Source organism: Candoia aspera, chromosome 1 (assembly GCF_035149785.1).
Source record: "Candoia aspera isolate rCanAsp1 chromosome 1, rCanAsp1.hap2, whole genome shotgun sequence".
In the NCBI taxonomy this organism is placed as follows: domain Eukaryota; kingdom Metazoa; phylum Chordata; class Lepidosauria; order Squamata; family Boidae; genus Candoia; species Candoia aspera.
In genome coordinates this window covers 83431777-83575955 of record NC_086153.1, presented here as the reverse complement: position 1 = coordinate 83575955, position 144179 = coordinate 83431777, and the positions used below count along the sequence as shown (strand labels likewise).

General features: G+C 38.3%; 1 protein-coding gene across 5 annotated transcripts; it reads left to right on the top strand.

Moving 5' to 3' along the window:
• Positions 1 to 57422: 57422 nt before the first annotated feature.
• Positions 57423 to 142698, top strand: SCAF8 (SR-related CTD associated factor 8). Of its 5 annotated transcripts, none has more exons than XM_063308291.1 (21): positions 57423 to 57711; positions 68866 to 68949; positions 70014 to 70058; positions 73358 to 73519; positions 76085 to 76241; positions 78575 to 78705; positions 82540 to 82716; positions 84214 to 84296; positions 85573 to 85687; positions 86501 to 86632; positions 86987 to 87099; positions 87221 to 87414; positions 89265 to 89365; positions 89733 to 89846; positions 92259 to 92415; positions 93500 to 93630; positions 96769 to 96913; positions 97415 to 97468; positions 98954 to 99166; positions 101420 to 103064; positions 140357 to 142698. In XM_063308291.1, exons 1-20 carry the CDS (start codon positions 57682 to 57684, stop codon positions 103048 to 103050), a joined length of 3969 nt encoding a protein of 1322 aa, XP_063164361.1. In that variant the 5' UTR covers positions 57423 to 57681; the 3' UTR covers positions 103051 to 103064; positions 140357 to 142698. The 5 variants fall into 5 exon arrangements, with proteins under 5 accessions (XP_063164361.1, XP_063164369.1, XP_063164378.1 ...); XM_063308299.1 differs by lacking the exon at positions 140357 to 142698 and adding an exon at positions 115500 to 116336; XM_063308308.1 differs by lacking the exon at positions 140357 to 142698 and having other exon boundaries at positions 84217 to 84296; positions 101420 to 104275.
• The last annotated feature ends 1481 nt before the right edge of the window (positions 142699 to 144179 follow it).

The window sequence follows — 144179 nt, the reverse complement described above, 5'->3', positions numbered from 1 at the left end:
GGCTGAAAGCCAAAATGGAGAACTTGTGAAATGTTACTCATCATGAACATACCTACTTTAAAATAGGTGCACAGATGGGTGTCATCTACTCTTTAAAAGGCCAGAATGTTAAACAAGCGAATACAACAAAGCTGCTCAAGGAAACAGATGTCATTACAGATATTTATTAAATGAACAGCAATATAATGTATAAACTAGATTGGGGGGGGGAGCCTAAGCAAACAAGTCAACTCTTGCCTGAATTGAGACAAAGCTAGAAGACTTGGCCTTTGAGTAGGCTGACCATACATCCCGTTTTGAATGGGACAGTCCCGTTTTGTTAACATTTCCAGACCTTCCCGTCATTTTAATATAAATGTCCATTTTGTCCCGTTTTCTCAAAAACCTTACTTAAAAATTTGAAAATCCCCACGAACCTGTCAGAATGCAGTCTGACTTTGAGTGGAAGGAGTGGGAGCTCAGCAGAAACGGTGGGAAAAAAGCCGCAGAGCTCAACCCAGGATCAGCTGATAGGCGGTGATCAAAGGGCAAGCTGATTGGCTCCTACCTTGAAATGGCAGGAAGAAAAGAACATAAAAGCACAGCCAGAGGAGGAACAGCTTGTCAGGGGCAACCATTCACTAGACTCTCCAGCCCAGCCTTGCCTTTCGCAAACGAAGGAATCCGAAGATTCCCAGCCTGAGAAAACCAGAGAAGTTCCTGCCTGCCGATCCAGCCTGTTGCCCAGCCCTGCCCCATTTTGCCATCCTAATGTCCCGTTTTTGTCTCAAGGAAATATGGTCAGCCTACCTCTGAGTGACATTCGAACTGTATGGATGTTTCAGGGAAGAACTAAGCACAAAAAGTCCTATCCAGAAAGTGTGTCCTGGGGAAGGACCCTACGTAATTGAATGGACAGTAACTGAAAACTGCCAGAATGATATAAACTATGGGAAGCAATAACCCCTCTTCTGCTCCTAACTTCTGCAGAGTCATTTTGGTTCAGCAATGAATCGCAGAGAATATACTCATCACCACAGCACAAACTAGGTACAGAAAGGCATTTATCAAAGCAGTATATTCTCTCTGTAGGAGCTTTAAGGAAGACAGGGATGTAGATCAGGAACACACAGTAGAGGAAAGACTATAACTCAAAGGTGAAGCATATTGTCTACACACCCAAGTTGAGTCTTAGGTTTCTTCAGATACGAAACTAAGAAAAAATCCTCCTAGAAACTGCTCCCAGAGCATGGAGACCGTACTACGTTAGGAAGCCCAATGGCCTTGGTCAGACTTTGGCCTTAGTTATGATTTGCTGAACTATAGTTTAGAAAATAAATCAGAATTGGTTAGTTCACACAACACACTAAGCCAAAACCAACAAAGTAATGGCTTAGAATAACATGTGAACAAAGCCAGTATAAAGCAGATTTCTTTGATTCTAACAGCCTCAGTAAATGAAGGGTAGGGGACAAATGAGGTGGCTAATTATGTTAGAGTAACAAATGTACTTAAGGATATTAAAGTAGGACTGTGCATGTTTTGAAAATTATTTGGAAGAACTGCTTCAGATCCTGAGTGTGTGTGAGTACAGCACTTCTCTGCTATTCCTTAAAGAAAATCTTTTGGGCTGGGGGGCTTCCATGTGAGCCTGAAAAAAGGTGCAAATGCTTATGGAGTCAAGTCTGCAGTGTGACTCTTAAAATAGCTATTTAGCAGCTTTCAGAAGTCTGAGGAAAGACAGGATGATGTGATGAATAGCAGAGAACTCCAAAACGCTTCTGAATCACTTTCAAAGTATATATACCCCCATGTTTGGGGTAGTGCATCTATTCCCTATCGCTGTGCATTCGGTATGAGAAAAGGGGTTAAGGAAGCCCATAAGAAGCAGCAAAAGAGGGAAATAAGGAGCTGGTAGTTAGACTGAGTTAGAGGAAAAGTCTCATACATTGGTTCTTTGGTAGTTTTTGCCTTATGATCAAACGTGCTGATCAAATAAAGAATAATAGTATAATAATTTCAAGGTTCTTGTTGCAGAGCAGTCTTGGCAAAGGGGTAACTTGCATCTGATTTTAGATTTCATCTGATTTAATTTAATTAGTGACCTACCTAACTGGTTACACAAACCAACCTGAAAGCAATGAAATGATCATCCTCAGGGAAGATGCCACTGGCCTGAACTGCAAACATCCTAAATTTGACTCTTAGAAGGGGGATTGAGAAGCAGTGCTGTCTAAGGCCGTATAGAGTTATGACCAATTCTCTACATGCTGCATTTGGAAGGGGTAGGCACACAGCTCCCAGAATTCCCAGCCAGCAGAATTATAGGAGAGGTAGTCTAATAATTAATTAGATTATTCATATCTACAATTAAGTCTCAAACAATTTCCAAGTATTAGAAGATCAGGGATGTTTACAGTCAAAACCATGGGCTCCAGTCCAGACCATGGAATTCCATAATGTTTCATCAGTCATTTGGCCTATGTTGCTACTCAACCTAGATTTCAGTTGACACACTGGGTGTGTAAGAAAAACTTACCTGTGCAGTAATTTATAATTTATTTTTTGTTTAAACTAGAATAGCTCATCGCTTATATGTATGCTCTTAGCATCAAGTGATGCTTGCCTTTCCATCATCAGGATGCATAGGGCAGGTTAGCAATAAAATAAGGCAAGTAAACAAAATGTTATTAACAATAAATTTAAAGTAAACAAAGGAAATTAAAATAACAGAAGTTAACTGGAACAGAGTTAATTATTATTTTGCTTTTTCATCCTCTGAATTTACCATCTTAATGGCATCTAAACTCAGGCAGTGAAAACGTCAAAAAGAGCCTTCTTGGGATGAAAGGTTGGTCAGATCAATGAAGTTTGAAGAAAAAAAATTGGGAAAACTCTGATAATTTATGTGAGTCAATTAGAGGCTCCTCTGCTGGAACACTCTCTCATTGCAGTTACTCTCACTTATGCCAAAGCTTCAAGGTTGGATACAAGAAGAAGGAAAAAGCTTTAACTGTTTGTTTTGTTTCAGGATGGCATTAGGGGAAGAATAATGCTGATGGATAGGGACAAGGAAAGCTGGAATCCTTCTCTGGCTTAATTGTAATCTAATGTCTAAATTACATTCCAGTGTTGGTGAGTATATTTTCTTGGTGTTTTAATTATGCACATATATCTGCTGTGGATCTAGTGAAATGTGAAGCTAGCCAATGTAATGTGTCTGTGTGTCTGTGTGTGTGTGTGTGTGTGAGAGAGAGAGAGAGAGATCTGTTTTGTTTGTATCAGCCTATTGATATTCATTCTTCTAAATGAGCCATCTTCTTGGCTGGAAATCTTGGAATCAAGAAAGAATGGTAATCTTCCTGGCCCTCACTTATTGTACTGAGAGCCAACAATGTTCTTTAAAAAAATGTTTCTCTTTTCACCCTTTTGAATCCATCTGTGATAAGGTGTTGCCCTATCCATAAAGCAGAGCAATTTCCCACCAATTTTGCATCTCCCAGAGAATTTATGGAACGATAGCACTGCTGAGAGCACCACATGTTTTATTATTTATTTATTATAACATTTGTATAGACCACTAATTTCACATAAACTTACATACTATCCAACAATAAAATCATTAAACTCAACAACGTATCAATAAACCAGCTTGTAATATATTATCCAATGACACCAGGTATCACATGCTCTCTAGAACAATTTCACCTTGATTGGCCCCTTAAAAACCATCAGGAAGAATGCCATCCAAATTTCTGGGGTTAAGGTATTTCATAGGGATGGAACACTTACTGAAAACATTGTTTTTCTGCTCCCCCTTCCCTAATCTCACATGGGGGGACTCTCAACATTCCTAAATGGGAAATACACACTGGAAAAATTAACTAAACTTGAAGGAGTCAAAAGAGAGTTAGAAAGAAGACCTACCTTAACTCACTGATAAAATACACATATATTCAGTTTCCAAGGTTCTATAACCTAACTTCTTTTTTCTTGCAATAAATCTGACTGACAAGACTTGGTAAAATATAGCTTTCTTGGTTACTGTTAGGGGATAGATCATCCTACAAAATTCTTCTGATAGCAAGGGCTCTCTCCCCCCCAAGTATTAATTTAAGCTTAGATTTTTAAAGATGTAATAGCAGGAGACTCATTTAACATAGAGAGCTATTTAGTAATTCTCGATGCATGATGTCTAGCAACATGGGTGCTGTAGATATAACGGAAACAAATCTAACAAATTTAATAAAAATGAACCATTTGGCTGCTGTAGGCACTTCCTCCTATAACATTTCCACTCCCCAGTCCCTCTAAAACAGTTTGAATTAGACCTGCCAATCAGCCAGGCTTCTGGTGACCTTGGAACGTTGACCTCCAACTCACTAATAGGAACTTGCAAGCAAGTCATCAGTCTGCGCCTTACACTCCTATTCATGGAACAAGGAAAAAAAAATCCCCAAACCACAGAAAAAGGAATGAAATAAATTGCTAGAACTCCCTCCCCACATCCATGTTTTCAGCAAATGATCATTTTCTCCATGTCTTCGTGTCTGTGTGTAGCAGCCTAGCTATCAAACTTCCATTCTCCCTGTCTTAAAATCCCTTTGAGAACTGAGAAGAGAGCATATCACCTCACTTATTTCACAATTGCTTTTCCATTGTTAGTGGCTTCCCAACTTGACGCTATGATTTGGTTCACAAACTGCAGTAAGCAATCATTTATTTAAACCACAGTTTGTTCAGTAGGTTTGGGATCACACATCATGCAAGCTCAACAGCTCATTTCATACAGCATACAAAGACAATATCAAACCTACCCTATTATTGCTTAGCACGATGTGTGGATAAATGTTGTATTTCTTAACAGCAGTGCATTAAGCTAGCATGATGTGAATCATTGTTGGTAAACTGATGGAAACTCCACTGCCTGTTCAACTATGAAGCTTCCTTGGTGACTCTGGGGCCGTCACTGTCTCAGTTTACTCTACCCTGGCAGATATCATGGTGTTAAATGAAAGTAAGGCAAAATGGATATGTAATAAATAAATGAACAACATAAATGAAAGGACAGAACAAAAAGTATGAGCTCATCCATGTGTTCACTGATGACCTGCAGACCTCCATCCTGGTTGAGCAACATTGCCCTAGTAGCTTTCTTTGTATATATTTAGCCACTGCTATAACAAGCCAGTTTGACCCTAAGCTGTATTTGGTACAGTTAATGAAAAATACATGCTTGCCCATGCACTGAACTCTAACATCAGCCAAGTTTAAATTATTACCAGGAATATCTGTCAAAGGGGAGGAATTTCCCTCCAGCACACGCATACACCCCCATATAGCAATGGATGCATAAATAAATGAATAAATAAAAGCTTGAAATAGTCCCTGATATAATTAAATACAGATGTTTCATGATCTTGAAGCTTTGGAGACAATAAGGGGAAATATGTTTGATATGTACCTATGACAACATTCAGATAGTATTTAACACTGATTTAGTACAAGTAAGTAAATTCGATGAGGCAGCTGAAGAACGTTCAATGAATCTAATCCCTGTGTCACTGAATTCTCAATGTGTTTTCTTGTGCCAAAGTTCATTTGTTAAACTAGATTTCATAATGCAGTAATAAAATTAAAGGATTCAGAGACTGGGAAGATTCTGAAATTAGAAATGTGAAATCTGGGCCAGCAGAGACTTTTTCAGCAAGAGGAGGTCAGCCTCCCTTTTCCCTGAATCTCTCTTTTGGAACAAGAAAAAAGTCTAGCAGAATAAACATAGCCCCCAACCAGAATGGGCTGTGCTGCTTACCCTGTTGAAATCAACTTTACACCGTAGACTTAAATTGGAATATCTGGTTTCTTTTTCCCAACTCCCCAGGAATGGTTAATCTGGGAATTGCCCATCTTTACTATTCACATCAAAATGGCAGGGCTCCCAGTGTGTTGGACTACAGTGTCTGTCATCTCTATGACAGGGAGAGATGTAAGGCAATGGATGATTCATTGTTGTTCTGGAAGATAATTTTTAGTAGCATTTATTTGTTTTAGAAATTTAGAAGGCCACCCAACTGCACAACAACTCTGGGGCAGCCTACGGAAGAAGCAGTCATAAAATACAGTTAAAACCCCAAATGCCAGAAGAAAAACAATAAAAAACACAGGAGCTGCCATCCACTCTAACCCAAGGCCTGGGGAAAGAGCTGTGTTTTCAGGATTCTTTTAAACACAGCCAGGGTAGGAGCCAGTGATATGTCAGGGGGGACGGCATTTCAGAAGGCAGGTGCTAAAACCCAGAAGGCATACTTCCTAGGTCCCATCCCATTCAGGATTGCTACTGAACAGGCCACAGTTCGTTCGAGGCAGAAATGGAAATTGGCTGCAGGCACTCAGTTTCGTCCTCTCTTCAGTCTGCTGAGCCATACTGACTTTGATTGGTTCTGCAGATGGTCACCAAGTCTAAAATAACCACACCGAATTTTTTTTCAAATGATGATTTCCATTAGATATTTGCTTTAACAAAATTAAAAAAAAAAAAAAAAGAATTGACCACTGCATAGGATTCTACCGTCAACATCGCCTTGCATCCTAATAAGTTCTCCTTTGTGTCAGAATAAGGAGTCATTAAAAAGGTTTTTTTGAGCTCCACAAATAGTTAGGAAAGCATACAAAATAGCTCTTCTAAGACATTCCTTGCAAAACACTGAAATAACATGTTTAACTTCCAGAAGAACTTTGCATTTTGCCAAAGAAATTTTAAGAATTATTTTTGATGTCAGAATTTAGGCCAAACTTTTATACTAGTCCAGTTTGGACAAGGGCTTAATTTCCAATCTAAAAATAGGAGTCATAATGGCCTAGTTCATTCCTGAGGACAAAGCAGAGGGCTAGGTTCACATGGCACACTAAGCCATAATGTGATTTGCTTGGTTTGGTTAATCCCATTGCATGAACTAGGCATTGTGATTTGTAAACCATCAAATCATGGCTTAGAGTGATACATGAACTTTTCCAGCAACAGACAATATCATTTTTTCTTTTTTTTTCTGTTAGGCTATATTGACTATACGCTCTATATCCATTCAATGTGATTCGTAAGTGGAATTCAGTAGCAGATACTAAAAAGTAGTTGTGGAAATGCACAATCACTACAAATAAAGCTCAGCTGGCCAAGGAACCTTCATTCCCCTGTCTCACCAGATTCTCACATCAAGTATATCTCACATGAATTACAAAATTAGGCAGAATCTAAGCAAGAATGTAGTTGTGCAAAAATGCCCAGACTCCTTTGTTTAGTAAGGATCCTTTAAAAGACATTTCTCTTCCCTGTTGTAAAATATGTTTGGGTGGTCTTTCTTCTTTCTGAAATCCTTGTGGATGCATGGAGACCCTTAAGAAACAGGAATATTTGCTCCAACAGCTGCCCCAGCCAAGCTAAGCCAGGGAACACTTTGCTTTTTGTGACCACTTGCTCCATCTACCACATCCATTATCCTTGTTTTCAAGAGGCATTTGTTTACATGGTTCACGTGGACTTGGCAAGGGTATGTGTTGTTGTCCATGAGAAAACATCTGCCTTCTAATGTTATTGCTGAAAGCCCTTTACTATAAGGCATAAAGTCTCTAGGAGCACAGAGCTTACTTCAAAGGAGTTTCGCATTGGCACTGAAAAAAAGAAAGCCTCCAGTTCGTAGAAAAGAATAAAAGAGCCTAGAGCACTTATTAATATTAAAAGCAACATTACAAAAGGTTTACCTTAACAAAACAGGAAGAGTTTAATGAGATGGCATGTACTTCTCCAGCTGTAACCCAGGGCTGCATTGCTCAAAGCCACATTAAACTGAAGGACATCTATTCCTGTGCTAAAAGGCAGCTTTCGCTGCTCCAGTGCTCACCAGATAGGTTTAGATGACGGCTCCCAGAATCTCTACTGGAGTTAGCTAGGAATTCTGGGTACAGGTAGTCCACGACTTATGACCATTTGTTTAGCGACTGTTCAAAGTTACAACAGTGCTGAAAAAAGTGACTTATGGCCAGTCCTTGCACTTACGACCATTGCAACATCCCCACAGTCACATGATCAGAATTCAGGCACTTGGCAACCAGCATGTATTTACAATGGTTGCAGCATCCTGGGGTCACGTGATCACCATTTGCGACCTTCCCTTCTGGCTTCCAACAAGCAAAATCAATGGGGACCCACGTGATTCACTTAATGACCATGGTGATTTGCTTAACAACCATTGCAAAATATGTCATAAAATTGGGTGCAGTCACGTGATGCTTCACTTAACAACCGCACCACTTAACAACATTTTCTGGACCCTACTGTGGTCATAAGTCGAGAACTACCTGTATTGTCATTCTACTAGTCTCAACCTCAGCAACTTTAAGATGTGTGGACTTCAACTCCCAGAATTCCCCAGCTAGTAAGGTGTTGAAGTCCACACATCTTAAAGTTGTTGAGGTTGGGAAACACTGTTCTAATACATTGGGAAGGAATCAAGTGGGGAAAATTGTTAAAGAAGAGCAACCAATTTTTCAGGAAATAGATGCCAAAATGTTCTAATTTTAAAAAATAAAATCTCACAGGATGATCAGATCTTCCAAGAGGTTTGTGAGTTTTCAGGTGAGAACATAGACATCTTCAAGCCTGGGAATTCTGTGACATTTCAGCTACCCTTTTAAAAAAAAAATACTTCATTTCATATTAGTGTTCTGAAGAGGGTCCTTTATGGTTGTTGTGTTGCTATTTTGCCGACCCCTGCTTATACCCTCTGCAGTTGATTATCTGTTAGAAAACCAGCAGAAAAAAGAGAAGGAAACATTTAAGTTAAGGTGAAGGTTCATTCCCCTTTATAACCCAAGAAAGGTCCATAGCTATGAATGTCTCTCACAAACTTAAGCTATGCTTGGAAGTAACTTGTAGTTTAGCCAGTATGGCACATGAAACAGAGCCAACCCCATAGTCAGCATGGTCCCTGGATCTGGTTTTTGTAACAGCTAAGCTACACATTAAGCTTAACATAAGAAATATGCCAATTTAACCACTATTAACTACAGCTCAGAGATTGTTCTTGGGATCCAACATACAGGAAGTGGAGCAGATCCTTCCTTCTACCTCAGTATTTACATACAAACATACAGGCTCAGTAGACGATTTCCCACTTTATAGAGCTTCAGAGAGAGATCAGTGAATTCGTTTAAGATCAGTGTTTTTCAAACGTGGCAACTTCAGCTCCCAGAATTCCTCAGCCAGCATGCTGGCTGGGGAATTCTGGGAGTTGATGTGTGGACTTCAAGTTCAGACCAAGTTTGAAAAACACTGATTTAGACAATCATGGAGAAACTGTGTCAAGATATGGAACCCCATGTGATCCTAGCACAAATGTACTTTTGAATGTGGCCTCTATAAGCAAGTGGCTTAACAGAATGTCAGTGAGCAAGTCATAACCCCACATGGGACACTAAGATTTTAGACAACACCCAATTATGGGTGAAATGTTATGCTGCAAGTCATAATTTATTCTAACAACTTGAGTCAAGGAAATGAGTCAAGCAAGTAAAGCAACCTCTAGAGGTAATCTACCAACAAGTTCAGCGCAAAATAAGATGCAATTTCCTTTCTTTTCAGATACATGGAATATGAGTTGTATGTGACATTCATTGAGCAATGCAGTGTCTTTGTATGCGGCAGAAATGGATTTGGTAGGCAGCTACCTTAGTCACAAGTTTTTCCTCCATTTGCATTGGGGAAAATAAAAATAAATGTATCCTGCATGCCAAAATTGGGTAGCAGCACCCAACAATAACAACAAGCTAAAGCAGCGGTTTAAAAGTACCGCCTGATTATATCAGCTTTGCAGCTTAATTTCAGCTAAAATAATTATTTTATTTTAAAATAATTGTTAATTAAAATAATTATTTTATTAAAATAATAATTACTAAACTAATTATTGTAAATAATAAACCCTTTTTCCCTAAAGGTGACCTATTTTATTCTCAACATCGTTAGAATCAGAACTACAATCTGGTTATGCCCCTTTTCTCTAATATATATGATTAACCAGCTCAAACCAGGAGTGGTAAAGAAGGTACACTGATGCAATGGCCCGTGGTATTTGTCATTCACTGTGTAAGTGTTATTTCCATCCCTTCCATAAAAGTGACTGGAAACAAAAGCATACTCAGAACTAATTGCTGGGATTATACTTTAGAGCAGATCTTGTAGACAAGCACAGTCCACCTACCATGTCCAGTAACCTAACACCAGATCAAAAGTAATCTGGTTTTATTCCCTGTTTAGGGTTTAAATATGGGGTGGGGGTAGCTGCCAAGTTTCTCATGGACCATAATATGCAACCAATGGGGTGTGTTCAATTTGGTGGGCCATCTATCATGTAAGCTTGTTAGAGCCATCTTCATCTGCATGAAATTACCATATCTGCTGTCAACTAAAGAGATATCTCTTGGAGATTAGTGATCCCCATGAACTCTGAGCATTTATTGGCAATTGCTTACATCTTTTACAAAATTTTATAAAGGGGGCCAGGTATCGGTCCCTTCCTTTTGCAGTTCTATATAGTCTTCTGCCATTTCTGCCATTTTTATGGAGAAAAAATTAGGAAAGCTGCCCAGCACATTTTAATTGGAAGTCCTAAGGGCCACCTGTCAGCACACCACGTTAAAGAATAAAAGTATCTAGAGAAACTGCCTCTAGATAAGCCCCTGGGTGACCTGCAGCAAATCCTTGTTTTAGCTTATCATGCTTTTTAATATATTAGGCTATTTTGCATTTATTCTTGCTAGAAGATATCTAGCATTCATCCATGATAACTCTTCCCCTTTGAGCTTGCTGTTTTGTAATACAGAAAAGTCATTGTCCCCTTAACTATCATGGAACTATCAGGAAAGTTTTCCTTTCCTGTTTTTCTCTGCCTCAAGGAACTGAAAGTTCCTTACTTGGGCTCAGGAGTCCCGCACTGGTGTCACCATTACACAATAATAGAAAAATCTTTATTTAGAGAGAATAGGAGGAAAAGTGAAACTCAGTGGCAAACATTTTATCCCCTAACAGAGCTTCATTTCTTGCTACTCTTCTTGGCACAGTGTTTCAGATTGAAAGGTCCAACTGGAATCCAGGGCACTGGTTTATCATCTGTTGAAACATACCGAATATGGATTAACATGTTTCAGGTGCATTCAGTTGCAGTCTGTGTTGGCTTCTGGTTTCTACTATGACACAATTCAGACAATAGCTTTCATCAATTTGCATTCATTCTTCCCTCAAAGAATTCAGAGCATCCTGACGACCTCTCTCCAATTTGCAGATAAAAGAATGCCTTGGATAAGTTACTGTCTATCTGAAGGAAGAAGTGGAACTTAATTTCTTGTGACAAACCTAACAAAGCCATATTATTCTTTACATAAGAACTAAGGAAGCTGTCCTTCAGCTGTCTGCCTGCTTTTGTGAAATGTGCCTGCGTACCAAACTAAGACCAAATTCTCATATTTATTGTACCTTGAAATGATTGGGAACGCTGATTTCCAGATCCTTTCGGGCCTAATATATGTATGTAAAAATGAAAACCTTCCAATAGCCAAGATAAGAGCAACATGTTACCATGAATCAGGGCTTTGGGTTTTGAGAAGTTAGAGAAGCAGTTACAGGGTCTGAAGAAGAAATGGGACAATATGACTTGGTGAAATCAGTTTTCTTCTGATATAAAACAGCATGAGAAGGAACAATAACCAGGCGAGGTAAGGTGGGGCATCTTTCATGGCTCATGGAAAAGCTGAGTGCAGATAGGGTGAATTGTGAACAGACTCAGTTGTTGCTATTGCAATGGCATAATTACTGATTATGAAGCATGTCTGTGGATTCATCAATCTCAACTTCTAATTTTCTGGCTTTGTGGAGATGGAGCCAACATGACGCAGCCTTAACTCTGGTCTTAAACTGTCAGATAATTTGCTAATTGTATTGAATATCTATCCAATTCTCACTACCTAATTGCCTAATTTGGGGAAAAGGCTTGAGAGTAGAGGATGTAACTTGAATGCGAGATAATCCAAGTTCAGTCTTTGGCACTGGGAGATGAGTCTGGAAAGACTAATGCCTTAGAAAAGAGTGCAGCTGAAATCAAGAATTAGGGAAGTGTCTTGCAGGTAGATTTAGACTGAAACTGGAGAGACCTGAGTTTAGATTTCTGTTCTTTGGTGTTTCATGGATAACCTTAAGCCAAAAAAAGATCTACTGAACTAGCTCAGTATGGTCTTAGAATAGGTCTTCTATAAATAGGTATTGATTTCAGCATCCTCCTAAATTCAGCAAGAATTCCCTTCAAATAAACATGTCTAAGGGTGGAACATGAATATTACCGTATATTAAAGGTACAATTTTAATGTATACTTCTATTTGCTTGTTTGTTAAATTATATTTGGCCTTCCTGCAAGAGTTCAAGGTGGCTTACACTGAGAGATCCATTCATTTTATCCCCACAGTAACAACCCTATAAGGAAGGTTGGGCTGACAGATTAGGACTGGCCCAAAGTCCCCCAGTTTCCATGGCTGAGGGTGAATTTGAACCTAGGTCTCCCCAGTCCTAGTCCAACACTTTAACCACTACATCACACTGGTGTTAAGTATCCAAATGTGTTCATATTCCATTAATAATGTGATTTTATTGCAGAAGAATATGTCCTTAGTCAAATATTTGAATTATTAGAGAATAATTAAATAAAAATAATTAAATAATTATTAATAAATAAATGATTAAATGATTAAATAAACATTTGATTGCAATTTAGTTGTTACAGCACTTTTTCCAGTTTGACCATATTACTGAAAAACAAACCTTTGATGAACTCTATACAACCCACAATAAATATATAATTGATCTCTTTCAGTCAATTTTCTATATTATTAGGTATTACCATTCCATGACAGAGTTCCCATTTTTATCTAGACACTTTTTATGAAGAATAGAGTCCATTTACCCTAAAATACAATGGTACCTTTTTTGCATTCAGAAAAACACCATAAGCACTCCAGCTCTTCTCAGCAGGATGAATTTGTTGTTGTTTATTCGTTTAGTCGCTTCCGACTCTTCGTGACTTCATGGACCAGCCCATGCCAGAGCTTCCTGTCAGTCGTCAACACCCCCAGCTCCCCCAGGGACGAGTCCGTCACCTCTAGAATATCATCCATCCACCTTGCCCTTGGTCGGCCCCTCTTCCTTTTGCCTTCCACTCTCCCCAGCATCAGCACCTTCTCCAGGCTGTCCTGTCTTCTCATTATGTGGCCAAAGTATTTCAGTTTTGCCTTGAATATCATTCCCTCAAGTGAGCAGTCTGGCTTGATTTCCTGGAGGATGGACTGGTTTGATCTTCTTGCAGTCCAAGGCACTCTCAGAATTCTCCTCCAACACCACAGTTCCAAAGCATCGATCTTCCTTCTCTCACCCTTCCTTATGGTCCAGCTCTCGCAGCCATATGTTACTATGGGGAACACCATTGCTTTAACTATGCGGGCCTTTGTCATCAGTGTGATGTCTCTGCTCTTAACTATTTTATCGAGATTTGTCATTGCTCTTCTCCCAAGGATTAAGCGTCTTCTGATTTCCTGACTGCAGTCAGCATCTGCAGTAATCTTTGCACCCAGATATACAAAGTCTTTCACTGCTTCTACATTTTCTCCCTCTATTTGCCAGTTATCAATCAAGCTGGTTGCCATAATCTTGGTTTTTTTGAGGTTTAGCTGCAAGCCAGCTTTTGCACTTTCTTCTTTCACCTTCATCATAAGGCTCCTCAGTTCCTCATCGCTTTCAGCCATCAAAGTGGTATCATCTGCATATCTGAGATTGTTAATGTTTCTTCCAGCCATTTTAACTCCAGCCTTGGATTCCTCAAGCCCAGCATGTCGCACGATGTGTTCTGCATACAAGCTGAATAGGTAGGGTGAGAGTATACAGCCCTGCCGTACTCCTTTCCCAATCTTAAACCAGTCTATTGTTCCGTGGTCTGTTCTTACTGTTGCTACTTGGTCGTTATACAGATTCTTCAGGAGGCATACAAGATGACTTGGTATCCCCATACCGCTAAGAACTTGCCACAGTTTGTTGTGGTCCACACAGTCAAAGGCTTTAGAATAGTCAATAAAACAGAAATAGATGTTTTTCTGAAACTCCCTGGCTTTTTCCATTATCCAGCGGATATTGGCAATTTGGTCCCTAGCTCCTCTGCCTTTTCTAAACCCAGCTTGTACATCTGGCAATTCTCGCTCCATGAATTGCTGAAGTCTACCTTGCAGGATCTTGAGCATTACCTTACTCACATGTGAAATGAGTGCCACTGTTCGATAGTTTGAACGTTGTTTAGTGTTCCCCTTTTTTGGTATGGGGATATAAGTTGATTTTTTCCAATCTGATGGCCATTCTTGTGTTTTCTAAATTTGCTGGCATATAGCATGCATTACCTTGACAGCATCATCTTGCAAGATTTTGAACAGTTCAGCTGGGATGCCATCGTCTCCTGCTGCCTTCTTATTAGCAATTCTTCTGTATATTCTTGACACCTTTTCTTGATCTCTTCTTCTTCTGTTAGGTCCTTGCCATCTTTGTTTTTGATCATACCCATTTTGACCTGGAATTTACCTCCAATGTTTCTAATTTTCTGGAAGAGGTCTCTTGTCCTTCCTATTCTATTGTCTTCTTCCATTTCCATGCATTGCTTGTTTAAAAATATTTCCTTATCTCTTCTGGCTAACCTCTGGAATTTTGCATTTAATTGGGCATATCTCCCCCTATCACTGTTGCTTTTTGCTTTCCTTCTTTCTTGGGCTACTTCTAGTGTCTCAGCAGACAGCCATTTTGCCTTCTTGGTTTTCTCTTTCTTTGGGATGTATTTTGTTGCTGCCTCCTGAAAAATGTTGTGAACTTCTGTCCAGAGTTCTTCTGGGACCCTATCTACTAAGTCCAGTCCCTTAAATCGATTCTTCACCTCCACTGCATATTCCTTAGGAATATTAGTGAGCTCATATCTAGCTGATCTGTGGGTCTTCCCTAATCTCTTGAGTCTGATCCTAAATTGTGCGATAAGAAGTTCATGATCAGAACTACAGTCAGCTCCAGGTCTTGTTTTTACCGACTGTATAGATGTCTGCCACCTTTGGCTGCAAAGGATGTAGTCAATCTGATTTCGGTGTTGTCCATCTGCTGAAGTTCATGTATAAAGCCGTCTCTTAGGTTGTTGGAAGAGAGTGTTTGTTATGCAGAGTGAGTTGTCTTGGCCAAATTCTATCAGCCTATGTCCTGCTTTGTTTTGTTCTCCCAGGTCATGCTTACCTGTAATTCCAGGTGTCATTTGACTGCCCACCTTAGCATTCCAGTCTCCCGTGATGAAAATAACGTCTCTTTTAGGCGTGTTGTCCAGTAGGTGCTGCAGATCCTCATAGAACTGCTCTACTTCAGCTTCTTCAGCATTTGTGGTTGGGGCGTATATTTGGATCACTGTGATGTTAGATGGCTTGCCCTGAATTCGAAGTGAGATCATTCTGTCGTTTTTTGGATTGTATCCAAGCACTGCTTTAGCCACTTTACTATTCATTATGAAGGCTACTCCATTTCGTCTGTGGTCCTCTTGTCCACAGTAGTAGATCTGGTGGTCATTTGATGTAAAGTGGCCCATTCCAGTCCATTTCAGTTCACTGATGCCCAAAATGTCTATCTTTAATCTTGACATCTCACCAATAACCACATCCAATTTGCCCTGGCTCATAGATCTTACATTCCAGGTTCCAATGGTGTGTTGATCCTTAGAACATCGGATTCGCCGTTCACCACCAGCACCGTCGGCCGCTAGCCGTCCTTTCGGCTTTGAGCTAGCTGCGTCATCACGTCTGGGGCTAGTTGAACTCATCCTCTGTTCCTCCCCAGTAGCATTTTGACCGTCTTCCGACCTGGGGGTCTCATCTTCCGATGGTATACCGACATATCTCTGGTTGTACTGATCCATTGAGTTTTCACGGCAAGAATACTGGGGTGGGTTGCCATTACCTTCCCCAGGGATCGCATTTAGTCTGACCTCTCTGTCATGACCTTCCCGTCTTGGGTGGCCCTTCACGGTTTAGCTCATGGCATCATTGTGGTGCTCAAGCTCCAGCACCGCGACAAGGTAACAATCCTTTGCTGAAGAGGATGAATTTACACGTCTGCTATTTGGAGACGTTTCCATTCGTCATGGTTACTCTGTGTGCTTCTCTGCTAATTAGATTCAAATACATTTTCTTTCACTGCCAAACCCTTCTCTTTTGTTTATGCATGCATCTGCGGTCAGCATTTCTCATCTTTAAGAGCCTTTAAAAACCTATTTCTGAAACAGGCCCACCCATTTCCAAAATGCTTGCTGATACCATCCGAGCTGTCCTGAATAATGCACATCCTCAGTTTCAAACCTGCAATGTGACACCTCCATTTCACCTCCAAACCTTGTTATGCCTCCTCAGTGAAAATCTTATTTCATCTGCAGCTGAAAAAGCCTGGAAACAGAGAGCTGAGAATAAGTCAAGTTGCTTTGGATCAAAATACATGCAAAATCATCTCTATTAGGAGGCAATAGATGGTGAAGAGCAACTGGGATAGTCTTTTAGCAGCTCCTCCTAAGCTCCCTTCCCCCAAACATTTCCCACTCTTGAAAGAGAGAACTATGTTTGGGTTTTGGACAGTTCAATGGCCTCTTGTCCCCTTTGCTTTGAGCATCAGGACCAACTTCCGCTAGCAGAACTTTCACGTCCACCAAAAGCTTGTCATGTGACCTAAAGAGCTGCTGTGTGAGGCAAACAGACCTGGGGCCTCCAATTTCCTTTAGCACAAATTGAGGTTAAAATGCATTAAAAAAAACCCTTTTTGTTTTATGGCAACTGTGCAGCTGGATGTTGGCAGCATGCTTTGAAGTTGGTCTGGGAGCTGTAAAAGGGAACTTGACAACCATCTGTGGTCCTGGAGTTAAAGGTTATTCACACCTGTATGAAGAAATAAAAATGGTGACTTGAAACTATGTTTCTTAATAAACAGATTTTTCAAATAGCCATCCCATTTGTGGAATTCATCCAAAGAATATAGGAAGGTCCTCAACAACCATGTCAAGCATGGCTGGAAATGGCTTTGAAGAGTCCTATTCAGGCTCTTTTGCAGGAGTGTCTCAACCTGAAGGTCCTGGGGATTAAATCCAGAGCCTTTGGCATGCAAAGTTTATTTCATGCATAGCAGAATTGCTATTCTATTTGTTTAAATCCCTGGATGACTGCTGTCTAAAAATAAAAAGATGTCTGGAATTGATGGAGTTGTCCACAACAATAGTGTTCTTTTCTTTTGATTTATATAGTATTTCTCAAGTAAAATAGGTTTTTAATATTCTATTTTTATATTCTATTTTTGCTTGATGATGTTGCTATTAATTATTAACTTTCATGAGAACTTCGCCTAAGAAAAAGGCAGGCAGCGTGATGACCAAGCCAATGTTTAGAGCTACAACTTCCACAGTCCCTTTCCATGCTGGCTGACAAGAAACTACTATATGGAAGTCCAAATATATGGAGCCATCTTAGGAATTTTCCAGAAGAACAGCCTATCTGTCTCCCAACCCTTCTGAATCCAGTTTAAATAAATTTAACATTGACCTAACGGTCGTTTTGGTTTTTATTTTTTCAGCTCTGTTCAGATATCAAAACATGATGTGCATAGGCAAGTATATGTATTTGTGAGTTTGGAATTCTAGAGAACGATCAGCCAATCAGTAACCAATGCATCCCACCTTCAGATCCCTTTCTCTTCACAAAAATACTTTGTTAGCATTTTTTAAGTGAGCTTCTTTTGCCTTCCAAACTTCTAAGATCACTAAGAATTCTGGGAATTAAAGTCCACACATTTTCAAGGTACCCAGGCTGGGGAAGCCTAGCATAAACATTTGTACCAGTCAAAGCAAATATTTGTAGCTCAGGGTTGAACTGTGGAGTTCTTGGTGCTCTCTGAGCCTTGTTGTTTTCTTGCAGACGTTTCATTGCCAGCCTAGGCAACATCTTCAGTGCGAAGAAGGAGTGGGCCTTGCTCTCTGTTTATATACCATGGTTTGTCCTGCTTGTGTTGGTGGGGGTGTTGTTCTCTCCTTGGGAGTTCCTTGATTGGGCTGTTGTTTGCTGCTTGATTGATTGACTGAGTTAATAGTTCCTTGATTAGGGTATATTGTGCTGTTTGATTGTTCATCTGATGTTAATTCTAGTGTTAATCTTTGCATATCTGGGTGCTGATTGGTGGCGAGGAGGTGTTCTGATCTTTTGGCTTTTCTATTGTCTCTTTTGAATGGCTCTATGTGTTTGTTGATGGCTGCTTTGTCTGAGTGCCAAGCTTCCAGGAATTCTCTAGCATTTTTGGATTTGGTTTGGTTTAGGATGCTCGCAGTTTCCCAGTTGAAAGTATGGTTAAGTCTGTCCATGTGTTGTGAGATTAAGGAGTTTTCATCATGTCTTCTGACTGCCAGTTGGTGTTTGTGGATGCGCTCTGCTAGCCTTCTGCCTGTCTGTCCTACATAGTGGCTGCTACAGTTCTTACATTGTATGTTGCAGATAACTCCTGTTTTTATTTCTTGGGCTACTGGGTCTTTTGGGTTACTTAGGATGTTTTGAAGAGTTTAAGTTGGTTTATGTGCTACGGTGATGCCATGCGGTTGTAACAGTCTGTTGGTAGTTTTTGAGATGTTTCTGATGTATGGCAGTGTTATCCTTTTCATAGCTTCTGTTGGTTGGGTTGTAGTGGGTTGAGTGGTCAGGCACTTTTTGATAAAGTTGGGAGGGAATCCAAAGATTAACACTAGGATTAACACTAGATGAACAATCAAACAGCACAATATACCCTAATCAAGGAATTATTAACTCAGTCAATCAACCAAGCAGCAAACAACAGCCCAATCAAGGAACTCCCAAGAAGGGAACAATACCTCCACCAACACAAGCTGGACAAACCACAGTATATAAACAGAGAGCAAGGCCCACTCCTTATTCACACTGAAGACGTTGCCTAGTCTGGCAATGAAACATCTGCAAGAAAACAACAAGGCTCAGAGAGCACCAAGGACTCCATAAACATTTGTGGTGGACTGTTTCCATACATCATGTACATAAGAAAAATACTGAGAAGATGGTGGTGTTTTAAAGCACAACATTAGCCATGGCACAGCATGCATCTAATGTTGTATGCACATTGGAAAACTACATTTTAATATTTCCCAGTGCAGAATGAACCACATAAGGTAACTGAAGGAAGCCCACAAAATCACAGCATTGTGGTGATTACAAATACAGACACATGCAAGGATGCACACATGAGAAACACCAGCTTTTAACATGTACTGTGAAATCAATCCCTTTTGAAATGCAGGAATTTTTATTTTAAAAGTGACTTTTTTACACCAATCTTTCTATCTGTCTTTCAAAAATCAAAGTTTGACAGAAGGGAGAAGAGAGAGTTTGGGGCTCACTGATGTGTCATTTCCAAGGCCTTCCCAGCTCATTGCAGTGGGGTGGGACAATTTTTTGCCTTTCTACCCAGGACTCAGAACAGGCTTGGAAGGAGAAGTTGTGTGGGTAGTTAGTGTTGTCATAAGCACTGAGCAATCATTTCTCATATACAAAAATTATGCTTGCATTTGAAATATAACATGGATGGGTGATTGCATTTTCCCAGGAACAAAATACAGCTGCTCATTTTCTCTAGCAAAGGTGTTCTAATTGCATAAAATATGCCTGAGATCCAAAAACTAGCACATCCATATGACAGCTGCACAAGGTTTGTGTTAAAACAGCCTTTCTGGCTTGCTCTCCAGAGACAATGAACTACAGTTCTCATTGCCTCATCCAGCTGGTCTTGACGGGAAATGTAGTCCAATACTAGACATCAAGTTGGGGAAAGGAGCATTAAAACAGAATGTTCAGAAGGAAACTCTCTCTTTTGGAGTATTTGAGGTGGTAAAGAATCCTGGAAAATATATTATCTCCAGTTAAATGAGATTTTTACTTCTTGTTTTCTTAACATTAGAGCAGACCAGAGATATACACATACATCTGCTGTTGAGGTTATTGGTCATACTTTGTCTGGGGAATGAATGGAGGCATTTCCTGTCTACAAGAAAAAAGGAAATTATAAAATACAGCTATTGCCTGTTGCACAAATGATTATTAAGGGATTAAGTCACAAAGATATGTAGTTCCTTGATCGGATGAAAAGTATGGCAACCCAATTCTTTGTCCTAGGGACATTATAAAGAGTCTGATCACCATGTTTGGAGCCAAGAGGAATATATGACAGTATTTGGTTACCATAGCTGATGCACCATAATACTCACAGCTGTTTCTTTGGCCAGTTTTGGTTTAAGGTACCACCAATCACATCTTGCCTGCTGTATCTAAATTTCTCATGGTAAAGAATACAACAACCAGATAAAAATTCTCTTCCACACTATATAATAGAGCTATGTCAGATTGTGAAAGGTGAAAGGTCCCCTGTGCAAGCACCGAGTCATCTCTGACCCTTTGGGGGGACGCCGGTTTTGTGACGTTTTCTTGGCAGACTATAGCGGGGTGGTTTGCCATTGCCTTCCCCAGTTGTCACCTTCCCCAGCAAGCTGGGTAAGTAATATATTCATACAGAGTCAGTTTGATATAGTGGTTAAAGATCACGCTAGAAACTGGGAGACTGTGAGTTGGCACAAAGCCAACTGGGTAACCTTGGGCCAGTCACTTTCTCTTAGCCCTAGGAAGGAGGCAATGGCAAATCACTTCTGAAAAACCTTGCCAAGAAAACTGCAGGGACTTGTCCAGGCAGCCTCTGAGAATTGGACACGATTGAACCAAATTATAAATATAAATATATATTCATACAGTTGATTGCAGTGGCTTTAACTCATTCTCATCCCAAAGTAGGAGAACCCATTGTTAGGGCACTGCAGAATTAAGAGTAGCTGCTTCTGTAACCTGACAGATACATGGCAGAGAGAGCTATGCAAACCCTGCTCTTGTGATCCCTAAAGCAGATGGAGCCCAACAGTTTTGTTTTGCTTGCATTTGGAAGGGTTGAAGGGGCAAAAAGAGTATTTTAAGTCTTGTGGATGCTTAAGACATCCATTGTAGTCTTTATATCCTCTTCCAAAATTTGACTTGGCTTTGTCCAATTAAGTGCAGCCTTTGACAGGCTGTGCAAAAGTTAATGCACATTTGAAGCTGCATAGCTCCACTTTACAGTTTCTTTGCCTCACATCTGACCTCTCACTTGTTCAAAGTTAATGATCGTTTTAAATCACAGTCTTTGACTTGTCAGCTACTTACTATGTTGGGAGTCTTCAAAGCATGGATTAGGGGCACCCATGTTAGCTTTCAAATTTCATTTTTCTTGTGGAGGAGAAAACCATGAAGGGTCATAGATCATTCTCCTTTAATAACTATAATACTATGCACTGTAATTACTTTTTCTTCAGGAGTGATTACAGAAAGCATTGTATTTTTTTCATCATGGAGTACCTGTACAAGTTTTTCAGTTCCAAAATAAGTGTGAGTCCACCCCAAACTCTCAGGATTCTAGAACTGAATATTTGGATTTAGGCCCATTTTTTAATACTTCTGCCTTTCTGAAGATACCTTATAACAAGAAGTTGAGGCATTTCTTTTCTAGCTGCATAAATAAATTAGTAAAGCACATCAACCTCTATTCTTAACATAAGACATAAGAACCTACAGACCATTAACAGCCTTTTCCAGCCTGAACACCTTCCAGATATGTGAACATCAAGTTTTAGTATTCCCCATGAAGTATGGTCATTGCTTAGAATTGCAGGAGTAGAAGTCCACACACCTGGAAGATAGCCAGGCCAAGGAAAGTAGCCAGGCCAAGGAAGTCTACCATCAGACTGAAAGCTTAGAAGGGAGGTCTGTGGATCCAGAAAGGTGAAAGTAAAGACATCACATGGCAAGAAGTAGCCTCACAGAAATGGAGCTGAGCCATCTCATAGAGGTTTATTTGGAAGACAGTGAGGATGCCCCCTGTCATCCCATTAGGGTTCTTTCAACACATGAAGGAGATGCATGTCTCCTCCTTGGGAGATCCACATTCACTGAGATGTCATTCACTTCCACTCAAAACATATTGCATTCTACTTGGATCTTGATTTTAAAAAGATCCCCATAATGCCAACAAGAACTCATATATCCAAGTAGCCTTTAAAATAGCAGCAGCATCCTTCAGTCTTAGGACATTATTTGTTTGATCATATCAGAGAAGAATACAAAGCTGTTCCTGCCAGACTCTGCAAACAGACACGAGCCACTTTTCAAACAGCTGTTTAAAGGAAGGCAGCAAATGGGAGAGAAATTGCCCGCAAACATACTGTAAGGAGGGCACTAACAGACAAAATGAAAAGCAAACAGATCTGCAAGTAGTTCCTTGCTGCTGTAAGGAAACTCATGGTAAAAAGCATGAATGGGACACAGCACCACATGAAGAAATTAGATTTGCAGTTCTTTAGAAACCGGGGTCTTGAAGGTTGCCAAATGTCTTGTTCTTTATACAGTATTTGCAAAATGATTGGATGGGAGAAATTGTAAAATTCCCAATATTTTGACAAAAATATGCAGTTTAAAAATCACCTTTTTTATCAGAGGACTAGAAGTTAGTATTAAGAACACACACACATGCTCACACAAAATAAAAAGGAGATTTCAGGCAGAACTTAACTTTTATAAAAGGAGAATTAATAGAAAATATTATTCATTCAAAACCTGCTAAGCATCTTAGAACTTGGAGACCATATAATGAAATTGATCAACAGTAGCAGCATAACAGACTAACTAGAGTGTTATTTTTGCAAACCACATAATTAAAATATGGATTAGTTATTTTTGATAGAAGATGGATCGGGTTGATAGACAGCAGAACAACAAAACATATAGCTGAAACATTGAGGCCCTGAAGTCCAATCCTCTGTTCATTGCAGGAATCTAGATAAATGGATCCTTGACAGATGGCAGATCCAGTGAATGGAAGACCATCAGTTCTCTAGATGATGGGTTCCTCTGACAGATTGGTCATACTATTGGTATTTTTTTCTTTGTTAAATCATTTTTAAAAAAAATTAACTGAATACCAAAAACAAAGAAAAAGAATACACAAAATTATTTTTAAAAAGCTAAAAAAAAAGGAATCAAATATACAAAACATATTTACAGACATACCTATATCAATAAATTGAGATCATGGTTCATTACAGGCATCCATGGCTGATCTATATTAATCAGTTCTGCAAACCACTGAATAATGGAACCATATGTTTGTGTTTCTGATGCTGAACAATACTTTTTTTTTCCTGGTAAGTCAATTACTGTCAGTACTTTTTTCTTAACGTTCAACTGGAATCTTTCTTCCTGTAACTGAAGACCGTCATTCCATGTCCTGAATGCTGGATGATAGAAAACAGGTCATGGCCTTCTTATCTGTGACACCCCTTCAAGTATTGCAAGGCTAAACTACCAGATCCTTCCATGTGTCTTCCGAAGACCAAAGTTCCTCCTCAGTGCCCTTCTCTGAATCCATTTCTGTTTGTCTTAATCCATGATCACTTTTCTGATGTTGAACTTAAAACATGTTGAATTAGTAAGTGTGCTATCCTTTATATACTGACCTAACAGTAAAGGCCACTGAACCTGATGGATCTCATGTCTGAATTGAGATGGAGAAGACAGTGCTATAGAGGAATTTGTTTTCTCTATTTATAGCAAGAATATAGTCTTCCCTTCTCCCTCATGATTACCTTGCATTTTTTTTCACTCTTTCCTTCCTCCCATCTCCTTTTTGGCCATCCAAGATGAATTACATCAATATGGGAATTATTTAAAGTTTTGGGTAATCAAATCTTGGAGTTCCTGCATACCTGAATCTAGGCCAATATGTAAATAACTAAAAGACAGACACTGGTTACATAGATTTGCACTGAAATTTGTATCATAAAAATTTGCAGGAGATGTTTACTGTACTGAGGTAGTATGGAAACACCATATAAATTCTGTATACAACTGAGCAGTAATAAGGAATAAAGGATCCCCAGGCATCAATGAGCTTGCACTTCCCTCAGTATACTGGCCTTCTGACTTTTATCAAGGTTTGTGCTGATTACCTGCAAATTTTCCCAGGCTAGCAATTCACTATGCAATCAACATGCCCATCCCTGTCCAAATAACTTTGTTTCTAATAATTGAAACAACCAAGATCCAATCTGAATTTGTGATTCAGCGAGCTGAGTACATTCTATCTGGATTTTCAATGTGGCAAGTCAAGTCAATTTGCATTGCAGTTTGAATAATTAAACTGAATTGATTAGATTTGAATAAAAATGTGGGTGTGGGAATGGATGTGCCTGCCTGAATCACTATGGATGTGTGAATCAGCCAAGATCTAGTTCAGATCTCCAGTTTGATTTAAAGAGTTGCTTCTATTAGAATGTGTTACTCAGACAAGTCAAATCAATTTGGATTTGCAATTCAAATCCTTGAGCTGATTCTGTTTCAAAATTCAATTCAATGAAAGTGACTGTGCATCTGCAAAAGTCAACTGAAGATATCTAATGTTATTTGACACATCAATGCAAACACCTGATTAGGCTGAAACATTTTCAGATTGATGGCTTACATAGCCCAATGAATTTTGCCTGTTCATGAGAGCATTAGCTATTTGTCCCAAAGGAAAGGTTCTCATACCCATAGCATCATGTTTGCTTTCCTTACAGAGGCACTCTCTCATTTTCTTGACAATGGGGATACATCACTGAATGTCTCATTTTTAGGGTTTGGTAGAAGCCCCACTATGTTGCTGATCATTATGTGAAATATGTAGGCAGAATTTCCCAACTATAACAATGGAATGGTCTTATTGGGAGTCTCCCTTCATGCACAGGCAGCATGTAAACATAGTTCTGGTTTGGTGGGCATTGCAGATGAGTACTGACAGACTTTGCATAGAAGTTGGGCAGGTATCTGTGGTCTTTTTTTTTAATAAGAATTTTATTAAGTTTCAAGCAAAGATAAAAGCTACAGAAAAACAAAAAACTACAAAGAAAAAAAGAAAAAAACTAAAAAAGTGTAGAAACACAAGAGAAAATTTTCAAAATTACAAAAAGAAGTGACTTCCGACTGTTAACAGCAAGAATATACAATTTCCCATAATTAATCCCTTACTCTGTATTAAACCAAAATCACAATATTTCTATAAATCATTCCATTGGCACATTATAAAAATCACCAAATAGAGTTGCTTCCTCCCCTTATAATAACAGATATTTCCCCCCCCAAAGATAACATTTATTTAATTATTTCCTTCCTACTACTATTCTATATATTCCTGTCTACTATAATAAAGATCAAACTAAAATATATATAAATTGTCTGCCATTATACTTGATAATACAACAATTTTAATAATCTTAATCATATTAAACCCCAAACCAAGATTTATTATGTTTGTTATTATTATTATCCCTTAATAATCTTACTCCAAATCGTTAAAGACAAATGAAATCAACCAAACCCTAAAAACAATCCAGATAAATATTCTTAAACCCTTATCACACTTCAGAATAAACCAGAGCATTTACATATCCCCACAATATGCACAGAGCTTTTTTCTTAGAAAAACTGAACAGCCCAACTGCCCCCCTCAAAAACTCTGATTTCTCTTCAAGGGACCTCCCATACATCCCTTCTTTTCCATGGTGTTCCACTAGAAAATAATTTCACTTATGGCTTGCAACTCAATCTCTCCCTTTAATTTCTTCAATTTGTCTACCTGATCTTCATCCAGTATTTCAACAGAAGTCCCGATCTCATTCTTAGAAGAAACATTCCTGTTGCTGTTAAATTCCTCAGTTTCCTCCACAACATCCCCAACCAGATGACACATTTTACACCTCATGATGTCATGAGCACTGATGGTGAGCAGGTGGGGGCCCCTATCCAGGGGGGAAAACGCATGCGTAGTAGCGAGAATTTGAGCTGTCATTCAGAGAGACACAGAACAGACCCGCCTTGACTTTGGGGGTTTATCTGTCTGGGTTTTCTCACACTTCTTCAGTTTGGTAGGATTTTCTGTCTAATGTAGCAGTAATAAAACACTAGATAACTATTCCTCGTCTCGGCGTGGTTCCTGCTTGTTAGGACACATATTTTCCATAATGTCCTGAATGCCTTGCATAAAACTTAGTAGGAATCAGAAAGAATCTGTTTAAAATCTCAGTGAAAGTCAGAAAAAGTCTGCTTAAACTCCTCCATGTCTCAAGCAGTAGATTATGGTGCCCCCTAGGAGCTTAACCAGGGAAAGTCAAAGATATGAAAGAATTTAGAATGTGTTTACACAGGTAAAAGTGAGATAAGAGGCAGTTCCCCAGGGAAAGTAGAGGCAGAAAACTGAAAGTTCAAAACAGCTGATTCAATGTGTAGTAAAATGCTACTACCTTCAAATTTAGTACAAAAATAATCACAGGAAGACAATTATTTATTCTCAATCCTCCTTAATATTTGGGTGGGAATCAAAGTCCAAAACTTAAAAAGAATGTTTTAAAAAAAATTAATCCCAGAAATAATGATAAACACCAAGAGAACCCACTTCTCCTTGCTGTAGAAAGCCTCTCTTAGGGTACGCATACTTAAAAGAAATACAAATTGGGCGATTTAGAAATGGGGTGACTGGTCTTAGTGTCCCTTTAAGGCTACAGCGCAGCTTGGAAATTGTGACATCTCAGCCTCCCGGCTGCTCTTACCAGTCAAATGCAAACGCTGTTTGCGATCTTCTGGCTACGAGCAGCCGTCTGGAGGACAGATGGGGTGATTCCAGGTGTTTTCCTTATCCGGAAAAACACTCTTGGGCTTCAGGAAAAACCTGCCTGAACCCAAAAAAACTGCTGCGTTGTCAGGAATGCCAGCTGAGCCCACGGGCACAGCCGTTCAGTCCGCCATGTCCCCACCAGAAGTCGGGCAGGTGTCTGTGGTCTTAACACAATGTCTGTGGTTTATGGTCCTGTATTTTTTCCACCATCCACCTACACTGAAAACGTACAGGAAAAGCAACTGTTGCATCACTAGAGTGTCTCTAACTCTGCCTCTACATGCCTACCTCTATTAGCATAATTTCATGATCTCAAGCAAAAATGTCTTGATTTTTGTCAGACATAATAATGCTCAGTAAAAATGCTTCACAGAGAAGGGCTCCAGGGTATGTCTGATCCCAGCTGTAGCAGTCCAAGATATTATAGAGGACAAGAGGAAGATAAAGAAAAACAAATAAAATCTAGTTCACTTTAAGTAAAAATACTAAGAAGTCAGTATAATCTGAAATGCAAGCATTTAAAAAAATAATTTTAGAAGTACAGTTGACTTTTGAAACTTTATATACAGGCTGCATTTGCAGGGTTGTCAGGTTGCTTCTCAGAACATTCTTACCCCCTGCCTTCTTTACCACCTACCCCAGCAGCCAGGTAGCAACATTTTCTTCCATCCATTTATATAGTGAACTTTTTTATCTGTGCAGCAGGTTCATCCTAGGCACCAGCATCTTTTATTTACAGGACTGGCAATCTTATTACTGCAAGGTCAGACTGTCTATCTAGCCAAGGTTTTCAAACTAACAGAAGCTCTCCAGAGATTCAGGCAGAGAAATAGTCCTTTTCCATGGCTACTTGACCATTTTAACTAAAAATATCAGGGCTTAACCTGGGACTTTTTAAATGCAAAATGTATTGTTAATTCACAGAACAAAGATTACTGATAGAAACTATCTCCAAATCTACCTAAAGGTTTGTCTATCAGGCTGCTGTGCATCAAAGACATGGAAAGGACCATTAAAAGCATTCATAGCCCTACCAGAGTCCTGTTGAGTGGGGAGGGAAAAACCATAGCCCTCCTAATATTGCCAAACTACAATCCCAGTACTTCTCATTCTTTATTGGCCATGCTGGTCAGGGCTCCTGGGAAAACAGTTCAACAATATCTGGAGAACTTTAAGTTCCTCCCTGCTGCAGTAATAGTATAAATAGGTAGACATTCCCTCTAGGAAATGGCAGTGAAGAATAAAAGTTAATAAAATACTAATTTGGGAAATCAAGCATGCAGGCTGACAGTAATTTGGAAGGTGTTTTGTAGTAGCTGTCTTAACTGTCAATTTTATGTCTTTTAAAAGTAATGGGATGAATTTGGGGTGGTCTAGTAAAAGAAAAAACACAGCAGTGACAACTGCTGCAGGTAATGTGGATTCTTTAAAAGGACAAAATTCATAATTAGAACTGCAATGGGAAGCAAAGTCGTTGAATGTGAGTTTATCCTGTATCTACTGTATATTTTTGAGGTCTCCTTCCCAAAGCCTTGGACAATTCTTTAAAGACTCTAGATAGGTAGACTGAACTGAGCTCCTTTACAGGGGGATGAATGGGAGAGATTTTGCATAGTGGTAACAGGATGGAAAGATGTGTAACCTGAGGATAATTATTATCGTTCCAGTGCAAACTATAAACTTGCTAGGATACATACCAGGCAACTTTTTAAGTGTTAAAATGGAAGTATAGATTGACCCCAGAAGATTGCTTACACCAAGGCATTGGCAGCAAATACACACACCACTATTAAGTGAAATAATGGTGTCTTCCTTGCTCCTATCTTTCTCAAGCAATAAATATCAAATTGCTTGCTTTATTAAACAGGAACTTGATGGAAAGATAGAAAATATTTCATGGCCATAAAAATATTGGATTCATTACACAAATTAGGAAGTGGACCAGAAATAAATTTATATTTGGCTGTGATAAGTCATAATTCACAGTAGCAATCTAAGCTATGTGAGCATCTTTGGAACTGTATAATAAGGGGGAGGTGGTTGGGGTAGACCATCAGGTTAAAATCAGCTGATCGAGCATGGAATTCAGAACAGTAATTCACAGGCAGTCTCTGTTTGTAAAGGCCAGCTGCCAACATTTTGGTCCCACCTTCATGTAGCCCACAAATCATCATCTTCATCACCACCATGACCATCCTGAAGATATGTGCAGACAGAGGACCGCTTGATTTTCAATGCTTTCTAAAAAGTCTTTGTGGAAAGTAAATAGGCAGCACTATGGAAATAATTGAGAAAATCTGTTTCTCACTCCAGTTGATGCTTATAGTAATGCATGGGAGGTTTGAGAAATAGAGAAATGGAATTCCACCTTACCCCATCTAATTTCACAACTAATATAGAAATAGCTATATTTGCAAAAGTTTTGATAGTCAAAACAAGCACTATAATTAACAATGTAACTCTGTAATCTTGAAACCTGCTCTATTCAAACAGTGAAACTTATTTTTGAAGCAATGCATATTGCCCGCAACCCTAATCATCTAAATTTTGAAGAAGTTCTATAGAAGTTGATAGGACATACTTTGCACTGGGCTGCATGGCTTCAGTCCTCCATGCACTTAGGGCATTTTCCCAGTGGTGACTTATAGTGTCATCCAGCCATTGTTTAGGTAATACAAAGCCTGTCCTTATGGCTGTTATATCAGCAGAATGATGGTTGGATGACTCCAGAGGATGGTATAAATCACTAGTGAGAATTCTGCCTTAGTGGAGGGTAGCATCCTACCTTGAGCTAAGTGGGGATCAAGTTGCATGTATGAAAATGGGGAATGACTGAGGGATGGAGGAGGAAGCTGGATGCCACCTATTCTAATGTCATGACAGTGAGAGGCAAAGGCTGAAACACAGGTTTGCAGTGCTCTCCAGACCTAACACCTCCTTTATTTATTTGTCCTCAACTTTCCACTTCTCATAGAAAAGTTATGGGAGTGTCTGATGGGGCCTGTGCATATTAATATAAGGAACATTCCAGAGTCAATTCCATCAGCACCCTCTGCTGATGCAGCTTCTGTAAAAGGATTAAACAGATCATCTAATTGTGACAAAATAGGAGGCTGTAACTAAGAGGGGTGGCTTCCATAAACTTGCTATCAAAGCCAAGAGAAATCCTATCTTTAACACTACGGTAAACATGCCTATCTCCAAATAAATAAGTCAGAATGCAAAGAATGGCCTCTGACTAGAGCCTTTCACTGAGGGCAGTTATGGGATATGGTGCTTGGATATCTCAAGATTATTTGAGCTGCATGCTGATGCCATTACCTATAAACTAAGGTTAAAGCAAAGGAAAAAGCAAAAAGGCAATAGGCAAAGTGAAAAAAAATGTTCTTAAGAGAACATATGTATATAAGATTTGATCATTTTCATCAAGGTGGAGACTCTGATAAATCCGTCTGCTTTTCTTCCCTGTGGATTCTAATCACAGATGCTCATGCCACCTCTGACCACAGTAGTCTTTTCCTACATCAACAAAATATTTCAGTGAGCTGTATTCCTGTTGTAGAGTCCACTCCCATCCCACTCTCCTGCTCCCTTGTCCTTCTTTCTCTCCCCCAAGCACTCTGTGACCACTGAGCACAGCCAGGTGTCATTCAGATTCATTTTCTTCCCCTTCTAAACTTTCTTTTGTATTTTGGCAAATTCAGGCATTCTCCCAACTCTCCTTGTACCTACCTATGATTCATACTGATGCCTGCAATGCATACCCACACTGGAGAATGAATGTATTCTCAGTACACGGGGCTAGGAATCTGGTCTGTCCAGAATCCTAAGTATTCTGAGCACTGCAACACACGCAAAACTGTTCAGCTTGTAGATCCCATCACAGCTCACTTGGTAACATGCTGGAAGCTTAGGAAAGAAAGCAGAAGAATGAGATAGCAAAGATGTCTATATTGCAGACATCATGGTTGCAACCTCTGGACTAATTTGTTGACTTAAACAATACAAACAAAACAACCTTCCCCCGATTCTGCTTTTTTTCTTTTCTTTTAGGCACTTCCTGGCACGATAAAGAGTTCTGGAGAACTTGGAAGCTTGCATATTCTTAAAAGCACAAAGATACCCCAAATTCTAACTCTTTGCAAAGATCTAGTGGCCTTCTGGGTATTTGCAGCCCAGATAAGTCTGCTCTGCCCCTGAGGGAATGCCTTCTGTATGCAGTCCTGAGCACCAGAATTGGTCTGCTGTCTCAAGAGAAGCCAGTAGCTCTTTAACCAATTGCTAACTCTGGGATGGAGGAGCCCATTTGAAAAGGTGGGCATTGGGTCCAGAGAACTCTAGTTACGCCTATGTGCACTTATCTACACCCCATCAAATGCAGAGTTCATATGGATGCTCAGGTTGCACGTGGCCTGTTGATCTAAATTTCTTAACCCTCTGTTTCTTCTGCTTAGTTAGTGTTATGTGACAGCTGATGGGAAAATGTACAGAATATACATTTGAATGTAGAGAAGATCTGGCAAGAGGTCAAAATCTGCCCCTTTTCCTTTTAAGTGGTTTAGCTCTTCCCCAAAAATATGGATACTTAATAAAAGAGCCTGGACTGAGAATAGGGATGGCAGTGGCTAAGGTCCCCTAACAGATCTTTGGAAAAGAGAGTTGGATGCTTCTGTCTTTTGTATTGATGCCAGGTCAACTTGGCACTTCTTTGCACTTGAGTCTAAACTGTTTTGCTGAAAAGTACATTACAGCTTTCAGGAAGGTTTTACATTATGGAGCTGAGGCCTGAATGATAATCATTGGAAAGGATTGCTGCATTTTTTTTTTTTTAAAAAAAGCAAAATGAAAACCTTGTGACTTTGGCCAACAGCAGAAGTCAGCTGCAGAATCAAGCCAAATAGTTTGTGGAATTCAGACCATTTGATGGTCTAGTTTACAGATGGGCGTCTCTTGATCCCTCCAGATGTTGGTGACTGACTGCAATGAGAAAGGCAGTAGCTCTGAGTGGCAGCCATCCTACCCAAAGAAAGGACTGTGGAGGCTAAGACAGGGCAAAGCGTGGCAAGGTTTAGAAAGAGCATTACAAACTGAAGTAAGTACTATAGATTTGCTTCCAAATGCATGTGTATCAATAGAAATTTGATTACAATAAAGACATCTTCATATATAAAGTACTGCCTTGTTAGCCTCCATAAATGTGGTGATAAGGAAATATTCTCAGAGCTCAAGTGATGGAAGTGGTTTTGCCATGCAATGCATACCTTGTAGGCATAACTCCTTGACATATACGTAAGTCTTCCTTGATTCTTCTTGCAATTAGCAGCATTGTGCAGCCACAATACAACCACAGTATCAGAAGTGAAACGATAATGAGGGGCTTCTGAAGTGCTGCATCCCCTGGCCATATTTAATCCACGATTAACTGTCTGCAATGCAATGAAAGAAGCCTATGGTTATCAATTTGGTCTCTGAATGTGGTTGCAGCAGAGCCATGGAAATAAAGACCACATCTACTTAATAATTGAGTAGATTGATAGTGCAGCTGCCAAGAGCAGCAAAGGGACATTGGAGGAAGGAAGCAGGAGGGTTTAACTCTGTCCTGTCTGGTGATACACAGGAAAATCTCTCTCCTGGAATTACTTGCACTATCATCAAGGCAGGCCTCCCTTCCATTCCAAGTAACAAACAAACCAAGTTACTTATAACACACACACCAAAGCGTGGTCCAACCATAATCAAAATTAACAAACCAGATGAAACAACAGTTACAATTACACCTACGCAGTAAGATCAATGTTCACCAGGGTAGATTAACAGTCACAGCAGAAATAACACAGAGCTATGAAATTCTAAGCCTACAGACCTCATACCCCTGTCATCTAACATGGCTAATAAGATTTACAACAAAGCAGCCCAGCCATCCCTGCCATTCTCTAACCACCACCTGTCTTTACTAACTGTCACCCGTTAGTCAGTTTCCAGTTTTGGGGAGGTCATTTAGAGCAGGATCACCAAAGTGGGAAAGGACACAATTCTGTCTCTTTGTCCCTTCCACTCTTCCTGCTGCTCTTACACCCTTCCTTGTACATGCTATTTTTAGACACTCTAGTTTTACCTGTGCCACACGTTTTACATATAGTTTGGTCCTTACTGATTAAAGCACAGGTTGGCTCCTTCCTGTGACATCTTCCTGTTAATAGTGTAATAGCTGCTCCCAGACTGAGAAGGATCGAGGAGAGCCTTTTACAAACAGCCGCTTGCAAGTTCCTTTGTTATCAGGAAAAAAGAAGGAAGGAAGACTGGCTTTGCCCTACTGTGTTTTGGGGATATATCGAATGAAGGTTTGGAAACAGTTATTTTCGTGTCTTCTTAAGGAGAAGAATCGTGCTTGGAGAAGGAATTTGGCTCTAGGCAAACGCCAAAAGTCCGACAGGTAGATTTTCTCCTTTTCCTCCAACAAATCATTAGAGCTATTGTGCTTACCATGCAGAGATGATTAGAGAAACAGGGATGAGTCTGTCATTGTAGAAAACAGTAAGTCACTCAGCACCTGTCCAATTATTTTCTCTTGTTCCACTAGTCAGCCCTACTGGAATATGAGCAAAGCTGCCTGAATTTGGAACATTTTCCAATTGTTTGCCTATTTATGCAATTCCCAAAAGCCCATCTCTAGAATCTGTCTAAAGCTGAAAAATAGCATGGACAGAGGTTAGCTAAAGCATATGAAATGTGGCTCGGCTCTGTTGTTCTGTTGCTGGTCTCTATAATAAGAAATCACTCATAAAAATAAGATGTCAGTAATCTTCAGTTTCTTCCTCCTCCAAAATGAAACTGGCCTATAAAATGATACCCTGAAATTTCCAACATTTGTGAGACAATAAAAAAGGTCAGATAACCCTACATCTACTGTGTATCTTATATAAGTTAGTAGTTGTATGGTAACTTATATAAGATACACAGTAGATGTAGGGTTTATCTGACCTTTTTTATTGTCTCACAAATGTTGGAAATTTCAGGGTATCATTTTATAGGCCAGTTGTATGATACAGCCTCGTGTGGCGCAGAGTGGTAGGCAGCAGTATTGCAACTGAAACTCTCCCCACGACCCGAGTTCAATCCCAGCAGAAGCTGGATTCTCGGGTAGCCGGCTCAGGTCGACTCAGCCTTCCATCCTTCCGAGGTTGGTGAAATGAGCACCCTTGCTGGGGAAGGTGACGACTGGGGAAGGCAATGGCAAACCGCCCCACTATAGTCTGCCAAGAAAACATTGTGAAAGCGGCATCCCCCCAAAGGGTCAGACAGGACTCGGTGCTTGCACAGGGGACCTTTCACCTTTTTTTTTCACCAATTGTATGGTATTCCCAACTGTTGACTATGTGGCAGCTTAAAGGGGCTCCTTTCTAATGTTAAGTTTCCTGCATTTTGTGTTAGACAAAGAAAGCTTGAACTTTGCCATCACCTCCTCGATAGAAATGGTATCTCCTGGGGTCAACATTCTTATGGTCATTTTGTGACAACTGGTTTGTCCAAGTCAAGACGGTTGTTCATTTTCTGGTTTCTGGTTTCTTTTTTGAGAAAGAAAATTGACAGCAGCTGTCTGTAGCTCTTGAGTTTTTTTTTTCTTTTTATTTGTCCTTTTTTATGACTCTAGCATGGGTGATCTATTTTCACATATATGTTGATTGTTGAATGGAAATTGGCTGGGATTTGAACATTTGTGGGATGGCTCAAATAAGAACCAGATTTTTATTGTGCAAATATTTCCCCCTTTTACAATATCAGATGAATTTCTGGGTCATAAGAGACATGAACATTTTAAGATGCAAAGGATGAAATCTTGTTTACTTCTTTAATCATTCCCTCCAGGCAATTGTTTAGTCCCTCTCCTTCACCAGTGTTCAGCAGCATCCATGTAGGGCAGAGGGGGGTCAAGATGGCAGCTGCAGCAGGGCAACTGAAGCCCCCTCCCTTTGCCTTGACATGTATGAAGGAGTGGGGCTTTGATTGCATTGCTGCCACCCTCATTTTGACTTCTTGTACCCACCCTGCAGATGTTGCTGTTCCAAACATCTGGGCATTAACCATGGAGGATGGAGAGGGTCCCAAATGGCCACTCTGTATTCTAAACAGATCAGTGGGGACTGTGAAGGGAAAACTAATGTATTGACATGGGTGAGGATTCAGTACTATTGATTTTGCCTTGGTATCAACTAACATGCTACTCACTATTAAGATAGATACTGTAGGTAGATAGATTTCAAGTCAGTGTTGACTCCTGGCAACTGCCTGCAGTTTTTTTGGCAAAGTTTTTGGGAAGTGTTTTACCCTTGCCTCCTTCCTAGGGCTGAGAGAGAGGGACTGGCCCAAAGTCACCCAGTTGGCTTCATGCCTTAAGCAGGACTAGAACTCCCAGGCTCCCAGTTTTTAGCCTGGTGCTTTAACCTCTACACCAGACTAGCTCTCAGCATTGATTGATTTAAATAAATTTAAACAATCCCTGACAACTACAGACAACTCCAGGCCCTTTACATAATAAAAGGCAGAACTATAAAAGAGAAACAGATGATATGTGTCTGGAACGAAAAACTGCAACAAAACAAAGTCATATCAGACAATATCTTACTGGGCTCACCTACCATACTGTCCCAAGGCCTAGAAAAATAGCCAGGTTTTCAATGCCTTATGGAACATCATCAGGATGGGAGCCATATATTGTAGATCTCTGGGTAAATACTATTGTAGAGGATAACAGCATGCCTCTGAGATCCTGATAGATGACATTGTTTCCCAGAGGGGATTCAAAGTACACCCACTCTGCCAGATCTTACTGGATGGGTAGAAATGATTGGAGATACTGAAGTAGTAATATCCAAGAGGTCCTTCAGGCACAGACTTTGCCTAAGACCTAGGAGCAAAGTGCCTCTCAAAGCTACCGTTTGATTCTGAATGTGGTGAAGCTGAAGCCACAGCAAGCTTTATGTAAGATTTTAGAGAATACAGGTAGTCTTCATTTAGCAACTTCTTCATTTAGCGACCATTCACAGTTATGGCAGTGATGAAAAAGTAACTTTTTGACCAATCATTGTATTTATGACCTTTGCAGGTCTTTAAAGCAAAGGAAAGCTGAAGTAACATCATAAGCACAGTCACTTAGTGACCACTTTGCTTAATGACCAAGTTGCTGGTCCCAATTGTGGTCGCTAAAGTTATTTATTTATTTACTATCTAGCCTTTATTATTTTTATAACTCAAGGTGGGAAACATACCTCTTACTCCTTCCTCCTATTTTCCCCACAAAAAACAACCCTGTGAGGTGGGGTGGGCTGAGTGTGTGTGACTGGCCCAAGGTCACCCAGCTGGCTTTCAGCCCTAAGGTGGGACTAGAACTCACAGTCTCCTGGTTTCTAGCCCGAAGCCTTAACCACTAGACCAAACTGGCAATGAGGACTACCTACAAGGTCTTCAATTCTTATAATTTGTAAAGAGTTATCCTTGGAAGGAAAATCATTCTATTTAGAGAAAAATGGTAGAGACCTACAGAGATAACACACAGAAACTTGCCTATATAGTAGAACTGAGGCATAGGGATAATAAAAATATTTTTATTTACTTGTTAACTTGTATGCAGTTTCAATCACTGGAGTAACTTTAGGCGGCTTGCATATTATGGTTAAAAACAGCAAAATGAGAAGTGAAAAGGTATCCTTTTCAAATGTTGAAAGAGATATAAGAAATGGTCCTAGTAGTTAGGAATTAGCTTCCTTCCTGAAATGTAAGATATATTTCCAGTTTGCTTTTATTGCATATATATGTAAATACATAACTCTAATTATAGGCACCAGCAGTGCGTGCAGCTGGCCACTGTACATGCAAGGGAGGTGTGTTTTGAACAATTAATAATACTTTAAGGTAATTAATATTTTTATTTATTAGCCTGTCCAATGCTTTGGAGAATGAGGGAGGGCAAAAGAAGCGCCTGTCTGCAACTCTTTAAAGTAGCTGCATCTTTTTCCCAGGATCAGGGCAGCTGGGTGATCCTGAGAACAGACACAAGTGCTTTAAAGAGTTGCGGGCTGATGCCAGATTCGTGCTCCTGTGCACTTCAGGCCACTTTTTCTGAATTACAGTACTTTCAAAGCACTGCACAGCCCTATTCATTTCTCTTCTCTTAATGTTATTACTTCTATATTTTGCCTGTCTTCTGGGAGCTAAAATTCTTCCCATTTTTATCTTTACCAATATTCCAGTAGGCAAAGCTGAGAGGCAAAGCTTTCCAGCGAGAAATTAGGAACATTTGCCAGTCCATTTTAGAGAGTAAAATATCTGGGTCCAGATCTGGCAATGTGTGCAGGTTTCATCCCGCTGCCTCCTTCATCACACCTGCATCTCAGGCAATGACTATGTCTATATTGTTTTCCCTTAAGTTCTCCATCATGGCTACGTTACTAATTTTTGACTTACGGGAAAGTACAGATGATTTCCACTAAGAAATAGAGTCCATAAAGGGATATTTGCACAAAGCACATTATTTATTTATTTCTAAAACCTATACTGTAGATGTCTTTCATTTTTAAATCAATCAGTACACTTTAAAGAGAAGGATGCTCTCCTGGCCAGCTAATCCCTGAACTCATCTTGACCCTGGTCTGACCCTACTGCTTCTATGGTATGAATGGCATGTGATGTTTTTCACTTTGCTTTGCTTCATTATGCGTGCAGCATTCCATTGGGGGGACATACAGCCTCATCCATGCAGGATGAGGCACTCATGAGTCTAACTCAGAATTAGGGAGCTGTCATATATCTAACTCTGCCTGTCTCCACTTGCACTTAACCATGGCACAAACATGCCCCGACTGCATTTTTAACTGCTGTTTCCCCATTATTATGTTGCTTTCATCTCACCCCCCCCTCCAGCCAATGAGTAAGTTGAGCTTAATTATATGGGTGGCAAAACAGTATCTGAGACATTTTCCAAGGGCAAACTGATGATATGTCAAATCTGCTTAGCATTGTCACCCATTCTCTGGGAGACCACAGCAACTTGAAACCAAGGCAAAAGAAACACGATATGGATTGACACTGGGGAGGGCCACTTTGACTCAGCAGTAGGGAAAGACTCACAGATAATGCTGGGACAAAGATAAACAGTAAGCATATTTCTCAAAACTGACAGTTAGGAGAGAGATTGCAGCATGCAGGGAAAGGAGGGTTTTTGGAGACCTTTATTCCACACTGAGATTTCCATAGCCCCCACCCCAAAACCATTCCTTATGCTCCAAGCAAAGTGATCCCAATTCTGATTCCTTTCCCAGAAGCTGCTTTTTAAATTAAGCAAATACTGTACAGGTAATCCTCCCTTAACAACAGTACTTGGGGCCGGAATTTCTGTTGCCAAGGGATGCGGTTGTAAAGTGTGACATTATGTGACCACATTGCTTAGCAACAGCAATCTCAGCAGTCCCTGTTGCTGTTGTTAAGCGAGGATCGCGGGTTGTTAAGCAAGGACCTCCTCACAACTTCCTGCTGGCTTCCCACAAGCAAAGTCAGTGGGGAAACTGGCAGGAAGTTGCAAGTCCCAGTGGCTCGCAAGCAGGCTGGCAGGCAGGTAAGTGGCTGCTGCTGGGTGGGGGAGAGCGTGCAGGTGGCCAGCAAGGCACCATGAGAAGGCAGCAGGTGCAGGGGTGACTGCTGCTGGGTCAGGGAGACTTACCAGAATCTTCCTTGTGATCTTGTGGGAAGCTGGCAGGAAAGGTTGCAAATGGCAATCACATGACCGCAGGACGCTGCAACCATCATAGGTGTGAGACAGTTGCCAAGAGCCCAGATCATGTGACTATGGGGGTGTTGGGACAGCCAGAACTTCAAGGACCAGTCGTAAGTACCACTCATTCAGTGCTGTCATAACTTCGAAAGATCGTTGAACGAGTGTTGTTAACCAAGGACTACCTGTATAGATTGAATAAATAAAGAGCCAGCCCTGTCTCACAGATTTTTTGACCTGGATCCAGTCTGTTTCGCCATGCTCTGTCTGGTCTGTGTTTTCCTGTCCCATGTATAACTTTTATGTGAAGACAATGAGATGTATTTGTATTCCCATGTTCCAAAGCACATTCTACAGCTTGACATGGTTGACACAAATAAAGGCCTTGATACTGATTTATTTGGGGTATTCTTTGCCTTTCTGAATTATGCAGCTTGGAGCAACAGTAATGTCCCTTGTTCTTCAGCCTTTTCTAAAAGCAACTCTGAGAAATTCTTTGTTAAAATTTTTTGAGATCTGTCTCTTTCTTGGTTTTGGCTTCTCTTCTCTTTCCACCATCTGTTCTGAAATGCAGTTTGGTTCTTCTGTTTCTTGATCTTTAGCAGTCTCTTTTCACATTCATCTTTAACAACTTCTTTCATTTCATTCCATAGTTCCTCTGGTTCCCTATCAATGAGTTTCAGGTCTTCAAAGTCATTTCTGATGTTCTCTTTGAAAATTGTGGGGATGTGCTCAAGATCATACCATGGAAACAGGTTGGTTTTGTTCTTTCACTTTACCTTGACTTGGAACATGCACATGAGGAATTCATTATCTGTTCCATAGTCAGTTCCTGGCCACATATTGCTGTTATAACCAAGCTCTTCTATCTCCTTGTAGGATAATATGGCCAGTTTGATTTCTATGTGCTCCCTCTGCCAATGTCAATCTATATAGATGTTATTTGGTTATTTGAAGACAGTGTTAGCAGTGAAGAAATCATTAGATTGGCAGAAACTGATAAGTCGTTCTCCCACTTCATTTCTGTTTCCTAGGCCATATACAGTAGTTTAACTATGCTTTCCTCCTTACTGTTTCTAACTTAGAGAGCCAGTTTGGTATAGTAGTTAAGGCATCAGGCTAGAAACCAGGAGACTGTGAGTTCTAGTCCCACCTTAGGCACAAAGCCAGCTGGATGACCTTGGGCCAGTCACTTTCTCTCAGCCCTAGGAAGAAGGCAATGGCAAACCACTTCTGAAAAACCTTGCCAAGAAAACTGCAGGGACTTGTCCAGGCAATCTCCAAGAATCAGACATGACTGAATGAATTAAAAAAAAAATCTAACTTGGGCATTCCAGTCTCGAACCTCATGCAGCACATCTTGCCTGCATGTTCTGTCAATTTCAAATTGAACTTGTCAGTCTCCTCTTCTTCTGCATCAGTGGTTGGAGCATAAACTTGGATAGCCATCATATTAAACAGCTGTCCACAAAGTCTAATTGATATTATTCAGTCATTGACAGCACTGTATCCAAGTACTGTCTCTGCCATATCTTTCCTGAATACAAAGGCAAAACTGTTCCTTCTTTGTTTGTCATGTCCTGAGTAATATACAGTATGATTTTCTGACTGGAAGTGTTCAATTCCAATCCTTTTCCATTTGGGATGCCCAGGATGTCAATGTGTAGTCAATTCATGTCATCTGTTACTGTACTGAGCTTTCCCGTATTCATGCTTCTTACATTCCATGTTCCCAATGCGATCCTGTCTTTGCAGCTTCTAATTTTTTCTTGCATAGCAACATCAGCAACTAGATATAACAAAGGCTTTAATTTAACTGCTTTATAAACACCATTCTTCAGCAAAGGATCGTTACCTTGTCGTGGTGCTGGAGCTTGAGCACCTCAATGATGCCATGAGCTAAACCGTGAAGGGCCACCCAAGACGGGAAGGTCATGACAGAGAGGTCAGACTAAATGCGATCCCTGGGGAAGGTAATGGCAACCCACCTCAGTATTCTTGCCGTGAAAACTAAATGGATCAGTACAACCAGAGATATGTCGGTATACCATCGGAAGATGAGACCCCCAGGTCGGAAGATGGTCAAAATGCTACTGGGGAGGAACAGAGGATGAGCTCAACTAGCCCCAGACGTGATGACGCAGCTAGCTCAAAGCCGAAAGGATGGCTAGCGGCCGACGGTGCTGGTGGTGAACGGCGAATCCGATGTTCTAAGGATCAACACACCATCAGAACCTGGAATGTAAGATCTATGAGCCAGGGCAAATTGGATGTGGTTATTGGTGAGATGTCAAGATTAAAGATAGACATTCTGGGTGTCAGTGAACTGAAATGGACTGGAATGGGCCACTTCACATCAAATGACCACCAGATCTACTACTGCGGACAAGAGGACCACAGAAGAAATGGAGTAGCCTTCATAATTAATAGTAAAGTGGCTAAAGCAGTGCTTGGATACAACCCAAAAAATGATAGAATGATCTCAATTCGAATTCAGGGCAAGCCATCTAACATCACAGTGATCCAAATATACGCCCCAACCACAAATGCTGAAGAAGCTGAAGTAGAGCAGTTCTATGAGGATCTGCAGCACCTACTGGACAACACGCCTAAAAGAGATGTTATTTTCATCACAGGAGACTGGAATGCTAAGGTGGGCAGTCAAATGACACCTCGAATTACAGGTAAGTATGGCCTGGGAGAACAAAACGAAGCAGGACACAGGCTGATAGAATTTTGCCAAGACAATTCACTCTGCATAACAAACACTCTCTTCCAACAACCTAAGAGACGGCTTTATACATGGACTTCACCAGATGGACAACACCGAAATCAGATTGATTACATCCTTTGCAGCCAAAGGTGGCGGACATCTGTACAGTCGGTAAAAACAAGGCCTGGAGCTGACTGTAGTTCAGATCACGAACTTCTTCTTGCACAATTTAGGATCAGACTCAAGAGATTAGGGAAGACCCACAGATCAGCTAGATATGAGCTCACTAATATTCCTAAGGAATATGCAGTGGAGGTGAAGAATAGATTTAAGGGACTGGAGTTAGTAGATAGGGTCCCGGAAGAACTCTGGACAGAAGTTGGCAGCATTGTTCAGGAGGCGGCAACAAAATACATCCCAAAGAAAGAGAAAACCAAGAAGGCAAAATGGCTGTCTGCTGAGACACTAGAAGTAGCCCAAGAAAGAAGGAAAGCAAAAGGCAACAGTGATAGGGGGAGATATGCCCAATTAAATGCAAAATTCCAGAGGTTAGCCAGAAGAGATAAGGAATTATTTTTAAACAAGCAATGCGCGGAAGTGGAAGAAGACAATAGAATAGGAAGGACAAGAGACCTCTTCCAGAAAATTAGAAACATTGGAGGTAAATTCCAGGCAAAAATGGGTATGATCAAAAACAAAGATGGCAAGGACCTAACAGAAGAAGAAGAGATCAAGAAAAGGTGGCAAGAATATACAGAAAACCTGTATAGGAAGGATAACAATATCGGGGATAGCTTTGACAGTGTGGTCGGTGAGCTAGAGCCAGACATCCTGAAGAGTGAGGTTGAGTGGGCCTTAAGAAGCATTGCTAATAACAAGGCAACAGGAGACGACGGCATCCCAGCTGAACTGTTCAAAATCTTGCAAGATGATGCTGTCAAGGTAATGCATGCTATATGCCAGCAAATTTGGAAAACACAAGAATGGCCATCAGACTGGAAAAAATCAACTTATATCCCCATACCAAAAAAGGGAAACACTAAAGAATGTTCAAACTATCGAACAGTGGCACTCATTTCACATGCCAGTAAGGTAATGCTCAAGATCCTGCAAGGTAGACTTCAGCAGTTCATGGAGCGAGAATTGCCAGACGTACAAGCTGGGTTTAGAAAAGGCAGAGGAACTAGAGACCAAATTGCCAATATCCGCTGGATAATGGAAAAAGCCAGGGAGTTTCAGAAAAACATCTATTTCTGTTTTATTGACTATTCTAAAGCCTTTGACTGTGTGGACCATAACAAATTGTGGCAAGTTCTTAGTGGTATGGGGATACCAAGTCATCTTGTATGCCTCCTGAAGAATCTGTATAACGACCAAGTAGCAACAGTAAGAACAGACCACGGAACAACAGACTGGTTTAAGATTGGGAAAGGAGTACGGCAGGGCTGTATACTCTCACCCTACCTATTCAACTTGTATGCAGAACACATCATGCGACAAGCTGGCCTTGAGGAATCCAAGGCTGGAGTTAAAATCTCTGGAAGAAACATTAACAATCTCAGATATGCAGATGATACCACTTTGATGGCTGAAAGTGAAGAGGAACTGAGGAGCCTTATGATGAAGGTGAAAGAAGAAAGTGCAAAAGCTGGTTTGCAGCTAAACCTCAAAAAAACCAAGATTATGGCAACCAGGTTGATTGATAACTGGCAAATAGAGGGAGAAAATGTAGAAGCAGTGAAAGACTTTGTATTCCTAGGTGCAAAGATTACTGCAGATGCTGACTGCAGTCAGGAAATCAGAAGACGCTTAATCCTTGGAAGAAGAGCAATGACAAATCTCGATAAAATAGTTAAGAGCAGAGACATCACACTGACAACAAAGGCCCGCATAGTTAAAGCAATGGTGTTCCCTGTAGTAACATATGGCTGCGAGAGCTGGACCATAAGGAAGGCTGAGCGAAGGAAGATCGATGCTTTTGAACTGTGGTGTTGGAGGAAAATTCTGAGAGTGCCTTGGACTGCAAGAAGATCCAACCAGTCCATCCTCCAGGAAATAAAGCCAGACTGCTCACTTGAGGGAATGATATTAAAGGCAAAACTGAAATACTTTGGCCACATCATGAGAAGACAGGACACCCTGGAGAAGATGCTGATGCTAGGGAGAGTGGAAGGCAAAAGGAAGAGGGGCCGACCAAGGGCAAGATGGATGGATGATATTCTAGAGGTGACGGACTCGTCCCTGGGGGAGCTGGGGGTGTTGACGACCGACAGGAAGCTCTGGCGTGGGCTGGTCCATGAAGTCACGAAGAGTCGGAAGCGACTAAACGAATAAACAACACAAATAAACACCATTAGTACTCCAAAAGATCCTCAACTGTTCCTCAGTAGCATGTTGAATGCCATATGACTTGAGTGCCCCATCATCCAGCATTATATTGTCAATCGCTTTGTTTTGTCTATCCATGTAGTTTTCTTGGTAAAATACAGGAGTGGCCTACTCTTGCCTTCTCCTACGCGAATGAAGTGATGCCTTTGCTGTTGTCACTAAAATGACCATCCACCTCCAGAATCTTCCTGTGTCACAGATGCCTGATACAGGTGCCAGCTTGCTTTGCTGGGCAGCTGGGATGACCTTCATACTTTGGTTGACCCTGCAGGGAGAATATACTCTTGGTCTTCACTCCTGGAGTTCTTTGCTCATTCCTCCCAGGAACACCCGCCACCCCAGCATCATGAGGCAGCAGAGCAAGACTTGAGTGGGGGGATAGGTTTCTGAAAACCAGAGTTGCCAGGTTATAACCCAGAGAAAATAGCTTTTTCAGTGACTCTCTATGGAGTTTCACATATAGGTTCTAGCTCTGCCTGTACCTATTTGCAGAGATTTCCAGGGCCTGAGTAAGAAGTATCCCTTCTGGACCACTGCTTTGGTGGAACATGGCTGCAAAATGTTCCACAGCTAAATTGTCTTTCCTTCTGGGTAAGTAATCACAATGTCGGCAATCTCCCTTTTCAGCCCCTTGTTCAGAGAGATTTTTTTAGAGCAAGGTATTATAAGCCAAGTAGTCCTGGAAACAGCTTCCACAGTTCTTCAATGCCCTGTCTGTTCTCTCCATCGGAAGGTCTGTGAGAGGCTGGGGAGTGAAACGCTTTGGTTTCAAAATCTTTGGAGAATCCTCTAAATATATTTTTTTTCTATTCAACCTAGTAGTGCTTACTCTGCTGAGCAACAGCACTTTAAGATCTCAGATAAAAAGGTTTCCCACCTCTTGCACTCTGTCCCCTTTTTATTTAGTTTTATCTCTATCTTTCTATCTCTGTGGCATATGGTTTTTAGTGGCCTGGCCTGGCTGCAGTTCTGCTGGCATGAGTCAGCAAATGGAGTGAGAAAAAGGGAGAAGCAGCTCAATTCTGGCCTTGAAGGGCAGCCGTGCTGTCACGAGGGCTGATGAGTTGACCTGGCTACTAGTCAGGGCTGTTGTGGGGAGATGTAGAGACAGCAGTCCCATTGGTCCAGAGTGGCATATAGGTGTTGGGGGCTAGAGGCCTGGGGATACCCACAACCTCAGTTGTTGGGAGACATGCTACCGATCTGACCCAAAATTGGAGAAAGACTGTGTGAAACAGAGTGGCTGAAGAGAAAAGTTGGAGAATAAAGTTATGTGAGTGTACAGAGCAGTTGGTGGTTCTGGTCTGGGAGGGAGAAGAAAGGTCCATGGGTGACCTCCCTGGAAGAATGGAAGTAAAGACCCAGAGAGAGGGCATCTTCACCCAGGACAGGAAGGAGGGACTTGGCTGGCTACAGGCAGCATCTTCACTTTTCAAGGCTCAAGACAGGAAGGTTGGGGAGGGGGGTTGTCCATCAATGGCAAAGGCCTGGCCTCTGGGGAAGGACTGGGCAGCACACCCTGAGAGAGGTTCTTCCCCTGGTGAAGAAGTAGTAGGTGTTGGCTGAGCAGATCCAGGAGAAAGTCAAGTTGTACCGAGCACACTACAGTAAATCCAGCCTTTTCCTTTCTTTCCACTCTCTAATGATAAGCCCAGAAAAGGGGGAAGAAGCAGGAGAGCTAGAGGGAGATAGTGTCTGGGAGAGAGACTTAGGAGGAAACTCGACACTGGGTGAACACCCAGATTGTGTTGTATATATCTATTGTAAATATTTGTTGTATATAGCTTCACTGTAAATAGTAAACAGCATAAAAGCATCCACTGTCCTGTTTCTGTGTCAACTGCCACCCTTTCAAACAACACCTCTAGTTCAAAAAGAACCCCGTCACACTGTGACAATCTCTCTCTCAATGGCAGAAATTGAATTTAGATCCTCCTATGTGCAAAGCGATGGATTCAGTTACAGCAACAATGGATGCAGACATTGGAACAGCCAGGCCTATGGCGCAAGACCGAACAGCATTTCGTACTGTTATACATAGGGTAGCCATGAGTTGTAAATGACTCGACAGCAACTAACAACAACGAAACATGCAAAGCATTGAAAATAAATAATCCCAAATAAGGAAGGTGCGGATTTCACAAAGGAGTTTTATGAAATAGTGCACTCCCTTTGGTATGGCTAACTATAGTATCTTCCCTCAATCTAAAAAACTCCTCCCAATTATTTGAGAAGTGTAGTAGATTTCCACTGCATAGGCCATCAACCAATTGTGTATGCGCTATCAAACAACCCATTGAGAGTAGATTGCTTTGAGTAAAGGTCCTTTACAAACACTAGTGAAGAAAAGGTCAGTAGTCTTGGACGTAGTATTGGGACACTGAAAGTTTTCAAGCTAAATCTCAGCATTATTTCAAAAAGGGAAAAAATGTATCTTGCCCCTGGAATGTTGGAACCATTTGCTGGACCCAGATGGAAGTTGCTGTGGTTTTGGAAGAGTGTGGCTTTGCTTAAAGTACTGTAAAAGGATATACATTGGACGACCCTTAAAAACAATGCAAAAACTACAGCTAGTACAGAATGCAGTGGGTTGCCTCCTGGTGAGTATATATGAAAGGGAATGGACCAGTTTTGATTCTCCTGCATTGGCAATCAAATATCCTTTGGACCTAGTTTCCAGTCCTGCTGTAGGCTTTTAAAGCCATTAATGGCTTTAAGCTGAAATATCTGAGTCAAAGATGCCTTGTGGTATTCTGGTACTGTCATTACAAGTTTGCAGATTTATTTAGGTATTTAGGGTTATATGCTGTTCCAATCCAGAAGGACCCTGAAATGGAATTGACAGCATATTGTGCAGTTGGATAGGGCTTTGGGCAAAAGTCTGGTTTTAAAATAAGTAGGCTGTACAAGAGTATCAGCACTGCATAGTATTATCTTAATATGACACACACTTGGAACTGAATTCTCCTTTGATTCAACAGCTAGTTTCCTTTTGCACTACAGTATAACTGTTAGATGGGTAAGCTTGCAGAACACACACATACTTACCTATTGTGTTATCCTCTGCAATTCCTTTCTATGAAGAGACAGTTTATTATTCATGGTCTTTCTGCTTTTTTAAAAATGCATTATGACATTTTATCCCATATATATATATATATATAAGTGCAAAAGCTGGCTTGCAGCTAAACCTCAAAAAAACCAAGATTATGGCAACCAGCTTGCTTGATAACTGGCAAATAGAGGGAGAAAATGTAGAAGCAGTGAAAGACTTTGTATTTCTGGGTGTGAAGATTACTGCAGATGCTGACTGCAGTCAGGAAATCCGAAGACGCTTAATCCTTGGGAGAAGAGCAATGACCAATCTCGATGAAATAGTTAAGAGCAGAGACATCACACTGACAACAAAGGTCCGCATAGTTAAAGCAATGGTGTTCCCCGTAGTAACATATGGCTGCGAGAGCTGGACCATAAGGAAGGCTGAGCGAAGGAAGATCGATGCTTTGGAACTGTGGTGTTGGAGGAAAATTCTGAGAGTGCCTTGGACTGCAAGAAGATCCAGCCAGTCCATCCTCCAGGAAATCAAGCCAGACCGCTCACTTGAGGGAATGATATTCAAGGCAAAACTGAAATACTTTGGCCACATAATGAGAAGACAGGACACACCCTGGAGATGATGCTAGGGAGAGTGGAGGGCAAAAGGAAGAGGGGCCGACCAAGGGCAAGGTGGATGGATGATATTCTAGAGGTGACGGACTCGTCCCTGGGGGAGCTGGGGGTGTTGACAACCGACAGGAAGCTCTGGCGTGGGCTGGTCCATGAAGTCACGAAGAGTCGGAAGCGACTAAACAAATAAACTATATATATATATATATACACACACACACACACACATATACATACATACACATATATATACACATACGTACATACATACACATACATACACATACACAAACACAAACACACACACGTATTTTTTCCTTGAGAATTCACAGGTGAGATAATGGCTTTAATATTTTATGAAGTATCCTGTTTTTAAGTGGATGGAAGCAATAGATGATTGAGCAAGATTGAAGGATACTGGAGAATCTAAGTGAAAACAAATGTACTCTTCTTATTTTATAGTTTGTATCAATTATTTCTAAAGAGAATTTGGGGCAAGTTCACATTGCCACATTACCATGCAGGAATTGTGTTGAAGTAGTATGACTGTTGTTGATAGTCTTTTGGGTTTGAAGAAGACATGCTGTTGTGCAGTTCTTCTGTGGACATGGAGGTGCTTCTGCAGTCCCAGTCTGGAAGTGCAGAGTCTAGCACAATGGGGGCACTGGAAGTGGGTATTGTTCTGTGACACCGCTCATGGTTTTCTATGTTTTTTGCACTGCCTCTCTTCAAAGCCGGTGGAGGCTTCATAGCACAGGGCTGACTATTAGAGCTGTGCAAAGCTTCAGTTTGAAGATTCATCAATTTCAGAAAAAAATAATATTTTGGGGAGATTCATCAAATCAAACTGGATGTCTTAGGTCAAAACAGTTCAGATTGGATCAAGTTTAATATCCAGACTAAATCTATGATTCAAATTGTATCAGAATCAATTTGTACACCTGTCCTGATTTTCCTAGATAAGATTAGAAAGTCATTTGTCCTTGGTCCTTTCTTGATCCAGTACAGATTTTTTTTCCTTGTCCTTGCATGTAACTTTTTCATCCCTGTACACAACCTTTTCATCCTTGCACGCAATGAAGTATTGCTGTGTTTCAAAACAAGTACTGCCACCTAGTGAATTAAATAGATATGCTTTTCTTATATGTGAATGTGTGAGACCCAGCATGTGAGTGACTTTTTATTCCTTTAACAAAAGAGTCACAGCTAGAAAAACACTGAAAGCTGTTTTTTCTTTCATTTGAGGATAGCTCCACACCACCAGTGTTTCCACCACCCTCACACAGTAGCTTGAAACTGATGGTCTTTACTCTTTGCAGATTTCTGCTGGTGTCAAAACATCCTGAGCAATGTCATTTCTACGTTTGCAAACGTAACGTTCGCACATTATGAACCAATCAGTATTCATTCTCTATTCCCAAAGTGACCAAGGAGAGAGACAAGAACCATCCTCTGATCAACATCTTAACACCTGATATGGTACTATGCTAAAGGAAATGCTAGCAACTTCCTTCCCTGGCAGAATTAAATACAGCATCAAATAAAACTTTGACTTCTGGTGATTCCACAAAGTCATGAAGTTTTCTTAGCATCCAAATGGGAAAAGTTTGCCATTGCTTCCTTCCAGGATTTTTTTTCTACTGTCCGATCTAGCATACAATCAGATTTTCTAATCAACGAAGATTGGCTAGGTGCTTCCACCTGTTCTGATGCTGTTAAAAGTAGCCTCCAAGTAATATTCCTATGCCATTAACATCTACTTGTTATCATTTTGACTAGCTTTGTACAACAGTCTGGTGTCTCCTTACCATTTCAGACCTATAACTTGGAATGGCCAGAGTGTATCAGTTCCCTCATGAGAATCTGTCTTTAACATCATGACATTCTTTTAAAGTTGCTAGGGAATGAATAACACAGCAGTTGTTCCCACTTTTATGTTTTTTTTTTAATTTTATGGCCTTTAGCCTTGCTATTAAGGATGCATTGTTTTCAACCTTAAATAAGAGCTACCTGACATTCAAAGCAGTATAAACAACATTCTGCTAGAATCTTGTAAATGTGAAGCTGATTATAACTGAATAGGGCAAAAAGGGAATCAAAAGAACTTTTCTGTGCCTGCCAACTATTCATTCTTTGGTCATATCAACAGCATTTCCTGCCAACAAGTCAATGGCACAAGCAGGAAGGGTTTTTAAAAAGCCAGGTTCTGATTAGCTAAGGGATGTAGCTAATTATAGTGAAGATACTAGAAGTAGTTAATATTATTTATTTATTTATTTATTTATCTATCATATTTATTCACCACCTATCTCATATAACGACGACTCTGGGTGGTTTGCAAATGAATAAAAAGCTTAAAAGATACAGTATAAAATATAAATATAAATATAAAATATGACATGATATCACATTATGAGAAACACCTGATTCATATTTATTGCCCAGTTGGGTCAATCCTATAGTCTAATATAGACCTGATGTGGGTTTCACATCACAGTAAGAATTCAAGGACACACATTCAAATTTAGGGGTCTAGATCAACTCAGATGCTGCCATCTCATAGCCCAAGCAGGAGAACTAAACTCTAGTTATTCCTGTGACATCCTTACGAGATGTTACAGGGCCAACCATGCCTTGTATGCTGGACAACAGAAAGCTGATCAGAATCAAGGGTAGCATACATCTTGCTATGCACTGAAATGATTTTAACTAGTTGCTAGCCACAGCGATTATAAGAATATTTAAGAGGCAGAGTTAAAGAATTGCTATAACCAGAAAGAGTTCTGTGGTACAGTAGCTCACATAAACTGTAAAGCAGAAAGTTATCAGGTTCACATCAGCCACTATTTTCAGTTTTCAAAAGTCCTCCAATATGGTGTGCTTTAGCAACACAAGATGAGCCATAGAGGATCCGTTCAAATGCCCATTTAATCCAGCAGTTTGTATCCTGATCTTCTACATCAAAAGAGGAAGGAGGAACCAGTATATTTGTCTTCTACTTTGTAAAAACAAATAGAACTGATGTTGACTTTGCCACTGTTCCTCCATTGCATTTAAAGACCCTTGTAAGTTATGTTGGTGAAATGAGATTCCATTAACCATTTTACTAGCAGATGTTTCCCTCAATAACTCCAGCCATGATTGCAAGCTACAGCAAGAGCTACCATAGTGAGGGAGAAACATTCTAGTCAAAGTTCCAGGAACAGGATGCTGAGACAGAGAAACAGCTGGCTTGAGCAAAGAGCAGGGCGAGGCCCATTTTTCTACCAATAATGAAATGTAACACCTATAAGTTCTAAAGAGTCACAGAAATAAAAAGTTCACTAAGTATTCAGGCTGCTGAGAGCTTCACATTTAGTTCCAAAAGGATGCATCAAAGTGCATGGGAATGTGAATATCTGTCTACAATTCTTCAATGCAGCTGCATCTTTCCTTGGGATCACACAGCTGCTCTCTTAGGCTGGATTGCACTTCTCCACCCTTACGTCCCTATTATGTCATCAGTCACATTCTGATGTTCATCTGATTATATCCAAGGGCAGAAACTGTTTATGGTGTTTTGAAGCAGACAGCAGATATTGACCATTAATACAAAAAAACATTTTTACAAAACTGTATATCTTGCATTACTGTGATTATCTCATCAAAATCATCCTACAGTTACAGGTTCCTCCACTTTTACAACTTTTGCATTTTAATCTCCCATTGGTGTTAGTGACATCCTTTCTTGACAATGCATTTAGCATCTCTTGCAATTTGCTATAGAATTCCTCGGTATTTTCTTGCACTGCATCTGTAGCAAATATGTACACTTGTTTAACATTGAAATTTACCGGATGTCCACTAATTCTGGTAGATATGAACTTGTCAGTTATTGAGCTACATCTAAGCATTTACTTAGCAATATCCTTTTTGAATGCCATTACACCCCATCCCTCTGGCTTCCCTCATGCTTCTGTAACCCTACCTGCCTAATGTGGATTACTCACAGTTTCCCCAGCCCCCAGTCCCTATGACCTTGCCAGCTCTCTCTCCTGCTGATATTGTTTTCAGAGTTAGTGGAACTTCTAAGTCCTCCCACCATGTCAAAGTGGTAATCCCCTGGAAAGCATATCTATGTAATACCACATCTAAATGGAAAACACATCTGTAATTAAAGATGCATGTTTACTTTCAGATAGAGTTGGTTTCTGCATGCTAATGTATTTTTGTTTCCTTATTTCTTTGTTTCAGATTATTATCTTTATCTTTGCTTGTTTCAGTCCCTGAAATCCATCAGTGAATCATCTCATTTAAAAAGTATTCACTGAATAGCAACAAGTGTTCCACAAAGCCTAGCAAATGCACGGTGAGAATCTTTGTGAAAACATATCTCCATAGCAATGTACTAAGACGTAGATCATTATTACAGTTACTGATTTTATATCACCTGCATCACATTCTCTTCTTTTTAAAATAAATACTAGCCATTTTTCAGTTCAGTTTTCAAGTTGGCAAGGCAGAAAAAGGGTGATATCTTCACGGAGAAAGGAGTAATTGCCCTGGGAGCTCTACTCCCACTGTTTCTTGCTAGGCAGATGAAGACTTTGAGTCCTAATCTTCAGCAGGAACTGCCACTGAACACAGCAGAAAGGGGCATACCTTTCCTCTTCCTCAGAGAGATGCTACAGAAGGGACTTGGCAATGTTATGCTTCTCCTTTCTTTTTCATCTGATCCTAGAGAATCCATAGGGTAGTGATTTAGTGCCCGGGATGGGTAAGGGATGGGTAATGAGTGAATTAAACTAGAATTTAATCAGAAACACTCCTGGCTGGACCATCAACTGATCTAGAAGAACATAGAAAATTTTTCCACACTAGTGTCTTCCCGTAATAATTAGATGTTTGCAACTTGAGGGTTGTTTTTATGAAGATTGGGTGAGAGAAATAAAGAGCACCATTGTAGAAAAAAAGATGATATATTTCACTGCTTTCCTACAACTAACTAGTAGCCCTTATGCTCAGCTGGCAGCCCACTCCTAGACTATGTTCTCTAGGTAACACGCAAAGGACTTTGCTACCTTCACAACAAATTTCCTTGCTACTTCAATGAATGAGAAAATAGTAATTTATAAAGTGGCACCTTACCATACTGACTCCACCAAGAGGGAAGATAAAGTAAAACTTGCAGCCTTGCTTAACCTTGGACATATGCATCACAAATTGCAGATCCAATCAATTTAAACTTCCATCCACACTATGTTTCCTTCAATGCACACATATGCACACAGGACAAGAGTATTGGATTACTCTGCAGGGCTGACTACATCATTCTGTCCTATCTCCCATAACAATATTGGGCTACTTTGCAGCATTGGCATAAAACATCATCTGCCAGCACTATGCAGAATAATGATGCCCAACTAGTTGGCAAAAATAGCTGACTTTGGTGGGTCTCAAAAAGCAGGGTAAGACCTTAGTACTTGGATGGGTTACCACTATGAAATATTTGGCCTGTAAGCTAAACAGAGAAGTTGACAGAGGAAGGCAATGGCAAGCTATTTACATGTCATTGCCAAGAAAACTGTATGGATATATCTATGAAGTCACCAGAAGTCAGACTTGACCTGAAGGAGACTTATAACAGTGCTGGACATTTTCTGCAGAATAGTTTGAGAACAGACTGAGTTAGGAACATTAGAAATTTACTGCACTTTTACAGTAATTTGGGGAAACATGTTATTTTCACTCCAATTATTGGTTAGAGAAGGTTTTAATTTTTCAGATAGGCCACAAGACATATCGACATTCTCAGGTTAAATGAATGACAACATTGGCCAACTGGAAACCTGTCCTGATCTTGGAATGTGCATGTTTTCTACTCCTAAGAACTATTATAAATCAAGGTTTATAACAATAGTGGCAGGATTCACGCAACACAAGGAATAATCAACTAAACTATATTTTGGCTTGTTTGTTTTGTGAACTCGGCCAGTGAATGATCAAGGAGTACTATTCTTGGAAAAAGTGATAGGTGCTAAATAGACCAAAAGGATACATAACTCCATGAAACATGAGGCTAATGTGTATGTACAGATGCACATGTGGAAGTAATGGGCCTAATTTAAATTAAAATATACATCTCAGTCTGCTGTTATCTAAGTTATATCTGATGGGCAATGTTAAAGCTCTGCTGTCCCATTTTATAGTTATTTAAATTTGTCATTTTTTGACCAGTGCAGGTCTCATCTATTCTTTAAAGAAAAGATGCTTTCTCATAAAGGACACTTTTCTGCAAAACAGGATACCTGGTTGTCCTGTTTTCCTTCAGTGCAAGAAAAGATAGTAAAGCTAGTAGAATAGAAGAAAAGAGTTAATATGTATTTGCTCAGCCCTTATGGGAGTCCTTTCTTGGAACTGCAAGGTCTAGGAGAGGGGCTATTTCATTGCTATGGGAAATTAAATCTTTTACATGTAATTGTACAAGTTAAAAATATCCTGGATAAATTAAATGTTTTTGTACTCCTTAGAGCAATAACTTTAATTAGAAATGGCAGAAAAAATTGTTTCCTGAGCTCACAATCCTTCCTGTCATTGCTTGTAATAAAATTGTAGCAGATTTTTGTTTGTTTATTTACTAAGGCTTATATCCTGCTCTAATCAGAAATTACTCTAAGCAGTTTACAATCTGTAATACCATTTTATGGTCCATTGTCCTGGGCGCAATTTCAAATGACCAAAGCCCAGAACTATTGATTTAGCTATAAATCTGCTCTCCCTCAAAATTCCACAGCGGTGATATATACATTTTGATATTATATCCGTAAAGCAACCAATTTATCACTAGATAATGGATCGTCTATATATTTTAGCAGAGAGAGAGAGAGAGGAAGAGAGTTTCTGCTTCTATAACAATTGGGAATATTTTAATGGAGGTATCTTATCATGCAAACACCCCTCTTTTTCCCAGCTATTAGATAAATCTCCTCTTCCTCTTCATCATTCTTGCTCTGAATTATGGAATGGTAAACATTGGAACAGCCAGGCACATGGCGCAAGGCTGAACAGCGTTTCGTTCTGCTATACATAGGGTCGCCATGAGTCGTAAATGACTTGACGGCAACTAACAATGGTCTGCTTACCATCCATTTTCTATTTAGAGAAATCGACATTTTTCATATTTTCTCCTCAACAAAAAAGTGGTAAACTAAAAAGATTTTGTATATTAACACTTCATTGCTGTTTCTGAAAACCTTTAGTTCCAGTATAGACTATACTGAAACTTGAAAGGCATCAAAATACTTTTAAGGAAACAGCCCTTTTAAGTGTAACATCATTAATATAATAGACATGTTATTGTTGCCTACAGTTATTCACTAGATGGTGCTGTTGTCCTCCAGATGAATCACTTAAAATGTTCTGTATTATCTTTGTCAGTGTCCCTCACAGTATTGTCTAGATCATGGTTTCTCAACCAGGGTTTATTTATTTAACAAATTTATAGAGCTGCCCAACTCACACATGGTGACTCCAAGGGGCTTACAAAATTAAAATCCATCCTTCAAAAAAATCAATAAACACCCACCCCCAGCAGCAACAAAAACACTCAAACCAACCACTTGATCGGCTCCAAATCAACCTGGGGTCCCCAGGTCCACTGACAAAACCACATCTTCAAGGCCTTCTGGAAAAGGAGCAAGGTGGGGGCTGATCTTATGGCCATAGGGATATGTTATGGATATTCCATAGGGAGGGAGCCACCATGGAGAAGGGTAGATGTAACTGGGGAAAGGCAGTCCTTCAAATAACCAGGCCCCAAGTCACGTAGGGCTTTAAAGATGATAATCAGCACCTTGAACTGGACCCGGAAGCAAATCAACAACCAATGCAGCTCCCGCAAAAGAGGTGACACATGTGCAAATCTAGATTTGTGCAAATCTATGTGGGCCTCTGCATTTGAACCAACTGAAGCTTCTGAATACTCTTCAAGGGCAGCCCCATGTAGATTGTGTTACAATAGTCCAAACGCAAGGTGATTAGGGCATGGATGACTGTGAAAAGGGCACATTGGTCCAGGAATGGGTGCAACTGGCACACAACTTGTGGTTGTGCAAAGGCTGTTATATATAATCTTGTATCTTATATAAGATAGTTGTATACTGTCTTGGCTGGTCAAAAATAGTTTGCTGTTCCAGGCAGATGAAAGATAGGATCCTTTACTCCATTCATGTACAGAAGCCAGTTGGGCTGATAACTGAATCTTATGTTACTAGTCTGTAGTATCAGAATGACATCTTCTTAATAGCAATAGAGTACTTGGAGTGGATCTGATGTCTTTTCAAGTGGGGCAAGCAGATGATCATCCAGATGTTGATTTGCTGAATGTCCTTTAGCCATAACTTCCACAGGCAGTTGTGAGGAATGCTTAAAGTTCAACAGCATGTGGAGGGCCACAGGTTCCTCACCCCTGTGCTTTAGCCACATCCAATGCTTTTGGCCTCATGTGGCTCAGAGTGGTAGGCGGCAGTATTGCAACCAACACTCTCCCCACGACCCGAGTTTGATCCCAGTGGAAGCTGGATTCTCGGGTAGCTGGCTCAGGTTGACTCAGCCGTCCATCCTTCCAAGGTCAGTAAAATGAGTACCCAGCTTGCTGGGGAAGGTGACGACTGGGGAAGGCAATGGCAAACCACCCCGCCCTATAGTCTGCCAAGAAAATGTCGCGAAAGCAGCATCCCCCCAAAGGGTCAGACATGACTCAGTGCTTGCACAGGGGACCTTTCACCTTTCATGCTTTTGGCCACTCCTTGATTACCATTATCATCAGACTATACTGGCATAAAGCTGTGCCATAGTTTCTGATGAAGAGTTTACTGGGTACACATCTAGAGCTGACTTAGCTAGATTTTTGCAGGTGGCAACACCTAGCTTATCTTGAAAGCTAAGTAGAATCCATCCTGGGTAGCACTTGAACATGGAGCCACCCAGGACTTCCAGGACTGTTGACCAGATTGATTTTTTTTTTTAAATTAAATTGTCTGATCACTGTGTTTTGCTTGGTTTTATTAAATTTTAGGACAGTATTAACAACCCTCTCCCAGATCAGGGCTACACCGGACATGCGATCTCATCTCCGCAGAAGAGTATGGCCAAGGGGGAGAACAAGTTTACAGTCTTTCGCTTTGTGATATACTAAGCAAAACCAAGCAAACAAAATGCTTTATCAAAGGACCAGGATTAGGCTATTTAAATTATGGCTGGGAGCCAAGTAAGACCAGCCACACACAGGACTTTCAAAGAGGAACATTAGGGCTCCAAGTCATTTTAGTGCCTGTAAGCAGCAAGTGCGAAAAGGGCCAGCCTAAAGATCAATGCTGTCGATTACAGCGGCGATGGGTGCCCCATCCGGATGACTTGAAGGACCAGGCTGGGGGCAGATCATCTCGGAGGTCTATCTGTGTGATCGCTAAAGGTCGACATCGACTTGATAGCACATTATCAATCAATCAAATAATCCCATAACCTGGAAATAAACCCTACTGAACTCAAGCAAGGGCAGCCTTCACTTTCCGAAGCACCGTTTAGGATATTTTAGTACAAAAGGCTTTTTTTCCCTATACATACATCTTTTCAGTAAGATTCCCCAGTATATCCACAACAAAGAAGCAGAGTTATCTTTGATTAAGCTCAAAAAAAGGGTAGGACCCCGTCCACTTCCACGCTTTTCTACCAGGAGGACCGATTTTGCCCGCCTCGGGGCCAGAGAAGAGAAGAGAGGATTCGCAGGCGACGACCCCCGGCTGCTGCCACCCCTCACCCGGCTGCAGAACCGCCCCTCCTCCTGCGAGAGGAGATCGTTCTCTCGCGGAACCCTCTCCAGGGTACCGGGAGAAACCCTAAATGACACTCTGCCCGCTCCCCTCGCTGGTGGCCGCCGCGCCACTCCACGGCTCGCGCTCGCCCGCTAGGAGCCGCTCTGGCCGGCGTCTCGGCTGCTCTCCGAGGGAACTACGCCGCTACGAGCGAAGAGCCCTCCCGCCCGCCATATTGGTGCCCGCGCCGCAGCTATTGCGTGTTTGTCCCTGCAGCGCCAGCGGAGCCTGCCCCGGGGCGGCCCAGCGGAGTAGGGAGGAGCCCCCTTCCCTGACCCGTCCGCCCCCTGCCCCTCCGCCACCCCGTCATGGCGACGAGGCCCGGTGGCCCGTGAAGGAAGCCGACCGCCGTCACCCCAGCGGAGAACAACCCCCTTTCAGCGCGGCTCTAGCCTTTCCCTCCGCCACAACATGGAGGCCGTGAAAGCTTTTAACAGCGAGGTCTGTCTTGGGACTCTGAGGAGGGGGTGCGGGAAGAGGCTCCTGTCGTCTGATAGCAGGGAGGGGTCCCGCGGCTGCTTCCATTCTTCTGCAATACTATGGTGGAGGAGAGGCCTAGATGCCGTTGAGGAAGCCGGGCTAATGGAGGGAGGAGGAGTGGGGATGGAGGCTCTTCCTACTTCCACTGGGAGAGTCACAAATCTGATGATGGTGTAACAAGAAGGAAAGACAGGGCCGGAATTAAGAAGTGAAAACAAACCAGCAAGCTTGCTGGTTTGTTTTTCTGGCCCTTTACCAGTCGCTTGGGTAGCTTCCTCTTCCCCTCATTTCCTCTCAACCACATTTTCTGCCCCTTTTAAATACCTCCCCTGTCAGGGGCGCTTTCTCCAACCCCCTCCCCCAATACAGTTGTGTTAGCTTACGTTGTAGAGCCCATGAACACCGCAGATGAAGATTTGGGTCAGCTACACCCACCCTTAAAATCCAGTGTATCAGTCTTTGCTTACTAGGTTGTGTTTGGGATACGGAGACAGCAACACTCCGGATGATGGAAGAGGCCTTATAAAGTCTGCACCTCCGTTAGCCTCTGAAAGCAGCACATGCACAACTCAGGAAAGGGTATCATAGGAGTTCTGCTATATATGCAGAATATTCTGCCAAATGGGGGAGTGACTTAATTTCAGCCAATCAAAACTGCTGAATTGATAACAACAGAGGCTATTACATTTTTGGGGGGTTAATTTGAAAAAATGATATGGGAAGATAGGAAACACAGGTTGCTGAGAAGGATAGTCTATTTCCTGAACATAAGTATTGTTTATTTTGCTTCTATTGTGCAAATACTATACAACTCTGTTTAGCAAACTGATTTGATACTGTGAAAAATTAACTTTGGGGTGAGTTGTAAAAGGAGAAAATAACACATTTGTTTTATCAATAAGGAACTCAATTGGAGATAATTAAGACTTTTATATCAGTAGTGCTAACACTGTTAAGATCAGTTTGCATGAACTATTTCTGCAATCATGAACTTATATGACATGCAGACTATTTGGATAATACATGGAATCACAAACTAACCAACTCTGTTCGCTTAGTGTGTTTCATGAACCCAGCTTCTGTGATTAGCTCATGGTTCAGTTTGTCTTGTGAATTCAGAAAATTGAATTAAGTAAACTATAGTTCACTTAACTATGGGTGTGTCATACAAATACAGACATAATATTGAATGACCCTGGTTATGTTTATTGAACCTGGTGGATTTACTTTTGAATAAATAATCCATAGAGGGGTAAAAGGCTGATACTTACACATACTTACTTCAGAGTAAGTCACATTGAAAACCATGGAAATTGCTTCTCAGAGAACATTAATTGGATTAGACCATGAACATAAAAAACATATAAAGTAGAAATTAAGTACTGTAAACATTTAATTTTATGTGAAGCCATTTGTTTTCAAAATAAACAGAAAAAGACTTCATAAATGTTTTAGGTGTTCTAAGAGTAATAATGATAATGTGTTAATTTATAGCACTAACTTTGTAAATTTTTTCAAGTGTACAGAGAGTTTCTATATGTATCATTTGTGGTTAATATTAATTGTCCTAAAAATAAGCTCACTGCAATATATATGCATATAGCATTGTAATGTAAAGTTGTAATATGAAAAAAATCAGTAAATTTTACTGAACGCAGTGGAGTTTACTTTTGAATAGACAGTTATAGGATTGCACTGTAAGTCTATTTGTGCCTGAATTTAGGTTACACATCTATGGAATAAGCATTATTAGATTAAATAGTGTTTACTTTTGGCTAAATGTGCCTAAAATTGCATTTAATGAGATTTAACCCATGAGATTATCCAAGTGTACATTTTTAGGATTGAATAATAACTCAGCTACAGATTATTGGTATCTGGCTTGACACTAGATTCACATAATACACTATAATTTCCAAATTGTAATGGTTGGGTTGATACAATATGCTATGTAAAACCAATGAAATCATAAAACTGCTTAATGTGAACCCTTTACCTTAAGCTGTTCAAAACGTCTCAGTGCCGACCTCCAAATGATACTATAGGAGTGATAATAACTAATCAGTTTGCAGGATTGTTTTAAGAATTATAATCTGATGTATGTGAATCACTTTGAATGTTTTAATGACATATAATGTGGTTAAATATAGTAGAAAAGTGTATACAGACTTTTATTTTTGAAAAATTCAATTTTTTTAATATAGATGGTTTAATTCAATTAGTTTTTAAGTTTGACAAAAATAGGACAGCAGGAAGTAAATAAAACTAAAAATTTGTAGTATATAAAATAAATATTGTAGACAGTAACCATTTTATAGGATGTCAGTATTAAAAAAAATTCCAAATGTGCATCAAATTAAGCTTTATATACCATGGAAAACATTGATGTCTGCAATTTAGGTGGAATTATTCTCTAATGCTGCAGATTGCTTTTTATATACAAATCATCCTGTGCATTTTGAGCATTTTTTTAAAGCATTCAATAGTTCTAAAACAGAAAATATTGAATAGGAAGATTTTTTCCCACTTTTCCTCAAAATTTCCGTTTCAGATTTTCATCTTTTTTTGCTGTATTTTTTCTTTTACAGGTCTTCATGTCTCTAGCTGCCATAATTTATACTTGTACGATATAGCCATCTTCTAATAAGTATTCTTATTACCTTGAAACAAGTATTCTTTATTTTTTCCCGTGTTACTTCCCTTTGCTAATTTATAAGATACTTATTTCATTTATATCTTGTTTTCTTTGAGTTTAAGGCAGCTTAACTGAGATTTCTAGGTGTTCTTCCATCAAGGTGTTTCCTAGACATGTTTAGCTTCAACAATATTGTAGAATCATAAGCTTCTGCTTTCGCTTAGACTAATTAATTCTGTACCCAGAATATTGAGAGGGAAAAATTAATGCTGTTTAAATAAAAAGGTTGCTTACAAAAGAAACATAACCCACATCATGTGGGGAATAGTGGACTGGAATATGCAGCCATATCCTATCTGTAATAACTTGGAGGTAAACCCTTTTCTTCTATAGCAGAATATTCTCAAAATGCTAGCAAGGCTTTGTGTGGACATTAGTGGCCTCTAAGTTTTATTTGAATCAGAAGTAGTCAATCTGGTGTCAAGAGTTTTTTAATACCACCTTCCAAATAGCTGCCTACAGACAGTGCTAACCAAGTCTTGTCAGACTTACAGGTCAAAACCTATGGAAGGGCATTATATTGCCTTCTAGGACTGATCATGATTTGAAAATGATTTGGAAAAATTGCTTTGGAAGGTACAGAAATACAAGTACAGTATCTCTTTAAAGGAGGTGAATTTTTCATACAACTTTAACTGCTCATCAAAGCAGCCATGTCTTTCTCAGGCTCGCAGGGAAGATACATCTCCTTTAAAGAGATCCTGTGCTTGGGCTCCCACACATTCCAAAGCACATCTTCCTAATAATTTTCAAAAGTGCAGCCTGTTTGTTGTTTATTTAGAAAATACATTGCCCTTTCTTTTACTAGAGCTTGAGACCAATAATTCAATATTGCAATTTTTGTTTACTGTTGTTAACTATATAATTGTTTATTCTATATGTTGAATTAATTTCAGATCACTGAAGGAGATCTAGGAACAAATATCAGGCTACTTATAAACTTAAAATGCAATGTTATCTGTAAGTAAGATGGCATACATTAAGGTTGGCATTCATTAGCAATTTTAGGCTAGGGGAAGCCCAATAAGATTTATAAAGAGAATTTGGACTGCTTTTCTCTGTTAATATTCCTTGACTCACAATCAATTCTATTCACTCTATTTCAGCACCATGCTCAGCAGCATCAATGGCTGTTCTCTGTTCCTCCCTGTTCATTTTACATGCTCATTTACAAAGTGAACCAAAAGAGATGGGCAGAAGTCAATTAGATGCAAACAACCTTGAAAAACAGCTACTTTCTTACTATGTGTAAGCCACAACAGTAGCCGTCCTTAAGGTTTAAGTAAAGTGTAGAAAGCATCTCTACTGTTTTACCTTCTGCTAAAGTACCTTAAAGATCTACCCATTGCCCAGAGACAGTATATTATTACTGCTGAATAATATGTAATGTGAGCTTTCAATATCCAATGAAGTTATTTTTATTTATTATAATTTATAGTTTATAATATTTAATATTTATAATACTTAATATTAAATCTCTATTTTCTCAAATGCAAGGAAACAGTAATAATAATGTTTTTTTTTATTTTTAGGTAAACAGTTTTTGTCTGAAATTTCAAACTTATTCTAAAACATTAATTCACAAAGATTCCATTATGCAATATGTAAGCTTGCTTCCCATACTGTATTTCTGTAAAATAATTGAGGAATAACTAAGCAATTTTTTTAAAATAAACTTTATATTCACTGTTCTTTCATTTACAGGGCATACAGACACAAAGTACTATGTATAAACTATCTGAAAAAAAGGCATATTTTTGATTATCCACCAGACTGTAGTTTCTCTAACTGAGACATTAATAGATGTTAATGCTTATATACTGTAAGCCCAAGTAACTGGTTATTAGGGATGTGTGGTTGTTTCAAGCTTGTAATGGGTTGTTCTTTCAGAAATGTTCTAATCTTGAAGAAGATGTGTTTTGAGCTCAAAGTGGGGGTGTTTCAGTATGAGAACACTTCCAGAATTGTAAGAATATCCAGTTTTGCTGGAAACAGCTGTTTTGAGTTCAAATAGTCTTTAGAATTTTACAAACATTTAGAATTTGCAATGTTTTGCAAACCCCTACAGATAATTCATTCTGCTGTTTTTGCTCTATTTTGTACTTAACCGATGTTAAAGATTGCTTGGTGAGAAATCATACAATAAAAAAATTAGATGGAGCATATAGCAGCAACTGAATTACTATCTCCATCAATTATATTCATTTTTCTCATTTTATGAATAGTAAAAAAAAGTTAAAAGGTAGTTTGAAGCTAAGTTAATTGATGGAGATGCATTGGTTACTTGACTTCTTAGTATATCAGAATTTTGACAGGTGGAATTAAATTTCCAATTGTTCATCTTAAACTCACTGCAGTAATAGTAAGAATAGTCAGAATATTTCTGCCTTTTTGAACCTCAGTAACATATTGGTAGGGTTTTTGTTTTTTTGTTCTCTAATAATAATTTAATTGTGGAAAAATGTCATTGTCTCAGATCATTGTGTTTTGAACATTCATAGTCATGTTTATTTTTCCACACTTTTATTTACTAGTTTACCTACTTTAGAAGCTGTTGCTATCTATTTTGTTGTAAATTTCTTAAACATGTAATTTTTTTTCAGTTCTGCAAAAATTACATATCTTTGAATAAGTTCCTTGTAGTGCATACTAATTTGATTGCATCTGAATCTTCAATTCTTGCTATCTTTTTGATCCTGTTCATTCACAACAATAAGTCAGGAGTCCTGACTTCTTTCATTGCAGTGTGAACAAACAGTGTGCTGATGCACACAGATTGTTTGTTATACCTGTGTACATAAAGAGCATAGTGTGAAATCTAATCCCAGAATTATGCTTTATTATGTCCAAGCAAGCTAAGGTGTATAAACCAGCTTTAAACCAGAGTTTCTGGTTGGTGTATAAATCCTGGCCTGTTTGGGTACATAAAACATAATCCCAAATTATTATGTTAAATCTTCTTTGCTTAGTTGCTTATCTGCTTGTATGTGTGGGAGCAATAAATCTGTAATACAGGTTGCATGTGCAAACACACAGCTTGTTCACATTGTGAGGGTAAAGGTAAAGGTTTCCCTTGACGTAAAGTCCAGTTGTGTCCGACTCTAGGGGGCGGTGCTCATCTCCGTTTCTAAGCCTTAGAGCCGACGTTGTCCGTAGACACTTCTGGGTCATGTGGCCAGCATGGCGACACGGAACGCCGTTACCTTCCCCCCGAAGCGGTACCTATTGATCTACTCACATTTGCATGTTTTCGAACTGCTAGGTGAGCAGGAGCTGGGACTAGCAACGGGAGCTCACCCCGCCGCGCGGTTTCGAACCGCCGACCTTCCGATCGGCAGCTCAGCGGTTTAACCCGCAGCGCCACCGCGTCCCTTGTGAACATTGTGAACCAGTAAATAAAAAACTGAGTTTATTTCTATATACAAATGTAGCCTTTATTTCTTATTAGTTGCTGTTTTAAGTATTCTGTAAATTTTTTGTGTACTGTTGTGACAAAATCTGTGTACCAGTCTGTTGGAAGTCTGCTACTTGTTCAGTATTTAGAAGAGGGAGAGAACATGCAAAGAATATCAGATAGCACATTGTGATTTGATGATATATTTTCAGGTGTTCATTGCTACTAAATGGAAATTTACATAGTTATGTAAATTTGTAGATCAAGGCTATATAAATATCTGTACAGGAACCAAGTAACTTGCCTTCCCCACCACATTAGATATATTTAGATATTTACAAAATAATGTATTTCTGTAATCAAGAACCATAGACCTGTACCAGATGAACTACAATAATGCAAAAAGAACAGTAAAGTGAACTATTAATGTGGTCACTTTTGGAACAGAATATTAGATTAAATGGATGTATAATCTAATTGAAAATAATTTCTTTTAGATGTTTAATCTGTAGCTTAATATCTCTGCCTGTATTTTATCTAATCTAATCTAATCTATCCTTTTTTCTTTTCTTTTCTCTTGATACAAACATATTTGTAACATTAAATCAGCCTTCATAATTAAGTTTACAGAATAATTCCTTCTTGGAATCTATAACTTCGCATTTATATATTTTGTTTAGGGGAATTGCTTTTGCAACTTGATTTATTTGACATATTTTAATATTCTTTTATGAATATTAACAAGATCAGAATATTTTTCATCTATCAGTACATTGACAGGGAAACCATGACTCATATATTTTTCAGTTTGAAAGGAGGCTGAGATATTGTGTAATAATTGAGCTAAATCTACAAACCAGAACTTTAAAAATTGGATTGGACAAATCTCTGCAGTGTAAAGAATCAGGCTTTGTGAAAAGCATCATCATTGATTTGAATATTTTGCTGCTGCTTCTGTAGATTGCAATCTTAATGGTGGTGGGTTTGTTTTTTTTAATGAATTGTTGTCTTCTGATTCTTCATTGTAAATTTGGAATTGGGAAGATTAGCTATAGAGGTAAAGGAAGAGAATCTTTTTATATTTGAGTTTTCTATCAAAAATTAGTTCTGAAGCAAATACTGCAAATTTTGCTAGAAAAGTAAAAAATGATGAGCACCTTCATCCCCTGCAGTCATGCTGGTTTCGAACTATACTGAGGTGAAAATGATAAACCAAGACAATTTCATTGTTTAGCCACTCATTTTAGAACAGAAATGAAGGTAGAACACCTAGGGAATTAAAAAAAAGAGTGAGTATACAGCACGTAGATTAATGTTATTGAAGCAAAATTAAAAGTAAATGACCACTAGAGATAATGTACATGCTTCTTTTCCTGTATTGCAAAAGCCTTTTAACTCAAGATGCAATGGTGGTTGTTACCCTGAATCTTTATAAACCAAAGGCAACAGCCATCTGAAACTAAAGCTGAACTTGCAGTCAAAACCACTAGATTGAGAGGTCTAACTTTTGTTTTATGGCCAAATAGCAGAACACCATGAAAGTACAAGTGTCTGAAAATTTGCTCTTTGATGTTATGATCTTACTGCCCCTCTATTAAATAATTTTTGACTAAGCAGAGTTTTGGAATAGATTTTCTTGTCTCCAGGCCAGTACTTTCCTACTTTTCCATACTGAGTTTGTCCTTGGCTTGGCCTTGGTTCCCAGTTTACCTGAGAAAACCATCTGCCGTTGTTTTTTAAAGGTAAATTTGCTGCAAATTTGCTTTTCTGATTTGTGGAAACCTTAAAAGAACCTTTTGCTGATCCTTCTAAATGCTTTAAACTGTAGGCATATTTGATAGATGTGTAGTGCAGTTTGCAGTACTAAAAATGTTATTAACATTGCAAAGCTTATCTTCACTAAGGAAGGGGGGGCTTCGTTGTGAAGACACTGTATTATGGGTAAACGAGAATCAGCGCTGGCTTGCCTAGTTAACTTTCTTTGGACCTTTGAGGGGTAAGGGCAACACCTAGCAGGATCAGTTTGCTTTGGTGCTCACTCCTATTTCAGAGTGGGAGGATGAGAGTGGATGAAGTTTGTGAGATCATTGTAAATTTCCCAAAATGTTCAATAACAGAAGCTGCGTGGAGCTTTGATTCTAGCCTTGTGTTTCTCTTCTTGTTAGAATTAGTTGTGTGCCATGCATTGACAATGGTTCCCTGTGCTGTGTTTTATGGGAAAAAATGGATGATATTGAAGGTGGAGTTTAACTGACATAGAGTTAAACTGTTAAACTTCAAAACATCCCTGTATCATGTGGCAGAGTCAGGTAGGAATCTGGCTCCATCCACAAATTCAGTTCTCAGGAAAGTTTATCTGGGTTTAGGGTAGTTTGTGGTAACCTCATTGTCAAGGTACTTAGTTCCTCTGCAGAGAAAAATCAAGCACACAGCAAGAGTTCACAGTCAGGCCCTCCCTATAGTGGTGAGTGTAGGCAAATAATTTTTATTTTGCTGCCTCCAGTGCATCTTCAGGTATTTGTCCAGCACAGCTTTTCTTGTCATATACTCTGGAAAACATCTTGCAACTCTCAAGTGCTTTCTGTAACAAATGTACACAACATTTTGAAGCTTGTTGTTCTACATAATGTTTCAGATTTAATTAAAATATCCAATATATCATCTAGCAGAGTTGTATGGAATCTGTTTCATCTTTTGCAACCTGAGGATATGGTTGTGATGCTTGTAGAAGTCCACTTCACCATTTGCCTTCCTGACCTTTGCCATTACACTTCATTTGAAGCCATTTGGCAGGAATGAGGGGGGTGACTTTTATATGGAAGGAAAAACCTCCCCAGATCCAAAAGTTTATAGCTATCATTAATTATTAATATTCCTCTTTTGGGCAAGGTGATTGACCTTGTGGCTGTGATCCAACTATAAGCATTTTTTGAGATTAATATTTTTATGTTGGTATTTCCAGTCACTGACTGCTTTATTATTTTATAAAGTTATATTGTTGTAATTTGCTTGGGGATTTGCATAAATAAGTGGTTTTTCAAAATTTTTAATAAATGAAAAGTATTGGGCAGAAAGCGGGGAATAATACCTAGACCTGAATCTGTCTAGGTTAACTCCATGCACCTTAGGACTATTGCATTTAAGTTGGAACAGGACTACAGGAGAGTAGGATAAGTGTTGGCAATCATTTCAGTTAGCAGATCTGCTTGAGGCTTGTAAATGGCTGAGATTTTCCTTTCCATGTTTATGTAGGATCTCATGCAAAAGCACTGAAATCTTGTGCAATTTGCCCTAATCACTGTTCTATTGGTGGTATTTAGAGATGCTGGGTGCAGTGGCGCCAGAGGTGTTACGTTGCTCATCTCTGGACTAGGGAATGTGGGTAACATTGAACAGTGTAAGAATTTTTGGTATATGGACCTATGTTGGTGTGCTCTGGATTTGTTTCTAGATTATTTCCTATTTTTAAGAATAGTATATACGGTCTTCCTTTATTTAAACTTCATTAAAAAGGGGAAAACTTGGTCCAGCTATTTAACAGCTTATTCCTGGTAGAAGAGGATTTCCTGACTATGCCCTGGATTTTTCCTATTATACCCCCAGGTGAGGTGGCATCTCTCCATTCAAGAATACATGGTGGCAATTAAACTACTTGACCAGGTAGAAGTCTTTGATAGGCGAATACCACACCCAGGTACTACGGAACTCAGGTAGAGAGGACATAAGGGTAGAGATCTCAGGGAGCGATCTGGCAGGCAGGTATTGGTTATAGTGAAAGAGTGAGATAGTACTCTCACTGTCTCCCTGCTACACATGAGTAAATCTTCATCTTTTAAGCTCCAGATAGCACATCCAATTATGATAAGCTGCTGGTCATGATAATAATTGATTACTCTCCAGTTTGGTCAGTATTGTAATCACCTTTATGGTTTCTGGCCATCCAGCACTACTGATTTTTCTTTTCTTTATAATTCAGTAAAAGGAAAAAAAACAACCTCTGGTGATCCAAATGAGATCAGAGCCACTATGAGAAGGGTGGGAGAAACCTGAGCCTTTCCTTGCTTCCTTTGTATCCCCATTTTGGCTCTCCTTCCAGGTAAGGGGGGCAGCAGTAGAAGGTTGAGGTCAGACTAGCAGCCCATTTTGCAGTCCTCCATTCTGCGCCTATGTCCAGTGCTGGAAGGAGTTAAATATGGATTAATCTCTTCCTGCTGTATGGGTGTCATGCGAGGTTGTGCTGTAAGGAAATCAGTGATGAATTGTAGTTTCAGATTATGGTTATAATACTTCATCTGAGTTTATCCCATGCTCACACCAAGCCTTACCACAACACTGTTAGCAGTTTTATGCAAATATATTCAATATTTATTTATTTTTTAAATTTATGTACTGCCCAACTTCCAGCAATGCTGGGCAGTTTACAGTATGTTAAAAAAATATTTAAAACAGAAAAACAACATAAAACAAAAGCAAAAATGGCAGAGATGGGAACAAAGAAATAATTGTTTCTTAGTAGCTTGTAATACTTCTAGATGAACAGTGATTTCAGGTTTTATTGCAATCTGGCCCCTGACATGGTAAAAATGAAGAGGATTCCTTGATTCACTGTGACACATTTGAGTAATTTGAGTTTGGGTTTGGGTTCAACAAAAAATTTGCTAGCCTTGCTCCAAAACCAATATCTTATAAGGAACAGGGTTAAGGTAAGGGGAAAGCTCCTACTCCTTTCTTCAGTTCTAGACTTTGAACTACCAGGTTCTACAGGGAATGAAGCTGGAGAATGCTACTACTATTTTTGTATTGGGGATCCATATTATTCCCTCGGTCAATGCCAATTTGCCATGACAAATCATCCAGGGTTTTGTGAAAGTGCCAAATCACACCTGGAATCAATAACGGACATGATTAATTGCAATAAATTAAAGCTCAGTTTTGATCTGATGAAAATATTACTAGTGGATCTAAACTTCTTACAGACAGTTTGTTTTTCCCATTTGTATTCACAGTCAATCTTTTTTCCTTTCAGCTTTACTCACTGAATGATTACAAACCTCCTATTTCAAAGGCTAAAATGACACAGATTACCAAGGCAGCAATCAAGGCCATAAAGGTAGGAAGATCATTATATGGCTTACAAATATCTCTTAGCTTTGAGTGGTCCAGGTAGATAGTACAGCACAATGCCCAGGTGTCCTGATCATTATCTCAATTTCACTTTTAAAAAACCTCAATGTCAATATTTAATATGTGGCACATGCTGGACATTTATACATTTTGATATTGATTGTGATATTTTCTTAAATCTGAACAAAAGAAATTTGTCTGGAAACATGTTAAATATTAAAAATCACATGTATCCCTGTAGCTCTAATTCTTTGGGGCTTTTAATTCATAGCACACGTACTTGCACACACATGCATAAATTCACATATACATAAACACACACACTCTCCCCAAATGGAACTTTTTTCCCCACATCAGACAAATAAACAAGCAAATAATAAGTCAATAGGTTAAAAAAGTTAAATTTGATATTTGAGATAAAAAGAGCATTAAATATTGTAAACTAGAATAGGTGGTGTTTGATTTACAGATTATGAGGAATGGTAACTAATTATGTGGCTATGCTTGCAGCCATTAAAATATCTCATGATTTTATAATCTGTTCTTTAATAATAAATATTCCAAGATATATTTATTTCATTGCTTTCTTCAAGCCAGTTTAATCTGCTGAGTAGGTCACCATCTTAGGATTTTATATTTATTTATTATATAGTCTTTCTATCATTAATAGGAACAAAAGCCAAAAATAATAGATCCTAAACATCCCATCCAATTGAAGGTTTCCAAGAAGATACTGTATAATGTTTTTCCTTCTTGCTAGGTCCCCCTTTCCCTTTATTAATAAAGTCAGTATGTGGTCATGCATTTAGTCAGCAAGAACAGGCCATTCCTTCCTTATAGTGTTCTTAAACTCTGTTTTCTATTAAAGGGGATATTTTAAAAAAGAACAAGGAAATAGAGTGTAGAAAATCCTCCATATGTGGGTCTTGAGTGTATCCTTCACTGGATTAAGTAAAGTACATTAATAGGAAAATTGCTTAAACAAGAAAGAAGATGATTTATTTTTATATAGAGGAACCTATTGAATAAATTATGTCTTTTTATTTTTAGTTCTACAAACATGTTGTACAGAGTGTTGAGAAATTCATTCAAAAGGTAAGTTGCAGAACAAAACACGAATGGCCCATTATGGTTTCAGTAATTTAAATACTTACGAATCTAGATGTTTAAATATAGATAAATGTATTAAAGATATTGATGTTACTGGATATATTGTCACAACTTACAGTCTGATATGGGTGCAGTAAGTTTTTTTCCCTCTGTAGTGCAGTAGAAGGGGCAAGCATGAAATGAGAGATGTTTCTTGTTTTGACGTCAGAACAGCCTGTTGGAATATGAAATGGACTGTGTGATTCAGTCCACTTACTGTTTCCTTCAAATGGATCACTTTGCAACCAGCAACTCCCTTGGGTCACAAAAAGTAGCATGCATGACTGTTTGCTTTTCATCTAAGGGTTTCAACTAGTATATGCATATGATTTGAGTTCAGGCAAGTAAGAACTCAACTTCCTCTGGAGTTCACCCACACATTTTCAGAGTAACAAAAGAAGGGCACAGATTGCCTCTGATGGCTGTCTCTGCATTAAATAACATCTCTACCAGAGGTTGAGAACACATATATTTGAAAATGACTTGCCATGTCAGTATGGCCATTTGCCACCCAACTACCTACTTGAACAGTACATAGATGATGTTCCATAGGGTGGGAACGTCCTGAGGAATCAGGTGTTAGAATAGGATAACCTCAGCCTGGCATTGGTTTAACATTTGCTGTCATATCAGACTCAGTTGCCTAGCAGTCTTACTGCATTTGTCTGTAAAATCGCTGGTGGCAACCTCAGTGTGTGAAGGGAATAGTCTTATTGCTTCTCATATCCAACTCAAAGTCATCCTATGTGATCAGGTGCAAATTGTGAGCAACACAGATGATACTAACAAACTACACATGATGGGCTGACTTTTTTATATTGGCTCCACTCATCAGTACATGTTCTACAGTTTCAATTACCCCCATCTTACAAGGGTATAATCTCAGTTCTAGAAGGACTTTCCTGAATTGATCTTATATAACTGCTATGGGAAGGCAATTAAATCAAGTAGGAGAAACTATATTTAGATATGGTTAGCATATAAAGGTAATCTTCAGGCAGACCAACATTCTTCCCTTTGCCTTTTAAATGGGGAGCAACCATTTTTTTCTCTGTCAGTATTACCTGAAAATCAGTTCCAACAATCAGTAATTTCTGTTTTTGCTTCCATACAGTCATAATTTCATAGATGAAATAGAGACTGATTGAATTACTTTTGGAGTTAAGTCACTTCTGCTAATTATTGACATAGGTATTCTTTAACAGCAAAGCTAAGTAATTTTCTGAGGGTAAATTTTGGTGTGCATTGATCCAAACGTTCAGAGTGTCCAAGCTAAAGTATCAGTTGCAGGGTGACTTACTTCCAGTATCTGTCCAGCATTCTTAGCACATCAGGGTAAACTCAAAATAATCCTCAGAAACTGACTTTTTCCATACTTTTGTTAAATTCTGAATACCAAAGTTGAATGTCATATAGTAATTTAGTAATTATCGTAGCTTTATACACTGTCAGAGCTGAGAGGACATGTCACAGTCACATTATCTATTTTGTGAGCCAGGTTCTGTATCTCAATGTGAAGCTGTATCCATCTGGGTTATGTGCTATAGCGGGTGATAGAGGCTACAGTGATAGGTGTTCCCTGACTCTCATGTGCCACCACCAGTTTATGGTGAGGGAGCTAAGGCACAGGCACTCCACAAGTGTAGTTGTGAAGTACAAAACTGTAGCACCAGTACCAACGTTTGTTTTTTGCATCAGTGGTACCATGAGATCACCACTTGCCATGTAAAAATGTACACAAGGGAAGAAGCAACTGATAGTGTTACTAGTAGCCAGCATCTCCACCATTCTAAAGAGCTGATAATCAGAAGCCATCATTTGAGTGATAGGTTATATCATTTTTGAGACTTTTGGAGTACCTTCCTATAGGCCCACTGATACCTGCTTTACCCACTTTATAGCTTCCAGGCTTTGCTTGACAGCTGGTGCCTTGCTGCTCGTCATTAGCACATATTTCTTACTGCAGTGGTAAGGATATTTAGATGATGCCTTAGCAGATACTTAAGCTCGCATATTGAAAAATCCTTAGTGACCTTGCATCTGCTGATCCATGCTTTGTAGAGGTACAGGTAGCATAGCATGGGTCTTGTGCAAGTTTGAAACGCTCCCATGTTGTTGTTTATTCGTTTAGTCGCTTCCGACTCTTCGTGACTTCAAGGACCAGCCCACGCCAGAGCTTCCTGTCGGTCGTCAACACCCCCAGCGCCCCCAGGGACGAGTCCGTCACCTCTAGAATATCATCCATCCACCTTGCCCTTGGTCGGCCCCTCTTCCTTTTGCCTTCCACTCTCCCTAGCATCAGCATCTTCTCCAGGGTGTCCTGTCTTCTCATTATGTGGCCAAAGTATTTCAGTTTTGCCTTTAATACCATTCCCTCAAGTGATCGGTCTGGCTTTATTTCCTGGAGGATGGACTGGTTTGATCTTCTTGCAGTCCAAGGCACTCTCAGAATTTTCCTCCAACACCACAGTTCAAAAGCATCGATCTTCCTTCTCTCAGCCTTCCTTATGGTCCAGCTCTCGCAGCCATATGTTACTACAGGGAACACCATTGCTTTAACTATGCAGGCCTTTGTTGTCAGTGTGATGTCTCTGCTCTTAACTATTTTATCGAGATTTGTCATTGCTCCCATACAATAGGTCTTTGTGGGTGTAGCTTCAGTAATAATGAACAATGCCATCTTTGATAGCCCCCATGTGTGCTGTGGACTCCTGACTTTTACTCTCAGTGCTTGGACTTTTAACCGGTAGGAGTGAGTTGACAAGGGGAGCACTTAGCACCACAATGTCTTTTGCTTTTTACAGAGGAAAAGCCTCTCTTCTGTCAGTGTCTTAATTTTAACACCACCACTCCATAATACCAGCTGGTGGCATTACTACTGAAGGAGAGCGCATCTTAATAAAGTCAAGCCTCTGGGAAGCTGTTACAGTGTTCCCCAGGACTAATTGTGTTATTATTTAAATAGTTCAAAACACTTAGAATATTACAAGTCTTAACCTAAAAAAATGAAGGTACACTCCTCTAAAATTATCTCGTTTTTATTACTTTTATATAAATGAAGCTTAAGTAATTGAAGTCTTCCAACAAGGGAATGTAGTACAAATGATTATAGCATACTGTTTGCATGACACAGTACAATATAAAACAATACTGTACTAAAAAAAAAAGCCTTCGAAGTTTTCTACAGCTTTGCTAGCTAATAAATCATATATGAAAGTTTGTAATCTTACTGTATTTCTTTCTAGTGTAAACCAGAATACAAGGTACCTGGCTTATACGTCATTGACTCTATTGTACGGCAGTCTCGGCATCAGTTTGGGCAAGAAAAGGATGTCTTTGCTCCTAGGTTTAGCAATAACATCATTAGCACTTTCCAGAATTTATATCGTTGCCCTGGGGATGATAAGGTATGGATTCTTCTATATTTCACCCTTTCCCCAATAAACCACTTAGTGCTGTGTAGTTTATGTTTTTTTTTAAAAAAATTTTTTTACAGAATTTTATGTTTTTTTTCCTTGATACTGTTCCTGGGGTAATAGATAAATACTGCTTGTAAGGATTGGGGAGAAAACACAGTGCATGCCCTCACTCTATTCCCCTTTGGGGTAAACATTGTTATTCAGAGTGCTGAAAAGGAGTAAGAAATAATAAGCCAAAGGGGAAAAAAAGGCATGAGATTGAAAAGAAAAAGAAAAGGAGATATAGCCAGAATTAGTTCACACCAAAACCATTCACTGTACTTCTCTATATCTTTCTGCCCTACTGTATTAATTTTGTAAGCTGCCCAGAGTTACTGTGTGTGAGTTGGGCAGCCATATAAATTTGTTTAATAAAATAAATTAATAAATAAATTCTGTCATGTTAATACACTGTTTCATATGTTGCCTTTCATTCTTTAAATTCCTCTCATCTCTCTCTCTCTCTCTTAGAAACACATCAACTTATTGCAATCATGACTTCTTCATCTTCCCCTTTCTTTCAATAAATAACATCTTCCATCATACATTAGTTTTGCAATTTGATCCTCATTAATTCTCTCTGTATGACCAAACCATCCCAATGTATTTTCATAATGGTCACTCCCTTTTGTATTCAGTCCATTTTAATTCAGTATCCACTGAATGGTGACCTTTCCTCTTCTTGTTATAGCACACACCCTTCTTAAGGAACTCAGTCCCACTGCATTCAGCTTTTATGTTTTTCTTGACATATCCAACTCTCAATTCCATATAACAAAGTAAGCATACACATGTTCTTAGACACAGCCATTTTTATTTCTTTCAGCAAAGAATCGTTTTTTGCAACAGTTCACATGCTACTCACTATCTTTCTACCATCATCTGCACATCTTAAAATTTCTCCATTTTCACACTTTTCAAGGTACACACACATTAGTTTGCTTGCCACAATTTTTATCATTTATTAATAACTTGCCGTGTTCCATTTCCCTTGACAAACACAACTGCCTAGCTCTTTAATACATTAATTTTCAAGTCCATACTCATACAATCAAATGTCTGTTTATTTTGGAAAAACTAACAATATAAGTTAGCATTTTCAAACAAATGCATTTATAACGTTTTCAAACAATTTTAATAAAAATTGGAAAATGTGGATTGCTTTTGATATTTGGAACAAATGAAAGGAGTTTAATTTTATTGGATAGTGAATTACATAATGAAAAGAATATAATTGTTTATTGGTACTGGATTATCATTTCAATGTATAGCATTTTTGGACCCCATAATGAGATCTCATGCAATGGCTTCCTCTCTCCAAATTAAAAGCATATATATACTCTATGGCTCTAGCAGGTGCTGTGGTGCTGACTTTGACATTCACAGTTATTATATAATAAACATTGCATAATATATTCATAGCAAGAAAAGCCAGTAATACTATTCTTATAGAATGGATATGAAATTAAATATGAGAGTGCCTTATCTCAAGTCATATGGTATGAGTGTAACTGAGCTGAGCTCTATAAAAATGAGAAAAAGAGTTTCTAAAGTTCTTTAGGATTTAAAATAACAGTTTAAGCAGAATGCTAAACCAAAGAGATTTAGATTGAGTGGAATCTAGAGTCCCATGAACTAAATTCACTCAAGCAGTAGGACTTATGTCTTCTTTTCCCTAACCCCAACTATTTTAATGGGTACACGAGCAGCTGCAGAAGAAGGGGACATCACCCTTTTGTTTTCATGGATGGAAGTCACTTCTCGTCTTGCCTTCTGAGAATTTTGTGGCCACTGCTAGAATCATTCAGAATCTGAACCACTGGATACACTAGATTCAAAATAGAGTCACTAGAATCATTCAGTGAAGTCGTAGGATTGAACCAAGAAATTCTGGTCCGAATTCAACAGTCTGTTGTATCACATAGACTGTTTTTGATTCTCTGAAACAGGAGAAGGCACCTTCTTTGCAGATAAGGGCTGGAATGTGCCATTGGCTCTTTACTCATCCACCTTCTTCCTAGTCGCCTCATTCATTTCTGTTTTGTTGTAATTATAGTTGATCATGATGTCTTGAGTATAGCCAACTGATTATGATTTATCTCCAGATCATGGTTTGGAGAGTATTTCAAATCATGGTTTAGATATTAGTAGGGCTGATTGAGATATTGGCTGATTGAGACATCACAGGAAATAGTGGTTAGTTATATCAACCTAAGAAAATAGGAAATTGATGTTCCTAAGTAGCCTAATAACTAGAGGTTTTGGATCAATCTAAGTCTGCTTACTCAATAAGAAAGGATTGTCCAAAATAATTCTGAAGTTTCAAGATTGTCAGCCCCAGCATAAGAAGTGCACTGAAATCTACAACACATTCTTGATCCTTGTAACCATGGAAAGGAGTATTGTTTAAGTTGAACTTAGCCTCAGTAGTTTTATTTTAAAAACTGTTTAATTTGGAATAGGGATTTGTATGATGTAAAGTCCAGGATTAAATGTCATCTCCTTCCTTCCTAGAGTAAAATTGTTAGAGTGCTCAATTTGTGGCAGAAGAATAATGTATTCAAAAGTGAAATTATCCAGCCTCTGTTGGACATGGCAGCAGGAATTCCTCCTCCAGTTGTGACTCCTGTTTTGCCAGGAACAACTGCTACTTTGAGTAATAATACACCAGGTAACAAGAACCTCATCATTACCCTTTTGTTTTACATTCGTGACAAATATTCATGTTTAACAACTTTTCCTCTGTTATGTCCTTAAGATTTTAATTTGGCAAAGAATAATTGACTTCTGTTGCATTATTTTATTGCAGTTCTTTCCTGATATGTATATATTCTTCCTTGTTGTGTATTCTTTCCTGATATGTATACATATACATATATTCAGATGTCTTTTTTTTATTTTGTCTGTTTGGATAGGGGCTTGCTTTATTCTGGTTTTTGATATTTTATTCCTGGTATTTTGAAATATATTATGAGTATCAGAACTGAATTATAAAAGGGAAGTGAAAAAATATTTTTTTTTCCTAAAAGGGTTTGAATCAAATTAATAATTAAATTGATTTAATATTTGCCTATAAAATTTTTGTTGATAGAAAAATAGGCTATAATTAGTTTAATATCAGAAGAGCCCAGAGTTAGGACATATGCATGTGTGTCTGATGAAGATGATTAAGCCCAACATCATTAGCAAGTTAAAAGTGCCATTATTTATTGAGAACTTTCTTTTTCCAGTAAAATAGTATATTTGCACATTAACCATTAGAGGTCAGCATATTATATAGCATGAAGTACATAAATCCAAATGACAGGCTTGTGCTTTCTGAGTAATACTTCTGTAGCCTTTTAAATATAAAAATCACATTTTATAATGGTATGATAATAGTGAGTTATAAGTTACAGCATCAAAAACACATCTTGAAACCAGAGCACATGCTATCATACAATATGTGTAGAATCACGAGATTGGAGAAGGAGTTAGCAGTGATTGGGCAGAACAGATAGACAAGCACTGTATGCTCATTTCTTCAGGATTAAGTTGAAGGCTCTGCTTTCAGATCCACCTTTTCCGTATACTGGACAACTTTGGTACTCAAAGTCTTAATGAATACCCTCCTCAAACTCATTAAACAAATTCCCACCATTTCTTATGTAGAACTCAGCCTTGGTTTGGAAAATAGAGGCTCTCAGTTAGAGGATCTATACATGTTCGATCAAAACAAGATGTTTCTGGGCCAGATATGTATTGTGAGCTCTGAGTCAGTTTCAAAATTCCAACAAGCACAAGAGATTATTCTTGCCAACTGACAGCACATGGCTCAAACAAGATATACAGAGGGCCCTGAAGATCTACCTCAAACTGAAACTGGAGGAGTAAAGGGCTGATAGTTTGTTTCCTATGAACAGGAAATCAGGGAAGATAACTTCTTGCTCCAGAATTGACAGATGACATGGAGAATGCATTGTCCTGGTGTTCACAGCGAGCACAGAAAATCATGCTCCACAACATTCTGTGTGAGGAGTGACTGTTGGCAGTCTTAGTAGGAGTACCATTAATAGATACTTGTAGGGTAAATCTGGGACAGAGCTATCTACCTTAAAAATATTTTTTAAAATAGGTAAAATTGCCTTTTTAGATGTGGGCTTTGATCCCCTTGGATCATGCAGAATGCTGACCCACCCTGGGGATACTACTGTATTATATTGCTTTTCTGTTGACTCTTATCTCCAGCAACCAAGAAGAGTAGTTGGACTTACCATGAAGTATCTTTCTGGTCACCAAAAGATAGACTTGATAAGCCTACTGTATTTAGGAAGGAAAGTAGGTTAAATGGGTATCCTAGTGACCCAAGAATTGAGATGCAAGGTACTTTACTGCACTAAATGTTAAAGGTTTTTCTGTTCCCGTGTATCTTGCTATCTAGGAGTTTGTGGTTGCAGTAGAATACATGATAAAGGATAAGTTGAATGCACTCAGATGAAGACAGATGGGGAGGGATTTATTTATTATATTTATATCTCAACTTTTATTCAAGGGCTTCAGGTGCCTACATAGCACTCTCTTGCTATTTTTCCCTACAAAAATCCTATGAAGTAGGTTGAGCTGAGAGAGAATGATCATCTGAAAGTCACCCAGTTGTTTCCTGTGGCTGAGAATGGACTGGAGCCAGGTCTCCCTGCACCTTAACTACTATACCACAGTGACTCTCCATGGTTTATGAATATCATACATGATACAGTAGTCATTCATGCTGAATTTCCAGTGGGACAGAAAGAATCCATAAGCTCTGCCTTCTAGCTAGAATAATTAGAGTTAATTTTTCCTTTCTTGTTAGGTCCATCTTCCAGCAACCAGAAAGATACTTCCCAGTATATCCAACTACTGTTTCAAATGCTTTACTGAGGAATCTCGCTAGATGAAGATACAAATGTGATTAATCTCTTGCCATTTGCTACTGCTATCTAATAGTATCCAAACATAACTGCTTTTTTTTTTTACTTTTTTCAGGAACTCCAGTGACTCCTGCTACACCAGCCAATGTGATCCAAAGTTTACCTGATCCATGGGTATCTCAGATAACTAATACAGATACTCTTGCTGCTGTAGCACAGATCCTGCAGAGTCCACAAGGACAACAGGTAAATAAGTCCATTTAGTCCACCTCCCCACCTTTTGTTGTTGTTTATTCGTTCAGTCACTTCCGACTCTTCGTGACTTCATGGACCAGCCCACGCCAGAGCTTCCTGTTGGTCATCAACACCCCCAGCTCCCCCAGGGACGAGTCCATAACCTCTAGAATATCATCTATCCATCTTGCCCTTGGTCAGCCCCTCTTCCTTTTGCCTTCCACTTTCCCTAGCATCAGCATCTTCTCCAAGGTGTCCTGTCTTCTCATTATGTGGCCAAAGTATTTCAGTTTTGCCTTGAATATCATTCCCTCAAGTGAGCAGTCTGCCTTTATTTCCTGGAGTATGGACTGGTTTGATCTTCTTGCAGTCCAAGGCACTCTCAGAATTTTCCTCCAACACCACAGTTCCAAAGCATCGATCTTCCTTCTCTCAGCCTTCCTTATGGTCCAGCTCTTGCAGCCATGTGTTACTGCAGGGAATACCATTGCTTTAACTATGCGGACCTTTGTTGTCAGCGTGATGTCTCTGCTCTTAACTATTTCATTGAGATTTGTCATTGCTCTTCTCCCAAGGATTAAGCGTCTTCTGATTTCCTGACTGCAGTCAGCATCTGCAGTCATCTTCGCACCTAGAAATACAAAGTCTTTCACTGCCTCTACGTTTTCTCCCTCTATTTGCCAGTTATCAATCAAGCTGGTTGCCATAATCTTGGTTTTCTTCAGGTTTAGCTGCAAGCCAGCTTTTGCACTTTCTTCTTTCACCTTCATCATAAGGCTCCTCAGTTCCTCTTCACTTTCAGCCATCAAAGTGGTATCATCTGCATATCTGAGATTGTTAATGTTTCTTCCAGCAATTTTAACTCCAGCCTTGGATTCCTCAAGCCCAGCACATCGCATCATGTGTTCTGCGTACAAGTTGAATAGGTAGGGTGAGAGTATACAACCCTGCCGTACTCCTTTCCCAATCTTAAACCAGTCCGTTGTTCCATGGTTTGTTCTTACCATTGCTACTTGGTCGTTATACAGATTCCTCAGGAGGCAGACAAGATGACTTGGTATCCCCATACCACTAAGAACTTGCCACAATTTGTTATGGTCCACACAGTCAAAGGCTTTAGAATAGTCAATAAAACAGAAATAGATGTTTTTCTGAAACTCCCTGGCTTTTTCCATTATCCAGCGGATATTGGCAATTTGGTCCCTAGTTCCTCTGCCTTTTCTAAACCCAGCTTGTGCATCTGGCAATTCTCACTCCATGAATTGCTGAAGTCTACCTTGCAGGATTTTGAGCATTACCTTACTGGCATGTGAAATGAGTGCCACTGTTCAATAGTTTGAACATTCTTTAGTGTTTCCCTTTTTTGGTATGGGGATATAAGTTGATTTTTTCCAATCTGATGGCCATTCTTGTGTTTTCCAAATTTGCTGGCATATAGCATGCATTACCTTGACAGCATCATCTCGCAAGATTTGAACAATTTGGCTGGGATACCATCGTCTCCTGCTGCCTTGTTATTAGCAATGCTTCTCAAGGCCCATTCAACCTCACTCTTCAGGATGTCTGGCTCTAACTCACTGACCACACCATCAAAGCTATCCCCAATATTGTTATCCTTCCTATACAGGTCTTCTGTATATTCTTGCCACCTTTTCTTGATCTCTTCTTCTTCTGTTAGGTCCTTGCCATCTTTGTTTTTGATCATACCCATTTTGGCCTGGAATTTACCTCCAATGTTTCTAATTTTCTGGAAGAGGTCTCTTGTCCTTCCTATTCTATTGTCGTCTTCCACTTCCGCACATTGCTTGTTTAAAAATAATTCCTTATCTCTTCTGGCTAACCTCTGGAATTTTGCATTTAATTGGGCATATCTCCCCCTATCACTGTTGCCTTTTGCTTTCCTTCTTTCTTGGGCTACTTCTAGTGTCTCAGCAGACAGCCATTTTGCCTTCTTGGTTTTCTCTTTCTTTGGGATGTATTTTGTTGCCGCCTCCTTGACAATGTTGTGAACTTCTGTCCATGGTTGTTCCAGGACCCTATCTACTAAGTCCAGTCCCTTAAATCAATTCTTCACCTCCACTGCATATTCCTTAGGAATATTAGTGAGCTCATATCTAGCTGATCTGTGGGTCTTCCCTAATCTCTTTAGTCTGATCCTAAATTGTGCAATAAGAAGTTCGTGATCTGAACTATAGTCAGCTCCAGGTCTTGTTTTTACCGACTGTACAGATGTCCGCCACCTTTGGCTGCAAAGGATGTAGTCAATCTGATTTCGGTGTTGTCCATCTGGTGAAGTCCATGTATAAAGCCGTCTCTTAGGTTGTTGGAAGAGAGTGTTTGTTATGCAGAGTGAGTTGTCTTGGCAAAATTCTATCAGCCTATGTCCTGCTTTGTTTTGTTCTCCCAGGCCATGCTTACCTGTAATTCCAGGTGTCATTTGACTGCCCACCTTAGCATTCCAGTCTCCCGTGATGAAAATAACATCTCTTTTAGGCGTGTTGTCCAGTAGGTGCTGCAGATCCTCATAGAACTGCTCTACTTCAGCTTCTTCAGCATCTGTGGTTGGGGCATATATTTGGATCACTGTGATGTTAGATGGCTTGCCCTGAATTCGAATTGAGATCATTCTGTCATTTTTTGGATTGTATCCAAGCACTGCTTTAGCCACTTTACTATTAATTATGAAGGCTACTCCATTTCTTCTGTGGTCCTCTTGTCCACAGTAGTAGATCTGGTGGTCATTTGATGTGAAGTGGCCCATTCCAGTCTATTTCAGTTCGCTGATGCCCAAAATGTCTATCTTTAATCTTGACATCTCACCAAGAACCACATCCAATTTGCCCTGGCTCATAGAGCTTACATTCCAGGTTCCAATGGTGTGTTGATCCTTAGAACATCGGATTCGCCGTTCACCACCAGCACTGTCGGCTGCTAGCCGTCCTTTCGGCTTTGAGCTAGCTGCGTCATCACGTCTGGGGCTAGTTGAACTCATCCTCTGTTCCTCCCCAGTAGCATTTTGACCATCTTCCGACCTGGGGGTCTCATCTTCCGATGGTATACCGACATATCTCTGGTTGTACTGATCCATTTAGTTTTCACGGCAAGAATACTGGTGTGGGTTGCCATTACCTTCCCCAGGGATCGCATTTAGTCTGACCTCTCTGTCACGACCTTCCCGTCTTGGGTGGCCCTTCACGGTTTAGCTCATGGCATCACTGAGGTGCTCAAGCTCCAGCACCACAACAAGGTAACGATCCTTTGCTGATGTATCTCAGGTATCTCAGATAACTAATACAGATACTCTTGCTGCTGTAGCACAGATCCTGCAGAGCCCACAAGGACAACAGGTAAATAAGTCCATTTAGTCCACCTCCCCACCTAGAACTATATAATTCTGCTTCTCTGCTTCATATAGTTTACATTGCTGTTGAAAAGTTCAAGGCTAATTTAAGTTTGTTTTGCATCTTTTAAAAACTATTTTAAAGATTGATATTTATTTTAAAAGCAGATAACATTAATATCAGTGAATAAGTAATAAATATTGAATATGAGCAGTTGTCTCGTCTTTTATGCCAGAGTTTTCAAATCAAGTGCAAAATGCTCTCCTTTGAATATGACATGTATTTCCATCCTCTTTCTTTGAAAGTTCACTGAAAATTACTTAATCAGTTATGTATTGTGTGCTTGGAATTGAAGTTTTGATTTTGTGTGTTTGTCATTCCTATCTTTCAAAGCATTTTTTAAGGGCTGGATATGCAGCACATTTAATTAGCCGAGCTAGAACTTATGCTTAATTTCAGATTTTATATATATTAGCAAAAACATCTTCTTCCAACCCCATTTCAGCTTCAGCAGTTAATACAGACATTGCAGATGCAACAGCAGAAACCACAACCATCATTACTTCAGGCACTGGATGCTGGCCTCGTCGTTCAGCTACAGGCTCTCACTGCTCAACTCACAGCCGCTGCCGCCGCTGCCAATACACTCAATCCACTAGAACAGAGTGTCTCTTTTAACAAGGTAGTAGTTCATAAGATTTCTAAATAAAATACTTTATTAAAGTTATGTTTAGTCCTGCACACTGTGGAACCTTTTCTCTGACTCATTTCAATGCTGCTCTCTGTAGAGAGAAAAAGATGTGAGGCACAGTGGGATCCTGTTCACTGAGGGAGCTTGAGACCCTGAGTCATGCATTTTTACATACAGGCACACCTAATGAAAACCAAATGGGTTAGGAAGGAGAAGTGGTTCATTTCTACTGTCAGTCTGAAAACTTGCCAGTAAAGTTGTCTGCAGCAATTTCCATAAGAAGATTATGAGATGTTCTCACCTTGGAGTGGTGACATTATGAAATTTTCTAATTTATTTATTTATCTATCTTATCTATTTATCAAACTATTTTTTTTCTTTTCTGTTTATTTTATACTATTTTATATTTTGTTTGTTTTATTTTCTCTTTTAAGTCTTAACTTTTTAGGCTGTACATGATTGATACAAGCGCCAGTTTGGTTAAGGCATCAGGCTAGAAACCAGGAGACCAGGAGTTCTAGTCCCACCTTAGGCACAGAGCCAGTTGGGTGACCTTGGGCCAGCCGCTCTCTCTCAGCCCTAGGAAGGCAGCAAGGGCAGACCACTTCTGAAACTGTGCCAAGAAAACTGCAGGGACTAGTCCAGGCAGTCACCTGGAGTCAAAAAACTGACTCAAAGGGACCAAAAAAAAAGAAGACCAATACACTGGTTTTGTTGTATTTGTCAATGCATCTGTGTTTTTATCCTGACCATATTTAAATGAATCAAATAATAATAGTAATAATAATATTCTTCTATTTATGTAGTATCTGTGATGAATTTTCTCTTTCACAATCAGTAGACCAATATTGCTGTGGTTCCTTTTGTCTTCCTTTCGCAACTCTTGATTTTCTGTTGGGAACTAAACATCCAGTTCTAAGGGATGCAGGGTTGTCTTTCTGTCAAACCCTGTCTTCTGATTTCTGATTTTGTGAGTAACAGAGTTTCTTTCTTTGCAGCCACCTGAACTTATAGTTACTATCTGATAAGATGGTTTCTTAAAGCCTGGTTTAACACTTACCCAGTCATACAAACGAATGTAACCATATAGGTTTTCATATGGCTGTTTGAATTGATCCACCGAGGCCTATGTATTAGTATATCAAAATAACACAAGTCTGGACCATACGTTTTTGATATACATATAAATAATCCAGTTTAAATGTGATCCTGATCAAGTATGAATGACAGATGTTGGTTTTTGTACTTCTGTGTTTGTTTTATATCTCCTGTCGTACAGATTAGCAAAGCATAAGATACTGTTTTAGAAAGAATACCTTACAGAGAATACCTTGGTATCCTGGTATTATAGTTTATTCATTACAGTAAATATATATCGAAAACATAAAAATGTATCTAATGTAACAAATATAGACAGAAATCTTTGGTTTAAAGAATGGTTTTCTTGTTCAGTAGTGCATTTTTAACGCATAATTTGTTTGCTCCTAGAAGCTGATGGATAGGTTTGGTGATTTTGGAGAAGAAGCTGATGTGAATGAAGAGCCCAAAAAGGAAACTCCAACTTCTCAACTGTAAGTCTTAATTTGTTTTATGCTTGGAAGCACTTCATTTTATATTTTTATTGGAACTTATTTGGAAAGTAAATCTGCAGTTAAATCCAACTTTTCCTGACTGTAATTGCCCATCCTGGTCCAGAGGCTTCTCAAATATGCAGAATAGTTTTGGAGTGTTTGTGAGGGTGACTGGTGATAGAATTGTTCTCTCCCAACTCTGCACACTGAAGCTGTTCCGTCAGAGAAGAATAAGCAATGGAAATCATTTAAAAAATAAATTGTTTAGTATTTGAAAAAAAAAAAATTCAGACTTGTCGAGGACAAAAGACAAAATAACTTAATTTGTTACCATTGATATGAGCTGTTGTTTTATTTATCCAAAGAGGCCAGACTTCCATTACTTGAGATTTCCAGTAGATTTTAATCTCAATAAATAAATATTATTTATTGTTTATTGTTTTATTTTAAGTCATTTTACTTTTCTTACAGCTTTTATTTTACCTGCACATTCATTTGTTGTTTTTTTTCTGTTTGAAAGCCAGTGCTCAGTACTAAGGAACTTAGTTGTAATGTTTGTTGTTTTATCCATATTAAAATGTGGAAAATTTTTATAATCGTGAAATATTTCAAATGTTAATCTTTTAAAGTTTAAAAGTTTGTTTTTAAGTGGCACCTACTTTAAGTTATTTGAACATAGAATTAATAAAAAGTTTAATACAAAATGAGTTTAGTTTTACATACTGTTTTTTTGTTTGTTTGTTTCTCATATATTAGAATCTGAGCACAGATTAGAAGAGCTAACTTTTCATTTTCCAAGGCCTGCAAATTAGGTTAGGCAGAGAGATATTGGGTATCTGCATATTAAGCCAAGAACCTTAGGCTGCTGCATTTCATTCCTTCTCATTATGCAATGATCAATTCTTTCCTGGATTAATTAACCACAATTTCCTATACAGTTTTAAGTAGAAAATTATGATTACCTGGATCTGGATTCAGTTATAGATCATTGTTTTGGTTCTTGTTTTATTTAATCTGGAAACAGTTTTCTAGTTGAAACAGAAACTATAGTAACCAGGACATGTTCAGTGTTATTCTGAAAAGAAAGGATCATGTGAATCCAATTATAACCCCATTAGATCCAGCTAGTCTTCTTGTCTCTTCCTGTTCTCAATACACTTTGAGAGAACATCAAACGTTGGTTGTAGAAGGAGCTGTGATATTCTTTAGATAATGAATGTATTTATAAGGTTATTACTGTAAACAGTAGAGTGACTGTACTAAATGTGTATTTTAGGCCCCTTGTATCTGAATCCGTGAACAACTCACTTTTTCATCAGCTAGCTGAACAACTACAGCAACAAAACCTAGACCATCTCCGCCAGCAGCTTCTAGATCAGCAGCCACCAAAGGTATGCTATTTTTCTTACTAGACTGTGTGTTGCTAATTATTCTTTCCTCATTTTTTTCAATATGATTATGTTTCTAACTTTCTGTATTCAAGGCAGAAGGTAGCTAAACTTGAGAACATTCTGTACATTCTTACATTTTTAAATTTTGGACTGAAAGTCATGCTTTCAAAGGAATAGAAATACTACCTATGGAGTTGTAAGTTTTCCAGAAATATTGAAACCAGGAAAAAAGCATATTTTTATCTTGAATCTTTTTCCCCCTCAGGATAAAAAACAACTTTTGGAAATATTGAAAAAAAAATCTAAACTAACAACATGGCTTATTGATATTATCGAAAATTCCAAACATATATTCTATATCATAACTTTTATGTGCTAGGTATTGTATCCAAGGGAGCTCTGACTTTAGTCAACTAATGGCTAAATTCATAATATGACACAAAAGGGGCAAAGGTAGGAACAAATAAATATTAATGAGTATATTCTATTAGTTTTATATTTAAGAGAAGATTTTGATTAAAAGCACATTGTCATTGACTATATAGTACCATCTTCTGTTTGTAATAGATTAATGGAAATTTACAATTGCATTTATTTAGTGGCTTTCATGAAAAAAAAATAGGGAGAAGTATTTGTACTGCAGCTTTCTAAGCAGGTGCCACTGTTAGCTAGTTTGGAATATAATGTATCAAACATGAATATAGTTAATAAAGTAAAAATAATTATTTCAGTGATTATACAATTTTATGTATATAATGTGTTACAATATGGAGTTTCAGGTTAAACAAATAATGTAAACATTCTTCATTGCAGGTAAGCCCTGAGGAAACTCAAGAAGAAAATTTTGGTTCTGAGCATTCAGCATCACCTTCACAAGACAGTAGTCACCAACAGTTTTTAGAAGTGGAAACAAAGCTTGACAATTCAATGGATGTTCAACAACAGGTGAAATTCAATATTTCTATTTAAATTATGAATTTGGTAGATCACAAAGTTGTAAAATAAAGGCTATACACTATCTGTAGTCAGAATTTTCATGAATGGCTATATACCGTGAACAAAGATTAACATTAGTTTTGATGTCATCATAACTTGTTGGAGAGCAGTATGCTCTGTCCATGAGCACAGTACGCATACACCAAGATACATTAAGAGGTTTTTCCTAGAGCATACTGGTGTATTCAGGAATATGTCAAAAATATGTTCTCCACAAGCAAATATGAAGATTGTATTTTGTGCATATAAATAAGAATGAATATTTTTTCCAATATGTTAGCATCTCATTTCTTCCATATTTAGGACATGGATATAGATGAAGCCCAGGAGGTTGTAGAACAAGAAGTCTTCGAGCAAGAAGAAAAGAAACCAGCAGTTCTTTCAAGATCACGAACACGCTCAAGATCACGTTCAAGGTTTTTGTAACTCTATTAGTCCAGCAGGCATATTTGTCTTAATGCTTAAAGCCCAAATTTTGTTTTTCTTATGGAATGCTATGTTTTTTCCATTAACGTAATTTAACTGATTATTTTATAGGTCACCAAGAAAAAGAAGGTCAAGATCACGGTCTGGTTCTCGAAAGCGTAAACACAGAAAGCGTTCACGTTCTAGATCAAGAGAAAGAAAGAGGAAGTCTTCAAGGTCATACTCAAGTGAAAGAAGAGCTAGAGAAAGGGAAAAAGAACGACAGAAAAAAGGGTTACCTCCCATACGATCAAAAACACTAAGTGGTAGGTATTACCTGGTTTCAGTTTGCAGTTTCTAATAACAAAAAAACAGTGCATGAGATCAACCACAAAAGACTTTATTTTATTATCACTTTGGACATTTTCTGAATTACTTGTAGTACGTTTTCATTCTGGTCTGAGATTCTCAATGTCTGTATTACCTTTAATTAAAATTGCATTATCACTCCTTAAATCGTTTTTTGGGTAAATTTCAGCATGCTGTAGTAGGCAGGGCAGTTTGGCTTCTGGGATTACATTCTACAAAGCAGTGTTTCTCAACCTTGGCAACTTTAAGACGTGTGGACTTCAACTCTGGGAGTTGAAGTCCACACATCTTAAAGTTGCCACAGCTGAGAAACACTGCTATAGAGTCTATAAAGCAGGGAGGAATTGGAGAGGCAGAACTAGGCAAGGTATTATTACTAACCTTAAAGACCGTTTGCAGACAATGCCACAATACTTGAAGTAGTATATGAGGGACTCCCCACCAATCAATGTAAGTAGCTTTAGGCAAATCAAATACCTTTCATTCCTTTCTCTTCTGCCCCCCCCCCAAAAGAAACAATTCTGTAGAAAGAAATAGCAAGTACCAATTGCAATCAGGATTATTGGGGAATGTTCCTGCACTGTAGCTATCCTAATCAGGATTGTTACTTCTTTGCCAGTAACTGTGAGAAGAAAATGGCAGTCATATCTTTAGAGACCATGTCTTCATGGGACTTCTGGGAAAAGGACGTTAAAACCCTCTTACAGTGATTCTGATCAAGGTGGTTTTGGTTCGTGCCACCCCAGCTGATGGGAAGTCTGCTGAGTAGTGCTGTTAAATTTGGTGAGCTCCCTGGGTTTCAGGGGCAACCCAGAGAGCAACTAAGCACTGCTTGCTATTTCTGGGTCTCAGGATGTCCACGTGTACCAAAAAGGTATTAGGTTTTATTGTGAAAGAAATATTCTTCAGATCACATTTAAAATTTTCTGGGTTTAGTTATTTGTCCATTTCTATCCATGTTATTAATTTGTCTGCACGGAATTAATACTTTAATGATATACACAGTTAATTTAATACATATACACCAAATTTTTGCCCAGAAAACTTGTGAAACGTATGTTGTTTTAATTGCAGTAATCCATTTTTTGTTAAGATAACATTTAACTAATATTAATGAAAACATTTCTTAAAAACATATTGCATTACATATTGCAAGAAGCTGAATAAATCTCTCTGCAGTTGCTCATACTAATTAAATATTCAGTGATATGTCCATTATAGTTTTCCATGTTCTTATAAATATTTTTTGCAATTTTTTTCTGGGGTGGGGGATTGTATTCTTCTCTCCATAATTTGTTGGAGGAGCCTTAAGAAGAGACTGGAAGATGATAAATGAGTTTCCAGGAGGAAGGAGGAATTAAAGATTGCCACTCCCTCCTTCATGGGATCACCTGCTAATTCAACCATTAATTCTGTTTTGAGTATTGAGTGTCACTCCTTTGTTAATCGCTGCATTAGTAATAGTAACCGGATCTACAATATTTCTGTATTCTTAACTCACCACATCTCCACTTGCTTTATGTGCATTAGAATATTTTTGTTTATATTTATCTGTCATAAGCAGTCAGTGTCTCAGGATTTTGTTATCCTGCTACTCGCTTCTTGGAAGCTGGTTGGCACTCACTAAAGGGTCTCCGTTTCCATTGCTTTAAATTAAATCATATTGATTTCTACATATGGGCAAGTTTTAAATTGTTTTAGGTTGTCTTTCGCTCTGTGACAGTAAATGATTGCCATTTTAATCATGATAAATGACAAATTATATAAATAAAATATAAACATATGTCATTATAATTTGTCATGGCAGTCTGCAGTACAACGCTTTGGGTTGGTCAAGTGGACAAGAAGGCCACTCAGCAAGATTTAACCAATTTATTTGAAGAATTTGGACAAATAGAATCCATAAATGTAAGTGAAATAATCTAATTTTAAAAAGAATGTTAATTGGGGGGTTTCATATATTCTTTACTTTAAATAAGAGGAAGCTGTATATTATCTATTTTAAATAAGAGTACCTAGAGGTGTGGCTGGATCCAGAGAAATATAAATAAAGTGTGCTCACACAATAAGATTTTTTTTGTTGTTGTTACTCCATTTGTTCCTCTTAAAACATTCCTTCTGAATTTCAGGAAATCATTTAGAATACCATGGGAGGGCAACATAAAAGAATGTAAGAATCAATATAAATTGGGGTTGCTGATACTCCAAGGGATTTTTCTGGAACTCAAGTATTTCTTGTTTAATTTTACTTGTTCATTTTGTTTTTGTTTTATAGATGATCCCTCCCAGAGGTTGTGCATACGTCTGTATGGTTCATAGGCAAGATGCTTATCGTGCTCTTCAGAAATTAAGCTCTGGATCGTATAAAATTGGATCTAAAATTATTAAGGTACAGTGTCAGTAATCCTGCCTGTCTGCAGTATGAATTACAGTTTATTATCATATGTGTTTTGTATATAATGAAGGAAAACCAGTGTGTTGTAGTGATAAATGTTTTGGACTAGAACTGGGGAAAGCCAGATTCAAATCCATCCTGAGCCATAGAAATTCACTGGTTGACTTGAGCAAGTCACTGTGTTTCTCTCTTGACTCAACCTATCTCATAGTGTTGTTAGGGTTATCAGTTTGCAAGAAGATGGTGGGACTTAAATCTAAGTAAGAGTAATAGTAATAGTAATAGAAGAATGATTGTTAGGAGGTGAGGAAGTAATGTCCAGGACTAATGGGAAAGTCTCTGTCCACTGTACTTATCTCCGAATCATATAGAAGGAAATAGAATGTGTTAGAGGTTGTTGGGAATTGGGATGTGTTGAGTGGGGTGTGAGTAGTGTTTGGCTAGGAGGTGGGCTGAGTGATTTGCCAGATTGCTAACTCCCTGCATAGATAGGATAGGAAAGACTGTTATATGGTGAGAATTGGGATGAAACCAGTGCTTACCGTAGGTGAGCAGGATGGTTGGAAGGGGGTGGGTAGAGAATACATGTGCCATATACCAGTATTTTCAGGCCAGGGGCAATATGGTGGGTTGACTGTTTCAGGGGACAGATGATTTGTGGTGTCTCTTTTTCCAACCCAGTAGCCCCACACTGGGGACCTGGTGGTCAAATTGTCAGAGTACCTGGCCTCATGGTGTTGCTGGTAAGCGGTAGATCTGTCTGTAACAGAGCTGTATCCATTCATGATCTGGTGATAGACGGGTAGATTTGGCATGTGTTACTCAAACCTGGCTGCATGAGGGTGGAAATGTATTTATTTCAGAAATTTGCCCAGTCAGGTTTTGGGTCTTTCATCAGCCTGAGTACCTGGGCCAGGGAGATGGGGTGGCCTTGATATATTACGAGACCTTATCTGTGACCAGGATCATTGTTTTGAAGGTTGCAGGTGTGACTTTTGTGTTAGGTTGGGCTATAGGGACAAACGAGGGGTCCTGTTGCTATACCAGATGTCCTGCTGCCCATCTGGAACTTTCCTGGACCTGGTGGTTGGGCTGGTGGTTGAGCTCCCTCCACTTGTGGATATTGAGGGATTTCAGTCTCCATACAATGGGAGCTGGGAAAGCCCAGGAGTTCCATGGCAACCATGGGTTTGTCCCAGATAATCTCAGATCTGCACATGTAGGTGGCCATGAATTAGATCTAATTTTTGCTCTGGAACAATTGTCTTGTGGTATGAATATGGAGGGTATTACCATCACCCCTTTATCATAGTCAGATCATTTTCTTTGACAGCAGCCTGTGATATCCATTGGGTCAGAGCCATTTGGATTGTCTGCCACAGGTGTTTTATGGATCTAGACAGTTTCCAGCATTGCTTTGGGATTTTCCCAACAATAAATAAATAATTTAATTTAATTTAATTTAATAAATAAAACTGACTGGTGAATCCATCAGTTGCCTGGTTCACCACTGGCAAGAACAGGTGACTCTAGCCATTGATGAAATTGTTCCTGAATGGCCTCACTCTGCCTGCTGATCCCAGGCGGCCTCCTGGTTTTGGGTGGGCCTCTGGGAGATGAAGCAGCAGAAGCAATGGTTGAAGCAAAAGTGAAAGATAAATAGTGAAACTTACTGAGCACAGGTAAGTGCTCAGGTTCAAACCTATTCCGGGGCAATAAGAGAGGGAAAGCATTCCTACTTATCTCTCATTGCATCAGCAGACTATGGGATTGTGGCAGGATATAAATATAATAAATAAATAAGTTTCTGTATAGATCTGAAGGCAGTAATAAGGTAATGACTCAAATTATATGGAGATGTTATTAAAAATAGAAAAAGAAAAATGGAATGTACAAAATGTAATTATTGGTTGATTATTAGAGAGAAAAAAACATTTGTCCTGTAAAATAGTAAAGCATAATTAAGTAAATTTTTAGGGTAAGCTGTAAGCCTTACAGCTGGGAAGAATAATGTCCACATTCTTTGGGACTGAGAACTTCAAAACATTTTATTGCTGTGGCATCTGTATGAGTAAAAGCTGACATACTGGAAGAATTTAAGACAAGCACAGCAACATTCTTCATAGATCAAAGAAGGCCATTTTTTCTGTCCTACATAAGTTTGATGTTTCCTTTCCTGTGAAAAGAAGGACATTTCATGATGAAGAAATAATCTTTTAATGTCATATAAAAATTAGATGTCATTACTACATATCTGGACACTGGGTTTTTCTGTTTTGCAAGTAGTGTCCTGTTCAGTAAATTGGATTGTTGATTAGGTTATTTAAAAATAAACAGAATGCTATGATGCCTTATAGAGATTACTGTATTTTATTTCCACCACCACTGAATTTATTTTATTTTCAGATTGCATGGGCTTTAAACAAAGGGGTGAAAACTGAATACAAACAGTTTTGGGATGTGGATCTTGGAGTATCATATATACCCTGGGAAAAAGTTAAACTGGATGATTTAGATGGCTTTGCAGAAGGAGGCATGATTGACCAGGAAACAGTAAATAGTGGTAAGGACAGTTTAAAATGCTTTGTAATTAAAACTTTATTTTCATTCTTTTCATATTTTGTTTCAGAGAAATGTGTTTCCAATAATCTAAATGTGCACACCAGCAAGATAATGGCAAATGTTCTTGTTCTCAGGCTATTTAAGAGGTAGGCTGGCTGTCGGCAGTCAAGCTGAATCAGAGTTCAAGTTTGTGACATCTCTAGAAAATTTCTGTCTTCAGCTAAGATATTTGCTGTACAAAGGAAACTTATTTACTAATTAAATAAATCTCATAGAATATATTACTTAAGATTTAGTGTAGAGCTATCCTTAGTTCAGAATTCTAGAGAATTTGTAAATACTGTAGGAGAAATCAATTGCTACTTACCAAATAGTTCTTTGCCAGAAACGGGGGGGTTTGGTTTGGTTTGGTTTGGTTTGATATATAGAAAGAAACGGGGGAAAGTTACAAAGAAAAGAAAAATATGACAAAAATATATTATGTATAGCAGTGAAATACATCAAAATCCCCCAGAGGTGCTTTAGGTCCAATATTGCACATGTCTAATAATGCATATTAAGAACAGTGTAGTTTTTAATCGCAGCATTAAAGCTTGACCAAACACAGTAATACTGATCAGTCTTTCTATTACACTGTTAAAGAACCAGAGCAAACATATTATTAATCCAAAGTAGTAAATCTAGGGTATCATTGACTCTCCATCATAAATGAGTAACTGCTACTGTTGGATATATTGAGTAGAAGTGACTTTATAAGACATGATTAGTACATTTGGGGAGGTTCAAAAAACCAATTCTTCCCAGAAGTTCAGAGATATCAGAGCGGTATAGAGGAACCACTGTGGTTTGGAGGTTCTGCTACTTAATCAGCTACTTATTTATAAATTTCAAGAGCTACAAAATACAAAAATTCATCTCTTGCTCTGCATAAAACCTTCTGGAAATGTACCATTTCCAGACAGTTCTTCTAAATTCATTTCCAATCTCCACTCATTGCAAAAATGTGTGTATCATGGCTAGTAGAGCAAATGCTTATTATCTTGTAATATTCTTTTCAAAACACTGATCTGTCGCTGCTTCTTTAGAATGGGAAACCACAAGGAGCTCAGAGACTGTAAAAGAGAGTGTGCAGATAACCCAGAGTGCAACAGTTGACAAAACTACAGCTGTCACAACACAGACAGAAACGTACACACAGTCTGTCACTATGTTACAGGTTGGTATTATACTTCATTTTCTGTCCACACTTTTCTTCCAGTAGGGAAGGACAATCAGATTATTGATTAGGTTGACAACTCTACTTTTTTGTTAGATAGTAGTGTATCATATCTTCTCGTATCTTCTCAGTGGCTCTAACTTTTGCAACTTGTTGGGCCAAGTTGTTGTTGTTGTGGTCAACTATCTGAAGTAAACATGCACAAAACAGAAAATGTGTTGGTTTCACACATGGAACAAAGAACCCCACTCAAACATCTCAAGAACATCCTATGTTGGTTGCTTCCTAAGGAGGCTCTCAGCTAGTAAAGAATTATCCCAACAAGCAAAAATAAGAGGCAGCAGGACCTTGGAAATGATACCATGGTACGTTGCCTTAAAAGGACTGGTATGATTTCCTTACCCATATGATAAGTCACTCCAAATTTAAATCTTTAAATTGACCCAGAGTGATTTTGGGAATTGATTGATAAGTCTACTGTAAAGCAAGCATAGGGGAGAGAGAATTTGGAAAGAAAATGAAAAATGATTATCTGGAAGTATTTCTCTTCTTCTGGAAGTTCATTTCTCTGTCAGCTATTAAACAGCTGAGACTGAGCTTGAAGAAGTGCTACTACATTGAAAAGACAGGAGTGGTACTTCATTGCCCTTCCCACCTGCTATTCTATGGCAACTTGCAAGCTATACATCTCTCCAGCTTCCCATTTTGTGGCCCCCAGAGCACCTCCTTGATTACATGAAATTCAATGGCAAAATAGCCAAGAGCAATTTTGAGAGTTGACAAATAAGTCCAGAAAGGCCAATTTCCAGGGGTGCAATTTTGGAATTCCTTTGTCCTCCTAAATAAGTGTGGAAATGGGTTTGTTAAGCCCCTGAGAAATACAGTCCATTTTCACATTAGCCTCTTACCCCAGTAATTGTTTCCATGATCAGACTGCTCTTGCCATTAAGTTGTTTTCCTAATGTTCAACCAACATTTAATGTCTTGTAATGAAAATTAATTAAATCTTCTACTGTCCTCCAGGGGAGAGAAAACATTTGCCCTCTTATATAAGATGGCCTTGACTTTAAGCTGTTTACAAAGACAAATGATAAGCAGAACTATTTGCAGAGGTATCCACAGAGAAAAATCATAGTTCCAATCCAGTCTAAATTTCCTAATAGGCAACTAGATTTATTTGAGCAGGGAAGGAAGTGTCAGGTCTAAGCAAAGGAATGAGTTTTCGGAAGGCTGGCAAGGCTTGACTCGGGGTTTGGACTATTATATAAGTTTGGGTTCTCACAAAATGTGTTCAGTTACCCGACTGATCTCAGGAAGAGGCATTTAGAATGAAAGCTCCCAGCCTCCATCTAAGCAGAGCCAGTGCTGGTCAGGCCTGATCACTAAAGCTTGGCTTCTCAGAAATAGCTACAAGTAAACCTCCTTCCCAAGATGCTTCTCCATACAGTCTTGATCTTCTCCACCTCCCTGCTCTTTGACCTCCAGCATGATAACAACACTCTTGTGGGCTGGACAGTTAAGATTCCAGGTTAGAGAAAATGCAGTCAGAAGTATTGGCTCCGCCTCCCTGTTCTTTGAGGTCATTTCCATGGCACCCTGCAAGGTGATAAAAGGAACTCTGCTCATAAATACAATAATTCACCTCTTATAGATAGTACATTTTAAAAATATATATTTTAGAAATGTCCATCGACTTACTGTATGTTTGCCATTGAATTCAGTGGGAATTATTCTCAGATAATTGCGAAGAGGATTATAGTCTTTATTTCATACAATAAATTCATATTGTTCATTAATAATTAACCTTATTAGAAAACAGTTTAAGAAAACTTCAAATTATACATAGAACTAAGCTTATTTTGTTTTACTAAGGAGGGTTGCCAGTGTTGCTAACATTCCCATTTAACTTGGAAAAGTTTATGTAGCGTATTAGCAGAATGATAGAAGCTTCATTAAGTATCATTTTTCTCTTTAAGTAACTATTAATTGATAGAAAATCTACAGTATAGGGATATGCACAAAATCGGAAATATGTTTGAAGCTTGGAGCAAAACAACCCTGTTTGAAATGTTGCATGAGAATGTTCTAAATTGGTTATATTCTAATGCAGCAGACCTCAAAACAGCTCATGTTCTGAAAGACAAAGTTCAGTATGATGAATATTTCATTATAGAAAACAATTAGAACTTGGAACAAGCCCCTTAATCCCTTATTTTTCATCCCAGGATCATAAAAATAGGTGGAACAGTGGGGCAAAAATTTATAGGAATGCTAATAATGCACTGTGCAAAGAAAAAGAAAAGACAATAACTTCACCTAGTACTAAAGAGCTTCAGCTATTTAATTCAGGGATCTGCACAAAACCAAGCAAAAGCATGGACCAAAAACACTCTGGCTCAGAAGTTCAGCTAGACATTTTGAATGGGTCATGAACCAGCCAAAATGAAGCTCAGATAATTTAGGTTGATCCAGGATTTAACTGAGACAGACTAGAGAAGTCTTAAAGGACAAATAGAGCAAGGCTATTGCTCTTGCCATCTCTCTCCTCCACCTCTATGTGACCTCTGTGCCCACCAACCCACCTTCCCAGCACCTTCCCCACCTCCCCTTAGCTTCTGCAACATTTGAATTCAAGTATGGCATACCAACCCAGCCCACTCCACCCCATCTTCCCAAGCTTCCTTCCCCATTGCTGCCCAATATCCACCTGATGCGTGGATTTGATCTACCTTTCTGCTGCTGCCATACGCTTTCCTTCCATGTTACTACGCTGCACCCACCCACCTGACCACGCACACTGTCTCTCCACTACTGCAGGCTTTCCTTTTCCCTGCTGTCTCCCATCCCAGAATACTTCTCTTGGAATGCATAAGCTCCAGGTCCCTGTACAAATCAAATAAAAAGTTTTCTAGGTCTGCACATGGATGAAGCATGGGTGCTTTGGTCCTGAAACTGGCTAACCAATACTGCCTGATCTGTACACAGAATGTTTTGCACATCCCTATGTCAGTTTAATAAAAGGTGATTTAATATGTTAATTGCACAGTCAGGGTAGAGTTCAGTCTGCATATTATATTTTTAAATAATTTATGTAATAAGTATTGAAGATCACCAGGAATATTTTTCCCATTATGACAGATACCTGTAGCTCCAGCTGTGCCGGCTGTTAGTTTAGTTCCACCAGCATTTCCTGTTACAATGTCTGTCCCTCCACCTGGTTACAGTGCAATTCCTCCACCTCCGTTCTTGAGAGCAAGCTTTAATCCTTCGCAACCACCTCCTGGTAAAGTTAGCTTTCCATTTTATAATATGCATCAAAGTGTATTGGCATTATTATTTATTTATTCTAAGTTTAAGTTTGCTAAGAATTTTGCATAGTTACCCAGAAAAGCTTTGGTCTTCTCTTTGCCAAAGCAGGGCTCAAAGTTGTGTTTAAGGAGAGGCAACACTGTCATCTGTTGGTAACGCTTTAATATTGATAACTGCATTGAACTGGGAGTTGGATTCAGTGGCTTAAAGAGTCCCTTTCAATTTTATGAATCTATGACTCTGCTTATTTTTAAAATATCAATTTAATCCATTTAAATGAAGTGGCAGTAAACCTCATTTAATTCAGTGGGCCTTGTTTCCATATATATCTCTATATATTTAATTATAGCACTTTCTTGAATTAGATAGCGTATGCTTGAACATACTTATAATTCAGTTAAGAATTTAGCTCTTGCTGTTATTTTTCATAGACTAATAGATTTGTATGTTAATATTTATTCTTTGTTTCCTCTAGGTTTCATGCCTCCACCTGTTCCTCCACCTGTTCCACCACCAGTAGTCCCAACACGTAAGCTGCTTTTATCTTTTCTTCATAGGTTTTCAATAAAACTTCCAATAAAACTAGTTCAGAAAAAAATGTTTGGTTGAATTGATTAACATTGGATTTATTTTTATAAATAACCTCATAATGCTTAGGACTGAATTCCTCCTACTGATTACTCTTCTTTAGGTTGCCAAGTTTATCTATATTAGGTAGGATGGCACTTGTATAGGCATTATCAGGAATGATATAACAGTTCTGGGATCCCGCCAGGTGACATTGTGTAAGTGATGGGACCTGGAGCACACCTGCCCTATCAAATATTGCTGGACAGGCAGAGGTAGTCAGAGACAGACAGTCCTGCAAATAACCAAACCCTTGTGCCTTGAATGGCTTTGTAGGTAACAGCCCCACCTTGAATTGCACCCAGAAGCCCACTGATAACCAAATAGAGTTTATGATAGCAATTATTTAAAATTTGTGCATCTTGGGCTGATTTTAAAGTTATGCTGCTCATCTCCTAGTGCCACCAAAACCAGTTCTGAAGTATATTCCAACATTCTGGAGAAGATTGGGGGGGCGGAGCTATTTAAGCATGAATTAAGCCTGTTGATCTGTTAATGAAATTGCATTATTGGATTCAACATAGTGAATTTATATAATTCATATGGGGTGTGGAGGGATCCAGCGTGCCAACAGGAATACCAGTAGACCTGGCCCAAACCAGCATAGTTTGCATTTTCAGGTGCACAGAGAAAAGGTGCAATCAACAATATATAAGACTATGGAATGCACATAGAACAAAGCTCAACAATTCATCTCAAGTTAGCATGGACTTCTTATGTTCTTAAGTTCACCTTGAAGTTCAACATCAGTAGGATACAAGCACACTCACACTGAACACATGCACTGACCAAAGCTCAAGAAAACCATATTGTAGTAGTAGTCTTATATAACCTCAACTTAGCAGTGCTTGTGCTTGAAGCACAGCAGTGCCTCCTACAGACAGGTTTTGGCCTTTCTGCCTGTAAAATGAAATAAAGTACTGTACCATCCACCTATTCCATGAACTCTTAACTTCATACTAAGAACTTTCTTAACAGTTAACATCAAGCAGGATGACAGGTACATAACTGAGCCATCTTCTGTCTGATCCCAAGAGGCTTATGCTATTTGTAAGCCACACTATTTGTATTGCTGCTCTAAATTGTGGTTCTCTAGTATAAGTAATAGATTTTAATTATTGTTATCTATGAATAATGATTAGAATTTTTTAAAATTATAATTTAATAATACAGTTTTGATGGGTTTTCTGATAGCTTCCTTTGCTCTGGATGTTCTAAAGATTCTCTATTTTTAAGTTTTATTGTGGTTACTTTTTTATACTTTAAGGAGAAAGATGCTTCAGATTTAGATTAACTTACTGGTGATTACTTTTAGATAGACATACATAGATTTGCACTATAAAACATTCTTGATTAAGCATTAATATGTATGTGTACTGTTTTACAGCTCTTGTACAGCCGTCACTATCTATTGCTCAAGAATCAATGAAAGATTTTAGCAGCCTTGTTCTACCAGTTGGTACTGTTTCTAGTAGTCTTACCACACCAACATTATCTGCCGGAAGTATCTTTCCTCCTCTTTCAAATAACAATTCAGAATTAGATGAAAAAGGATCTCTTCATGCTGATCTTCAAATCTCATCTAGTGAAAACAGAACTGGTAAGTAGTATTATAAAACTTTAGTTCTGTGTGTGTGTGTGTGTGTGTGTGTGTGTGTGTACATGCTTACATAATATATATGAATGTCATAACTTTCAAGAATTCCAGTCCTGTAGCAGATGCAACTTTTGGAAGAGTATTCAACTTGTCTGTTGTTCCTAAGACATAAATAAAGACATACATGCATACATACATACATTTGTGCTAGAAGGATAGGAAATATGATCACCATGACTCAAGTTTTTACTAGCCCAATTGCAATATAATTTCTATTTTTTTCCAACAGTGGACTGTTTTTAGAAGGCCTGTTATTCGCTTATCACTAAATTGCCACAATCCTTTTTTTTCATTTAATCTGAATTGTACCAATATTCATATCAAATAAATAATTAAAAACCTTTTAACATAATTTTTATAGTTTCTATCCACTCAAATAGATAGGAAGACAGGGAAATGATATGCTAAATCCTAGTAGTTCTTCTGTTTTGTTTTTAGTTCTCTGTAACTTTCTGGATAAAATATTTTAAAAGTTTAAGAGTTTTCTAAACATTTATTTCATAAACTATTCTTCACTGTGAGAGACTGTATTTACTTTTCTTTAAATAGATATTATTGCAGATTATAATTATACTGCATGCACAATTATTAGGCAAGTTGTATTTTTGAGGATGAATTTCATTATTGAACAACTACAGTGCTCTTGGTCAATCCAAAATGTTAATAAACCTCAAACCTGAATATTTAAGAAAGTAAAAATGAGGTTTTGGCTTTCTTAGGAGCATATCTATGTGTGCACAATTATAGTGTGCAGAATTATTGTGCAACTAAATGAAAACAAAAATTCCCCCATCTCACTCGTTTATTTTCATCTGTTAAAGTGAGAATAATAAACAAACAACTCAAAATTTACAAATAAACATTTCTGACATTTCAAACAAAAAATCAGTGACCACCCTTCTGTGCAATAAAGTCATAAGCCTTCCATTTATGGAGTCTGTCAGTTTCTTGTTCTGTTGACGATCAACTTTTTGTGCAGCAGCAACCACAGCCTCCCAGACACTGTTCAGAGAGAGGTACTGTTTTCCTTCACTGTAAATCTCCTGTTTGAGAAGGACCCACAAGTTCTCAATAGGGTTTAGGTCAGGTGAGGAAGGGGGCCATGTCATTATTCTTTCATCTTTGAGGCCTTTACTGGCTAGCCACGCAGTGGAGTACTTCGATGCATGCGATGGAGCATTGTCCTGCAGAAACATCATGGTCTTCTTGAAAGATGCAGGCTTTTTCCTGTACCACTGCTTGAAGAAAGTGTCTTCTAAAAACTGGCAGTAGGTTTGGGTGTTGGTTTTGAGTCCATCTTCAACCCGAAAAGGTCCAACTAGCTCATCTTTAATAATACCAGCCCATACCAGTACCCCACTTCCACCTTGCTGGCATCTGAGTCAAAGTGGAGCTCTGTGACCATCCATCTGGTCCGTCAAGAGTCACTCTCATCAGCCCATAAAACCTTTGAAAAATCTGTCTTCAGATATTTCTTGGCCCAGTCTTGCCGTTTCAGCTTATGTGTCTTGTTCCGTGGTGGTTGAGTTTCAGCCTTCCTTACCTTGGCCATGTCTCTGAGCACTGAACACCTTGTACTTCTGGGCACTCCAGGTAGCTTGCAGTTCTGGAATACAACAGCACTGGAGGATAATGGGTTCCTGATAGCTTCACGTTTGATTCTTCTCAAATCTTTGGCAGTTAATTTGTGTCTTTTTTTCTCAAGAGGTTTCTTGCGACCCTGTTGACTATTTGCAACAAAATGTTTGATGGTTCTGTGGTCACGCCCCAATATCTTAGCAATTTCAAGAGTGCTGCATCCCTCTGAAAGACTTTTCACAATTTTTGACTTTTCAGAGTCAGTTAAATCTTTTTTTTTGGCCCATTTTGCCTGAGGAAAAGAAGCTGCCTAATAATTATGCACACCTTGATATAGGGTGTTGATCTCCTTAGGCCACACCCTCCCTCATTCCACAAATACTCATCACCTGATATGCTTATATCCAATAAGCATTCAGGTTTATACAGCTTGGAGGTGGAAAATATGCATAAAAATGATGATATGGTCAAAATACTCACTTGCCTAATAATTGTGCACACAGTGTAGAAACCAACCTGTAAATGTTGAATTTAGTTAATCTGACTCTATTGTTAAGCTATTAAAAAGAAAAGTATCAGTTAGGTTTCAGTTTGCTAATTTAAGTTTTTGTATTTCAGTTCAAGATGATGTTTCAAGCAGTTCTGGACTTACCGAGGGAGTACAGCGACCTGGTGTCTCAACCAGTTCTGGGCTTGTAGGGGGGATTCAGCCACCCCACGTCTCAAGTAGTACTGGGCTTGTGCAGCCAGTCAGTGTCTCAAGCAGCTCTGGACTTCTGACAAGAGTTCAACCACCTACTGTATCAAACAGTTCTGGTCTTATAACAGGTGTTCAGGCTCCAAGTGTCTCAAGCAGCTCTGGGCTTTTGACAGGACTTCAGCCCATAAATGTTTCAAGCAGCTCCAGCCTTTTAATGGGAATCCAGCCACCCATAGTGTCAAATAATACTGGACTTTTGTCAGGAATCCAGCCACCCATTGTATCAAGTAGTTCTGGGCTTTTGACAGCACTCCAGCCACCCATTGTATCAAGCAATTCTGGAATTTTAGGATTGCCACCACCAATAGTTTCAAGTAGTTCTGGACTATTAGGATTGCCACCACCAAATATTTCAGGTGGTTCTGGACTATTAGGACTACAACCACCCACTGGAATTCAAAATTTACCCCATTTAACTATTGCTAATCAACGGTTGCCTGGAATTCCTCTGGTAGAAATCCGATCAGGATTAATACCGCAGCCACCTGGTCCTAGGTTTCCACTGCTGCAGCCTGGGATGCCACCACAACGTACAGTTCCTCCTCCAACCATCCTTGATCCATCCCTTCCTCCACCTAGAGTTCCTTTCCTTCCAGGAGAACTTTTTACTCAAACAGAGAGGCCATTTGCAACTTCTGGTAGGCAAAATATGGATATATCTAACCCAGATAAAAGATTGCCTATTGGAGATGATAGCATTCAACAAGAAGGAGATAGAGACTATCGCTTTCCTCCAGTGGAAAATAGAGAGCGAACATCTTCAGTGGATATAAGGGATTCTGTTGGAAGGCCACCACTAGATCCAAGAGAGGGTCTAGGTCGACCTCCTGTAGATGGAAGAGAGCATCTTGTCAGGCCACATATAGATTTGCGGGAGAACTTTGGAAGGCCAGGTATTGATAATCTTAATAGGAGAGAGCATTTCGTTTTCAACTCAGAAAAGCATTGGGGTCAAAGAGGAGATTATGATGAAAGAGAACATCAGGCCTTTCCTGTATATGGTGGTCTCAAAGGGTTCCAGGAAGCTCGAGAGAGATATCGGCAAACCAACTACCGATTTGAAACTCGAAGTGGTCCCACCTGGAACAGAGGACTTGAACAGGATGCTCATAGAGACTTTGATGACCGTCGTAGGCCATGGGAAAGACAAAGGGACAGGGATGATAGAGATTTTAATTTTGGTAGAGAAATTAATGGAAACAGATTTGGGAGAGAGAGAACACAGAACAACTGGATACCCCCTCCACATCCAAGAGCATTTGAATATTTTGAAGGTGGTGCTTCTCAACAAAAAGCTGATAGTGTACCCCAAGTTAATGGTGAAAACACAGAGACAGAGAATCAGCCATCTGCTGTGCAAGTACAGGATGAATTGGAACTTTATGAAAAGTTGGCGACTTCAAATGACACAAAAAAAGAGAAGAGTGACACAGAAGCTGAATTAGAAACTGAACCAGTGGTAGAAAGCACAGAAACTGAGGGGACATAATCATCACTCAGTAGGTAAAAAGATACCTTTTGTAAAGTTGTCATCTCTCTCTGTAATAGATGAATGGCTGACTGGACCTAAGTAGTTCATTTTTTTTTCTTCCAGAATTAAGTTAATATTCATGTTCATCTTTCACTTAAATAGTTGTACAACTGACCTGTATAGAATACTGTTCTTAATTTGAACATGGTAGGTAAAGTTTTTCTTTCTTTTCTTTTTCCTTTCCTGGCAAAATGCAAACTTGCCCCACTTGCTTTTACTTCAGAAGGATAAATAACAGCTTGTCAAACAAAGAAAAAGACTTCCTATGGAAGAACTTGATTTTTTTAGATACTATTAGGTTGGCCATAGAAATGTTATACTTGAAAACAGGCGCTGGTATATCTTGTCCAGATTTCTAGGCTGCTGCAAAATTTTAAAGCATAGGCAGAGCTGTGATACTATATGTTCCCTCAGTTTGGCACAAGCAAACAGAAAAGGAGCATAAATAATACAGAGATGGTGTGTTTTTGAAATTTCTGCATTATAGTCTCTGTTTCTCAAACAAGTGTCCGTGATTTGTCCTCCTCGTACTGCAATGAGTTAAAAAGTAACATACGTTTTAATGTTTTTTTTTAGATGCCAATAAAGCATTATTTGTTTGATAAGCATTCTAGGTATTGTATTTTTTATATACAATCTATAACATTCTGGATGAATTGTGCTTTAGCTAATTGTTGCATAAGGTTTATAATGCTCTTGTAAAACTGGTGCAACAATTATATATGCAACAAAAGCATATGCCTTTCTACTAAAAATAAATCATGGAATCACATTAGTTTGTGTATAACATATGTATGTAAATATTTGTGTAAAACTGTATGTAGATACCACTGTTTCTGTGTGTGATAGTGCATGTGCACACACTCACAGAATAATGTAGACAGTTAAATAAAATGAAATGAATTAGGTTATGCAATTTCATATTTAACCTTCTTTAGGTAGAAAGAAAATTGTAGACGCTGATGTGACAGGTTAATCAAATTAATATTTGCTTTTCTAAATTCTTATTACTTCAGAAGGTGGAATCTGGCATGCTCTGAAGGCTGAAGAGTAAGATTTAAGGATGCTTTTTAAGTGTGGCAATATATGGTGCAAAAAATGAAGCAAATGTTTGAATTGTCATTTTTGTAATGCTTCTGGTGTTTTGGGTAGAAAGTGATACTATAAAAATACTTTGTGATGATTTGCTTGCCGTGAATATTCAGTTCATAGTTGTTGCCTAAAACATATTGAGCCACTTTAAGAACAAAACACTCTTGTTTATCTCAAATAACTGACCACTTAGAGGTTTCTGCTTGAAGATTCTTTAGGCTGCAATCGTATATGCATTTATCTTGGATTAAGTTTCATTGACACCAATGGGACTTACTTCTGAGTAGACATTCATAGGATTGTTTTGATACTGAAAGGAATTGGTTGCACAAATAATGAACACTACATTATTTGATTTAATTGCCTCTCTTAAATTAATCTCAATATTAATATTGTTGCCAAGACCTCTAAATATTGAATACTGGCATCTAAAAATTTGGGATTTTTACCTTTGTGCTGGCCAGTTTCTGTAATTTGAAATGGCCTCATAAAAATATTTCTGCCCAAACTAAAAATGTGTTTTTAGGATCTATTCTTTAACAAGTTGATAGAATGTAATCATTTAACCTTTTGGTTTTTTTAAAAAAAAGTCTTCAAATTCTAAAGAATATAATAGTTGCAGAATTTATATTATGATAAACTAATATTTTATGTAGAAAATGGCATTTTTTAATTCAAGAATTGGTGAAGTTCCACAAAATTATGCTTTTAAAATAATATGAAATATATGAAAGTCACAGAAATTTCATTAATATTATGAAGCCAATACCCTTTTGTTGCAATAAAGTTTGAAAATTACAAATTTACAATTTGGAAATTTACAGTTGTACTACCACTTTTGATTTTGGTCAACTTAAGTCTTAAATAACTAATGCATTATTGTTGCACTATATAAAGAACTCGACTGTATTAGCAATCTGGCTGTCAGGATGGACTCAGTTTCACTGAATTATCATTACTAAATTATAATAGCATTAAGAATCAGGATGCTGTTGCTTAAAAATCAGTATAATCTAGCTACAGTGCCCCAGGTTTGTGTGTGCTCCCTGGGAATAATGCAACTGGTTGAATATCATTGCATTTCCTACTTTGGGACAGAGACTGTCAATATAGGTCTAATAAGATGTCTGTGTTTGATTGCATTGATTTTTACAAATGGCCAAATAGTTTTGGATGTGTTAGCAGTTTAAGGTTAAATCTTGGAATAGCACTGGCTGTATATCACTATCATTTTATTCATTTTTATTTTTATATTTCAAATTTAGTTACCGCTCATCTCACTCAAAGAGATATCTCACTCCTATAAAAAGATAACTTGTAACTGTGTAAAAGCTGTATCTTTTAAAATTTTAAATAGCACAAAAGTATGTCATACTTCATGGTATCTTTGGACATAGCATCTCATGAATAAGATAGGCCTGGGGTAAGCAAGTTTAACTCAGATCTGTTGGTCTGAGGAAGAAGTAGGATGAGGCAAAGATACCTCTTGGATCGAAGGGATCTCCTGACAAGGTGGTGCTGTTCTGTTGGCAGAAAGTAACGGCTAGTGGTATTCCAAGTTATGGTAGTAAACATAAGAAGCCTTACATGAGTCAGTGCCAGTTTGAGAACTACAGTGCTGAATTTGTAGCTGTTCCATTTTACTGCATGAGAGCCAGATGAGGCCATATTTTTAATTTACTGGCTGAGAAATGGTAATTCCCTTCCCCCCATCAACATACGGAGTACACAGAATCAGCTGTGAGTCTTGCTTGATGTGACTTGTTTTCCTTATGAGGCTAAAGCTGATAGCTTCACTGAATGGAATTAATAGCCTAACCACTAATTATTTTAATAGCAAGCTAAAATTTGCTCTAGAAATTATTTGAGGATATACTGCTGTACTTCTCTTGCCCTACATTTTTCTCCTCTTATTCCCACATGTAATGAATATTTTGCATTATAGAGAAAAACTATCCTTTTTCAGCAAGGAAAAGAAAATATCACAGCCAGTTGTTATAAAAGTAATTTAATGTTTTATCTTTCAGTGGTGGCATATTGGTTTCACATGTAATTTTCAAAGGTGTTTTGATAAATTTACAATGGAAAATAAAGTAGAATCTCAAATAAATGTCATAACTAAAATAGAAATATAATCAATAACTTAAATTATTATACTCTAATTCAATGGATTGACAGCCCTAAAAGCATCATGAAACACTATGTTAATTTAATCTCTTCAAAAGAAAATTAAATCATAACCAGGGATTCACACTATAATTGATACCATACAGAATATGCATAGCATTTTTGGGAAGCTAATTTGACATTCTCAGAGAGTAAATTCTGTTGCTATGTAAAAAGAGACTGCCCCCAATAAACACATTTTAATGCAAATAACTCAGTATCTGATTCCTATAATTCTGTTTCCAGTGGTACTCATTAAATAATAATTCATCAGGAACAACTTCCAATAGATTCTGTAATTCATGCAAAATATTAAATGCCAGTAGAATTGCCTTGCTTTAATTTAAAAACATGTATATTTCCAAAATGCATTTTTTACTCTAAGGCCTTTCAAAAATCACAAGGAAGCATGACCACAAATTGATATTAAAATTATAAAAGTGGTGTTAAGACATCAGACTGGTTAATGAATACTTAAGTCTGCAGCACTTCTTTCTTGATTTTTTTTGTTTATTTGTTTTCTGGTAGGAAAAGATGGCTATTTTGCTTATAGCCTAGTCCAGTGCATGTTTGCTCAAAACCTACTCCATTGAGTTGAGTTGAATTTGCATAGGATTGCAGCCTTGAAATGCAATGTAAATTGAGCCATGAAGTTTTTCTTGTTTGGTTTTTAATTAATCTTGTTTATGAAATGCACCTGATATGTTTTTGCAAATACTTAAAACTGATTACCTATAAAAATTAATCTGACTGGAAATTGTACTTTTAAAGTGTTATGCTATATGTGCATAGTTTTTCACATGAGGAAGAACTATGAGCTTGATAGCTCTTAACATTCCATCCCTAATTTCTGGGGGAAAAAAATCTTTTTGAAAACTATTTTGCTTCTTCCCTTACACATTTTTTTAGATGTGATTCCTTCCTTTAAATAACCATCTCCTTTCTATAAAATCCAAGAATTTGCAGAAACAAGGTTTATTTCAAAATGGATGAACTACTTAAAAGGATTGATAATCAGCTGAGCATCTTTCATTTGACACTGTGTAATCTACTACTCTGACACTTGTTCTTAGTTAACAATTCCAATAGGATAATTCCCATCCAGTTTTACAGTGCTAGTGAAAAAACCTGAAAAATCAGAATAGTGCAATATGAATTTTGTCATGTTAGCACTACAATTTGTGTGAAATAGAATCTATTTTGAAATGCCTTTTTTTTCTTGTGACCATACAAGTCTCTAATCCACAAAGTGTGGGCCTGGAATCTTCCTTTAGTGTGCCTGGATAAACAGCTAATAGTTCCAGAACTATAATCACAAGGATGTCCGTTCATATAATGATACTTTTGCCATCTCCAGTAATAACAAAGGAATTTTTAGAATGGCTATAGGGGCAAATATATGGCAGGAGACTGACTGTAGAAGCATGGGTGCAGTATGCTCTGACATTGTAGCCTATTTGGTAATGCATACTAGATATCTGGGCTTCCTGGTCCATGATAGCTTAATGTGAATTTAAAGTTCTAAACACATGGAAACTACCAAGTTGCTTATCCCTATGTTAATTCAACTAGCTGAAGCATCTTATGCTCAGACAGTATCTTTACCCTGCAAGTAAAATATCCTTTATTTATTTATTTATTATTTCGATTTATATTGTCGCTCATCTCAAATACTGGATTCTGGGTGGCTCACAGTAATTAAAACTATATGAAAACAAAAACCAATACAAGAATCGTACATAAAAATGATATAGAAAACCATGCAACAACTCAGTCAGTAGCTGAGGTATAACAAGACACACCAAGAACAGCCAGCATAACTACTGCATGGGATCTACCGCACACCCAGATCCCCAAGCCCGATGGCAGAACCATGTCTGCAAAGCCTTACAAAAAATCCAGTAGGCTTTTCTTTTCCATTTGTTAGGGTAACAAATGGAATCATTCAGTAGGCAATCTGATCTCTGGGGGAATGATGTTCCAAAGGGTGGGTGCCACGACAGAAAAGGCTTTCTTCCTGGGCCCCACCAGATGGCATTCCCTAACAAATGGGACCTGAAGCATGCCTGTCCTGCCAGACCTGAAGGGACAGACAGATGTAATAGGGGAGAGGCGGTCCCTCAGATAACCCAGTCCCATGCCATGGTAATAGAAATAGAAAGGAGGAACACTGACAAGCAGCATCCAAATCTAATTCTGAATCCGAAATTACTTTGCTGAATATGATAAATTATCATATAAATGCTTAAAGTCAAGCCACCAAAGAGAGAAAGAAGCATTAGATTGCTCAGTTGCGTATAATGTAACACACATCAGGATGTACACTTCATGCAAGAGAAGAATCTGTTTTTCTCTATGATATGAAAAGTCTTTCTATTATTGAGTAAACCACAGCATTTCTTTGAATGGTTTGAAATAAGGTATTTATATTGTTAGGCTAACAAGTGGAATTGTTTGGATTCCTTATTAACGTGTATGAGTCTTATTTTAACAGTAAACCTAGGACAGCTGCCTGCACAATTGCCATCAATAAGGTTTCCTGAAAATAAATACTTCAATTTTTTTTCTAACTTTCTACTTTCTAAGTAGAAAGATAATTTTGGCTGTCCACAATAATAATAATTTTGACAATGTTTTATTCCCCTGATAGAGCAGCAGGGCTTTTTGATGTTCTTCTGAAAAGGAGAGCTGTCACATTGTAATGAACAGAGCCTGGAATGCAGCTTATGTGCTGTAATGCTAGCAACAATACTATTAACGTAAAAGTATTCAGTATTGCATCTAAAATTATACTAAGGAAGTTCATTTAGGTTGCTCTTCTATATCACTTATTTTGGAGGAAGTCTTGTTAAATTTGGACTAACTTATGGGTAAACATACAGGATTATTCTATCATTCCTACATTCAGGATCTTAGATGAAATAAAGCCAAGAATTTTAAAACCTATCTATTCACTGATGCTGGAGTTCTGACACATGCACACATTATATTTTAGGTGGGCTACTCATTTTTTATTACATATGCACTACTGCTAGAAGTACATAAAATATTGCACATTTAAAACTAGATGAGTAAAATAATTTGACATTTTCCTTAGCCAAATGGACATCTTTAAGTTTTGTAACATTTCTTCTGTTAGTTGCTTCTTTTGATCTAGCTAACTGATGGAAATTCATGCTCTTACATATACATTGGAAACATTAAGTATATCTTTGTTGTATTTTAGTTCAGCTTGTCTAAAATACGTATCATTCCTCTTAAATGAATAATGTTCAAATATTGGTGTATAATTTGATACATAGCTTTCAACAAGAGACATGAGGCTGCAAATATTATTTTAAAGTATATAGCAGTTCATAGACTTAAGAGTCAAATACAGAGAAGGAGAGCGCACCCATTTATTCTATGTAAGACGTAAGTAACCTAATTGGAATAATACAGCTGGGATTGAATCTGTCCCAAAATTTAAGAACAAAATATTCCCAATGAAGTTTACTCAAGAAAGTTCAGGGCAGTGTTCTGTGAGAAAACTCACAAAGTCAGGGGAAGATTAATCTTCCATAGAAAGCTGGGCAAAAACGCTGAAAAAGGGGTGACTAAGGAGGATTAAATGGCAACAAGGAATTTCCCAAGCCTGAATTGGGAAGGCCATATCTTTTAACTTTTAAATAAATGAATTAAGGAAGCCTAAACCAGAATAAACAGATTTGACATAAATTCATAATTAAGATTGCTTAGGTAAGGCCTAATGTAGAGCCTAATACCTTTGTAACAGGAGAAAAACAGGGGTGATAGTAGAAATCATAGGATATATAAGAAAATGCTATTTTTTTCATCCCAGGATAGTGGGATGCAAAAGTGAAGTGCAGCACTGCTTTTCATTCTGGTCTCAGAGTCTCAGACAAATGGTCTCAGAGTCAAATTAGATGAAGCAAAATAAAATATCCAGTTCTTTCCCAGTCATTTGGGTCCACAGATGAAAGGAACTATGGCAATAAATATAAATTACGTTGCTTAACCCTAAAGAGCAAGCTGGATCTAGAAGATTTTAAATACAAGCTGCACTAGCCCATTCTTGCAGATCTGCCTTGACCTCTTTTTGTCCCCTAGATTGCTCCATTAACTCTCATTTGATACCTAGGTTTATACCTACTGCAGATTTTATTGCTAATAATTCCAATATAGACTCCAGAAAAATTTCCTGATTCAAGCCCTGCTGGTCATATTTCTTTCTTGATCCTTGTCCTGTATACAAATTTTTACAGCTGGTTCAACAGCTGTTAGGAACATAGTTTTAAAATAATAATTATAATAATAATTTTTAGAATTTGTATGCTGCCCGACCCCCAGAAGACTCTGAGCAATTCATAGCAATCTGTCTCAGTACTAAATCCTGGCCTGAAACCTGACTGAAACATGTCTAAATAATCTGTTTCCTCCAGACTTCTCATCAGCTGCAAACCAAACACCCTCTCAGCAACCTTCCCCAAAAACAGAATATTGGAGACTGGTTGGTAGTTGTCGAAAACCATTGGAGCCAAGGATGACCTCTTGAGGAGGGAGCACCACGGCCTAGACCTAACTGCAGGTCACCACCCTGGCTGCTTTTATGATCTAAGAGGGGCCCAGATCCAGTAAATAGGTGGCCAAGCTGACAGCCCAGTGTCACCAGCTCAAACTCATCCCAGATCACCCCCATCCCAGACTATGCCCCCAGGGGTCAGCCTGCCCTACCCAGTCAGGGTCCAAATTGGAGCGAATCAGAGAGACTTTATCCATCAGATAGCCTGAATAATCTTCACAGTAGCCCAACAGATGTTCCAAGAGACCCACCCTACCTAATAGGGAATGGGTCACCCTAAACATTTTTTTTATATTGCTATTAGCGATAAGGAAAACATTGTCAGTTGTGGCAACTGCCTTGTCAAAATTATGAAGAAAAATTGTGACTATTAAAGGTTTAAGTACAGAATATTGTTGGAGACAAGGTTGTTGGTATGATAGGTTGCTCTTAGCTTCTTTAGTTTCTTTGACTAAATATCTGTGAAACAAACAAAACAGGATTTTGTTTTGGTTTTGGTCCATCATTCTTGAAATATACTGCAACACAGATTTAAAGTCATATAAAAGAGTCATCTTCAAGAAGAGCTGAACTGCTGATGATTGATATAAACATACCCAAGCAATTTTGTAGCCATTACCTTCTCTCAGGAAGTTTTTTCAGCTTCCCAGTCTAGTTTATAATTCTGGATTTTCCAAATGATACCCATCCAAATACAAACAAGGCCCGTCTTAGCTTTCTGGAACAGCAGAAAAATTACAAAAAGCAGTAACGTGCATTTTAGTAAGCCTGAATGTGCCTGTGCGTAAAAACATAGGTTTGTTCCTGATTTGTATTTAGAGGTATAAAAAACCTTACAAATGCTTAGTAAGGGAAGTTTTGAAGCTATGTGCTTAGAGAATACTAAAGATAAAAAGCTTTGTTATCTTGAGAGGTACACATTTTGTTACAAAAAAACCACAAGTATATAGTTTGGAAAGGAGATGAGAGACCAGTGCCAAGTACATACACAAGTGTCTAAACACCTTTCCTCATTCCCCCTTAAAAAATTAATGAGGAACTAATGGTATATTTGAACTTGTTATTACTTTACTGGCACTCCCTGTAGTCCATGTAAATCTTACTCCTTAAGACTTGGCTTAAGGAACTAGCTTCATCTCATTTTCATAGTGGTATCTTTCACTCTTCCTTTCCTTGTTTTTCACATCATCATAGATTTTCTTCCTCACCCAGTGATCTTGGTTTCAGCTTCTTGAAAAGCTTGTGCTTGAGATTGCTTGAGATTTTCTGGCATCAGAGTTTATAGAAGCTTGAAGATATAAAACTGCATTATACGATCAATGATCACAAAACAGGGTTTTTGACTTTTTCCCAAAGGCATGATCTAAAAAGTAAATAATTTCTGCACATAACCTACATTTGCTTGAAGTTTTAAAATAACATTTGATAATGAATAAATTAGAAAAGTATCAATCCCTGTGCAGTTCTTTAGCATTTTGCAGAAGCCATGTGCTCTTAATATCCAGGAGTTAGTTCTCTGCCTTTAAAATATTTGAGCATCAGGCTACCTGAATTTAAGTAAAAATGGTATGATTATGATTATTTATGCCATCCAGATGGTTATGTTTTTCTTTGCAGATTTTATTTTAAGAAAGCCTACATTTTTATTGTACGCTCAGCCATAAATGGAATGATCCCATTGCAAAGCTTTGGTTAATCTGGAACAACCAACTTTGTAGTTATTCTGACTTGCTATGAGTCAAAGTATCTGGGAGAAGAATACCATTTTTCCTTCCTGAAGCCTCTCCTTATTATATAGGGGGGAGATTTTAACCTCATAATATCTGTCTGTCTCATTTCAGTCCTTTTTCTGAGGATATTAGAAGCTGAGCCAGTCAATTATTTCTCTTCCCATTCCCTAATTGGTTCCTCTGCTTTCTTTTAAAAAGTACCCCATTTTTTGTTGGTCAGGGAAGCATAAATCCTTGCCAGGCCATGTTTAATTTTTAATGACCTTTTAATTTGAAAACTGATACATTTCTATATAGCCTAGTAAGATAAAATGCTACATTATTTTCAGACAACACCATTTTGCATACTCAAACAACCAAATATTTTTCTCTCACTATCTGCCTGACCTTGCTCCATTAGATATAATTTTACCTCCCACCTAGCTGAACTGCTGCACATAGAAATCAATAAAAATATCCAGATTTTTTTGTACTGTTGTGATGTACTGTGTGTGTATGATTTCCTTGTGCTACAAATGAAGGATAGCAGCAAACTCTTCTGTGCTTTACTGTGAACTGTTAAGTGCTTCGTCTGGTCAATGAATGTTTTCAATCTCTACTTCTGCAGCTTTCAGTAGGTCTTGGAAACCTTGAGGTTATTTTTATACATCTTTCTTTTTGAATATCTCATATAAGTATATACAGTATGTACCCAAGAATGCTGAAAGCATTGCCTTATTTTTTATGGCTGTGTTTTGTTTTTAAGTTAACAGATACTTGAGCACCCAAGTATTTATCTCTTTTTCGAAGGAAACAATGTATTTTATTTCTATTCAGTACTTCTATTTTTATTCAGTTATATCAGCTGAAGTTATCTATTAATCTTCTTTGGGAGTGTTTACATTATAACCTACATCATTAACTTCCTAAAGCAGTGACATTAGAAAACTATTAATATGCTTTGAATTGAAAGTACCAGCTCCATCCTTCACAATACAAAGCTTTGGGCTCATCTCCGAGATATCAGTGAGTGCTTGCTTCTGTATGTTAAGTAGATTGGGCTTAGAAAGCTGCCATATATTTAGCCAAATGTTGGTCCATCTAGACTATTGTCCTACACATCATCACTGAAGTGGTGGATGTAAAGTTTACCAATAACCTAAAGGAACAGCTGTTTTTGCAAATACTTCCCTCAGCACTGAAAAAGCATTTTTCAGCAGTGCCAATAAGCAGAAGCAGAAATACATTTTCACATCAGTTGTATATTTCTAGATCCCAAGAATAATTTTTACTACAAAAAATTGACCCAGAAGAATGCTAAGCACACCTATACAGATACTAGTTTAAGAAGGATTTAATTATATTCTGTTCTTCATTTTGAAATCTTTAAAGAAAACTTTTCTAGGCAGCCAAGACATGGTACATACTTTTTCATTCATTTCTTTTTGGCCTTTCACTGCTTTGGACATAACTCTGTATTATAATCAACCCAAGTTTGCGTTAAACTGTCTTCTCTTGTAGGAGAAATATTTTCTAATACGACAAGTGATTGCAGAAGCAATTTCAGAGTACTGAATTGCATTTGAAAATACAGTGGATGTAAAGTTTACCAGTAAGCATCTCTCAAGGTTAGATTAAATATTCTCTGTCTGCTAAAATAGATTTTACCTCACCACAGTAAATGAGAAGACAGGAAAGAAGAAAATTAATTTTAAAAAATTATAACCAAAGAAAAAAAAACTGTTATGGAGATTGCTGGTGAAGAAGAGGTGGGCCCTCTCTCTTTGGCTTCCAATCAAGAAATCCAGAAGAGATTCAGTACTGTGCATACATTTTTCCCCCTGGAGAGGGCCCCCCTCTTCTTCACCAGCAATCTCCATAACAAAAACTTAGTTTTAGTTGCAGAAAAATTGTATCACGGGGGATATTTAAATATATATCCAATTTTAATTTAAATATACTTAAAATATTTATCAGTTGCAAGAAGATCTTGACCTTCTTAGGCACTATTGTTCAGCACTTTGGATTCAAAAGCAAAATGGTACTTAAGGATGGGGGATGAATGTATCTTCTTAAACTAAATGTGTCTTTCTTATGATTATACAGTAGCAGCAGCTATGCAAAGCCAGGAAAAGGTGTGACTGCTTTAAGGAGTTTCAGATAGGTGCCCCCGTTGACTCTAACACATGCATCTAACACAAGCATCTCTTAATATCAACCAACTTGATGACCTAAAATGTCACCTGTTACCTTACGTAATAGAATCATGCTTTCTAGTTTAAAAAGAATCAGAATTTGTAATAAATATTTATTTTTTCAGTTCTTAATAATGTATAGCAAATCAGTAATGTGAGAATTGCTTTATGCAGTGATTTTCCTACATTCATACCACATCATGTAGATGAACATCTGATTGCAGATAGATCACAGGTTTTTAAATTTATATTTTGTAGCATCTATACCCTGAGAAGTTTGTGTTGAAGTTGTCATGTTAATTACTGTTCAGATCCCATATGCTAAATAGACTTTATCAAAAATACAAGAAAAATAATCACGCTGTATTTACTTTCAGCCTTTCACTAATAATCTGAATAGTTTGTGATATTCTTTATTGCCCAATCCATAAAATACATTTATAAAATTTCTAATAGTCCACATCTCATCTTTTTGTGTGCTTATTCATTGGCAATTTTTTTTAGATGTAGGGTAGGATTTTTATTTATTAATTTTGTTTGTGTTGTGGTCAGTTAACACCCTAAAGATAGAGAAGACACTGTGGTAGAACCAGAGGCTGTACCCTGTGGTAGCTGCCAGTACAACAAAAATGAAAGCTTTTTTTTCCTCCCCAACTTGTATAGATGAAAGCACAACTGCAATTCCTTCCACTTGAATGACAGTGTTTTTCTGCCTCTTGCCTGCTGCAGCTACTTAGATCCAGAAAGAGCAATTGAGAAAGGAGATTGGTGAAAAACTGCAGATTCTCCCTTGTGCAAATGGAAACACTTTCTACTCATACAAGGGATTTTTCTTCTGTATGTTTCAATCATTTTTCTTATTTATTGTATGTGCTGATTTTCTGTTTGAATAAACACTCAAATCATTTACAGTTTAAAACAATACAGTAACACACAAATGCAGAATACAAAAAAGATATTAAAAAATATAAATACATTTTTCAGTATCAAAGGCCCAGTAAAAGAAAGGCCTGTTTACAGATTTCCTAAAGGCAAACTCCTGCCTGTTCAGTAGACAGACTTCTGCAAGTGGGGGCATTTTCAGAAGGGCTTTTTGTGCAGATCTTAAGTATGAGTAGGTTCATAATGAAGACAGGTGTTCTTCAGATAGTCAAGGCCTAAGCTGTTTGAAGAATATTTTTAAGTCTAGTTTCTTAAAGCACCTCTGTGTACCATATCAGCTCTTCCCTACATTACATAATTTTGCAAATGATTCTGAAAAATTAGGCTTTTGGAATACTTGGAAATTTTATTTCACTGGATTGATATGATGTCCTTCATCTGCACATCTATTGGATGATCTTGACACTTTCTAAGACATTAGCCATGGAGCATGGATGTTCCTCATCTCTTAATATCTTTGGTCTATACCTGTCAATTTTGGCCACTATCATCAGCCTTTACAATCAATAGCTATATTTCTAGTCAAATCACTTCTAATAAAACTGACTTTACAAATAACCGAAGTCGTTGTTTCTTATTGTGCCTCTTTGCATGCAAGTTAGCTGATACAGTCATCAAACTTCACAAGATGGGCGTCTTTTTTCTCTGTTCATAAACATAATAAAAGTACTTCTAATGTATTTTTTTTTTAAGCTTCCACATTCTAGGGCCCAAATGGTTGAAAGCAACATTCTGTGTATGCATTAGAAGTTTCTGGCTACCTGGTCCTGAAATGCCATTTCTGAAATATAGGGGAGTCTCTCCTCCCATATATAATATTTTATTTTATTTATTTATTTATCAATTTTTTTAACACCGCCCATCTCCCCCCACAAGGAGGGACTCTTTAATACCAACAAGGGGTCACTGTAAGAAAGAAAATACACATTGACTAATTCAGATTCTGACCTAGAGCACAGAAACATAGGAAGTGACTTTACACTGGCAGGTTTAACACATTACAGTAAGCCATTATGTTGTTTGATTTTGGATTAGTATATGATATGAAGTAGCCATGGTATTATATGAATGCAACCAATTGTGGCTTATTCAATAAACCATGGCTAAGCTGTGTGAATCCAGTATTATTTATGCTCATTAACATGAGCTTTTCAGGACTTCAGTCAGGAGCCTTTTCCAAATCTGCTAGGAACTGAGTCTGGGAACTTCTTCATAAAGCATCTGTTTTACAGCTCTTCTCTACTATTTCAGCAGACTCCATTATTCTTGATCTAGAATTATCTGATTTGTTGTTGGCAGAGAATTTCGTAATGCATTCATATATATTAATTGGGTCAACAACATTTTCCGGTGGTGAGTGACATCTGCAGCAAACTTCAGTGATGTTAAAATGAAGACACATGGGCAGTGACATCACATAAATGGCACCCTTACGTATTTGTGTCTCAACTTATGCAAAGTCATGGCATAGGCATGATGACATCAAACATAGATTGTCATTCTTCCCACCCAGATGTCCATGCTTATTGTAGGTGCTATTATGCAATCTTCAATGATTGCACAGTTGCAAAAAAGAAAAAGAAAAATACAGTTTTAAATAGGTGAAATCCTATGAAATCTTCCTTAAGAATTCCAGAATATCAAAAATGCTAGTGTTTTGCTCAAATCTCATGAAATCTCATACAAGAAATCTTTAAGGATTTGGTTATCTTGCAAGATTTTGGCCATTTTTTTTTAAAGACACACACCTTTTAAGTATAACATAAGATGCAGCATTGTTGATTGCTGATAAACATGTTTTTGTGTTAGATGATTACGTAATTGTGCTGAATTCAGCTAAGGTGGATTTAATACCCTTTTTAGATTGAAATGTTCATTATTTGTCCTGACTTCAGCTGGAAATTAATCCTTTCAGTATGTAACAGAAACTGATACTGAAATAGCTGAAATGCTAACCATATTCTAGGAAATATTTTTGCCACCACAAATGTCCACCTGAAATAAATGAACGCTAACTCAGTTCTAATTTCCTCCTCTCTCTGATTTTGCTAAGTGATCGCTATAATTCTATGTCAAATTTTTAAGGGTAAAAAATAGCGCACTTCTGCTTTTTCCTCTGCAAATGTAGACATGTTGAATCTAGAACTTTGTATTCTTAATAAACTGCATCTGTTGTTTCAAAAAGGCTTATATTAATAGCTTTGGGCAAAATCAAAGCTTGCAAGATAGAAAGATACATCTGTTGTATACAACATGGAAGATCCATGCAACTTTACTATATGACTTGCACAATATGTGCTGCAATAAACATTCTTAATAATTATTAGAATTTGTTAAAAGGTTATAATAGAATACCCATAAAGTATCCTTCAATAGAAAAGTTCAATAGGAGTTCCCTAATAAAAGGCTGAAGAAAGACCAGGACAGCTTCAGGGACTCTGAAGATTTAGTTTTAATTTTCAGTAGATTTCTGTTTAACCTGGCTTGAAACAAATACCCTGTGAGCTTCTCAATCAGTGTTTTGAAACTGGAGGTAATACAGTGTTCCTTATTTTGCCTGTTTTAGACTGTAAGCTCCTCATTTGTTATTACATAATATTGGGCAGTGGGAAGGTAGTTATGTCAACTTTGATGGCTTTCAGTTGCCATATATGATTCAAGTAGCATTTAAAGTATTTAGACTTTAAATGCTATTTGAATCCTATATGGCAACTGTATGGGAAATCATGAACTCAAATTACATAAGATTCTAAGGAGAGATTACACTAAAACTTCCTTACAAAAAGTAACTATTTCAAAATGACACCTGACCAATCATAAAGTGAATTCTGTCAGCATATTCTGAAAGACAGCTTGCTTTTTTATACCTTTCTTCCTTTATCACATATAGCAAATAACGGATTTTAGATCATACCTGAAGAAGGTTTCTATTATGCATGAGAAAAGCCATGCCGAATCTAAATAAAATGCCCATTTTGTCCTTGGTCCATAAGAAGCCTATGAGCAAGAGATTCTGAATAACATCTCCTGCTAGTGTTCTCCAGTAACAAGTATAAAGAGGATACTGTCTTAGTTGTTGGTGATAATATAGCTATAATGGTTAATACCATTTGTAACTTTATACTGAAATAGAAATCAATGAACATCCAAAATTTGAAATTTGATATACACTAGTGATATTTTTGTGATGCAGTGTATATTACAAATAAGTAGTTTCTTCCTTCGTTATTGATTACATCTGTATCCCACCACAGTCAATATGACTCTTGGCAATTAATATGGTACAAGAAAATAATGTAAACATCCATGGTAAGCATGGTAGTCTAACTGGATAGTAATGAGTGCGTGAGTTATTGAAGTGAAATCCTCTGGCACTAGATAAGGCCATAACTGGTGCACCAAGCAAAATGACTCCTCTAGCCACAGTTTCTATGTGTTGTACTAGCAGCAGAAGGACCCCTAGATCATAAACTTCTCTTTCAGGGGTAGTGCCTGCATATCCAGAGACAACATTGATGTTAATGGAAAGCATCAATGGACAAACAGTACTGCTGTCTTGTTTGGGTTCAGCTTCATCCTGTTTCCCATACAGACCTTGACAGCCTCCAGACTCTGGGATAAGATGTCAGCTGCATCTGCCCTACAGCTCTAGGTAGCAATGTGCAGTTGGGTATTATCAGCATACTGATGATACCCCATCCTAAACTGTCAGATGACCTCACCCAGTGGCTTCATATAAGTATTAAAATAGGGGAGAGAAGGTTGATCCTTGTGGAACTCTGCAAAATAGGTCCACCAAGCCAACCTTTTTTCCCTACCTCAGCTGACTGAAATCACCCACTCAGGAAGTAGCAGAATGACTGTCAAACAATGCCTCCAATTCCCAACCCCAGAAGGCATTCCAGCAAGATACTACTGTAGATGGCATCAAAAGCTGATGAAAGATCTAAAGGGACCAGGAGAGGTGCACTCCCACCATCCAAGTCTCGAATGAGGTCATCAGTGAGACCAACCAATACTGTCTCCATCCCATACTCAGGCTTGATAATCCTCTTCATCTAGAGTCTGTTGGAATTGATCTTCCACCACCATTCCAACGTTTCCCAAAAACGTTATAAAAGCCCATGGCACAATATTTTTGTGGTACGTTATTCCCTTAGAAGTAAATCCCACTGATTAGGTGAAGCTTTCAGCGTAGTAGTTTATAGCTGTGGTATTTTTAAGGTACCAAATATTTGCTGTCCCTTCCCAAAACTACTCTATTTAAAGCAGCTTTTGCCAACCCTACAACCTTCCAGATGTATGGACTTCAGCTCCCAGAATTTCCAACATCATGGTTATTGCTGAGGATTCTGAGAGTTAAAATTAACGCTTAAGCTTGCTTGCTTGCTTGGTTTGTTTATTTCACAGTTTTTGTAAGCTGCCCCTATCCACAGACTCTCTAGATGGTATACAACAAGACTAAAAATGCAGAATAAAAACAAGAAGACACACAATAGAAATTCCACGGATGCCCATAAGAAACATTACATACTGCTGAAGAGTGCACAGTGGAATAGTGTTTTAACAGCTTTATGAAGTTCCAAGGTGCTCCTTGAACCTCCAGAGGCAAGGAGTTCCAAAGTATATTGGTCACATATACATATAGAAAGCCTATCACTTGGCCCATGGCTACTTCACCTCACATGCAGTATAGAAGGTAAGCCCACCTCCTTGGCACTAGCTTAATAATAATATGATGGTTTTGTAAGTACAATTCAGAATATGTTAGTTATTTGTATTTTAAGTGTGGACATGACATACTTTGGAACAGCTATCAGATGCCTGTTGTTGTTTATTTGTTTAGTTGCTTCCGACTCTTCGTGACTTCATGGACCAGCCCACGCCAGAGCTTCCTGTCGGTCGTCAACACCCCCAGCTCCCCCAGGGACGAGTCCATAACCTCTAGAATATCATCCATCCACCTTGCCCTTGGTCGGCCCCTCTTCCTTTTGCCTTCCACTCTCCCTAGCATCATCGTCTTCTCCAGGGTGTCCTGTCTTCTCATTATGTGGCCAAAGTATTTCAGTTTTGCCTTTAATATCATTCCCTCAAGTGAGCAGTCTGGCTTTATTTCCTGGAGGATGGACTGGTTTGACCTTCTTGCAGTCCAAGGCACTCTCAGAATTTTCCTCCAACACCACAGTTCAAAAGCATCGATCTTCCTTCTTTCAGCCTTCTTTATGGTCCAGCTCTTGCAGCCATATGTCACTACGGGGAACACCATTGCTTTAACTATGCGGACCTTTGTTGTCAGTGTGATGTCTCTGCTCTTAACTATTTTATCAAGATTTGTCATTGCTCTTCTCCCAAGGATTAAGCATCTTCCGATTTCCTGACTGCAGTCAGCATCTGCAGTCATCTTCGCACCTAGAAATACAAAGTCTTTCACTGCTTCTACATTTTCTCCCTCTGTTTGCCAGTTATCAATCAAGCTGGTTGCCATAATCTTGGTTTTTTTGAGGTTTAGCTGCAAGCCAGCTTTCGCACTTTCTTCTTTCACCTTCATCATAAGGCTCCTCAGTTCCTCTTCACTTTCAGCCATCAAAGTGGTATCATCTGCATATCTTAGATTGTTAATGTTTCTTCCAGCAATTTTAACTCCAGCCTTGGATTCCTCAAGCGCAGCATGTCGCATGATGTGTTCTGCGTACAAGTTGAATAGGTAGGGTGAGAGTATACAGCCCTGCCGTACTCCTTTCCCAATCTTAAACCAGTCCGTTGTTCCATGGTCTGTTCTTACTGTTGCTACTTGGTCGTTATACAAATTCTTCAGGAGGCATACAAGATGACTTGGTATCCCCATACCACTAAGAACTTGCCACAATTTGTTATGGTCCACACAGTCAAAGGCTTTAGAATAGTCAATAAAACAGAAATAGATGTTTTTCTGAAACTCCCTGGCTTTTTCCATTATCCAGCGGATATTGGCAATTTGGTCCCTAGTTCCTCTGCCTTTTCTAAACCCAGCTTGTACATCTGGCAATTCTCGCTCCATGAATTGCTGAAGTCTACCTTGCAGGATCTTGAGCATTACCTTACTGGCATGTGAAATGAGTGCCACTGTTCGATAGTTTGAACATTCTTTAGTGTTTCCCTTTTTTGGTATGGGGATATAAGTTGATTTTTGCCAGTCTGATGGCCATTCTTGTGTTTTCCAAATTTGCTGGCATATAGCATGCATTATCTTGACAGCATCATCTTGCAAGATTTTGAACAGTTCAGCTGGGATGCCGTCGTCTCCTGCTGCCTTGTTATTAGCAATGCTTCTTAAGGCCCATTCAACCTCACTCTTCAGTTCTAGCTCACTGACCACACCGTCAAAGCTATCCCTGATATTGTTATCCTTCCTATACAGGTCTTCTGTATATTCTTGCCACCTTTTCTTGATCTCTTCTTCTTCTCTTAGGTCCTTGCCATCTTTGTTTTTGATCATACCCATTTTGGCCTGGAATTTACCTCTGATGTTTCTAATTTTCTGGAAGAGGTCTCTTGTCCTTCCTATTCTGTTGTCTTCTTCCACTTCCGCACATTGCTTGTTTAAAAATAACTCCTTATCTCTTCTGGCTAACCTCTGGAATTTTGCGTTTAATTGGGCATATCTCCCCCTATCACTGTTGCCTTTTGCTTTCCTTCTTTCTTGGGCTACTTCTAGTGTCTCAGCAGACAGCCATTTTGCCTTCTTGGTTTTCTCTTTCTTTGGGATGTATTTTGTTGCTGCCTCCTGAACAATGTTGCGAGCTTCTGTCCATAGTTCTTCCAGGACCCTATCTACTAAGTCCAGTCCCTTAAATCTATTCTTCACCTCCACTGCATATTCCTTAGGAATATTAGTGAGCTCATATCTAGCTGATCTGTGGGTCTTCCCTAATCTCTTTAGTCTGATCCTAAATTGTGCAATAAGAAGTTCGTGATCTGAACTATAGTCAGCTCCAGGTCTTGTTTTTACCGACTGTACAGATGTCCGCCACCTTTGGCTGCAAAGGATGTAGTCAATCTGATTTCGGTGTTGTCCATCTGGTGAAGTCCATGTATAAAGCCGTCTCTTAGGTTGTTGGAAGAGAGTGTTTGTTATGCAGAGTGAGTTGTCTTGGCAAAATTCTATCAACCTGTGTCCTGCTTCGTTTTGTTCTCCCAGGCCATGCTTACCTTTAATTCCAGGTGTCATTTGACTGCCCACCTTAGCATTCCAGTCTCCCGTGATGAAAATAACATCTCTTTTAGGCGTGTTGTCCAGTAGGTGCTGCAGATCCTCATAAAACTGCTCTACTTCAGCTTCTTCAGCATCTGTGGTTGGGCCGTATATTTGGATCACTGTGATGTTAGATGGCTTGTCCTGAATTCGAATTGAGATCATTCTGTCATTTTTTGGATTGTATCCAAGCACTGCTTTAGCCACTTTACTATTAATTATGAAGGCTACTCCATTTCTTCTGTGGTCCTCTTGTCCACAATAGTAGATCTGCTGGTCATTTGATGTGAAGTGGCCCATTCCAGTCCATTTCAGTTCACTGACGCCCAAAATGTCTATCTTTAATCTTGACATCTCACCAATAACCACATCCAATTTGCCCTGGCTCATAGAGCTTACATTCCAGGTTCCAATGGTGTGTTGATCCTTAGAACATCGGATTCGCCGTTCACCACCAGCACCATCGGCTGCTAGCCGTCCTTTCGGCTCTGAGCTAGCTGCGTCATCACGTCTGGGGCTAGTTGAACTCATCCTCTGTTCCTCCCCAGTAGCATTTTGACCATCTTCCGACCTGGGGGTCTCATCTTCCGCAAGCTAACTCATCTTTAGATCTACAGTACTACAGGCACTGTAGTATTTCCTTGTAGAGGCATTCTTCCCCTCCCTCTGCCAATTATTTTAGTTCCTTTTTTTCCTAGCTCTTCAAATACTTTTCAGATGCATAAAATACTCTGAGTACAGTTTCAATGTAGATTTATATAACACCATTACTATTATAGCTGTTGTTATTTACAATTGCCTTCTTAATGATTCCAAGCATGGAATTTATCTTTTTTGCTTTATACCAGGTACACACTGGATTTAGATTTTCATTGAGCTGTCCATCATGACTCCATGGTCTCTCCTGATTTATTTATTTATTTTATTTTATTTATATTTCAAATTTCTATCACCGCCCATCTCTCCCAAAACGGGGACTCGCTACCAGGACTGATCACTCACTACCAGTTCAGTTCCTGTTAATGTGTGTGAGAAGTTTTTTGTGCTAATGTGCCTCAATTTGTACTTCCTTCCATTGAACTACAGTACCATTTAGTGGTACATTTTGGAAATCCTTTTGGAGGTTTCTTTAATTTTCTTTTAATATCCTAAATAGTTTTGTAACATTGGCAAATTTGGCCATCTCATACAACAGCCTGGGAACTTCCCATTACTCTAGGCCTCATGAGTTTCCTACATCTTGTGCAAGTGATGTCACCCCAGGACTTATACAGGAATCCTAAAATTTTACTATGCCTGCCATTATCCTTTTAGAAATGTTTTATTTTTTAGAAGTTCATGGGCAATATTTTGGAGGTGAATAGAGGCCTCATGCCACAATGTTTCTGACTTTCCTTAACATTTCTTTAACATTTATTATTCATTTATCATTTTTATGGATTCAAAAGCTACCTGTAAACCCTGGAATTCTTTTCCAAACAAATTAACCAAAATGCCACATCTGGAAAAGTGCTATAAGATTTTCTTCTTACTTCCATTCATTTTGACAGTGAAAAATAGGAAGCAAAAAAGAATGAAATTAGATCACTGTAAGATTTTATATTACATGCTTTTACTGACTGCCAGTATATGGGCTGGTAACGGAAAAGATAGAAATCCAAATGATATTTGCCTCATCTTTTCCCCTAAAGCTTACCATAGGATAGTTTCCCCTCAATATATTTTAGCTGGTAATCTTTCTGGGATATGGGCAAACCGAGAATTTTGGAAAAGTACCCTGCACACCATTCAAAACTAACTCCCCACTGTTGTATGGGGATATGGTAGTCATAAATGTGGGGCATATACTCCTTTTCTCTGCATGTATCTGAATATGTACACAAGGTTTTTCTCCATTCCCCCATGTGCTCTGCCTACTTTCTCCCTGTCTATTCCTCTCTCTCTCATCTTTTTCTCTGCCCCTTCAATCCTGCCCCTCCAAGCCCCACACAGCTGCTCTTCTACTTGTAGTCCATCTATCCCAGTCTAGATATAATCCTGTTACTCACTTCCCAGCCACTTTCTTCAAGAAGTAGATACTCTAGGAGACTTCTTTTCAATCACAGCTTGTAAGCATCTTTTACCTGGAGTGTCTTGGGCCCAGAAGCATTTTTGGAAATAAGGGTAAGGCTAGAAGCAAGCGCTTTGCTTTGAAGCGATTCCAGTCATCCTGGGAGGTCCTTTAAATTATAAATTCTTAGAAAGGGTTGGGTGCCTTGGCTGAAAGGATGTCTGATTATGTATTACACAGTGCTAATCCCTACCATAAAACTAGTATAAGTTTTGTGATGTATCGTAGTAGTCTTGCAATGTATTGAGAGGGAACCAGTTTTAATCTAACAGTTGGTCACAAATCTCACCAGAAGTCTAGAATCTTTATTTATATTAACTTATTAGTTGTATATTTTGAGACGTATTCAAATGTAGAAAAACAAAAGTGCTACACAGTACTGTACTGTACTTCTAATTGTTCATGTTCCTGGATACTCATTAGATTTATTAGGTCTGTCTTTATTCCTTAGTCAGTGTCGTGTTAATTCCTGCAATATGTAACCTTAGCATTTTTGCCGTGACAAGAAGATCCTCCCATCCTCTGTATTCAAAAGGTGGTGCCCACTTTGCATTTTGGTATGAGGGTGTGGGAAGTGAAAATGTTTGCTCTATTACGGGCAGAAAGAAGCTTAAATTTAGAAATGAAGGCCTTCCTAAATTTGGGATCCTAAAGCCTAATCCTTTGTGCCTTTTTGAATGCTGGCTTCTTTTTTTCCTGAAGCCCTGACGTATGGCAGGACCATCCTTGCGTTTTGCTTTGCATATTGTGTCTGAGTCATCACTCTTGCCTCTTCTCTAAAAAACTGAGGATTTGGAGCCAATGGCAACATTACCTGCTTTGATGCTACAGATGTTTCAAAAAAAGAAGTTTTGCACTAAATTAAAACTCCTTGAGAGTTAATCTGGAAACTGAGAGCGGATTGCTTTCTGGGCTTTCATCTGTTTAGAAGTGCTTTCAAATTTGCTCATGAGAGTTGTATGCGGTGACTCGGAATATCTAAGAGTTGTCATCTATGAGGAATTTTGTTTAATAACTGAACAGATTGTAAGAATTAATTACAGTAGTTTAATACAAGGAAATCTGTTTCATGATTAAATGTCATTTCTCCCATATTTCCTCACATACTGTGTAAATAAGTACAGGAAAAGTTACAAGCGTACATGTGTGCACACACACCCACATATACACAGTAGCTTGATTGGAGCATCTGGTTAGCATTTCATCTGAAAGGAATGATTATTCCTCCCTGTCCTGTGGCAAATGACTAACTGCAAGATTCATTTAACTGTTTGAGACACTTATCTTTACTTTCCATCATCTTGCCAAGAATCTGAAGCACACCCAAATAAGAGACTGGAAAAGATATGGAAGAAGAAAAGCAAGAATTAAAACAAAAAGCAAGTATTGTGCAAAGGCAGGGCATCAGGGATATTGTAAAAACTGGCACTTGAGTCCCTTGACAGAGTTTCTAAAATAAACATTGTACAGGTAATGCCAATTTAATCACCTGTGGCTTCCGTGTGATCAGTTGCAGCTCATGAATGACTAGGACAGGTAGGGCACATATTGCATAAAGCTAAAACACACATCTTACTTACTTTTATTGCTCAGCTTAAAGCCATTTTAACTTACTCTTAGCTGAAAAATTCCTGGTAACAATAACAATTGCTATCCCTGCCATCAGGCTTAGTATCTAGAAGATGAAATGCAAGGAGAAAGGAAGAAAATGACAGGCTTAGGCAAGAGTTCTTAAAGTTTCGGGTTTTCTGTAATAACCAGCTGAAATGGAAACTATTTGGAGAGAAGAGGAATCAGAAGAAGCTGGTAAAATCAATGGAATAGTCCTACTTCACTTCTAGAGGTATGCATTGGATTTTGCTGAAACCCAAACCACATACAGATCAGGGTAATAATTATTTCATTTATCTGCAATGAATCCAACAGATATAAACTCCCTCTTCGGATTCCGGCTTTGAGAAGGCCTATTCTCATTCTGGTTCTCTAAAAATTTGTTGTTTTACAAAAGGTAGTGCCAAACTTGTATTGCCCAAACCAAAAATATTTTGGCTTTGGATTTTATCAGCAACAGATCTGTTTCCAATCAGAGTGACTCTTGCAATCAGACCGCTATTGGTTGCTTCAATTATAGCATGGTGGGGCAAGGAGAGACCTTGAGATCAAAGGACCGGTCTTTAGCTTTCCCATTCATTATAACATAATGTTGCCCAGTAACTCTTCTACAGCAAATACGTGACTGTGTTTTGTGAACAGAGTTTGCCGCTTTGCATGACCTAGAAACTGATGTACTTTATAAGCAAGACCATTGATTTAAGCATTTATTCCTTCACCTTATTCAGCTGTGCTATATTTCTTACATTCACCTCTGATACTGCATTAAACTCTGAGGCTATCTGAGAGCTTAATGCAGTGTTCATAAATGTTCGTCCTCTTAGAAGCTGATTACAAATGTAATCACATGCTGTCCCCAGACAGAAAAGTTACAAGGACGTTTTTGTTTAAAAGAACATGACTTTAAAACCTCTTCACTGATTTCTATGAATTATTTCTATGATTTCTATTACATTTTATCCCCTCATAATTGTCTAGTTTGCATAAACAGTTCAACCCACTGCATGGGGAAAAAATGTTACAGCCATTTGTGTTTTTCCCATGCTAGACTTTTAAGGAATAGAACACTTTTTCCCCCAAATCTCCCTCAAAATCCAGGCATTGACTTGGGTTGAATACCATTAGTGTGACCCCAAGTTGAGTGGGCCCTTTGTGCAATGGGTCCCCAATCAGATATGGTAATTTTTGAAGGCTTCCCTGTTCTCTTTCTGCTTATATTGCATCTGTACTAAGAACTGTGATTTTTTTTTTTACTTAATAACAATTTTGTATTCTAGACTATAGATAGTCTGGGCTCACTGCATACATCTGCTGTGTGATTGTGAAAACAGTATGCAGAAGTTTGATTTGACAAAGTAATAAAACCTGCCACTAGTTACCAACGTATGTCACCAGTTAAAAATAAGATTGAAAAACAACTGCAGTTTGAAGTAATAAGGGTTGTTTTAATTTAAACATACTGTATATTCCAAGTGAGAAATGATTAGCCTTTACTATACTTATTCCTGTATTAAGTATGTTAATTTGACCCTGTGTTAAATTTTGGATTACCTTTCATGACCCAGTTTATTCTGGATAAAATTAAAAGTTACAATCTTTTTACTAATGTTAAATAAAAGAATATATAGCCAGATCCATAGCTAGCTACCATGCAGTTCCTAGGTTTGCAGTTCCTTTGATGCAATTTATAGTAGCTTTGTTTCCACAGTAACTCATCTATAGTTAAGTGAACCATGATTTACTGAATTAACTTAATTGCCTGGCTGCATACAACACTGCCTGAACTTTAACCACACTTGCTGAGTTTGCAGAGCAGACTGTGCATAAACTAGCCAATCACCTTATAATAAATTTACCCATATTGCAGCAAGCATATTTGCCCCCATGCATATTCATTGTATATTTACGAATTTTAGATTAAATATTCCATATCTGAAAATAGGAGCAGCTCTATACGTAGGGCATTCACAATATATAGCATTTCTTGATTTATTGCACTTAAATATACTACACTGCTGTGTAAACAAAAGCTTTCACTATAGCCTGTTTAGATTCTGTAGACATTTGATGTCATCTTTCAAATAAATTCAGACAGCTGATTGAGTTACAAACTCAAGGTTTACATTGGCAACACACAGCAAACTTTTAAAACCTCAGTCACAACTGTACCTTAGCATACTGCTATATAGCTGTTCTTCCCCTTCCAACCCATTAAAATCCTACAACTGGATTTAAATAAATTATTAGGTGTTTGCATTACATACAATTTATAATTCTTTGTCCCCATCATGGCCACAGAATGCAAGGTGGCAGAAGGAACTGCAGATGAGAAGACAAAAAGGGATGGAAGAACAAAAATCAGATGGTTGGCTAAAGCAATTTTAGATATAATCATTAATCTTATGCATGCCTTTCTAAGAGTAAGCTTCTGGACCATTCAGTAGTCATGCATGGATTGCACTACAAAATGTACATATGAATATAGCACCAATTTTTAACATGTCATGATGAAAATAAAGAATGTTCCTGCAGTTAGAAAAAAGTTTTTCAAACCTTTGCTTGCCTTGACATGGTGAGGTCTTACTATGTTCCAGTACAAATTATTACTCTGCCCATAGAATTTGCAACATATTAATACATGAAAAGAATGAATCAGGTATCAAGGCATGATGTTTCTTAATTGATCTGATGTGTATACAGAGGGATGGGGTGTCTCTCGTTCATATTTCGTCTCAGCACTAGGCAGTGGCCATTAGACTTTTCTCACCATCTTACTGAGGCAATAGCATAGATTGAGGAATGGCTAAGGGCACCTAAAATGATGTGTAAAAATAGTTTGAACACTTGCAAGTATACTATATCATTTTCTTTACTTCCATAGAAGAGAGGGGTTCTCCTCAATTGTGCTTTAGATTATATTTTAGTTTAATACAAAATGGTTAATAAAATGAGAGATGAAAAATAGTTCCAAAATTACCTAGTCAGTCTTCTAGGAAGAGAAATTTCATTTCCTTCTGCATTCATGTCTTGTGCAATTAACATACGAGATTTAAACAAGCAGCTGTAGTGTTCCAGGCTGGCCTAATAGCATATTTTTCTTCCATTTATGAGCTGTGAAACAACATTATTTTTAGTTTGATTGTAGTCTTCAAATACAATCTGTAGAGGCAGAAACTTAGTCCTAATCCTGTTATGAGGTAGAAAAATTTATAAGGTCTATTGCTTCCGGGACACAAAAAAGTAGAATTTAAAAGAACAACCAAGGCAGCCTCTCTACAAGAGTTCTTTTGTATCTGTGTATGTTCTAAAAACAATTGGACATTGCATCAATAACTCATCTGCTTTAATTTTCATTAATTGAAAATGTATTATTTAATTCTGTAAAATGACTGTAAGATAGATGATACATAAAATAAAGTAAATTATATAACCAATGTATTGTCTCAATGAAACATAATATTTTCTTTTGTACTCTGTATGAATACCATTTCAACTTTTGCTCTTGAAAAATTTTGCTCCCAACACAAGATACAAAAGTAGCTGTCAGTTTTACCTATTACTATTAAATTGTTGTTCAGCAACAGTAGTACGCTATGTTTTTATATTGATGACATTTATTCAGAAATTATTCCCAATACCTAATTATTTGGAATTTATTTCACTTTTATGAAATAAGGATTGTAGACCTCTTACTCAGATTTACTTTTAAGTAAGATCCTTTGTCCAGTGTGCCATAGTGCTAGGCTAACTACCTTGTTCTTAAATTTAAAGCCAACAATCTGTTGCTATATATAAAAAAGTCATTTTATACCACCAGTATTCCAACAGTATCCTAGCTGTATAGGTAGGTTAAGGCAGAATGCATATTAAGGATAGGATAATAGACTCATTTTATCCCAAGATTAATATTTTCTAATATTGAGATACTGTGATGACTGGAACACTCATGCATTCATTCACTTACGACTCATAAGCTTCTGCTTATAAATCTATTTTAATGAAGTGTAGCATTCAGTACAGAGAAAAAGTTGCGAATGGAATTTCCCGCGTGTTTCTACATTTGAAAATGATAGTAACTTCAATTTCCCGCCCGCTGCCCCCTTAGGTATGTGCCCCCTCCTTCTCGTGCCAGCAGATGGCTGTAACGGTTCTTCACAGATGACCTTGGTGCAAAGAGCAGCTAGCCCAAACAAGATGATTCACACTCTAACCATGCTCCCCCTCCCTGCTGGTTAACTCACAGGTTGACACAGGTTGTTGCAAGATGGATGCGAGTCCGATAAGATGTTCTGGGAACATTTGATTGGGGAGCATGACAGATACTGAGATTGTTCAGTATACACATTTTTACACTTACAATCTTTCATTTGGAGTGAGAAAATGTGTTAGAAACTGTGTGTGTATCTTTACACTATGTGAAGCCTGAAAAAAGAAGTGACTGAAATTAGTTCTTTATTGACTCTTAAACAGAATTATTTTGAGATTCACATGAAAAGAGTCATAGCTGCTTTAGTGAGTAGCATACAGATGCAGCCAAAAGTATTGTTACCCTCCACTTCTTCCCAAAGAATCCCAGTTTGCTGTGAAATAACCTGAAGCTGACACAAGTAAATGGCATCCACCATTCTTCATTTCATAGTCCATAGAGCAAACACTTCACTTTTGATGTACAGATAGTCCTTGCTTAACAATGCTAATTAGGACCGGAAATTCTGTCATTAAGCAACACGGTTGTAAGCTGAAAAACCACACAATCACCCCTATTAGCAACAGCAGTTCCAGCAGTCCCAGTTGCTGTCGTTAGGTGAGGACCACATGGGTTGTTAAGCAAGGACCCCACATGACTGCAGCTTGCGACTTCCTGCCAGCTTCCCCATTGACTTTGCTTATGAGAAGCTCACAGGGAAGGTTGCAAATTGCAAGCACATGACTGGGACGCTGCAACGTTGTAATTGTGAGCCAGAAAGCACCTGGATCGTGATCATGTGATTGTAGGGATGCTGCAGTGGCCGCACGTATGAGGACTGGTCGTAACTACCACTTGTTCAGCACCTTCCTTATGTTTGAATGGTCGCTGAACAAGCAGTTGTTAAATGAGTACCACCTGTATGATTTAACATTGTTATAAATAATAAATGAGAATGGCATGATGTAATGATAAGCTTGAATGACCTTGAGAGACGGAGGGGAAGAGATGCTGCCTAGGGAATGATCAGATAAGAGAGGACATAGCCCGCACCTGCATAACGGACAGAGAAAGAAACTCAGAAAGGAAGCTTCCTAACTTCTCAGGCTGTAATCTTTTACAGATGGTAGGAGATTCCTACTATCAGACTTGCAAGATTCTGTTATGTAGCCTTACAATAAAGTAGCTGCCTAGGGTATGGTCAGGCAAGAGAAGGCATAGCCTGTAGCTGGATAGTAAGCAGAGCAAAAGGCCCAGAAGGGACCAGACCCTTACTGCCTCCAGACACCAGGATAGGATGTCTACAGCAGACTTTCTCAACCTTTTTGACCCTGACTGATTATGAGACTGAAGATACCCATGATACTAATTAAAGTAAATAACTTGCTTGAGCGATCACTAAAATCCAGTAAAATCGTTTAACTTCTATGGGGTACTAATAATTATGTCCATGGCCATTTTCATTTGCTTTATTATTTACAAGAATATGTAAGTCATACATCAAAAGCAAAGTGTCTGCTCTCTGGACTGTGGAATAAAGAATGGTGGATACCATTTACTGTATTTGTGTCAGTTTTACCTTATTTCATGGCAAATTGAGATTTGGGGGGGGGGGGAAGAGTGGACTTTAGGTCATATCTGTAGAAGTGCTGCAGTTTTGCAAGTTTCTAAACACGTCTCCCAAATAATTTTCAAAGTTTACACAGCCCTCATTACTGTCCACTTAACTTCTGAACATCATTTAGTGAAATGTATGGTCACTTTGAATTGCATCCAGAAGTCAGTAATAAATTTTCAGTACTGGAGAATTATGAGAGAGTAGCTGAAATGCTAGGTACCAGTTAACATATGGCCATTATTTTTTGAACCATTTTCATTCAAGATGTAGCCTTGTATTCAGCTTTGGATAAAAGTATTATCTCATACAAATATTATTATTGCTACAAATAATTCTAGCAAATTATATTTTTTCCAGGAAATGTCATAACTTGCGTATCAGTTGGAACTGCTTTAAGTGTTTTGAGCTACAGATATCGCAGAATAATAATGGTCAGCACTAGACCATTCGAGCATTCACACAATAACAGCCAGGAGTCAAGATTCCTTTAACTGTTTATTGAAGCGAAATGACTAGGACAGAAGCAAAGCTGCGAATGGAGAATTCCCGCTATAACATACATTTAAAACTACATTCCCTTGTCTGCCTCCCTTTCCCACAAAAGTATGTCACCCCCACTCCCATCCAGGTGGTGTTCCTGGTGTATCTCTAACCACTGGCCTCGATGTGCCCCATCATAAATCTGTAGCCATAATAATGCAATTCACAGTCCAACTTCACACCCCCTCCCATCCAGTGACAGAGAGTCTAAGCCATTGATAAGGAAGTGATGGAAGATGCTCCGATAAGGGGTTCTGTGAACCCTTTGATCAGAGGAATCTGACAATAATAATTATTATTTATTAAATTTGTATGCCGCCTGACTCTTAACTATTCTGGGTAATAATAATAGGAGGAAGAAGAAGAGGAAGAAGAAGAGGAAGAAGAATCTGGCTCTAAAAAGTATTTGAAACTACAAGCATTCTTTAGGAAGTCAGCCTTATTTGGAACAAATAAATACTATCTCATTGATAAATTATACTATTTACCAAAGCCAGTTTGGTCTAGTGGTTAAGGTGCTGGGCTAGAAACCAGGAGACTGAGAGTTCTAGTCCTGCCTTAGGCCTGAAAGCCAGCTGGGTGACCTTGGGCCAGTCACTCTCTCTCAGCCCAACCCACCTCACAGGGTTGTTGTTGTGGGGAAAACAGGAGGAGGAAGGAGCATTAGGTATGTTTGCTGCCTTCAGTTATTTATAAAATAATAAAGGGATAGACAATAAATAAATAAATACATAAATAAAATATTATATTTATAGATGCCGTTCCCAACACTGTTTCTTACTATATTGTTATTCCTTAATACAACCTATTCACAATGAATCAAATATAAGACTATTACATTTTTTTAGTCCTATTACATTCTTTTTGTTTTTATTTGATTTTAATTAAATGTATATCCCACCACTCTGTATAAGTATTCAAGACAGCTTACAAAAATTAAAATTAAAATCCATACAGTATAATTAAACTAATTAGCTATCATAAGCTTGGTAAAACAATTTTGTTGTTTTTGTTGTTTTGCAATTTTTCTATATTCTGAGAGAATGGAAGTCAAATACATGTCCTTGAGGAGAGCATTCCATAGCCTAGGGGCCACAGAGAAGAAGGTCCTCTCCTACATACCAGATACCTTGGTTTCTGGCAGTAGAGGGTTTCTTTTGCTATGCCCATCAGTTTAATTAAAATTAACAAGGCCTCTTTTGCTTATGCTTTTGCTTATTATTGCTCAGCATAATTTAATTACCTAGAGTTGAACTAATCGTTTAACTCACTGAAAAAATACCTGTTCTTAGAACATATCCACAGTCTGGTTTAAGGAATCAGACGTGACATTTTAGAGTCCCTCTGATAACACAAAACATGGCTGACTTCTTGCTTTGTTTTTTTTGCACCAAGCAAGCCCACTGGTCTGTCTTGCCCAGCTATCTGTGGCTAAGAGAGGTTCTTTTGCTATCCTTGCTCTTTAATATCTTCTTAACAGAAGATCCCTTAGATGGAACTGCGGACTTCCAACACACAAAGAATGTCCTTTATGTAGTGATTTGTGACTGTTTTCCACAAGCATGCTTCCCTAAAAACCACTTCTTGGTGGTCTCTGAGCCAGGCAATGTTCATAGCTACTTAGAGGATTGTGAATGTCTTTCAGCGGGAAACCAATGATACTCATGATCCTGTAATATTTATTGAATTAGAATCTTTTATTGCTTAAAGAATAGTTGGTAGGTTATTTTGGAAAGACACACATTTTAATTTCTTCTTCAGAAGTCGATTTACTAAGGGAATTCCAAAGCCAGTGACACAACGTGTGTGTGGACCTTTCCTTGGTTCCCTCAACACCATAATTCAACTGATTCTGTTTTTTAACTGTTGTGCTACCAAAGCAGATACTTTTAAATGGGGAAGCCCTCATAGCAATTATAGCACCCGCAATGCATTCTCAAAATTGAAACTGTGTCCACCATCTAAAAAATTTGCAGACCCCTGATTTATGTGATGAGCAACATCCTGAAAATCTATTTATTTAGTATTAAATAGCCAGTAACAGTCAGTGAGTTGTTTCATTTAAAATCTAAACAGTACTACAGTTGCTTTTGCCTGTCATCTGCTAAGATAATGTTGAGAATGAATGTGGAATGTATGCATAAATGTTGAAAATAATATTTTCATAATATCTGTTTTGATTAGCTGCATAAATCCATTATATCCCCAGCCTTACTGACTTCATTGTTTGATTTATGTTTAAACATTCTTCAGAGAATTTGAGAGTGCTTCTGTAGGCCTTTAAACAGATACATATGTTCAGAAGGGCCACTTATTTCATCTTTAGCTTACTTTGCTCAGTGATTTTCCCTTTCCCCTCTGTTTTAACACTTAGCTCTGTAAATCCCATACTACCTCTCTCTGATGGTGAAGGAACTCTGTTCTTGATGTTTTATTATTGTTTGTCAGATTAATCCAAACAATAAGGCTCCTCTATTTGCATTTCCCCCTCTATAGCCAGTGTATGCCACATCAATTTTTCTTTAATATAATAAAATATTAATTTAAAGAGTAACAGAAAAATAATGAAAGGGCATAGCTATGACTGTCTACAAGAAAAAGAAGGGGGCAAAGACTTTAAAAATCATTACCATAAAACAACTCCAGAAAGCTTGATCATATTACTTGTTCCTTGTTCCTTCATGAAAAATACTATTTCAGGTTTTTACAAAACATATATCCACAACCCCTTTGCTACCACTTAGGGTAGAGCTGCCCCTCCACTCTTGTATAACAATTCTTGTGGCCTTCCCAATGTATACTAACTACATATCTTGATGCCAAGAGTATAGGTAAGAGTCTAAACTCATATGAATGATTCTATGGATTTTAGCCCCAAATATAACAATGATAGGACAAGCCCTACAATATGACTTAATGTTTTAATTCCTGAACTCCGTACCCAACAGCAACACAATAACAGTAAATTCTTATTAAACATTAAATATTGCAGTTTTTAAAAATCTTCATGAGAACTAAGTTTGTGGATGTCTGCAATGGGGCAAGGAGAGGCAGATGGGGGAATATGTTTGACAACAGCATCATGCAAATGCTGAAACTAATGCACTTGCATCACATATCAGAACATATGCATATAATTCTGACAATTACACAATGACGTTACAGCAAGTGCGCCCTTATTTTGACATCGTAGTTTGCTGAAAATGCTGCCAACCAAGTTGTAGCACTTACTGCTACAAGAAACATAAGAGAAAAGTTTACCCATAAAAAGATCACAGAATGGGATGATCAATTTTTTAGAAAAATATATAATGAATTTACTTCTGTGGGACATTTGCCTCATAATATTGTTATTCTGGATCAACTCAGTTATGTGGAGAATTTAACTTTTCATGTTTAGGGGACAAAATTCCCAGCCAGTTTGGAAGCCAGTTTGAAATTATGTTTAAATCTAAGAAATAGGAAAACAAACAAACTAAAAGGTCTCATGACCAAACCTAATGGAGGCACCAACACTAAAGGATATCAGTTCTTTCTGGCAGATATAATTGGACTAGCTGAAGTGAAGTCACAAGGAAAAGCTTTTATAACCCTGATGGAAGGTATGTCATTAAAAGATCTCATCTGGTAAAAACAGCATTGTATGCCTACAGAAATATGTATGAACTAAATAGTCTAACATAAGCATAGACCATAAATTTTCATTGCTGAGATATTTATCTGAGCAGGAAAATAATTAACACATTTAATATACCATGTAGTATTACTTTTTGGAATTTTAAGTGCATCATTTTAAATAGTTCTTTAAATTTCTTTGATAATTGGCCAATTATTATTTGTTTGAATATATTCTGTAGGTTATGTTTCAAAGTCTAAACTTACCATAGAAATTATTCACTCACCATGTAATTTTGTTCAGTTTTGCAGGAATGCTGTGAAATGCTTCCTTGGTTGTTGGTGGGGGGTGGTGGTTGTTGTTTGTATTCTAATATTGATTAGCCTGAACAGAAAATGCCTTTGGGGTTACATTGAATAAATTGATGCTAGGTTTCGGAATATATCCTATGGATACCTACATACATATGTACATAGGTGTGTGTGTGTGTGGTTGTCTACATATAATAAGCCTCTATTCAGATTGTACTATTTGAAAAGATGGATTCAGAAGCATGAACTTTTTGGCCTTTGAGTGTAAATCAATAAAGTAAATAAGAATTATAGAGTGGTTCATAGAAATGGGTAGGTCAGCAACTAACTGACCTTGACATATAGATAAACAAGATCAGACTTGGTTAATGCTTGGAGAGGACAATACCCAATACATCCTTGACTGAAAAGTCAAGAAACAATCCCAGAGGAATGCAAACCACTTCATATCCATGAAGTCCCCTGTATTCGAGCTTGATTCAATGAATATTTTATCTTTTCTGCATTGGGGGAGGGTAGAATATTCCCATTAGAAGCTATATTTTTCTGTGAATTTCTTTTTCCTTTTAAGAAAAAGTTTTCTGTGGTGTTAAGGGAGACCATGGGGGTGAGGCTTAATGGCACTACTTTTCAGTGGCTGCACCAATTCTTTGAAACAGCCTTCCAATGCACATCCAGGTTGCTACCACCCTGACCACCTTCAGGAAACTGCTCGAAACAGAGCTCTTCCAGAGGGCATTTGGGCCTTGATTTCATCTTAGTTTTGGTAATTTTATATAGTTTTATTTTATATTTTCATTAGTTTGTGGACCTTTTATTTGAATAATTTTTGTTTATTGTATATTGTTTCTTATGTGTCTTATCTGTAAACCACTGGCAGTCTTTAGGGATTTGGTGGTCTATGAATGCCATTGATGATGATGATGGTTGTTGTTGTTGTTATTATTCTAGTGGCATGGTTTATGTGTATGGAATTTATCTGGCCCATGTGCATGTTGTACCAGCACTTTTTAAAGTTATATAATTTTTATTCAGTTCTTTCTTCAGGAATACCATATATACTGTACATGTTAAGTACTGTTTTCATAACACAGAATAAATATTACACTTTGCTGCTAAGATGTAAACAGATGAAAGGAAGTATGGAATTGAAAACTAAGATAGAAACTGTTATGCTCAATTTCTATCTTTATCCCAGTGCATATTTATTTATTTATTATTCAGATTTAATTACCGCCCATCTCCCCCAAAAGAGGGACTCTGGGCAGTTTACAGTAAAATCAAACTACGATCATAAACGTTAAAATCTCATAAAACCAGACACATTACAATTATTATAAAATGCAATAGATAAATATAAAATCCAAGAGGGTATAAAATTCCAAGCTGGTGGGAGGGACTCTAGAGTGCGAGCCACCCCCAAGAATGGTTACCCACTTTCCCGCCCCAGGTAAGACAGCAGAACCAAGTCTTCAGGGCCTTCCAGAAGGTCAGGAGTGAAGGGGCCTGCCTCATCTCCAGGGGCAAGATGTTCCAAGGGGCGGGGGCCACTGCAGAGAAGGCCCGTTTCCTGGACCTTGCCAGATGAAATTCTCTTGTGGATGGGGTCCGTAACATGCCCTCTCTGGATGATTGGGTGGGGTGGGCCGATGTAATGGGGATGAGACGGTCCCTCAGGTAACCAGACCCATGCCATGTAGGGCTTTAAAGGTGATAACCAACACTTTGAATTGGACCCAGAAGCAAACTGGCACCCAGTGCAGCTCGTGCAGCAAAGGTGTTATATGTGCCGACCTAAGGGCACCAAAAATGGCCCACGCGGCTGCATTCTGGACTAGCTAAGCTTCTGGATACTCTTCAAGGGTAGCCCCATGTAGAGCGCATTGCAGTAGTCTATATGGAAGATGACCAGGGCATGAGTGACTGTTCAGAGGGCTTTTCGTTCCAGGAATGGGCATAACTGGCGCACAACCCGAAGTTGCGCAAAGGCCCTCCTGGCCACGACTGCCACCTGCTCTTCGAGCATGAAAAGACTGTTCATATCATGAAAAGACTGTTCAGAGGACCAAAGTACAGCTTTTATAAGTAAATGCTATATGTGCATGGGGTTAATCTTGTCGTTTTAATTCAGCTTAATATTTTCAAAAATATTTTCAAAGTTCTTATGCACTTTGAAATATATAATGCATAGTGGATGTTCTGTGCATTGCACCAAGTTTACTTTCACTTTCCATTCTTAGAATGTGCATTTTAGCACTTTGTCAATTTGATAAGAAATGTAGGAAAATTAGCTATAAATGGTTTTCCCTTCACTCCAGTTCGTTGCGTTGAATTCATCATACGGGGTTGTTGTGGGAAAAAAGTAGGAGGAATGAGTATTGGGTATGTTTGCTGCCTTGAGTTATTTATAAAAAATAATAAAGGCTGGAATGAATGAAATGAAATGAAATGAAATGAAATGAAATGAAATGAAATGAATGAACAGCTCCAGCTTGTGATATTTCAGCTGTAGGGCTTTAGTGCAGCAGAACTAAGGAACAGACCACAGTAACTAACTATGGCTTCACAAGTCTCTCCATGTTTCCATTGGCCTGATAAGCAGATTTTTAGTGGTTCATTGAGACTTAATGTGCTGGATCAATACTTCAGGGCTTTCTTCTCAAGTAAGGGTGTTTTTGAGTGGTTTAAACTGCAGTCTTGCAACTGCTTGGAATTAAGGCCAGTAATTTGCACTTTAAAGTGATATATATAGGCTTGTATTGTTGCAGGATTACAGCTATAGTTAAGGTTATAGTAGTATAGCATAGCATAGCATAGCATAGCATAGCATAGCATAGCATAGCATAGTATAGTATAACTATAGTTAAGGTTATAGTACTGTCATGCATATATCTTAGATGACTTCACGGTCACATTCCCCACTAATTTCTTATTTCAAGCCATATGAAATACACAATTCATTATTTTGTTCAGTGTTGAATTTATTTTATTTTCACAATTCTATGGGTAAACCCCCCAAAAAGTGAATGCCTTATAATGAATTAATGCAATATCTGAGTGTCGGGTGAGGCAACCTTGACTAGTTGCTGAAAATTATCATTTTAATATCACAAGTAAGTTTGTCAAGAAAAGTAAGCAGAGTAACTATTGAATTTAGCATGGGGTAGTTATAGTAAACTAACAGTTGTCAGACTTTATAATTTTCTAGGAACGTCCTAAAAGAATGTTGAATGTGAATTCAAAGGTACTCTAAATTTGTCTTTGAATGTTAGCATCTCTGTGTTTTGGGAATTGATTTTTAATAAGTCAAACCATATGTCCTGTGTTGACTAGTAATTATTCCTTTTGTCAACAGGCAATATGATGAAGGAGGTTGTGGCAACTTACCGTATGCTGGGCTCGGCAGAGTTAAATGAGAAGTACTTCAGTGTTCTAATGGGCATCACATCGCATCTTGATTATGAAGTATTAGAAGGAAGGAACCTGGCCTTACATATTGAGGAGGCACTGTGTGTCAAGACACACATTCTGATTTTTTTAAAAGAATAGGGATTGCAAACATATCTACCAGTATTACCTGTCTGGAGCAGGCTTAATTTTATAAATTGAAAGCAATGAACTCTGTGAGTTTTTTTTAAAAAAAATACTCTTTTTTCCTATGTTTTTGAGGATTATTTGCTCAGATGAAAGTTTTTGCATCCAGTACAGAGAAAGGTTCTTCTGCAGGACCAGAAGATAACACTGGACTGTAAATTATAACTAAAACCCACTCATATCTTCTAATGCTGTTAATCAAAGGACAGGTTGCAAGAAAACTTATTTAGTGGTTTTGTTTTGGGATTAGACATTTCAAAATGTGTTCCTAGAAAGTTCCATTTGATGTAACACCATATGTGTGGTCATTGTATAGATCCTGCATTAAGGATACGCCCTTGGTTCTAGACATTTCCATCAGCAAGTGGTCACTGTCAAAAACATCATGTTTTGCAATATGTCAGTATATCACTCCATCAGCACTTAATCTGTTACACAGGAAGTTTTGAAGAAGTGTTGTGACAACCAGAGAAGACCTGAACATTTTTAGGTTCATGAATCCCAAAGTCTTCAGAATTTTAGAAGAATTTGAAATTAAATGTCAAGGCCAGTACTTGTCCAGACTCATCTTTTGGTTCTTGTTAACAATGAAAAAGTGAGGCATAAATAGAAGTGATGATGAAATGAAAAGTTACAACAAGTTAATTTTAAAAAGCACTCAGTGGACGAGGGTGTATTTATTCACACTTAAAACAACAACTTCAGTAAGCTCAAAACTTGATCTACATTTTAAGTTCAAACATGTAGACTTAGTTTACTGATCAGGTGTAGAGAGGAAAAAAGAAATGTGGCTGTGCACCATACACAGGGAGTTTCTGTCTCTCTGCTAAGTTTATTTTCTCTGAGAAGTAAAGGGCCAGTCATTCAAAATGTCATAGCTTGTGATCTCTTGGAATCAGAACCTTTCAGCAAAATCATTCCCCTTATGCTGTACTGCATGGTGACTACAGCTTTAGACTTGTGTAACAATAAAAATCTAGATGCATAGTCCTATTTTTGTCATCAGTTTCTTCAACTTGTAACATTTTAAATCTTACAGTTTGACCTCTTTGCTGTACCATGATAATACACTAAAAAGCCCTCTCTGACGTGATGCTCTTCCTATTTGTTGGGATGGCAACCACAAAATCCCCAGCTACCATGGCTCTTAATGATGCTAGCAGGGAATTCTGGGGATTGTAGCTCTAGCAGATTTTGAGGGTGACAGCTTGGGAAGAGCTGCATAAAACCTGCTCAGCTAGGTACCTTGCCATTACAGTACTAAAAAGCAACAGAGCAATGAACCCAGTGAAAACCAACTATTCTAAACATGTAGAAATCAGTACACAGCTGTATTGCTACTGCCAAAGCTGATTTTTTTGAGGAGTGGGCTGCACTTGCATATGCCCATGCTTCAGCTACCATCACCATCCATAGTACTGTTCCTATGATACTTCTACTGCTCTGTTCCCTCTATTTATGGCTCTCAATTTGTGTGTATCTTTATCTTATCTAAATCTTCTAATCTAATTTTATCAAGAACAAAAACAGACCTTTCAAACACAACTACAGTATAATCCTACAAACTGTCTCCATAATCTGTAATAGGACAAAGATTTTATTAGAACTAACTACAATATTTTAAAAAATAGCCACACTTGAATTGATTTAAATAGTGTTATTGCTGTATTGAGGACTATGGTTTTTTCCCCAATGGATCAATTAAGCTGTTTTGATCTGTTAGAGAAGAAAAATAATGAATCAGCAGAGTTCAATATGCTCTCTGTACTTCTCCCATGATACATTCTTCAAGAAATGTTTAGAGCAATGATCCTCTATTCTTTAGGGGAAAAGAATATATGAATAGTGTTTTTACTAAAGAAATCATTACAAATTTGTGCCTGATTTTATACACCATGGTGTTATGTTCTAGGATCTGATTTCTAATTGTGTTCATGTCATTTATCACAAGACATTTTCTTAAGTTGAGTGTAATTTGAATTTGCTGAGTTATGCTTGTGTAGTTATGCAGTTGCAGTATTGTCCATCTGATGAATAATTCTTTGTGGCTGAACAGAGCATTAGCAAAAGAAAATTAAATAAGTTTACGTTTTTCAGTCTAAAGAGTCTGATGATATTTGAAGATAAGGTTATTCCTAATTACTATTTTCAATTATTTTTTCCTTCATTTGTCCATTGAAAACTCTAGTTTACAAAATAATCCAAATGTGGCATAAAAATTATCTGACTCACAAAGAGACTATAGATTCTCTGTAATTTGGAATAAGCATGGTGTCATATAGATAGAACCCCAAATTTCCTCACTATAAACACTGTATCTGTTACAATTAACTCTTCTCTTTCACTGTTAAATATAGTGGAATCCTATCCTGTGTCATGTGTAGCAGTGTTTATTAAATAGTATTTTGAGGTTATTGACATCTTTAGTAAAAATATAATCAGTGATGGATGAATGTTCCACAAATAGAGCCTACTCGCATTGACAAAATTTACTATTTATTCATTCATTCATTCATTCAAATTTTGCTACCGCCCATCTCCCACAAAAGAGGGACTCTGGGCGGTTTACAATAGAATTAAAACAATTAAAATCCTATAAAAATAAAACAATTTACAAATATAAAATACAATATAAGTGTAAAATCCAAGAGGCTATTACATGCAAGTTTAGAAAATTTAGAAAAAAAGCATTTTGTGAGTTTGATTAGCCAACAGTCCTGCAATTTGCCATCTGTGATTGAGACAAAATTTGAATATCAGCACTGAATAAAATTCTATATACTATTCACACATTTAAAAGGTTAGAGAAGCCAAGAATTTTAGAAGTCTGCTACTGGGATAACAATATAGGTAACAATCAAGTCTGGATTAAGGCTGTATCCCTAGGGATCCTGAAGATGGTGGCCTTGGAGGGGAAAAATGTCCTCCCTTACCCAGGCTGTAGATTTTCCAGTATCTGAAACCCCAGTCTTAACTGGAGGCCTGACTGGAGTAAGATGAAAGTAGTTTAAGATTAAAAGGTTCCAAGTTCTCTCAGCCTTCTGCCACACCCCAAATCCACTAAATATTTAGATCAGCTCAAAGCTCAGTTATAAAGTACTTCCTATTATAAGCAATATAAGGGATTTCTTTCCAAAGAACTGTTCTCTCTTCCTGTTTTCGCTCTGCTGGTCCTTTGGTAGCAGAGCATCTGGAAGTGTTGGAGTGCTCTGTCATCAGAGAATTCCAGCCAAATTATAGCATTGTTCCATCAAAAGACTTAAGTGGATGCCTAATGAATGAAACTTTAATGTGCATAATTTTGGCAATATTATGCTCATTGTATTATTCATAGACTTGATATTTGTTTGTTTATTTCTATGGTGCCCAAAGTATTTGTGCCACTTCTTGCCATGGCTGTCCTCTAAGTCATGTTGTCCAGCTGGAGCTGCAAAAAGGCCTCCATATGTTAAAGAATGGCATTCTGACAAGGATATGGATTAGAAGTTTTTGTTCTCTGGATAAATCTACGATTCAAAAGTCTTCACTCCTCAGCATCTGGACAACCCTGCCTTTGTGAATAATGTATGAATATTTGCAAGGTC

Bases quoted from the DNA above. Each gene is read 5' to 3' on its own strand.
- SCAF8 (XM_063308291.1), top strand. From the start codon at position 57,682: ATGGAGGCCGTGAAAGCTTTTAACAGCGAG. The intron at 93,631-96,768 runs GTTGGTATTATA...CCATTATGACAG, and splicing joins AGTCTGTCACTATGTTACAG to ATACCTGTAGCTCCAGCTGT. The intron at 99,167-101,419 runs GTAAGTAGTATT...TTTGTATTTCAG, and splicing joins ATCTAGTGAAAACAGAACTG to TTCAAGATGATGTTTCAAGC.